Consider the following 144,179-nt stretch of genomic DNA (forward strand, 5'->3'; position numbering starts at 1 on the left):
TACTTTAAATACATAGTTAATTTGTCAAACTGCTGCATGTTTTTTTTTGCTATAATTTTTTTAATTAATGATTTCAATTTTACAAGCAGCAGTCTGTAGCAGGGTTGGCAAAGTGGACCCAGCCCAGAAAAACCCGCCCGGGTTTTTCTGGGCGGGTCCACCAACAAAAACCCACCCGGGTTTTTGTGAAAAGTGGGTTTTTGTTAAAGATAATTTCTGAGTTAGTAAAACATATACATTTCAAAAATTATATATTTTATCCAAATTATCTATAAATCACTAGTAAATGAAAATATGAAATCAGGTGTATTTGAAGTAATTTATCTCCTGAATATTTATTTATTTATTGAATCAGTTTCATTATTAAAAATTTCTTGTCAATATAATAACCAATGCTTTTTGTCAAATGCAGAGTCTTGACCCTTCTCAATAACCATTTTTTTCCACTTTGAAGGAATCACAAATGTTATTAACTAATTTTAATTACTTGTATTACTTAATAATTCTTTGAATGTAGAATTGTATAATTACATACAATTAGTACTTTCACATTTAAAAATTCAGGAGGAAAAAAATCTTAAATTTTCAATTTTGAAATCATTATTCAGAAAAATTTTCTATTTATGCTACTACTTATTGTTACTAATACTTAATTATTTATTTTTTGATAGCAAATTTCAAATTGTAAAACAAATTTTAAAAATGAACCATTGATTAACTTCTTGTTAATGAAAAAAAATGCTAAATTAATGCTTGGTGATAGTTTTGATTAAACTCAGAAGTCAAATGATGACAAAATAAAAATATTGAATGCAAAATATATTTCAAATAATTTACAGAGTAATACATTTAAAATAATTGTAACTAATTGTTACAGTTTACCAATCAAAATCAATTTCACTTTTATTTTTGTGATAATATTTGTAAATATTAACTAATTTTTCACATTGTTCTGAGCTTAGTCTGTTCCGCAACTTAGACCATACAAATCCAAATGTAGAGAAGATCCTTTCAATGGAAGCAGAGCTAGATGGAACAGAGTGGAGGGATTGGAAAAAATGTAAAAAATCAGAATCTACCTTGTTGTTCTTTTGTACTTTATGTTTCAGAATTTCCCACCATTTTGCAGCTGAAAACTGTGACACAATATTTTCTGAGAAAAGTGATTTAGGAAAATAGTCTGTGTCTTTAATTATTGCAGGTAACCACTCTGCATGGTACTGCATTACCCATGCTTCAGCTTCTTCCTCTTCCTCTGAATCAAGTCTTTCCCCTCTATACTTTGCATCCATTATATTGGCCAAAAAGTGCTCAGGGCCAATTATCTGTGTGTACCGTTTTTTTATAACTTCTTTGTGCGGTTTTAAATCATCCGACTCCATCAAATTTTTCCAAATTTCCACAGAACGTGACAGTGTAGTCGAGTCTTTTTGGAGTTCATCAAGAGCTGAGGATATGGCCGTGAGCTTCTTGTCTAAATTTAAGCACTCCTTGTAAATTGCAACATTATCCAATATTTTTGAAATTCGTTTCTCAAAGTCATTTTGGTGCTCAGATGCAATTGTCACATATTTATGATAGTTTTTCAAAAAGCTTGAAATGCACTCTTTGTGTGAATTCCAGCGAGTAGTATTAGGTATTTGAGGCATCAAACAATCATAATCTTTGAGCCATCCATGCGGTTGATGATGATTACGGAAATATTTTTGTACCTCAATGACTTGGTTCAAAATGATTGTAGGTGAAATTTCTTTCGCCACTAAGTTTAAAAAATGTGAAGAGCAACCAAATGTGAGTACATTAGGATGGTGTTCCTTAACAATATCTCTCATTTTTTCCATTTTTGATTCATTGTCTGTGCACACAGCAAAAACATCTTTTCCAAATTTTGACTTGCATTCTTCGATGGACTTCAAAGCAATTTCTGCACAACATTCAGCAGTTTTTTTTTTTAGATCCCGCGTCTACAATATTTAAAAGATAGGTATTCTTACCTGTATGTAAGCTCGAACCGATGATAGGATCATTTTTTATGCTTGACCATCCATCTTGTATAACAGTGATAGAAGCTCCAGCCATTTCTTCCTTCATCTTTTGTTCGATTTTTTCTGATGCTTCATTAAGCAAAGTCCCTCCTAACTGTTTATGGTTAGGCAAAGAGTACCCTGGTCTTAATGCAGCTACCATGTCAATGAATTCGGGACTTTCAACCACACTAAAGGAAACATTGGCAGAGTAGAAAAATGCAGCTATCTATCTTTCTATCAATAATGCATTGTTCTTCTTTTTAAGTTTTCAGTACGAAGTTGGTCATTGAACCTTGAATACGTGGTTTTTTCTGAATGGGATTCAAAAATTCAGCAGAAACAATACAATCAGCATCAGAAGAATCAGGAGCAGATCCATTTTGATCATCAATAGAGCTAATATCTGCATTATGTGCTCCATGTTGCTGCCTTTCTCTGGCCATGCACTTTTTCAAGTGATTTCTCACCCTTTCAACTTTCCTGGATATCTTTTCTTTGCAATATTTGCACATTACTCTTGTGTCATTCTCTAAATTTAAAACTTCAGACCATTCAGTAGCTACTTTCCTACCTCCACCATTATTTGACATTTTGAATAACTTAACTCAAAGCATGAAATTTAAGACAAGAGGAAAAAAGGGAATACTAACCTAACTTTTGATTTAAAACCATGTGCTACTGCTACTGTGTACATTCAACCAAGAAATGGCTAAAGATTATTTTCATTGGTCAGCCTCAGCAATAATCTCTGATTGGATGACCAGTGTCTTGTTCTTGACCTTTCCACTAGAAACAGTCATGCCATCTAGTGCTTTGATCAAGAACTAAACATTTTTTTAATTAGGCAAGTTCTGGTTCTGGATCTAATTTATTTTGCATTACTGCTTTAAAAATGGTTTTAATTATTATTGTAACTACAAAAACTATTTATTATGGCTACTAAAACATATTCTAAAATGTTTGCAGTAATAAAAAATTAGTTTAACTTTAGAATTAATTTTAATAATTGAAATCATTAATATTATTGTTAATGTATGTAATAATTAAAATTATTGATAATATTAATAAGTAATACATTGATACTAATCAAATGTGATTCAGAAATTTAACTAGATGAATATATTTTTTCAGTAATGAATACAAATACCATATAACAGTACCTATATAGAGAAATAAAACTTAAAACCACAAAAACCCAGAAAAGCCTAGAAAAACCCACAAAAACCCGGGTGGGTTGGGTTTTTGTAGAAAAACCCGGGTTTTTGCCAACCCTGGTCTGTAGTAAATGTGTTAGAATGGAATGTGCCAGCCAATAACTCAAAAACAATTTTCAATCTCTTCTGATTCGCCAAGTAGGTAGCTATAATTTCTGTAAGTTACCGCCCATTGGCCAGGGCTAAGGCAGAAATACATGAAATACACCGCCAGCTCCGTCATTCCAGCCGAGGACTGCAGTTTTGTGCTTATTAGCACTCAATTTGTTTGGCACTCTTGGCTTCCTTAAGAGGTTTTCCACCTCCAGCTCAGTCACTTCCTATGCCGGGCTGTTAAGTGCTAATAAGCACGAAACTGCAGTCCTCGGCTGGAATGACTGAGCTGGCGGTGTATTTCAGGTAGCTATAGTTCGACCAAACCTAACCTGGCAACGATGCAATACTGAGATAGGATCTGTCTAGCCTTCACAATACTGCCAAGTTAGGTTTGCCCCAACTGTAGTAAGTATAACATTTTATCTGCTAACTCGATTTTTCTACCGAACCTCATTACTTGACTCTGAAGAAAGAAAACAAACTTATCCGTGAAAAATATATATTTCAGAAAGTTATATGAATTAGTTTGAATATATTAATAATTTCAAAAATAGTGTCGTAAAATGAATCATAATAGATATAATCGAGCTGTATCTCGATATAAGGTCACCCTTCCGGACTGTTTGAAACTGATCTTAGAAGTGGGTGACCTTATAAACAATTCATATTCATTTGTCTACAGTTTCTTTTAAGCTTAATATATTCGTATACCTAGTACCCAGTATTCAGTATATTGTTGCTCAGAGCAACAGTGAGCTATCTAATTCCAGAAATAACACTACTGTTGCTCTGAGGTGACGATATGCTCACTGGCCCCTAAAATTTAATGGCGCAGTCTGCGCTATGACACCCCTGTTTAAAGTATATGCTCAGTGCTGGCCTGATCAGAAAAACCTCGGACTTGTAACTGGAGGTTTCCGAGTTCGTTGATGGTGACTGGGGCATGTCAAATATGCTGTGGTCACAAAGTCCTCGAAGTGAAACGATACTTCTGATGGTGGTGGACCAGGGATTGCTCAATTTCTGGTACAACAAGGTTAATCAAAGAAAAGCCAAATAAAAAGCAGCTTTGAAATTGATCTCCTCAGCATTGGAAATCTCAAAGTAACAGGTCAAGCACCAGTTGTACAAATATACTTGTTCCAACATGTCACATAGGTGACTTAAGAAAAAAAAAGTCTAGGTGACAAGTTGTTTTAGAGCAAGACTCTTTCAGAAGATCTTTCAGATTTTTCCTATTAACTCGGATAAATAATTTGTTGGTAGTCTACAATTTTTTTCTGGTTACCAAGAGTTCACAATTTTTGTCGGACTCTGCACATGCACTGTACGTTATATATACTATATTAATTTTACATGCATATGTAACACATCATGTTTTGTACTCACAATTTGATATTCACAGCAAATTTACCTCTTCTGTTCAAGTAGGGAACCCAGTAGGTACTTGCACCTTTGTTTGATCAGTTGCATTCCGTCCGTCATATTCAAATTTCTTGGGAACTGAAACTTTTGGAAGAATTCCATTCTCCTGCCCCCCTTGGAAGATTCCAGCGTTGAGAAGGTGCAAGTGGACAGCATCTGGAATGTCAAAGAAATTGCTAAGAATAATATGATTCAAAGTTCTCAAAATAATGTATTTTTTAATGAAGAATAATAGTTTTTTATTCATTTTCTTAAAAAATATATATATTATACTCATTTATACAAATAACAAGCATTTAAACGCTTGGAAGAGGGGAGGGGGAGGGAGGAGCAATATACAAAACTGTTGTCTTGAAAACCCAAGTAGTTTAACTGAACCTAGATGCTTCAATTTGTTTATTGAAATCTAATCAGTTACAAGAAGCAAGTTTTTATACACATAGTTGTTTTTCATAGAATTTAAAATAAATTTAAAAAAAAACAGGTATTTTCAGTAATAAGCAATATCTTTTAATTAACCTTAGATGTAAGCAGTAAAAGAACTTTCGGAAGTAGATATATTCATTAAATAATTTCATAATTCATTAAATAATTTCATAAAATAATCAAGACTCAATGCTGTCATATGTTACAATTACTTCGTAATTAGAGGAACTTTTATAAAATAGCTTCTTGGCAAAAAAATTTTGATTTAATTTTGGAAGCTTGTCACGATGTTATCAAGTTTTAAAAAAAGATGAATGTTCGAACTAGATAAAAACTTAATTTTAAGCAGCAATCATCGTTACAGAAGTCATAAAAGTATTTATTTGTAATCAAAATGTAACACTCACCTGCAAATCAACTGCGGATGCGAATATAGCAAAGTATTTGTCATCGGCGATAGCGATTTCTGGCCGCTACACTTTGTACGCCATTGCTGGAAGATAAACAAAAATCAATCGAATCTTCCCAATCGTTCGAATCCAACCACTCGGATGGGTCACGTGGTACAAAACGTTCGAATCGTTTCAGTTGAAGCCGGAGTCGCTGCTTTTGATCGAAGCGTTCGATGGAAAAGGGGAAAACGTTCGAAAAATGTTTCAGTTGAATCTGCCCCTTAGAGCAGTTTTTACATGAAAATTTTTCGCTTTGTTGGCAATAAAAGTTGATCTGCGCTTTTTTTTTTGGAAAATTGTTTTAAATCCATTAATACATGTTAATTATCCTTGAGTTTTTGTGCAACTTAGCAAAAAAAGGAAAAATATTTTTTTTTTTGCTCTTTTGATAAAAATAATAAATTTGAAAATGGTGTTCATTTCATAAAATAAGTAAATTTTTGCATGTGAGAAAGGTCTTGTATAAATAGAAACGCTTCTGGTGATAAACTGAAAATGTATTTTTAAATTATCAATTTGTAATAGTTAAAATTTGAAGATAGTTTGAATGTTAAAAAGAAAGTATTAATAGTTTTTGCATTGTTATTAAAATGGTAATAGTAATGCATCTATTACTTTCTATTTAAGTTTATTGTGCAGGGTTTAAATTCCTTTGTTTATTTGCATTTTTTTAAAAATATCTCATATGCTTATTAAACATTTATTTATGAACAGTTGTGAACATATATTTCAAACTGTATTTCTCACTTGACATAGTTTTTAATTAAAATGCAGTGCAAATTTTCATTTTCAAATTTTAATTAATAAACACACTTAAAAACACTTCTTTCGAAGATCCTGCTGGGACGGAACAATAAGAAATCGCTTGTGAGGAGTTTTTTTAGATGTAGATACGTATCCAGGAACGAAGCAATACTTGTAATTGATTCTACTAGCCATGACAAAGAAAATCAAATTAAAAACAATCGCAGAATGCATTAAACCCTACAGACAGCAAAGGATTTTCACTAGCCTTTTATGCGCGCTGCTGTTAGAAGGCTCTTGTATTCCCGCGCCTTCCCCCAAAGATCGCCAAGCACTTCTTTGTTCTAGCCAACCCCGCCGCCTCGCAGCTTGGCAGTGACGTCAGTCAAAGGACTTACAAGCAAATGACGTCACTCGCGCGTGAACTTTAAAAAATTATTTAAAAAAAAAGTATTAGTCGTATCGTAAAAATTTTTTCGCAGATGATGTTCATGTATGTTACTCTATCATATAAAAATAAAATTAGAAAATCGAATACTTCCCTATTGTCGATTCCATGAGTTTCGAGCATTTTCCACTCAAAATTATGACTTTCCATTGCAAATCCTCTAAACGAACAATTTTTTCTCCTGGAAAAATCCAAACAAAGGCACCTGAAGCCTGGGGCCCTCTTAGACGTGGCTTTATTGGGAGCAATCCCATTAGGGGCCCTATTGGGAGCAATCAGCTCGCGCCAAAAATCCATCACTAACTGTCAATTTCCATTAGTTTTGAGTATTTTCCACTCAAAATGATTACTTTCCATGGCAAATCCTCAAAATAAACAATTTTTTCTCCTGGAAAAATCCAAACAAACGCACTCCAAGCCTTGGGCTCCTTTAGACGCTGGGGGCCCCATTGGGAGCAGCAAACCCGCGCCTAAAATCCATGACTAATTGTCGATTCCATGAGTTTCGAGCATTTTCCACTCAAAATTATGACTTTCCATTGCAAATCCTCTAAACGAACAATTTTTTCTCCTGGAAAAATCCAAACAAAGGCACCTGAAGCCTGGGGCCCTCTTAGATGTGGCTTTATTGGGAGCAATCCCATTAGGGGGCCCTCATTTTGAACTCAAAATTATGACTTTCCATGGCAAATCCTAAAGCAAAATATTTTGGTTTTGAGTATGTAACACTTCGCGGCCCGGAGGCCCCCTGCTTTGCTGGAGGCCCCAGCTATCGCCTCATGCGCCTATGCGGTGATCCGCCACTGGTCACAATAAAGCTTTTCCTTGCATGTTAAACATTACCAAAACATATTATCGAATTACATATCATGCCGTGGTGAGAATTCATTGTTGAAACACGCGGGTTACTCGATCATCGGCATTATTTATATGAGGATAAATAAATCTATATCTATGGAGTCGAATGTCTAACTATATGAATGTTACATAACGTAACCCTGTTCGATTTAAACAACATTTCAGGCAAAATCCCACAACTCTCTCAACGAAAATATTAACAAGGTTTCATTTAAAAAGCTTGAATTAGTTTTTATTTATTTACATTTATAATATTCTTTTGATAACACGAAATAGAATGATATTTCCAATCTTATCCGTTTTCTAATTATCATTCCTAATCGTTAATTAAAAGCTTGAACAAACTATTAACTCTTTGAGGGACGGAGACTTCCTTTGTTGCAACGATTTTTTATATATATATTTTTTCTTTCTTCAGCCTACTGACACAGTGATTTCAGTTAGCTGAAAAAAAAAGAGAAGCAAGAAATAAATGGTGTTCTCAAGTGAAGTCGCTATTCCTCAAAGGGTGAAAGCTGTTCGAAAAAATTTTGAATATCGTAAAAAGGCGTATTGCCGTTTTTATCATTATTTTTTTCTTTCTAACGGGGCTGTGTTAGAGGCTTTAGCCTTTTGCGGAACAAGTGCGAACCAACGATATGGCATCCAGTCATTCATATGCCACCATTAAGGCGCGGATGTGAATGCCCAGTTTCCACCAGATGGAGACACCTGAGCTCTCTTCGATGCGAAACTGCAAAAGGAATTTAATTTTGTCAAGAGTATTCACAGTCAAACGACCTAAGGGATCTTTTACATGCCGATTAATGGAATGTATACCTAATGAATTAAATTAAGCATCTGTGTAATTTTATTTTAACAACATGTTGTTAATTTTAACAACAATATATATCATATTTTACGACGCAGGTAATGATTTTTTTTCTTCAATACGATGTTAGCAAAACACTCTATTGCAAGAAATAGTAACTATCTTTAGCTTGAAGAAAATAAGTGTTTAAAAAAAAGGCAATATATAAAAGAAAAGCTCAAAAACATTTACCTCGTATTCACCTTTTTTGTTTCTTTGCATGTAACGCAGTAAATAGCGGTAATTTTCACCTAGTAATTTATAGTTTAATGCACATGCCTGTTTTTTGTTACGTTTAATACTACCTTCCCAATTTACTAAAGATGGATGCATAGATGCTAATTAAATAACTCCTTAGTACAAAGCCAGTGTATAACAATCAGAAAATGTATTCCAATGATGCAAATACAAATATGTTTTATGGAACAACATCGAATAAGATTTTTTTTCGTCAATTAAAAACTAACTGGTTTTCTTTTGGGATATAGAATCACAATTCAGTAAGATTTAAAAGTAATAATTTCTAATAAATTACTTATTACATGCGTTAATATGGCCGAACTTGTATTTTCATAAACTGATTACAGTAAAATAGTTAAAAAAGTTATTTTCAATTTAATTTTTCTATAAAATTTTGATACCGTAAAAAGTTTGTTACATCAACTTCAAGTTTTATTTATTCATTTATTTTATTTATTTTACCTTCAAACACGAATTTTTTTGGGGACATTTAATATGTTCCATGATCATGCTTAAATATTGGGGGGAAAACATGAGTAAAAAATCTACGTAATTTGTTACTCAGAAAGGAGAGAGATGTTAAAAGTAATCTAAAAGTTCAAATAAAATTTTTATCAAAATATAAAATGAATCTGAAATGAACCATGCCAAAAATATAGAGTTAAAATGAAAAAAAAAAAAAAAAAAAAAAAATCAATAATTATTTTTCTCATCCTCAAACACACGACATGTGTAGAATTTCTTTTTTCGCTGCTGGCTTAGAATCTAAAATTAGTTTTTAAATGGAAAAACACATTAAAATGGCGCGTATTATCAAAAAAACTTTAAAAGGGAGCACTACGACTTACCTAGTTTGGGTAAACTTAATTTTCTTTTGCTAAACTTAATTTTGTTCAAGATATGTTTCCTATAAGTATGACGTGGATAAAAACTGCGTGTTAAAACAGAAAAGAATCGGAATTCAATTACTGATTCACCAGGAACGCACCTCACTCTGGCTGTCTTTCGTACAACAGGTGTCTACGAAATCCACGAAAATCCAAAAAGAAAAGAGAAAGAAATAAAGAAAACCACGCCAATGAGACTGTGGGATACGGCGGAAGTGGCAATAAATGCTTGGTTTTATTTTGCCAATGGCAATTTGATGGACCAAGGAGAGGGGCTGAATTTCAAGGTCACAGGACCCAGCTGGTTTGAAAGTCGAAAGGGACATTTTCCCGTTTCGGACGGAGTAGGTGACACAGCAAAAAGCAGACGAAAATTGGGAACCTGCAGTTGTTGCACGAGGTTCTCGTGTTCTGAATTAACGCAACCGCTGAGAAAATTGCCGATTACTGGGAATATTTAAGGGGAGAGAATGCTGCGTTTTATAAAATCATTATCTTTCGGAAAAATTTTGTTGATGCGAGATGCAACAACTGAGAAAAAAGGAGAGGGGTCTTTCGGGAAGGGGGGGGGGGTCCGGACCCCTTGGACCCACCCCTTGGCTACGTCCTTGCACACCTACACACACACGCATAACGAAATGGGAAGATTTTGGGCGCCAAGCACTTTGGGCGTCGGGAACTTTGATGGGCGCCTAGCACTTTGGGCGCCAATCCCTTTGAGCGCCGAGAGCATTGGGCGCCGAGCAATTTAGGATTGGGAGCCGAGCGTTTTGGGCCCCGGGAACATTGGGCACAATGTGCTCGGCGCCGAAGTTCCCGGCGTGCCGAAAAACATAATTTGAATTATCCAGATGTCAAAATTTAAGTTAATTGTTTGCTCTTTTCGAACATACCCATATGGATGCTGGAAGAAAACTTTGTTTTTAGCATCATTTTTAAAGATTCAGATTTTCTCCTATCCGCTAGGGAGGTCCGGAGGTTACTCCCTGTAGAAATTTTTGAAATTGATCTCCTAAGAACGCAGTTCAGTCGGTTTAGACCATACGAAAAGGCTACCTGGCACATTAGTGGGTGGAGGGGGCTTGCGAAGTGTAACCTTTTGAAAACATTTTTATTTTTAGACCGACTAGAGGAAAAAAAATGGGGCGGAAGGGGTGAAAGAGATAGGAGATGTTGGACGTAATTACCTGATCAATAGCCAGTAACTTTTGAAATTTTTATTTTAAGGGACTTTCCAAGAGTAATTCAGCCTTTTCCCCGATATTATGTAATCTTTGAAAAGGAATAGTTTGAGAATCCTCCCCTGAAAGGTAAAACGCAATTTCAGGTTATCTTTGGTGACGTTTCGAGGTAAGAAACTGTTTTAGGGATCTTCTTCCAAAACTTTTCAAAACTGAAATCTTGAAGCACAATTTTAGACTATTTTTGGTAGTAACCTTAGTAAATAGGAGTCGGTTCGGGGATCCTCCTCCAGAAATGTCTGAAAAACGCCCAAAAAAATGCGTTTTTAGAGCATCAATTTCCTTTATTACTTCAACCGAACAACCATTTTGAAGACCCTTCTTTTTAAACTGACTAGGAAGGAAAAAATGGGGAGGGGGGAGAAAGAGAGGGGAATTTACTTTGCTAAGCAATAAACTGCATCTGTTAAAAACATTTTAACGTAAATATTTCTTTTTGAAAGAGTTGAGGGTTTTCCCCAACATTATTTGCTTTTCTTTTTGTTAAAATAACTTCGCTTTCCTAAGACACGTTCTTTTCTTGAGTACGGATCCCCTGACCCCTTCTGAACACCATTGCATGTTGCCATCCAATGTAGAGTTCCCAAACTTTAACGATTCGAGGAACTTTTGAAGAATTTGATTTTTCTCTCGGCATCCTAATCTAGTTTTATATAATACATATTATTGTTATCATGGACACTTCGCGGCACCCCTCTCACCCTCATCTCTTCCTGCGGCACCCAGTTCGGAAATCTCTGATCTAACCGTATTATAATTATCACTACCATATTTATTCATTCTTTTATTTATTTAATTTTTTGTAGCTAAAAGATTGGGAATTATTTGTCAGCAACTAAAACTAAAAAAAAAAACTACTTATTTAATTTTCTTTCCATATTTTGGAGTGGGCCCGGGCCCCCCCAGCCCCTCCCTTATATACGCCCTTGGTCAAGGGCGCTTATCCCAAGATCTTACTATCACATGGGCAATGCGGAAATTTACCTGAGACAATAAAATTTCAGGAATTTCCAGAGCTATATTTTTAATTTATTTCATTTAAATATTGACTTTTATTCTTTTTTTTCTTTCTTTCTTTACTTGTATAGTTAAAAAATCTTAAAACTTATCTCCATTACAATTCCAAAGAAAGCAAATTGCTTCATCTTCTAACTACGTTTATAAATGAATCTTGGAATTTGGTTTGTAAACCTCAAGGCCAAAACATTTCTTGAGGCAGCCACCAAACCCTGATCTCCTAACGTGACTGAAGATGCGTTTTTTAAGATTTCAATTTCAAAAAATTCAGGAGAAGGCAACTCAAACGCCCTTACCTCAACTTTATGACAAAAAAAAAAAAAAAAATCTCACTAAAGTTTAAATTTCTCAGTTTTCAATTTTAACGGATTTCCAAAGAGGGAATATTTATAAATTTCAATCCTCCTCCTCTTTTTCTCCTCTAACGTCTCCAAAGGTAGCCTTAAATAGTGTTTTTAAGATTTAAATTTCGAAATATTTCGTAGGGAATGTCTCTGAAACCCCGTTTTCCTAACTAATGATCGATTTCTTTAGCATCAGCACGATAGGTCAAAATTTCCCTTTTAGAAAATACTACAACGAGAAAACTCTCGTACCCTTCCTTCTTATTAAATTCCTTCCGCCTCTCCCCATTTCCCTTAATTTTACACAAAATTGTCCAAATTTGAGATTTTAGATGTCAGCTTTGAAGACTCTTCCGGGGATCGTGGGTGGTTTATCCAACCTTTAACGTCCACCCCCCCCCCCCCCCGCAAACCTCATCTCAGTACAAAAACTGCTGTTTTAAACTTCAATTTCGAAAACTTTCTAAAAGGAGCTCCTTCCTTTCCTGCAATTCCGTTCCACCTCTAACATGCCAAAGGCATCTGTTCTTTTGCATGTAGTCTAAAATTATATTTTTAGAACTGATAAATTTTGATGCATTTTCCTTTTCCATCTAAGCTATAAATTGCGCACATCGGCGGCTCGTACGGGCGGGGAGGAGGCTAATGCCCACTCACTTACACCGGTGAAGGGGCTTGCCCCCTCACTTCTCAAAGTTGCACAATAATGATCGATAGAAAAATTATTTTTTACTGGGTGGGTTGATTTGTTCTACGAAAATAAAAACTAAAAATTCCAACTAAATGGATTTTTCTCATGTTATTTCCATGGAGGTAGGAGTGCAGGAGAGAACATACCGTATCTACTCCCACTGTCGGGTTTGAAGTAACTGCGAGAAAGCCGCGGCCATGTTGGGTGGTCAGAAAGGGGGAGAAAAAACTTATTCGGGCGAAAATGTCGCGTGTTTTACTTTTCTCGCTCAAATTGATAATGAAAATACTTTTTGTCTACCTAAGAAATAAAAAAATAATGCACAACACAATTATATTTTAAGCTTTAAATTTCCAAAGAATGAACTAATTGCATAATTAATATCTTTAGTTAATTAAAATTAATTGACAAATGAATGATCAACTGTTTTTTAAAAAAATACTATTTTCTTTACTAATAATAAAACTAAAAGTCTCTCTCTGTCTGGATCTCTGCGACGCGCATAGCGCCTAGACCGTTCGGCCGATTTTCATGAAATTTGAGCACATAGTTTGTAGCATGGGGGTGTGCACCTCGAAGAGATTTTCCGAAAATTCGATTTTGTCCTTTTTCTATTCCAATTTTACGAACATTTTCCCCAAGCAAAATTATTATAAGATGGACGAGTAAATTACCAAGTTATCACAACGTGGAACGGTAACATGGGCAAGCCAACTCGCGAGAAATTCACCATACGTTATTTGTAAATATACAGGCGAACCAAAAGACCTTTAAATTTTCTACTACGAGCAAAGCCGTGCGGGTACCACTAGTTATTAATAAAACACAATGACTTTCCCTAAAGAATTATCAAGACTTTGTAGTCTATGTCCAAATTATAAAATTAGAATACGGCACAATGAAAAAAGCAGCGAGAAATCAACAAAGATAAATAAAGGAATAATATAAATGAAAAACTAATTTTGAATAAAGTTGCTAGAATGAGGATAAAACTTCAAAAAAAAAAAATTAATTTGAATTTTGACATCTTGAATTCAAATTATGTTTTTCGCAATCACGAGTGTGTGTGTGTAGGCATGTGTGTATGGGTAGTTGTGTGTATGTGTTTGTTTGTGTGGGGGGGATCTGTGGGTGTGTGCATGTGTGTGTATGTGTAGGTGTCTATGTATGCGTGTATGTGTTTGTGTAGGTGTGTGTATGCGTGTTTGTGTAGGATATGGACACAACCTCGAGACGGCTTTCGCTAGAGGAGCAGCATCGTGAGGAGCGGGTCGACGGTGATGCTGCAGAGGGTGCTGGCGGCAAAATAAAATCATAGGAACGCCAAAAACAGTCAAATGAAAGCAATAAGCAATCGTGATTGCTCAATAAAACTGTAACAAAATTTAAATAGTTTTTTAAAAAGGAATCCCCTGTAAATAAATGTTAAATAGCATAAAATTCTAAACAACTCCTTGAAAACCTACCCATCCAGTTCTCTGAATTTTCATGATTCATTCTTTTCTTCATATTTTTAGAGATGCACAGATTCCTTGGTTGATATTCGGTATAGTGCACATCGGCAGACAAACCGAATATTTGGTTTGGCAAAGCACTTCAATATTCGGCAAGCAAATAATAAGCAAATTTAAAACTTCGAAAATTCCCAAAGAAACATTTTCTAAACATTTAGCTCCATTGTGACATGATTGGTCACAATCATCATGTCACAATGGAGCTAAATGTTCAGAAATTGGTTTTTGGAAACAAATGCAAACTTTGCATTAACAAAATAAGCATCAAGTAATTGATTACAATTCTAATTTTGTAATTTTCTTTCCCTTCCCATGTTTTAAGCGATACTTACGAGATTTACAAGTATGAAATGCAAACTTTTCTATACCTATTAATTCGGAAGAAAGACAGAAAATACTTTAATCACAATATGCTCCACGACTAGTTATACATTTCTTCCATCTTTCGAGCAATTTGTGAATACCACGCCAAGGTGAAAATATTCCTCTTTTCCGGCAAACAGTTCACCGAGTCATTTTTTCACATCTTCGTGCGAACCGAAGCGCTTTTCAGCAGGTGCACGTGAGTTATAGATGCAAACAAGTGGAAATAGGAAAGAACGGAGTCTGGTGAGTAAGCCACAAAGGGTAGAACGCCCCAGCCGAATGCTTCCAATTTGCCGAGAACCCCTTTTGCAGTATGATGGAGCATTAAACATGAAGAAAAACAACTCTGGTTGTGCAGTCTCTTTCAGCATTCTGACCTTTTCTCAAACAGTCAATGGTTCAGATCAATCTATTGTTGTTGATAACGTCTAGTATTGTTTCTTCAGATTTTAACAGCTCATAACAGAACACGCCTTTATGATCCCACTAAACACAAATCGTACCGTCTTTATTACGACTTTGCCAAGTTTGGAGACGCCGGAAACGTCGTTCACACCCTTTTTGCAATGAAATATGTTCATCATAAACTTCTCGATGTAGTCCGTATGATTCGGCAGCTGTTTTATTTAAATGAATGCAAAATAATAATAATACTGTCTGCGAATGCTCTTTGTTCGGTATCAACTTTGACATATTGAACGCAACACCACACAAGCACTTTTTTTTCCAATTTATCTCCCGTGTACGTTGAACACTTGTTGAAGACAACCAAATGGAACAGGTGCAAATTTTTATAGCACAAACTACATTGATGCAGCACAGGGGTGATAATGGACTCAAGCAAAATTTTGCGAAGACTGAAATTTTCGGAAGCTAGGTACTGTTTTGAGTTAAAAAACATTTTCTGCTACTCAGGTAATTGTTATTGTCAGGTAATTCCAATCTCATTAGTATTTAGATGATTTTTTCTTCTAATTAATTCTCATATTTTAAGGCATTCAACTACGAAAAAAAAAAGAGAGAGAAGTGGATGATTGGTTCCATTTCAGTGGGAAAAAAATAAACAATTCAGTTAAGTACAGTGTTCTGACTTGGAGTGAAATTCAAAATCTTTCTTCTCTGGACTGTGAATATGAAAATAATAATATTTTTTAAAAAAAATGACATGTGTATATATATATATATATATATATTTTGTTGAAAGGTTAGATAAAAATGAATGACCCAAAACCTATTTTTAAGCTTTATAATTGAAAAAGTTTTTCAAAAAGACAAAAGATGAAATAAACTAATTTAGAATGCTAGAATCTACGACCAGACTTTTCGGTGATGTCATATTACACGCATTTTTAGAGGAAAAAAAAGTCAATTTCAACCAATTTAATATAAATATGTAAGCAAAAGTTCTAATTTACAGTCAGGCTCAGGTAAAAAGTTTTTTGGCCTTGGAAGAGCTTAATTGTTAGGGTTGAAAAAGGAAATTCTTAAATTGGTACAAAGTCATCTATCTTTATCACCAGCCACTTTTGTTGTTGTTGTTGCATGCCCCCATGGTCAGCAGAGCTAGACCAGGTCCATGAGTTTGTTCACCCTCAAAAAATCCAGCACCGTCAGTGGGTCTCCAGTCAGATCCCTCCTGGAGAGCCCCAGGCACGACAGTATATGGTCAGGCGAGGTTTGCTCAACGGAACACTTGGAACAAGTCTGAATGGTCTTCGACCCCTCCGAAAACGAGCAAGAGTTGTTTGTTCCTGTCTGTCAAACCCAGGAGTCAGGGAGCCACCAGGTTGTGAACATCTGTACCAATAGTGTTCTGGCTGGACAATCCAAGTGATATTATCCCTGTGTTTAATCTTTGAGTGGATCTCCTGAAAGGTGAGTGATGCCGTTGGCTCTGAGACCTCAGCAGCACCAGCTTTTGCCAAGGTATCCGCGATCTCATTACCCTCTATTTCCACATGGGAAGGGATCCACTGCATGTGAATTTGATGAGAGAAGAAAAGTTGTTTTAGTTTGTTGAGTATTGAAACTCCTACACTATCTCTCACACTTTGCCATCTGGTCAGGTGCTGTATTGCACTTCTGCTATCGGATAGAATCCAAATTTCGGTTCCGTGGTGGAAAAGCTCCAGAGAGTCTAGGGCTTCATCAATGGCTATTAGTTCACTATGGAACACAGAGCAGTAATCAGGGTTTCTCCTCTGAATCCTCAAGTCAAGGTTTTGCGATTTGATGTAAATTCCGCTACCAGAGTGTTTATTATCGTCTCTACTGCCATCCGTGTAGACTCGAATAGCGTTAATTGGAATCTCTGCAATTCTCTCTATAGCTACTTGTCTTAAATAGGTTGGAAGATCTGTTTGTTTATTCACTTGAACCGGTAAGTCAGGATGGAAAAAGACGCCGTCAAGATCATCCGCTGGGTCTAGACATTGTATCAGATGTGATTCCATGGTATTATCAATTATATTAAGAGAGGCTAATTGGCTGAAGGGACTGTTCCTTCTGAGCCTTTGGTTATTACGCCAATTTTCGAAATAGAGGTACGATTTTGTGTACCAAGAGCTCTGAGCTTTTTGTAATATTTTGTTAGGTATGCTCGTCTCCTAAGACTTAGCGGCTGAAGGTTTGCCTCGTAAAGCACAATATCACTAGGACAAGTGTTTCTTAGCCCGGTAATAATCCGGGCAGCGCTGAGCTCGACTTTTTCGAGTTTTTGCAGATTTGTAGCAGAGGCAGAGCAATAAATCGGGATGCCATACTTGCTCCCAAGCCACTTTTCTTTGTTATTTCAATAAATTGAATCACTTAAGCCTTAATTAATGGCAGGTCTTTTTATTACAGCCTGAACATACCAATAATTTCTCGGACTATATTTCACTTACTTTCTCAAAAGTAAAAGTGAGCAAAATCAATCTTTGGTTCAGCCAAGTAAAGTCTGTGAGGTTTTAAAATTGAAATTATGTGAAAAAGTTTCCTCTATTAGTGTAAGATGAGGTAATGGTACTTAAAGAGGTCACAATTTCTTCGAAAGAAAATACCACAAAGCAAAAAAAAAAAAAAAAAAAGAAAGCATGGCATTCATTTACTTAAAAAAGACACTTTTATTTTTGCAAAGCTGAAAATAAATATTAACGGAGTTAAAATGTACAATTCTCTATTAATACATACTATCAAAATACATTACATTTCTTTTAACAGATATGCAAATACCAAATAAGAGTGGATAAAAACCACTTATATAGTGAAGATTTGTACACATTTTAAATTAATTTTTAAACTGTACAGTAATTTCAGTATATCATTGCAATTACATTACTGGTTCTAATAATCTTCATTTTTCAAAGAGAAAGAAGTGCACGGTCTAACTTCCGGAGTCTTCAGAGAAAAATGCATCTTGTGAAACGAGGGACGTTACCTCAGTTTTAAATATCCATTGTGAGTATGAATGTTTTGGCACAGCATATCGAGTGCCCTCGTTCGTTCTGATACATAGGAGGATGAAATGGAAGAAATGTGATCTTCTAATGCAGACACAGTTTAAGAGATGGAGATAAAATATAATAGAACCATGCAGTTAAAGCTCTTTAATCTAAAAGTCAGAAAGTGCTTAGTATGTAAAGATGAATAAACTGAAATACAAAGAGTTACATAACAATAAAATGTGATTTTTCTTACATTTAATTTAAGTAGAAGGAAGATATTAAATAGTTCAAATAGAGAAACATACAAACATAAAACATTGCACAAAGATGAGAATGTTTCATTGCAAAATCTCAAGATAAATCACCACACACTGATTAGATCTTCTAACATAAATAAATTACATGAGTATTCAGCTAAAGGTTTTTGTGATGAACCTAGGCATGCTCTGCTATTTAAAGTTTGAAATATGTATGAGTTTAGAACATAATGGTGTGTTCTTAAAGCTAAGCAAAAATTATTAGACAAATATTTTGGAAACTAGAACAAATTATGCAAAATAGCATTAGGAGGAATCATGCTTTATGTAAAATACCAACTCATAGGCAATATTTGTGCAAAATTTTTAAATCCATTTTGAAAAATAAATAAAAAAAAGGGGGGGGGGGTGACCATATACTTAGCATGGAAAATAAACATGTCCCATGGAGTGGCTCAAAAAAACTTTTTTCAGCTAGAGCCCAGGACACTCCCTATTTTTTTTACAAAATGCCAAAAATTTAGAAAAATTTTAGTTCCAGCTTTTTTTTTTTTTGTAAATGATTATTTTATTGCAATGTATATGCATATTATTAGTATATATTATAATGTGTAGCAGTTTTTTCAGTTCAATGTATTTTTTTAACCTCCTTCCCCATACGTTGGAAGTTTGGGGGAGGAGGTTGAGCACCCTCTTTCAGTTGAATTAGGAAGCTAAAATTCTATCCACAAGTGTTAAAATATTGAGGGGTGTCCTGGTATCTAGGAGAAACTTTTACATGTATTTTTGAACCACCCTAGTGCCCAATAATATAAGAACGAAAACAATTCATCACATTACTGCAAGTTAAATCAATAAAGGTACAAATCTAGTTAAACAACTTTTTTAAACATGTTAACAAAATATTTTTAAATACTAATAATAGTAATATTAAATACTATTTGGAAAGAGGAATACATCAATTTAAATGAATTTTAGATAAATGTTGAATAATAAAATGGCTCTGACAAAACAATGATCAAGTCCATTTGTTTCTTAAACAAAGCTGAATTAAAGAGTTTCAAACACTATAGGGATATTTCAATAATTAAAAATGGATGCAATCATCAAATTTGAGCAATAATCAGTCATTTCTGGTTCTGCAATTTACTGTATTTCTAGTTTTAAGGCTTACAATTTTTTTTTTACAAATAAAACATTGCAAAAATGGGAAAGTAAAAAAAAAAAAAAAAGCCAATTATTTTGTTACCAATTTTTTTCCAACATCTAATGATACTAGTGAAGATCACTTGTATCATTCAACATATTTCAGTAATAGACATGCTTGTAGTAATGAACATATTGTTTATTATTAACACTGTGTATTATTCATTATTGGTAAACAATCCTACACAATTATTTTGAGAAGTAAATGTTTTGAACAACAACTATTTTCTCCAATCTAATTTCTCTTAAAGAGAGGGATTTTCATTAGTAGTCTTTATTTTATATAAACAAATGAAAACAGTGCAAAGACAAGGTCTTTTTCAATTGTATGATGATGATAGTTATTCAGACCTAAGATGTAAGAAAATAATGACTGAGATTTACTTAAGAGTCACACTAACAGAACACTTCTTACTTGCATATTGCGAAAACTTTCAATGGAATTGAGTACGAAACTGTCAATAACCAGTCTCTACAGCAGAAATTTCTGATGTCTCTTAAAAGAAAGTCATTATTGTTAAAACAATGTTCATAGAAACGTAGAAGATTGTACAATGGTTGACTATATCTCACAGAATTGTTTTTAATTTTTTTTTTCTGGATTTAGTGATATTAATGTACAAATAAGTTTAGAAAATAGAAATAATTAAAATTACATTGTCCAGAGATAAAGATACTCAATAGATACCACACAAGAAGAAAAAAGTCTCCATTCTGAACTTAGAAACTGAAATTTTTTTTCAATTTTTACCTTCAAGTTAATTTATTTTTCAATCTATCTGAGCTTGAAAGTACTTTTAAAATCAGTAGATTGAAACAAAAAACAAAACCTCACACAGTAGAATACCTTTATAACGCTGACCTATATAACGAAATTCTCTATAAACCGCACAACTTTTCAAAATTAAATAATAGGTTTTGAAGTTTAAAAAATCTCTCTGTTTTGCCTTGCCCTTTTGATTGTAAAACATATTTATATGTGATTGACTAATTGGGTATAATTAGTGCTTTAGTACCCATACTCATTGCAGATAGAACTCATTCTGAAGTGCTAATATATAGATATATTTTGAATATTAGTTTCAAAATTTGGAATGATCTATATAATGCCGAAACCAGTATAACGCAAAAGCTCTGGTCCAAAAGTGTGCGTTATAATGGTTTTCTACTGTATTGTTAAAGAGTGATAGAGAGGAGAAGAGAACGGTACAATAGATTACTTTTAAGAAGTAAATCATGTCCAGAGAAAAATTATCCGCAGATTTTTTTTTGGAAAAGTCATGACTTTTATAACAAAATTTATTATTTCTGAAAAACATTCAAATAGAAAAGGGAAAACGTGATTTCACTGGATAGTGACATAAAAATAAACGTTTTCAGTAGATGGGATCTCATGAAATTCTTGTACATGTCTGAACAATTATTTAGTGTACCATACTTACTTATTTTGTAAGAGATTACTACATCACAAGTTAAAAGTTGTAATTCATAATATATATTTTTTGAAAGAAATAAGAAACATAACACTTGAAATGTACTATGCTGTTTTGAAAGAATTAATACCTTTGGGGATAGTTAAGCAATTTCATCTCAAAAATGTCATTTTTTTTTTTTTTGCAGAAAAATTAAACTTTTAATTCACCAAAGTCATTGTTTTTTTTTAGTTTTACATAGATTAAAAGAACCTTTGATCAAGGTTATGTGATATGATGTTAAATTTCTATTTAAAGTTACAAATTGAATGATTACTTATTACTGAAAATAATATTATAATGATTATTTTAAAAATCTTCACACAGATTTTTAACTTATCTTAAATTTTATAGTACAAAATGCTTCTGTTAAATGATTTTGACCACAAATCTAAATTTTACCTTTCAGTGAAAATTATTTTGTAAAAAAATATTGAATATTCTAATATAATATTCAAATATTCAACTATCCAAATTTCAAACAATTAAGATAAATGCATTTAATCTTCTATAGACAGAAAAACTTTCACTAACTACATTACATTGTAAAAACAAAATTAAAAAAAAAAGCTTTCAAAAATGAACTTTTAGAGTTGATGTCAACATCAAATTTGAAGTAAAGTTTAAAGTAACCTTCACAAATGCTGTAAATGAAGCATTTATAATATCAACAAAGTTATTTTTTAGAAAGGTGAAGCTTAACTATTCTGTTCAAGCCACATTTTTTGAGAACTCAAGTACTTCTTGATTTTTTACATTAGATACCATAAATATGGATTTAACTCACATTAAATTTCTCATGTTTGCATTCTTTCACTTATATTAGTTGCATATTCACTGACATAAAATTTGACATGTAATTTGGCTGAAAGTGAACCAAGAAAAATCTGAATTTTGTACATGACTACATATTTTACTGATAAGCTCAGCTTCAATCCAAGCAAATATTTAATGCTCTTTGCATTCAGAAACTCAATAAAAATTTCAAAAAGGTTTTATAGTTGATAACCTTATCCTCTAATCCATGCAATAGTTTAAAAATTATTAATTTGCAAGCTACTGTATGATATATTACTAATTAAAAATAAATTGCAAACACACTTAAGTTCTTATGAGTAACCAAATAAAATTTGTTTCTTTTACATTTTGCTATAATAAATTAATTCATCAAAATGCTTCAAATACTCAATTAAAATGAAAACAAAATACTGGTATGTTATTGCAGAAGATTGCAATTCATTTTTGTTAGAAGAAAATTTCAAAATAGTTTAAGTAAATAAATAAACAGTTATTACTAACTGTTACATCTCTGATCAATATCACAAAAATTATATGCATTTTAAGACAACAAAGACAAAAGCATACACAATTGCAAAATAACTTCAATTCTAGAAATATATTTTTTTATGTACATTTTTTTTTCTTTTTTTGATTAATAACATAAAAAGCATTTCAACGTAATAAATAATATACACGCAACATTACCACAAACACAAGCATAGTATAAAACAAAACTTAAATTATAAAACTGTTTGTTTCTCTTTTAATGCTTATGAAAATAATTTCTTTACAATCTTGAATATTATAACATGAAAAGCAAGGGCAAAGGGGGGAAAAACGTGCAATAGTACACATATTCAAATTCAAAACACCTCAAATACTTTCAATTAAGATCAACTTTTATATTGTGCAATTTTAAAATACTTCTCTACAAAAACATCACAGATAACAAATTTTTAATCCTACTCATACAACTGAATCCACATTAATACAGGAGGTGTTAAAAATTTTAAATAAAAGAGGGTGAGCATAATTAGCATGAATTCTTAAAAATTCCATTAACACGCTGAAAAATAGGTAATGATTTGAGGTGGAAAACAGTGAATGGCATAAACTAACACTTTGAGTTCATTTCTGAACAGCAATCTAATTTCATTTTAAAAAGATTCAGCAAAAATAAAAAAATATTGTAGGTACAATGTGAACTGCCACCTAGAGGCACCAGTTTATCTCGATAGGACTCGATAAATTCATGAAAACATATCACTAGTTTCAAAATAAATGTGCTTCAAAAATGGCAAGGTTTTCTCAGTTGTTGGTTATGCTACATTGATTGAATAAAACCTTTTAATATATTTCTGAAGATGATACGTGCATATCATTTCAGATTGCTGTAATTGAGAAAGAACACCAGAGAGCACAACATATGGAGAAAACCGGCTCCACATGCTTCATACCACTTGTGGCATCAAATGACTCTGGTATGTTTCGGTTGCAATTGGCCAGCCAACTACATTTTCTGTTCAACTTGAGCGATGAGCAAAAAGAGCTATTTCATTTTAGTTTTAAATGAAATGCCTTAATGTTCAGTACTTTCAAAGTAATGAGTGGGAGACTTGTTTTGCATTTTGGTTTATAATTGCATAGACAGAAGTTGATCTCTTATTTTTGAGCAAGATCTGTTAATAAATAATCTTTTGACTTCCACAACTAAGCTTCACTCACTGTGCTCTCAATGGTATGTTTGACTTGGAAAATTGACTAGTTTTAAAAAAGCCCTTGAAAAGCTTTGACATTTCATTTCCGCTTAGTTACAAACTCATGTAATATATCCCTTGCCATCTGAAGGTCATTTCTAGCTATACCTAATGCTCGGATAACTTCATTTTGTGCATATCCTTCACCTATTAGTGCTGCTATATGGTCCATGTGCAAATTTTCGTAACTAACTCTATTGTTCTCTTTGTTTTCAAGAGCATCTAGAGGTTTTCCAAACCGAAACCTGTAAAGTTAAATAAAAATTAATAAAAATGCAAGCATTTCTGAAGCTATCCAAACAAAAGAAATTTAACTGTTCATTTGTTTTGATCACTATATTGATAGAAAAAACATACAGAATAACTTCAATTTAACGATTTCCTCAATTTAATGATACATTTTACTGGTGCGGAACTAACTGTATTAAATGTCTATGCTCCTCGACTTAACGATATTCTTGACTTAATCATAACTTTTTCCAGTCCTTGACAATCGTTAAATCAAGGTTACACTGTAACTTGATTTACATAGCAAAATATGGTGAGAAAAATTTGCTTTCTTTGAATAAATATTTAAAATATTGCATTAAACTTAAAGGTAAAATAAGCAGAAACAGAAATATTTGATACTTTTCATACATACCAGGTATATATATACAGTCGGACCTTGATATAAGGTCACTTCTTGGGACTTCACCAAAATGACCTTATAAGCGGAGTAACCTTATAACAGATTCATATGTATTTGTCAATGAATAAGCATGCATATAAATAATATAATTCTTAGTAAAATGAAATAATAAAATAAGCATAAAAAATATTAACAACAGTTCTCTGTTTAAAAATTTAGTTCCTTCTCAATGTTTTTCTATTTTATTTAGAAAATTCTAATATCTCAAAATTATTTATGTTTTATCTCTGCAAGAATAATATTAATAGAATATGCTGCCTTCAAATAAAAAAAGCACTGATTCAAAGCGTCCGAAAACAGTAACCTTATAAGTGATTAGTTTTTGAGATGACCATCCGATAATCCATAACACAGAATTTTTATTCAATGAGGAGAGACTTTAGAAAGTGACCTTATATTGAAGATTGACTGTAATATATATAGACATGAATTTATAATAGGTATATGCGCATACATACACACAAAAATACAAAACAGAATTAGTGCATAAAAATATTCAGTTTCTTGGAAATTGGATTATTTATTACAAAATAAAAGGTAATAAGATTCCTATTTTTTAAATTTTTTTAAGAAGACTACTGGCAACATGCAAAGTCACACACATTTCAGGTTCACTGATTCGATATATCAAAAACCATTACGGGTTACTTACAATTTTTTGTAGTTCACAGGACCAATGGTTAATTACTATGAATCGAGAGTGAAAGAGTTGTTTCACGAACAACATTTTAAAAAGCCTTCTTAAAGCTAGATGCAAACAAATTTTGAAAATCTACATTATTTTTTATTCATATACTTACTTTTAGTCCTGAGTAAGATTTATAGACTTCCACGACATTTTTCTATACTTGAACTAATGAGCAGTTTTTTATGTGTTGTTCTATCACATAAAGTTTTTAGTTTAATTTTGAAACTATAAACAGTTAGTAAGTAACAATATTTTCTTCCACCGTCTTGAAATTTGGCTTTTGTTATTGCAACGCTAAATAGTAATAAATTATTTTCCACTTCAAATTCAAACAGCTTCCATTGACTGCTTTTGCATTGCTAAATTCTCGATTTTGCTCATAAAAAAACAGTGAAACACATTGAGAGTCTACAAAGATATACAACTCATACCTATAAACTGAACATAATTTAACATTTTGTTTAAGCGTTTTTTTTTATTGCAGTTTTTTCATTAACATTTTTCATTTAATATGTTTAATTTTCATTGAAAATGTAAACATTGCTTTATACATTATGCTAAAAAAAAAAAAAATTAATTTGAATTTTGGCATCTTGAATTCAAATTATGTTTTTCGCAATCACGAGTATGTGTATGTAGGCGTGTGTGTTTGTGCGTGGGGGGTATGTGTGTTTGTGTGTAGGAGGTATGTGTATGTAGGCATGTGTGTTCCTGTCTGTGTGCTGGCATAAGTGTGTGGGTAGTTGTCTTTATGAATGTGTGTGCGTGGGGGCGGGGTATGTGTATGTGTGTGTGTGTAGGCATATGTGTTTGTGTTTAGGAATGAATGTGTGGGTAATTGTGTGTATGTGTGTGTATGTTTTTGTGTGTGTGTATCTGTAGGTGTATGTGTTTGTGTGTGTGTAGTTGTGTATGTATGCGCGTGTGTGTAGGACATGGATGCAACCTGGAGACGGCTTTCGCTATAGGAGCAGCATCGTGAGGAGTCGGTTGACGATGATGATCCGGAGGGAAAATAAAATGATAGGACGCCAAAAACAGTCAAATGAAAGCATTAAACAATCGTGATTGCTCAAAAAAAAAAAAAAACTCAAAGCTCTAAAAGGTAATGACAAAGTACAGTGATCTCCTGCTTATATGCAACTTCTGTTATACGTGTTTTTCTTACGGGCCCGGCCAGTGATATAGGAAAACAATGTTAACTCTTGTTCATTTATATGCGAAACCTAAAACGCACCATAAGTTTTAGTTAAATTGCATATTTACGCTTTTCTTATTGAAGATTTGTACCCTTCTTGTTCTATCTCTGGGACTGCATTCACACGCTTTTATTCCATTGCTTGGATTCCTCCAAGAACGAGTTCTTTTTTGCACAAGTGTGCAATTGGGGGAGGAATTAGTCTTGTAATTGACATTGAGAAGGGAGAACGGGTTACATTTGAAACGGTTAAAGTCGCTAAAAGTCGTAGTCATGCAGTAAGCATTGACGTAGCCTATCGAGGATCTTTTGCATCCTAGTAGACTATAGCTCTGATCAGGTGACATTTTTTAGGTTTTGGGAAATTCACTTACATTCTGAACAGAGTATAAAAAATGACAAAATGCTCTACTTCAAATTTTACATTTTTATTAAATTACAAGGCATAAACGGAAATGATGAGTGTATTGTATTTATTCTTAAGTATTAGTAGTGTACTATTAGTATCACTATAACTGATGTTAAATTATTGCATTTAAGCTTATTTTTAGGTTTTTCACTCATGCCCAAAACTCACTTGTGCGCGAAAATTTCGTTGTCTCCTTTGGTCGCGTATAAGTGAGAGGTCACTGTACTTCTTTCTCTCATGTTTTTGCTGCTGATGCACAGCGGAAAGATATCACAGTTCAAAATTTAATTTAAAATATTTTTTTAACCAAAGAAAGTAAAAGATGCAGTTTCATAACTAAAAAAGAAAACCACTATTTCATTAAAGCTCATAAATAAACTTATCAAAACTGGAATTATCTTTTCATCATACATCAAAGTTCATGAAAGTAGCATAGGAACCGTGAAACATTGTAAGCTAATGTAAAATAAATAACTGAACAAAAAGGCTCTAAATACTAACAAGTTCTCCAAAACTATTTTAGTATACGGGAAGCTTTGTACCTCTTTTCTAGTTTTGAAATATGGGCAAGAGCTTGTTGGGGTGAAGATGAAGATGGTAAACCAACTTCGATGGAGGTTCGATTAACTTGAGACCCGGCTGAAAGAAAATGTTTTTAATTTATTCCTTTAATCCTTAGTTTAAAGAAAGCAGTAAAAGAAATGATCTTGGATTTCAAAAGTTAGTTAAAATCTTGTTGTAAAAAACTGCAAAATTTTAAGAAAAAAAAAATGACAACATTAAATTGTCAAAAACTCATAATTTTCAAATTTCACCATGCTGCCATGCTTAGCACAAAAGTCGTATGTGCACTTTTCATCAAAACTGAATTATGGTCACTAGGTGGGTTTTTGTCACATATCTTACCTAAACATTATGCTTTATGATCATTTGTGAGTGGGAAATAATTCTGCAAAAAAATCTGAAAAAATTGCATTTGAATCAAATACAAGACGCAAAACTTAAAACTACAATTTCTCATTTTTAACATGGTTGTAGATACCACTTTTGTGCTTAGCATGGCAACATACTTTTTCATCTTAATATTATAATTAATCTACACTAGACCTAGGCATTGCTGCCAACAGTCTTTGACGGGCAGCCCAATGCAGTTCAGGAAAGCGTTTTAACCTATTAAAATCATTAGCAGTATGTTAAACTGCTACATCATGTAGTACAGGACAGGAGCATTAGTTGTCATCACTGATGTTGAAATTAGTTGAGCACAGTAGGCAAGTTGGAGAGTCTGCAGCCCAACTCTATGTAGATGTTTTCTTATATAGACATGTCCTGTTTTGAATGTAAAAAATTGACAACACCAACGAATCAATCCCAGCAATTTACACTTGGAATTGAATTATTCAACAAGCAACTTCAGCTTGTTTCTTCACTAGGTTAGAAATGATTTCATGCTGATGTGTGTCTTAAATTTGATCGTGATGATTCTTTTGATGGCATACTAGCAAACAGGAGGAACTGATTACGAAAAGTTAAATCCAGCTTTATAGTAGGAGTATAAGCAAACTCATTACCTGCAACATCACAGTAACTAGGGATCCACTGCAGGGTAACTTTGCATACTCCCTCTATCAATGAATCAATAATTAGCTGGCCAACTCGATTTGTAGTAAAGCCAAAGAAATAGAGCTACAGCGTAACTTTGGATTAACGATTTCCTCAATTTAATGATGCATTTCTCTAATCCGGATTTGACTGCATTGAATGTATACGCTTCTCAATTTAACAAGATCCTTGATTAAACGACCATTTTTTGCCAGTCCCTTAGCAATCGTTAAATCAGGGTTATACTCTAATAATTAGCTGTGAGTCAATGAAAACCACAATGTTCTGCTTGTTGCTTTTAGCAACTTCTACCAGACCCATGTGCACAGCTGCAACTTCTCCATCAAAATTTGTACAACTTGCATCAACAGCTTTATTAAGGATAAAATGTTTTGAGTGGACCCCAGCACCAGTATTTGTGTCAGCCCCAGAAGCAGAGCCATCAGTATACACATGCAATCAATGTTGTTCAGGAAACATTTCGACATGTAATGACATATATCATTAACCCTTTAATTTCTCTATTGACTATCGTCACAGTAAAGTGAATTAAAATGTTTACCATAAAAAAAAATATATACACACACAATAACAATATTTTGGAAAAAAAACCTCGATTTGAATTGAAAATTAAACAATTGAAACAACCTTTTCTATTTCTGAATAGTTTTTACTCTTTAATTTCCTGTATCTATTAATACTTAACTTGCCTCAATAATAGTCATGCATTTACATTTAAATCCTAATTTCAATTTTATCTATCATGGCCCAAAATCTATTATTATTATTAAACAGCTGGATTAGATTTGGGTTTGTTCTTCATTTTTTCATTTCTTCTAAATTTTCTTTTTGTTCTCCAGATGAAGCTGCTTTGTAACAATGAACTATTTCTTGATTCACACATATATTTTCTGCTAAGTCCTTCACCTAGTCTCTTTTTACTTCAGCAACAATAGCTAAAAAACTCTTGTATGGTTCCCCCCCTCCCCTGTTTATGGAAATGACGGTATTGAATTGTTGTAGTATTGTGAAATTTGGGATGTAGTTCCTGGTGTACGAAAAATATAGGACTCATAAAAAATATAGGTTGGTTTTTCCACCTTTTTATCAAAATATAGGATTTACAAGAAATACAGGAAAGTTTTGATCCCTGCTTAATGGAAACACATTATTTGAGCAAAATCAGATACAAAGCCAATAACTCACCATGATTGGATGTGATTTCTGTGTTGGCGTAACTTGGTTCTGAAAGTTCTTCACGAATCTGGGCTAAGTCTGCATACAGCACAGATGGAGTGACTGGAGTAGTGGAGGGTGAAGGTTCTACGGAAGAGGACGGGGGAGAAAGAGTAGTAGGAGCTCCACCTCCAGGAGAAGGCCTTGGCCACGTGCCACATCCACTGTTTGTTGTCTTCCCATGAGCTATTTCTGAATATGAGACACTAACTCCTAGAAAAATATTTTTATAATAAAATTTGGATACACGAAAAAAGAATTGAAAACATTCTACATTTTTCTCAAGAATTCTGAATTTCATGCAATAAATCAAAATGCGCTTCCTTGTATAAAAAGCCATATGAATCTCCATGCGCAATTGATGTGCTATGCATTGGTTGTTATATGCAGCACCCATTTTAATGAAAATCATTTTACATTACTTGCTTATGTAATTTAAATTTCATATTTTGATCATAAAAATTCAGCATTGGTGTTTAAAAAAATTAAAACAAAAGAAATCAAGTTACAAATAAAAAGCTGAAGTGCAATGTCAGGTAAACAAAATAGCTTGAATATTAAAATTATTGCAAGAACAGTTTGCACATTCAGTTTGATAAATCTGGTGGCTTTCGCACAATATTCTATAATGCATGCAAAAATTTAGATTTTTAATGCACACTGAATTAAAATCATATTTGAGCTGTATAGTACAGTAAAATTAGGCCAAAAAATGGCCAAACCCAAACATCCAAAAAAAAAAGGTGAAACCTGTTGCAAATTACTTCTTACCCTTCCAGCAAGAAGGGGTAAAAAGTCCCAGCACTTTGCGCGTCGGGTTTTGGGGAGAAGGGGGGGGGGACGAAATAATCCTCTATTTAAATAAAAATAATTTCTATTACTTAAAAAAAATTCTCAAACCTCGCAGAAACCACTCTATAATAGTAAAATAATAAACTCTCACAGAAAAAAATTCTAATTAACAGAGGTGCACAGGCGGGGGGGGGGGATGGGGGGAGGAGGTTCATGGAGCAGCTTTGCGTCATTGGAATTTTTAAGGCAGTTTTTTCAAGGGTTTTTCTTTCTTTTTTGAGGGCTTTTATTCTGGATGGATACTCCGTCACACTTAAGGGGTGCGCCATTGCTTTTTGGGGGGGGGGGGGGGACCGTGAATTTACATTCTAAAATCAACTATTGCAGTGAAGTTCACGAAAAATTTCCCCTGATTTAAACTTTTCCGAAGTACAAAATGCTACACAATGATATGGTAATGTCAGAATAATAATTCTAAAAGATCTAAGCGAGCTCAGTAACCAAATTATTTGTGACTGGAGTTATTAAACTGTTTAGAGAGCTATAAAACAAAAATCCTGTGCAGCATAAAAAAAGTCGAAATTGACCGAAGTTTCCCTACTTCTTCTTGATTAACAAACTTCAACTATTCTACAATCTTTTGCCATCACCGTAAGGGAGGACAAACCGAAATTGCCAATAGTGAGACGGGCAATGCTGCAATTCTGCACCCTTTAAGTCGGTGGGGGTTCTCATTTGCAAACACCGAGCTACCTCTCTTTTACGCAGCTGGTTATGCGCATTATGCTAAATATGCGAACATATACTTGCAACACTATCTCAAACTTTTGAGTACATTATGCGATAAAAAAAATTTGATCACATCAAACATCAGCTAAAACATCAGCTATCCAACGATTTAACGCAGTGACAAATTCAGGTGGTCTAGAACCTGTAGTGATTCAACGATAGAACAAGTCTTAATGAGAGCAATGAGCAATACAACAATAGAATGCTAAATATTTATACCTTTTTTTCTCCCAGTTTGAAAATCACAATCCGTTTCTAAAGCCCCCAGATGCTCGCTGATGATACGGTGAGTTGGATGAGACCTTTAACGTTCAGGTAGTAACATCAAAGGATATTGGAGGCAAACAATTTTGTGGCATTTCTTTGTAAAGGAGGTAAACAGTTATGTTTTTAGCTTCTGTTACGAGAGTAGTTACTATCTGTAAAGATGTGTAAGCCCAGAACATCTTTTACACCGAATGGTATGAACAGTAAAGATGGAATAACAAATTGTTAAAAACTTCTGGTACCAGTTATGCGCTGATCCTCCATCAGTATTCGATGAATCTGGTTTCAGAAGGAAATAAATCTTGTATTGTTAAAGTGCTATTATCTGAAGCAAAAGGTTCATCCACCATCACAGAACGAACAGTTGGTGTCATATATGAGGCAGTGAGAAGCAAAGGGATGTAAGTGGACATTTTCAGGTTTTGAATAAAACGCGTTTAAAGGTAAGATCCTAGATAGGCTTTCATTGATTTTCTTTTCTAAATCATGCTGTATAGAAGAAACTACCAGATCTACTAGTGCCATCTCTTGCCTCAAGATAGAGGAGAGGTTCACCAACCATTTGTACTGGTTATCTCCAAATTTTTAATTTTGCCACTTGCATTCCTTTGCTTCTAACTGCCTCGTATGTAATAGATGGAAGATACCTGCTTGATCATATTTTTGGTAATGATCTGTAAGCTTCAAGGAAATATGCCAGCAATGCAGTGTACAGGTAATTTGTAAGCATGGGAAAGCTAGTGTCATTTTTGATGGGTGTAAAGAAAGCACCACAGAAATATAATCTGCGTCCTATTACAACAGCCAAGCCTTCTGCTCTAGAAGACTTTCTGTGTCTCAAATCTTGTGCTTGCTCTGAGGAGTTCATTGGATATAGTGAATGTTTGAAAAGTCTGAAAATGGACTGAAGTGCTCAATTATATGCACAAACTGTGTTAGACATAGCTGCAGCAATAACGATTTTGCTAAGGATCTAGATTCCAAAAAACATCTTGATAACAAATACTTTTTGTTACATAGGAGAAATCATTTGAAAGCAAAAAACAGTTCAGCGTAATTTTTCTGGCCATTTAATCAAATGTGCACCATTAGAGGGGGGGAAGGATAATATTTTAGTATGTAATTTCGTTTTGGGAGTTGAGCTACTGTTCTTATGGGGTGGACAGTCCTGATTTAATGCATTTTTGATTTGCATGAAATAATACTTCTACTTGAAATAAAAGAGGGGGGGGGTGAGGATTTATTTTATTTGGCGGAGGGGGGGTGCTGTATCTTTGAGAAGAGGTGCACCATCGATCTTGGAAGATGGACACACTCGATTTCTAACTTTAACTTAGAATAATGTTTCCATATGAAATGAATGGAGGGGGGTTCGGGGGTACTGCTTCGTTTTACGGGGATGGGGGGCTCTGTAGCATTGGTGGGTTATGTCATCCCTCTTGGGGGTCAAACACCTTTAATTTCATGCTTTTAAATTTAGTGTGACATAATATTCTCACTTTAAATTTACTCTAAAAATTCTGGAAAAATACCCAAAACAGCAATTTTTAGATGCCCCCTATTCCAAAACCCGACGCACAATGGGGTGGGACTTTTTACCTGTTCTTATTGGGAGGGTAATAAACAATTTGCACCAGGTTTAGCTTTTTTTTTTGGATGTTTGGGTCCGACCCCTATTTTTACTGTACTAGTATTGAAAGAGGTAAATCACCACCACTTTCCGAAAACTCAATAAAATTACTCTTAACTGTCAGATAAGGAGAGTTACTGTGTACCTATGTAAACAGAAAGAATGTTAGAATAACAAAATGCTTTTTTGTCCCTTCTCCAAGATCATTCAATTAAATCGTGGTCCATCCATTCTTGCATACAAAAGCAAACATAAGTAGATAAAAATATTTTCTTTGTTTCTCCAACAATTATCTTCAATAGAATACAAATGTAACCAACAAATGTCTTATTGTTTCATTTGCTTTAATTCAGAGCTAAGTAATTTTAATCATTTTAACTACAGTAATTTTCAGTAGCAGCAGCATTGACATGTGAGTCATTCCATGTCAACTGACCTAATTTTTCAAACAGTCTCCGCTTGACCATCCCCTAATTGGATGAAATTTTAGAGAGATGTAGAGATTCTTTGAAACACTAACCCATGCAAATTTTCAGCTTCCGAGATCCAAATCCTGAGGATCTAAAATCTCCTAAAAAAGTGATCCAAAATGGTGGATTAGATTTTTGTGACAAATTGCCATCTAAGATTGCAGAAACTTTTATCACACCGGAAGCCTAAAATTTTGGGAACTTATAGTATGTTTGGATGTTAATAGATTTAACTATTTTTGTGAGTTAGAGCTTGTTGAGATTTTGTGTAGCATGCATGTAAAGTCGTGAAAAAGCGTGGTGGGGAAATTTTTTCCTGGATTTTAGATTGTTATAAAATCTGAACAAACATAATTCAAAGACGCATTTGCAAAAACGAACACTTGACAAAAACTAACTTTTTCCTACACAAATGTGAACATTATTCATTTTGAGTCGTAAGCATGTTTATGAAATTTCATTTTCTTTCTTTGCAAAGAGTTGGTTTGCAAAAAAAAAAAAAAAAGAATCCTGATTTTTTTTCTAAAAATTGGGGATTAATTTAAATGCAGATGTCTGTATTTCCCCCTATTCTTTTGCTTTTCAAAAATGAGGGATCTACCCATACATGAATATAAACACAAGTTCCTTCTAATCTTACCTTTCAATATGCTTTTAAATGTGTATTTGCTACACTAATATACCATGGTAGAGCTAATCATAGTTTTTAACCATCGCATTTATAGCATTTTTTTTTTTTTTTTTGACTTTTTTGAGGCTGCAGAGATTATGTCATTGAGGCATTTCTACCCGAAATTACTGTAGCCAAATAAAAAGTCTGGATTATTCTTGAAAATGTAGCATTAAGTTCTTAACTAGTTCCATTGAATATGTCATTATTGAAAGGCAAATGTAGTAGGATTTTGTGATTGAATTTAATAAAATTAGCCCTACATTTACCAGTTATCAAAAGAGATTTTTCATATTAAATTTTAGATTACATATATTTCTAGCCTTTTCTAAACTATTTCAGCATCGGCTCTGAAACTGAAAAACATTTAAATAAATCCAAATAGCATGTGTGTATAAAATTGTGCACAACAAAAGGTGAGCTTCAGGAAGTTCCAAAAAATATTGACTCCGCTTTGAAGGACCATTTAAAGCATTTATCAATGTGTCAGAGTTATTAAACAAAGAAAAATACACTTTTGAGTGATGTTTGATTGCTTAATTTATAATGTACTTTCTATAATTCACACACACATTGATCTTTCTCATGACATACAGCAAATATACATGAGGCAGTGAGAAGCAAAGGGATGTAAGTGATAAAAGTAAAAATTTGGAGATAACCAATGCAAATAGTAGAAAAACCTCTCCTCTGTCTTGGGGCAAGACATACTACTAATACCCCTGGTAGGTGCTGCTATAAAGCATGATTTAGAAAAAAAATTTAATGATAGCTTATCTATGACATTACTTTTAAGCGTGTTTTACTCGAAACTTGAAAATGTCCACTTACATCCCTTTGCTTTTCACTGCCTCATATGTACTCGATTCTTTCACAGTATCTGCCTTCATTATAAAAAAATTTAAAAGAAAATATCAGATAATTTCCTTACATTTCAAAAGGTTCTCCAGTTTACAGTTTTACAATATAAGGCAATGAGAAGCAAAGGCATATAAGTGACAAAATTAAAAATTTGCATATAACCAGTACAAATTGTAGGTGGACCTCTCCTCTGTCTTGTGGCAAGATAGTACTAGTAGCCCTAGTAGGTACTGCTGTATAGCATGCTTTAGAAAGAAAATTTCAATGAAAGCCTGCCTAGTATCTAAACATTAAATGTGATTTAATTGAAAATAAATAGTCCACTTACATCCCTTTGCTTCTCACTGCCTCATATGACTGAACTTATGAAACAATATAAAATTCAGAAAATGTTAGGAATACAAACAATGAAAGATAATTGAAATAAGCAATTTTATTAATTAGTATTACCTGATCCATCAGGAGATCCTGAAGGCGATACAGTTACAGTAATAGATGAACCACTACCAGAATCTTCCTTGATTCCACTAGAATGCCTTACAATAAATAAATGATAACTCAAACAAAAATGCATATTTACAGTATTTTATGTATAAAAAGGATTACTTAAAATATTCACGATCCAAAAAAGAAAATTTCAGATACAAACTTTTAGGTTAGTTTTAGAGTTTTTGAAAATTAATAAAATTTCAAGGCAGGGTTCACATGGCTCAAAGCACAATATATTTTTTTTAATGAATACTTTAATTACTGATTACTGCAAACATAAAAGTCTAAGCAAGAGAACATGCTAACATGAAGATAAAAAGAAAAATTAGCAAATACAACATAAAAATAGAGCTTTATTCATATTTTATGGATGAAATTTTTATATGCATAGCTTCTTTCAATGAATTTATTCATCTTTGTATGCATATAAATTGGATATGTTGTGAAACTTACATCATACAATCTTGTATTAATGCAAGAGTTTCTAACATCTAAAAAATTGTACCACAAGGAAATTAACAGTTACTAAGAAAAAAAATTCTGTTGTGGAAAAAGTGATTTGTGGAAAATATATTAGTTTACTTCAGTTAAATAGTAAAAAATTCATAAGTAAATGAAAATCTCACTGCTATCATTTCCATGAAGCATTTAAAACTTTCTAAGAAATGATCAAATGGTTCTTATATTTTTAGAAAGTTTTTTCTTTTTTTTTATTGAATTACACTACGTAATTTGACTTTAGTCACAAAAATCAACCTCATTTAAACTGATTTTGATTTTATCATAAATACTGCAGACACTCCGATGTGATTAGTCACAGAATAAATGATTACCTAGGAGATGAACCAGGGGATTGTCCTGGTGTATCTGTTGGTGATGTATGTCTTGGTGGAACTGGTGGAGGTGCTGCATTAGGTGGCCTTCTTGAGGACTGAGGTGATGCTTTGGGGGACACCATAGGAGAACGACTGTTAGACTACAAAACAAATGCTAATTCAGAGGCTTCATTTTCACATGTATTTCATAATTACAATACTTACACATTTCTCTTTTTAATTATTATATTACAATACTTATTGCACTCTGAACTTAACCCCTTAACTACAATGAGCAACATTTTTATGCCCTGCTCAGCCAATGCATTTTAACTGCCTTGGGCAATTTTTTTTATGTCTAAAACATGTGTACTGCTACAAGTAAAATTATTCCCAAAGCTTTGGAATGACCTTGACAGAGTATGCAGAGGAAGGAACTATTTTAGAAATGAGGGATGGGAGAAATTGGAGGGGGATGTTTCTGTAATGGTGAAAGGAATAACTGCCTAGTTATTGCTTGTGTTTCTGTTTGAGTAAAATGTATTTTTAAATTCTTCTGAGTCTTTCGTTTTCGCTAACTGTTAGTAGTAGGCTGTTTTTTTTTAAAATACAAATCTATTCGTGCACTGTACCTAATGTGAGTTTATGAGTACAACCATGTTTTCAGATTCATCAAATGGCAGATAAGTTTTAATATCTTGATTTTATCCCAATTTTATTCCAAACTTAAAATTTTGTGTTTCTATTTTTTATCTTACTCTTTATTTTGTAAAAGAAATGGTTTTTAGCCAACAAAACTTGCACTTTTTTTCTTCTTTATACATAGCATAACTACATGTAACTGTGTAAAAATCTGTGGCATTGACTGAGGAGTGAATCTTTTACATTTTTGGCGGCAGAGAAGGGGTTAATTTACTGGTGAGCAAAAAAGAAAAAAAAAACCTTCAGGATAGAATAGAAAGCAGCTTATATATATATAAAAAAATCTCTGATTTAAGTTTGATAAATTTGCAAGCTGACTTTCTTTCCATTGTTCATTTTTATGTGTTGCTAAATATCAAATATGATTACTAGAAAAAGGAAAACTGACAAATTCTAAACAGTGCAAATCCTCTTGTTTCGAGTCCTTAGACATCGTTGATTAAATCTAAGACAGATGTAGCTTTGGATTTTATAGAGGGTTATTATGGAAAGTTCAGCAAACAATTTAAAATGCAGGGGGGAGGGATCACAAATATATTATTCGAGTATAAATAGTTAGTCTGGAGCTCTCCTGCATAAATTTCTTGACATTGAAGTCTGAAAAATGCAGTTTTAGGCAATGTTTGATCAGATTAAGATGGGTCATGATCAATATGAACCATTCCTGGGCCAGTGCCTGCTTTGTAATACTATTGGATCACATTCTTGTAAAAACAATAAAATTAAATCTATCTGCCTTTTATGTAAGTGGAAAGTTCAAGTAACCAGATTTTTTTTTTTTAATAGTGTTTTTTTTTTTTGGGGGGGGGGGGACTTTCCAAAAAAAAAAAGGCTGTAATTTTTCCTATTTTGTTAAGTACACAACTTGAGTTCCCTGTCCTTACATAGTCTTTTCAAAAATGAAAGTAGTGGGGCTTCAACAGAAAAAAGCAAAGAGACCAGAGGTCTAGAATGCTAATCCTTAAACAAATGTCTTTAAAAGAGACTAGTAGCTGAAGCAAAATTCAGCAAACATCAAATAAGAATGTCCTGAATCTCCTAAGGTTGGATTACATGTTGAACAATGAGTTCAAACCTAGACAAAAAAACTCTTCACAATCAAATAAGATGTTTTCTCATGATATAAGCAATTTCAACAATTTAAGTAAGTTACCGCCCTATAGCTAAGGCCTAAGGCAGAAATACATGAAATACACCGCCGGCTCAGTCATTCCAGCCAAGCATTGGAGTTTCGTGCTTATTAGGCCTCATCAGTCCGGCATAGGAAGTGGAGGTGGAAAACCTCTTAAGGAAGCAATGAGTGCCAAACAAACTGGGAGCTAATATCAAATTAGCTCTGACCAGACGAGTGACTGAAGCAATGGTTCGGTTCAACTCGAAGATTGAAGGCAAGGCATGGTAATTTCATTAAGTTACCGCCCTATAGCCAGGGCCTAAGGCAGAAATACATGAAATACACCACCAGCTCAGATGGTTAAGAAGACCAAGTTTTTTCAAAATAAACAAATCGGAAATTTGTTTTGAAAATTACAGTACATAAAGGAAGAACATTGCATTTTATAATACAACCTGGGTTGAAATTTTTTTTTTTTTGGCAGTAAATTTGAGTCTTCAAAAAAAAAAAAAAAAAAAAAAAGAAAAAAGGTGGAAAATTCATTTTTTTTTATGGGGCAAAGTGAAAAATAAAATATTTTTCTATTGAAATATTTTCTATTTGATTATAAAACATATTTTTGATCAAAAGAATGAGTAAACAAAATGGTAAATGAATAAATGAAAAGATAAAACAATGAACAAATAATTATATGAATAAATCAATATATAAGAGAAAATAAATGAGCAAGTAAAAGAATGAATGGATAAGAAAATAAGTGAATAAATGAATAAACAAGTGAATTGATAAATGAATGAATGTAAATGAATTAATTAAAACATTAGTAATTTGTATTAAATATTTGAATGAGTAAATTAAACTATTTCACTTGCCCCATCCACTTTGCTCCGCATGTACTGGAGTAATTGTACAATTTGTTTAACATAGATATAAGCTTAATATTAACTAAATTAATACTTCATTGAATATTAGGAGACCTAAATTTATACTTAAAATGTTAATAACAAGAATGTTATCATTTTATAGTAACAAAAATAATTTTTGACTTAAGTCAAAATATTACAATATAAGTATCAATTTTTGAAAATTGCCTGTAGTATCAAATGCTTTAATCTTCGGCGGTATTTTTTTCCTGAATGGAATAGACTACATATGGTACTACATACTTAAAATAATAACAGATATGTGGAGCTAAAAGCAGAGTAAATATTTCACCATTTCACCTTGCTCTATGTTTCCCTTCTTATATTTTATTTTTGAACCACTGGGGAAGAAAAGGGAATATGATGCACCCTCACCAACATTTTTTGAACAAGAAAGTTTTTTTTTTTCAATGTGAGAGAGGGGGAAAGGGGGGGGGGGGCGGAGAGGCGATCAGACAGACCTTTAGACACACATTTCCCCATCTCAATACCCTACTTTCAAAATTTTATTTGCAGTATTCATCAACTTATCTTAGTTATTTGACAATTATTTCTTTTTTAAGATTTTTTTTTACAACAGACTAAGTACATAATTGTTCTTTCTTTAAAGTATTCATGGAAAGTAGACTAAAAAGAAGCTAACAGCAAATTATTCTCATAAAATAATGCAAACTTTACCCGGTTGGCAAAATTAGGTTGCAGTATTGGCAATATCTCACTTCTTTGGCATTTTAAAAGAAAAACAGGAAAAATACCACTGTCAATATTTTTCTTACAATGAATTCTTAGGCACATTTGCAAAAAATACTGACTTTACTGACTAAATTTCAAAAAAACTAACAAATACTGACCAAGATGAAGAATACCGACTTGTTACGATTATCAGTCCAATTACCTTCCTAATGCAAGTTCTACAAAGATTTAAGAGCTCCTTTCCCAAATGCCAGGGCAACCCTGAATAAGCTTGTAGCCTGATCTGTTCATACCAGTCCCCCTCCCCGTTACAAAACTATTTTCTTTTAAAATATCAACAGTAGTCCTAACAATTCTTTGAATTTTCGGGGGCAGAAAAGTCTAATGTTTCATATCACGACAATGCACTTTCGAAAAATACCATATTATTACACTTCTTTTGAAAAATAACTTAAAAAAGAAAATTTGAATCATAAAATCAAGATTCAACCCAATACAATTTTTTTTCTACTTTTAGGATTATATTTTAAAAGAGCATTTTGATAGTTTGAGCACTAACACATGAAGGAAAAATTTACTGAAGTTGTTTTGCGAAAATGACAATATGGCTGTTTAGATACAGTGATCTCTCACTTATACGCGACCAAATGGGACAGTGAAATTTTCGCGCACAAGTGAAATTTGCGTATAAGTGAAAAACCCAAAAATTAGCTTAAATGCAATAAGTTAACATCAGTTATAGTAATACTAATAGTATACTACTAATACTAATGAATAAATTCGCACATAACTTCCATTTATACATTGTGATTTAATAAAAAAGCCAAATTTGAAGTTGTACGTTTTGTCATATTTTATGCACTGTGCAGTACGTAAGCGAATTCCCCAAAACCTAAAAAAATGTCGCGTGATCAGTGCTATAGTCTACGAGGATGCAAAAGATTTTCAATAGGCTATGTCAACGCGTACCGCTTGAGCACGATTTTTAGTGACGTCAACCTTTTTGTATGTAACCTGTTCTCCCCTCTCGAAGTCAATCACCATGGGTGCAAGTTTGGTGATGTGTTCAAGACGGAAAATATTTCTAGCCCCCCCCCCCCCATCATATGAGCTTAAGGAAAAATTTATGTGTATAAATGTTGGACATTTTGACTATGCCAGCTTTGGAATTTGTTTGATTTTAAAAATTAAGCTTTTGACTTTTGTAACAACATGAACTTAGTTTAAATTGTAATATTTAAACTTTCTGATATCCTAACTCCAAAAACGTAAAAACCACCAATAACGGGGTGTCTAGGGGCTCTCCCCCCAATTTTTTTTTTAAATTGAAATCCAAAAAACGCAATGATAGGGCATTTTGGTAAAGTTTAGGGTAAAGAGGGGTTCAAGGACTCTCTTAGATCAATTTTTTCAAACTGATAGTCCCAAAATCACAATATTGGGCGACCTTCAAAAGTATTAGAAAAAGAGGTGGGGGGAGGCGCTCTGAACTCCCCCCGAAATTGAACCTTTAATAACGACATTGTACTCCATCTTCCATATAACGTTTATACGCTTTTTGACTGCATTATCGAAGGGATGAAGTTCAGGAACTCTCCTTCGGCAATATTTCGAAACTGAAGTTCCAAAAACGCAATTTTAGACGATAATGGATAATTTTAGTTGTAAAAGCGTTCGGGGCTCCTCGCCATTAGTTTATTGCCGATCGTGAACATATTTATTGCAGCAATAAAATCGCTTGGGACATAAGATTTCACTTTTGCAGCATAAACTGAATGCTCACCCCCAGGGAGGGCCCCGAATTACATCCCTCTTAAGGCACTCAAATATAGCCTAAAGTGGCCTTTTAAATATTTCAGCTTCGAAAATTTATCGGAAGAGAACTCCCGAATCCTTCTTCTGAATTCACCACAAATATTCTAAATTTGAGTTTTAATACTTCAGTTTCTAAATTTCTTTCTAGGAACAATAACCCCTTTACCTACATACATGACTTAGACCGCCTAAAAGTTTTAATATTTTAATTTCGGAAACTTTTGAAAGAAGCTTCCTACTTCCTTCCCCCTTAAGTCATCCAAAGATAGCCCAAAACAGAGCTCTTAAAATTTCAGAAACGGAAATAATTCGGGCTGGGCGACGGAATACCCCCCCCCCTCTTTGTGTTTATTAAAGGCAATAAGTTTGTTTCAGATTAATTTTTCTAAATAAATCTTAATAGAAAACTATTGAAAGACTTCAATTTCGAAAATGTTCCGAGAAAGACCCCCGAATTCCCTAACTCTTAACTCACGCAACAACGTGAAAAACGCGTATACAGACCCCGAAGTGGTTTTTGGGGGGAAAAAAGTAGGAAATAAGGAATTAAAAATTAAAAAAAGTAGGAAAATTAGGAAAAAAATCACTTAAAAAAGTAGGAAAAAATAGGAAGAGATAAGAATAAACAGATTTTGTGTAAACTTTATTTCTAATGTAAAATAAACTAACAGTATTTTTGATTTAAAACTGTCCCAAAAATAAACTAACAGTACTTTTGAATTATTAAAGGGATTTAATGAAAGACCGAGTCAAATAGCAAAACGAAAGAAACAAACTGACAATTTTCAATATGAAAAATAAACTAGTGGAAACAAAGGTATTAAATACAAAAATATGAAAATAAAATCCAAACAAAGAAACACCTTTCAACAATACAGTAATAAAAATTTCAAGAAGAAAAGAATAAAATGCAATATAGCGATCGCAATAATAATAATAATAATGATAAATAAAAATAATAATAATAATAATAAAACTCATATTTTGGTGCAATAAAACCATTTTTGTTAAAGATTTGTTTTGTCAAAAACGAAAACATTCCTTTGAGAGCATCCATTTATCATTTGAAAATACTAACACTTTCATTTCCTGTTGTCATAAACTAGGATACAAAAAGCAAAGCAAATATTAAATTAGTTTTAGTTGAAAATAATCAGCAACTGACATGCGGTTTTGCATAAGCAGGGGCAGATGTTTGAGTTTGAAAAAAAAGGAAATAGACTATAAGTGCAGAACTAAAATAAATTTGTTCTTAAATATGGGACATAAATTTCATAATAAAATAATTAAACTAAATAAATAACGAAATAAGTAAACTAAAGGGTTTATATTATGTTATATATTTTTAGCATACAAGAAAATTTTTCTTTCAGGAACGTCATTTAGGGGGGTCAGTGAGAAAAAATTCTCCCTTCCCTGACTTTAGAAAATTAATGCTTAACTATAAGTTTGTGTGGTTTTCATTGTTTTCAGACAAAATTTGCATTCAGAACACATACTTCGCTAGCCATCCCCGGTGGAAAAATCAAAATGACGGGCCAGTTTTAATTTTAATCAAGCAATAAAAACGAATATTGTTTTATTGGTTTGATGATTTTTTACCTCCTTCTTCCAAAATTTTTGTCACGGAAAAAAAAGGGATAATCATGCATGGTAAACAATTCATTCCTCACCATACAACAAAAACATTCATCCGGAAATTGTTCAAGAAATTGAGAGTGATGGGGGGAGGGGGGAGCAACTCTTCGATATTGATGATATATCAGATTAAAAAATATCTATTAAAAATAAAAAGAAACTTGTCGACCCGTGCGGAACTCCGCACTGTGCTTCGAATCGTTTCATAAGGCATTTCGCTCTTTAAAAATTTCAAAGAAGGAACATTATGAAGAAGAACCGAAAAAAAGTAAGCGCAGAAGAGAAGAAATGTAATTTAAAGACATCAGTAACAAAACCTCGTTAAATACAACGTTGTGTTGTGATAATTTGATCATCGCTCACCTTTTGGTCGTACATATTTTCAATGCAAACATAAATATCATTAAAAGTGGCCGAGTGAAAAAGTGATAATTGTGCATGTGAAAAAAACAGGTTGTGGCAAATACACTGCTGCCCATGTGATCATCTGACAGGAAAAAAAGAAACATTAAAGAGATATTTATTGGCACGGATTCAAATTGGAGTCAATCTGATTAACAGCCCGACACCCCAACAAACCTAGCAATTGCGCCTTCCTTTTCGAAAGCTATTCATTGAAGGAATGCGTAGTAAAAAACAGCAAAAAAGCTTTTTGCCAGAAAAAATAATAATACTAAGATCATGCTTCTATATTTTGTCATTAACCAGCATGATACGATTTAAAATTATTCGTAATGCATGGAATTTGATTAAAGAATGACGAATATCTCACGTATCGATTGAAATAAAAATTCTAGAGAAGTAATAAATTAGATTGAAAATAAGTGTTTTTATCTTTGAATGTTGAACTATTTCACATAGAAGGTTGCTTTAACCGTTACGGCTTAAATGCCCGCACATGTTTCTTTTTTAATCGAACACTTAAAATTCAAAACCGAAACCAGTTGAATTGAGTCCGTTTTTTTAAGTGTAATTTTTCGAACGTAGACAAAATGTTTCTTTTTTTTCAGCAGAAAGCAGAGGAGTAGAAAATGATTTCTTGCTAATGAAGTTGATAATAATTTTAATGTTTTATATCGTATTTGCGCGAATAAAAAATTAAAGGTTTACTGGGTGAAACTCGTAGTTTTAATTTGGCGTAGTATTTTTTCATTTGTACAAAAGGTAGAACACTGCTATTAGAAACATCTACATTTCAGCATACAATGAAAATGTTTTTCGGCAGAAAAAGGATTTCCTTGAGGTAAATCTAATATTTTTTTTATGCTTACATTATGCTGAGTGGTCGGGATGTAGTTAAAACTTTTTAAAAAAAAAGGAAGATCACCCTTCGATTAACATTCAACTCCGAATGATAACTGTAGCCTGCATAAAGGAGTCGAAACACCAAGTAGTATTCTCACTGCATTTATTTTATTACGTGTGTACGTTATGAGTGCATATAATGCGTAATATTAATGTAAATTTGATATTTACATTAATATTACGGATTTTGTCTGATAACCCAAGCTTGCTCGAAGTTCAGATAGTTTATAGCCGAACGCTCTACTGAAAAAAACTTATCAATATAACCGAACAACAAAGTTCAGTGCTTTTAAGCTTTATTAAAATACAAACACACACACACACACACACACACAAGCGCGCGCGCGCACAGGCTATTATTATTATTATTATTTTTTGCCAAAAACGACGTTAAAAATTGGAAAATTGAATTAGAACTTTGCTTTTAAAAAAATATGCATAAGAACTTCAAGCTGCATAAAGGTTTTGAAACAGCAAGACGCGTTTCCGAAAACTTAATTTTTCGACCGTAAGTCTATTTTTCGTCATTAGTCAGCCTGACAAGTTTTAAGAGGGGAATAATATATGAGAGGGGAATAATATATAAGATTAGATATTAAAGAGAAATGTTTTAATTTTTGCAAAATTTTTACAATTTGATTCTGCAGGCTTCTTGAAGAATTATAACATAGATGACTGCACGTGTTCATTTAACAGCACGGTTAAAATACAAAATAATTTGAAATAAGCTCTTTTTTAAGCGTAGCTTTTCGAATGCAGTAGAAATGTGATAGGCTATTTGTTTTTTACAAAAAGAAGAAAAAAATAGTTTACCCTTCAAATTGAGGTTTTTTTTTTTTTTAATCTGTATAAAGAGTCCAAAACTCATTAGACGAATCTTTACTTCAATATACGATTTATTATTTTTTTATGAACAAAAAACAATTCTATTGTTGTCTGAAATCTTAAACTTGTTACTTATATTTTCGCTTACATTATGCTTTAATTTTCTTACCAGAGCCAAAGCTTAAAACGAAAAAAAAAAAAAAAAAAAACGTACAATTCCAGAAGTAATTTAGCACAAAGTCACTTCAAGTTTTCATATCAGCAAGGAGCGTTTCCTTCTCATTTATTCTATTTCTTCATAGTTGTTATTCATTTAAGTAAGTGTTCATGTAATGCGCGATATTTCTCTAACTTTTTGTTGCAGATTGTCCGGACGTGGGTCCGAACACGCATTCTCCTGGTTATGAAGAGAACGCTCTGCCGATCAAGCTATTCAGCTCTGTCAGTCATAGCGCAAATTAAAGTTATAAGTTTAACCAAAAACCTCATTCTGGTTCTTTAAAACAGGTTTTTCGGCTGAAAAAAAAATTTTTAGACCGTGGGTCTATTTTTCGTCAGTAGCCAGCACCATAAGCTTTAAAATAAGGCGTAAATCAAAGAAATCGATCAAGAATTGAGGAAAATCTGGTGTAGAAACCAAAAACAGGCTACAGAAATAATATATAAGGATACAGTACATATTTGCTTGTGGCTCTATCCTCCCCCCCCCCCCAACTTTTAAAAATGTGAAGAAATAAAAACGGTATCTTGCATTTAAATTGATTTCCGATTTTTCTCCAAAAATCGGGAACGTTTTGCCCATCTAGGTTTTGCCGAGTTTTTTTTTTTTTTCCGCAAATACTCTTTCCAAAGAAAGAAACTGAAATTTTATAAATTTTATAATCATGTTTCCTATTTAAAATGAACAATAATCATATTTATGTATGAAAAAAGTTAGTTTCTGCGATTATTTTTGAAGTGTTCCGTTTTTGCGAATTTCTGTTATATGTCGCTTTTATTCTGTACTAATATCAAAAAAATATGTACTGTGTACAGGTTTTTCAATTTTTGCTTCCTTACGTTCCTTTTAAGGTTTTACATTGCCTTTCTGTTTAAATAGAGCTCCATTTCTCTTGTAATCATCTATACGAAAAATTGGTGAATAGGAAATTCGGCTTTTCCCGCACTTCTTTTACACTCGGCCGTTTACTTTAATTAAAGCTTCTAATTAACGGGTAAGTAATATATAATTGCATTAGAATGTGTCGGTATCCACTTCTTTATTGTTTCGTTAAAACAGTAGAACTGAAGTAGGAGCGATAAAAAGAAAAGTCGATCATAAACGGAGCAATGGTAAAAAAGTCACTTTCGAACATTTAACTTTTAAACACGCAGACGCCGCGCCGCGGCAATCCTTAAAGAAATTACTGTAGTCAGTCAATGTCAGTTTAGGAATGTCAATGTAGTCAGTTCAGGAACCGTTTGTTTCTTTTGTTTTTCAAATTTGAAACATGCAGAAAATTATGGGGGCGGCATGGTAAAAATAATAATCAATGCACAATTAGAAGTGCTATACGAAAGAAAGAAAAAGTAGGAAAAAAAAGGAAAAAGTAGGAAAATAAGGACAGTGTTCTAAAAAATAGGAAAAAGTAGGAAAAATAGGAACTCTTCGGGGTCTGCGTATAACAGAGGTCGCGTATAAACGAGAGATCACTGTATTTGCCAATTTATTGAAGCAATTCCTCAACTTTTTCATCACAAATCAAGACTTGAATTAGGTTAAAAGTGAAAATCATGCATAGCACACATTTTTAGAATTTGTTGATCAATAAAAATTTAAAACATACTAAGAAAATGAAAACGGTAAGAACAAAAAAGGAAATACGTACACGACTACCATCAGAAACATCAGCTCTTGGAGACAGAGCCAGGGCTTGAAGACAAGATGTCCACGTATTAGGATCCTGAAAATTGAAAGCCTACCTTAAAATTTTTAAAAAACAACATTGAATAACTTCATTTTCACAAAACATTTTCTAGTACGTAAACTAAATTTTTGTAACGTTCACCCACATTTCTTGCTTGCTTGATAAAAAATTTCATACATTGAGGATTTTTTTTCTGAACCTAAAAATATATCCATTCAAATGCTGATTCCAACACTTCAAAGAAAAATTGCTGCTTATTAATCCTTTTTCCATTTAATAACCACTTTTTAACAACTTCAATGCTAAAAAATAATGCTCATTTGGCTGTTACAGGTTGAATACTTGAAAAACAATCGCTGCAATTTTTTTTGGGAAATAGACCATAGTGCTGCCATCAAAGTATATGTTTGTTATAGTTTTCAGTTGGAAAATTGAGCTGTCTATATGTGTCATGGTCCAAACCCCCCCCCCCCCCTAAAATGTGCTAATTACCCAGACTAGTTTTTGCTTTGCGTTTGATTTTCCCATGTGATTTTTTTTTTAATGCTGATTATTGAACGCATCAGTAGTCTAAAAATATACCACAAAACAGAACCTGAATCGGCCAAAACAGTCTAGAATGTATTTAGACCACTTTTTCATCAAATATATAGTTTATAAAATACATTTCTAAGCACCTTTTTCTATTCCTCAAGAAAGAAGTTTTTGGTAGTGGCAAGTTTAACTTTCAGAGAAAATGACAAAATAAAACTATAAATTTCCAAGGTCATGTTTTATTACAGACACAGCCTACTGAAACAAATATACTGCCTAGAAAAAAATAGCATGGATTAAGACTAATAAAAAAAAAAAGGCATACTTAAGTCTACACAAAAGGTAACTAAAAACCAGCCTTATGGTTCTGAACTATACCTTATAGAATACTGGTCTGACAATAGTACTAATCCTAATACAACACAATAAGAGTGCTCTAATGACTGAGACAAATTATAACTCTTTAAATGGATCCCCCCCCCCTTTACAGATATAAAAAGACAAATGCAGGTTGGATGTAATGCTCATGTTTGCACAGTCTGCCTGAGCAAAAAATAAAATAAAAAATCTGCAAATTAAATAATGACCATTTTGCCGATCTGATATCAAAACAAAAAATGCCTTCAGCCTTCTTTTCTTCTGCAAACTGTTGCGAAGTAAGCGGGGCAACTCTACATGCACATGAAAATCAGTAATTCTGTTCATTCAATTACTGCTCTGAAAATTTGCATCCAGTGAGAAAAATAATTTATGTAGCAAATTTAATGCATAAATGTTGCAATTTTATACCAAACTTATATTGTTTTGATACTTTGCAACGAGGTTGAAAGTTTTACTATACATATCATTCTTGTATTTATTTCAGGCCTATTCTAGAAGGTTAATAATTTAATTACAGTTTTTTTTTTTTCTTAGAAGTAACAAAGTAATTTTTAAAGCTTTTATGTTGTTCCTGAAAGACTCCAGTAACTAATTGTGTTTTAAGACACTTTTCAGAAGGAAATTATTGAAAAAAAGTCTTGCACATGCACAAGAAAGTAAAAATTTAATTGGATACTTTATAGTAAAAAATTAAAGAGCTTTATGTTTAAAACTCTAAATACTTCTTATTTGGGAGGAGGAGGGGAAAGGGTGAAGTTTTTACCTCAAAATTTTCATCCTCATCGTAATCAGCTAAGTTTCCTAGATGTGAAGGATGCCCATCACTACGTTTAAATGTCCTTCCAGTAGGATCAAAAGGATCTACTACAACTTGCTCTGTTCCTTTGATTTCTGCCCTACAGAACGGACATCCTTGACCCTCGGAATCCTGTAAGTAAAATTGAGATGTTTCTTTTATAATTTACTGTGAAAATTAATGAGCAGTTTTAAAATCCAGTTAAAAGATAACTAAGTACCTGCCAAGACGTCAAACAAGGTGTGCATAACAAATGACCACAAGGCTCAATACGGATGTCTTTATCATTTTCAGCACAAATTTTGCACAGCTGAAACGTGGACCCCATTTCACAATATAGCTCATATTGCTCTTGTGTGACTTTAATATGATCCTCAGGTGTTGCTTGAACCGCCCAACTTAAATCAGGATTCATATTTCTGCCATCAGGATATAGGTAGCTAAAATATAAACATATCAAGTAAATACATAGATCATATTTCTACATGAGTTTCTCTATGAATAAACAAAAAAGCACTTACAAGCCTTCCCGATACCCATCTAACAGTGCCTGACATAGTGACTTATTTTGAGGAATGGTCTGTAAAATATTGCCTTCACCTGTGACATAACCAATTGCCCATTGGCCAAGTCTAGTGCAGCTCAAGCGAAAAACATAGCTAAAATAAAAATCAATAAATGCATTTTAAAATTATACTTGCAATATTGCAACTGTGATTGTTTAAAACATTTACCTTTTTTAATAAAAAATATATAACACGAATCTTTTAAATATGATTACATACAAAATATTTTGCACACTAATACAGAGAAGTATGTATAAAACATAGCATGGGTTCACTTTTCACAGAAATTATTAATCATTATTATTCACAAATCAAACTCATAGACAGACTAAATATAGCTTTTTTGCCCTTTTCTGATTTTCATTTAAGACATACCAAACTGTTACTGCAACGGAATTTTGAGGATAAGAAACAGTATATTATAAAAACCTTTATTTACGTTCATAACAAAAACTTTTGAGAAAAATACTGATGTGAATGTGAAAGTTACACATTGAGAGAAGTAGCATAATGAGAATCGTGCATGTTTAGTAAGTTTGAAGCTTGGAATGTGAATTGGAAAAAATGAATAAAGTCAAACCTCATTAAACCCCCAACCTCAGTGATGGGGCGAAAGTCGAGGGTGGTGGTTTAACAAATTTTCTCCAAACCTGCATAATTGCATGTTTTCATGAAAATATGTTTGAAGGCATGTATTTTCCTTTCCAAATGAACTTTGAAATATTACAGAAATTGGATTTCCTGCAGTGTATCACTGACGGTTCTTTAGTTACTTGTTTTTTTATGTCCAGAATTTAAAAAATGTTCGACAGATTGATGGCTTGTGAATCTGTTTTTATTATTAAACTCAAAGCAAACTAGAATTTTTTTGTCCATGATTGATATTGTTATTGTCCTTAGCAGAACAAAGCAAAAGAACATGATGTTATAGAGTGTTGTTACGAACTCGTTTGCTGAAATCTGCACACTGTGTCGATTACAGGTTGAGCATCAGCACCCACCCCTAGCCGACCAGGACAGAAAAGTGGGTAAAGAATGAATGCTTTTATAGCTGACTAGTGAAATGTCAAAGTGAAAATGTTGACAAAGAAGGGGAACAGATAAGATTGGAAAAAATGCTCCTTGGCAAATGAATGCGGCAGAGGGCTGATTCAACAGAAAAAGAGATAAAACAGCTGGACACTTTTACGGGGTGGCTAATGTAGGAGCATTTGTGTGGGGCATTAGTGATATTCATGATTGTTTTCTGTGGCTCGTCATGGTCATTCACTCTCAAACTCTTCTAAACAGCTTAATTCCTAATTTGAATTACTTAACATAGTCTTTCAAAATGGCGGTTTAAACAGCAACATTTTCGTACCGAACATGCAGTTTTTGTTGAAAATCAGAAGTGGTTGGCGGTTTAAGGACGAAATTTGTGTTGCATTCCTATACTGAACGTTTTTTTTCACCACCTTTATTGGCTAAGTAAGAGGGTGGCGATTTGTTGGGGAGGGGGGTAACGCGGTTTGACTGTAAATAAATAAAACTAAAATTGCAAAAGCATTAACTCTAGATACATAATTAGAGCATTGCCTACTTGCAATATATTGCCAGGAGGTAATTCATACACATGCATTACAACAAAAATTATAACTTAATGTTTAAAAAGTAATTTTTTTTAAAAAACTGAATTGCTTTGTGCTTGAAAAGTAAAAATAGTAAATAACAACATATAATTGCACAAAAATTGCAAATTACTGCAGACACATGTTTTGGAGTTACAAGGAATCCCGTTTTCAATGCAAAATAAGTGAGTTTATGGATGAAGAGACAACTGACAAAAGCTGCTTTTGTAGAAAAAAAAAAAAACATTTAAACTTAAAACATGAAAAAAAAAAAAATCATTTTATGAAAAATGTAATATATATTTTAAAAGAATAGCATTAACTTTAAAAAAGTACATTGAAAAAATTTTACAATGATTGAATGGTGAAAATAAAACTGAAAAATACATCAATTTTTTACAGTTCAAAACATTTAGAAAACCTTTTTTGAAAATTATACGCATTTACAGTGAAAGCTTGGAATAAACTGCATTTTCTTCTGAGTGATTTAGATATCTCTTGAAGTCATTCTTTTAATAGTCAATGTTTTAAACTAACCTCCCAGGTTTACTAATGTAGTTTTGAAGTCGAGCTTTAACTTCATCGTATGTCAAAAAAGCAACATAACCAGGATGTGTAACAGCAAGTATTTGCCAATTGCGTAAAAGTGTAGACCATGGTTGGAAAAGTCTGCAAACGTAAAAAATATTATTGTGAAATATTAGAAACAAAATATTAACAAAAGACAGATAATGAAAGACATACTTTACATACTACATAAATATGTATTGTTTCTAAGTTCTCATAATAAATGTTTTTGAGAGAAGTAAATTAGCACAGGGACAAATAGTAAGTGTTAAGAATGGAAGAGGATGAATATCAGGAAGTACCAGATATTCTTCCAATCTCAGTTTCTTGATAACAAGATGTAGTAAGCACAAGTACTTGTTTCTGGGAGGACCGCGTCAACAGATTGAGAGCATAGATTTAAACTTCTTTTTGGCTGCTTTATGTTGCAATTACAGATTATTAAAACACACATACAGACACACCCTGTGGTTGGGTTACATGACACAATATCTCACAATATCTCAATAGACACAATATCTGACTATGAACTGCAAGGTGGTTTAAGCAAAAACGGATCAGACACTTTATTAGCATTTGTCACTTTTAAAAACAATTTAAAATTCCTCCAGTGTTTATTGGGTCAATTTTAATTGTATTTGGATTTCAAAAATGTAGGCTATTTGTATGAAAACTTAAGAATTTGGAAAGTTTAAATTTCGTAGGAAGGCTGACAGCTACACTACATTTAAAGACCAATAGTTATCCATAATTTTGAATGCAACCTTGTTCATTATGACTAGAAGGTCATCTTTAAATTTTTCTATTTCTCTCTATGGTCTAGGTTTTTCCATAAAAATTGCTCAACATTCGCGGATTTTCACTTTTATTACCAGGCCGCAGAAGAAATTGGACAAAATGAAAATCCAGGCTTTTCATGTTGATGATACATATCAATTTTACGATGATGTAATAAAATTATCATACAATTAGATTACAAACATTACTTATTATAAAAAGAAATTCTTTTAAACTAATCATTTTGTAGAAACATAATGATTTTAATTTACAGTCGAGTCCCGACTTACGTGAGGGATGCGTTCCAAGACTCCTCGTGTAAGTTGAAATTTCGCGTTGTGGAAAAATACATGTATAGAATTTTTTTAGAAGCATACTAAATTCTTTCAGACACTTATAGACACTCCTTAAACTGCCTTAAAGCATTCTTCAAATATACATTACACTTTCTTACATAAAGAACTAAACTTTTACTGTATGTAAAAAATTGTTTTATTCAACATGAAATACATGCACAAAATGAAAGATCAATGGGAGGGAAAGACACAAAGTAAAACAGCACGGTACGCACAGTATGTAGTAATAATAAAATGTTGCACAATAATAGTACTATACAGTAGATACGGTAACATATTTATGAATTAAAAAATGAAGATGAGATGATGATTTATGCTCTATGATCAGTCGTTATTCTTATCTAAAACATTTTTAAATACGGTTGCTTCGCCTTTTCTTTCATAACGTTTAAACTTGTGGCAACAGGCCCTCTTTCCGATTTCTTTGATCCACAATAAAAGAGCAGCTTCCATTTTCATATTTACTTTGCTAGACTGCTCTGTAAGCTTAAATATTGAAACTAAGTTGTGAACTTTTACGGATATTTTTTTGTTTTGACTTTTAATTGTACGCATGGAAGATTCACTCATATTTATTGTCGCGTTACTGTCGACATTTTGTAGTTGTTCAAGCATCTCGAGAATCTTAGCCTTTTTTTTATTTTTTTTTTTTATCAGAAACTTTTTTTCTTCTTATCTTCACAAAGCTTATATGAAGGTGCCAATAAGGTACTATTATATTTCATCATTTTTAATCTTGAGAAAGCAAAAAAAAATGAAGGATGCTGAGTGGTTATTTGATGCAATAACAATTCGATGCGTAGGCTAGTTTGATTTGGGAACTTTTTCTGTCAGTGATGCCTTAAGGGATGTAATAACATTCACGAAACCAATATTTAGTAGCCAATAACGAAGCCGATACTTCCTTCCAAAAAACTCGGGTTGCGGACGAAAAATTCGCGTTATAGCCATTTCGCGTAAGTCGAATCGCGTTGTAGTGGGAGTCGACTAATCATAATATAATAAATCTGCAAAACAATGTTATTCACACCATAGCTAGATAATATAGACGCACACGTACAAGCTGTGAGCAATATTTGATGCTGTGCAGACACATTTGCTGTAGATATGTGCATTGGCTGAAAATTGTTAATAATATCCATATTAAACACTGATTATCTTCAAAATTTGAAGATAAATTAACGAAAAATGTTCATTATTGCTTTCAGGAATACATGATAGAAAGCAATAGCATTTTCTTGCTAAAAATTTCACCTACCCACTGCATGTTGATTTTCCTTCCAGCAAATAGTTTTGAGCTAGGTGCGCAGATACTTTATATTTCTATTTTATTATGATTAACACGTTTGTGCAACTATTTCTACAGTAAAAGTAATCGAATTTAACTTAATGAAGTAGCTATTGAACATAAATTACATTATTTATAATGACAACCAGGTAGCAGAAACAGTGCATCACAAATTTTCAGGGTTGGCCGGATTGGACCCAATTGGGTTGGACCCAATGGGTTTTTTTGAAAAAACCCATTTAAAAAAACCCATTATTTAGCCCACTTTTGGGTTTTTTTGAATTTTCTGAGAAGTTTTTAGAAAAAATTGATTAATTTAAATACTTTCACAATTTAAACTTATTTTTTATTTGTTCTTTACGACAGACAATGGATATAAAAAATGAATTTTGAACTTAAATAGTATTTCTTAACTATTGACGGCATTAAAAAAATACTTCAAAGATTTTAAATAAATATATTTAACTTCTTTCTTTAACTGGTCAATAAATAACTCAAACTATCTTGACTAAGTCCTGTCACGTCTGATTTTCTCAATATTTGTTGATTGTACAGAGGAAACTACTCTAGCTAAAAGGCTTTCATGTGAATTATTTTCTGCAAACCAACACGTCACAAATCTCAAATAAACAAGGTATATTTTTTTAGAAATTAACAGGTTTCTCAAACGGTCAGACAGAAAACAGAATAGGATGTACAGTATTTTCATTATCTTACGAAAAAGATTAATATTTCTTACTCTGTACACAGAAATAGAAAAACAGGCAACATAAAGTTCAAAGAAATGTCTTGATTAAGCTGGAATTCAGTAAAAAGAGATTTTTTAACTACCTGAGGTTCTACAGTAGTTTTGCATAACCAAATGAAATACAATAATGTAACATGCAAAAAAAAATGTAGTAATAAAAGACGAACAATAGATTTTCATCACTCGAGAAGTAACTTTGCCTTAACTGTTGGTAATCATGGAAACTAAAAAATCTGAAACTTCACCATTCTTGGGTTTTGTCGTCTTTTATACTTTTCTTCAGAAAACGCTGAATTTTAACTAGTTTTCCAGCTTTCTTTACCCCAAGACAATTTTTGGGCTTTGTCCATATACTTACGCTACAATATGTTACAAGTACCCCACATTTTCTCTAAAAAAAACAAAAAAACCCACATTTCTTTTAAAAAACCCAGCTTTAGTTGGGTTTTTTGGGTTTTATTTAAAAAACCCAAAAAACCCTGGGTCCATGGGCTTTTTTAAAAAAACCCGGGTTTTTGCCAACCCTGCAAATTTTTGAGGAAGATGGTAAACTATTTCTTGGTTGAAGAAGAAAAATTCAGAAAATTAAAAAAAAAAAAAGAAAAAAAGAAAACAAGCTAAATTTCAGCCAATAGATAATTTGTAACACATTTACTAGGATATAATACATTTTTAGTTAGCATATATTTGTATTAATATTTTATTTTTAAGCCATTTCATGGGTGCCAATTAAGACTTTATGAAAAATCTAACATTGGTTTATTTTGCAGACTTTTTTTTTTTAAAATCTGCATTGCTGACTGCTGAAAAAAGTTCTGCTAATGGGAATGATAGTAATTAAAAAAAAGGGTTATTTTTATAAAAATATTTAAAATTAAATAGTTAAAAACAAATACTGTGTCATTAATTAGTAGCAAGAGAGCAAACAGCATCTTGCAATTAAAAAAAATTATGTATATATATATACAACATGAGATACATATTTTAAATATAAATTCAAAGACATTGAAAAAATGAAAGAATAAATACTAAAGTGTACTGTAATGCCGGCGCAAAGCTGCTAGAAACAAAAACAGTACAAACATATTCATGAATAAACAATCTAAATAAAATTGAAAATACAAAACACATGAACATAAAAATGAAAAAAGGTGAACCAGGGGCCGACACTTTCTCAAGGGGAGGATCGATCCCTAAGTTCACAAGGCCCTTTCTGTTTAGAAAAAGAGGAAAGGTCCGAATAACTTGCTATCCTCCCCGAGAGCCTTGGAGGAAAATTGAACAAGAAAACATACCTGGAAAATAATTATCGAAAGCGAATTCAGGTGAACCATCAAAAGGAAGAAACAATCGGAAAGTAGACCTTGAAAAAGAAATGATCTGCACGTGCAAGGCATACATGCAGTTAACACACGGCAGCAGCAGAACCTGGATTTGTAAAACATGGAGTTGAAAAAAAAAACGGATTTGAAAAAAAAATAATAATAAAACCTGGATCGGAAATTACATCAGAAATCTATTGATTTGACGTTGATGACCTCATCATTTTCAATTATCACAATTTTTTAAATGATTTCAAAAGTATCTATCCTCCTGAATTAGAACTTATTCAAACCAATGATAATATAAAACAACCTGATTTCCTAGATCTTAATATTTCTCTTACAGACAATTCCGTTAATATTGATCTTTTTGACAAAAAACTTTCCATTCAATTCCATGTTAATCGTTTGATTTCATGGAATTCAAATATTTCTATCAAAGTTTTTCGTAACACCTTGATTAATGAAATCAATAGAATTAAAAACTATCTGCAACAAAAATGATTTTGTCTCCAAAAATATTAATTTATTGAAAAGTACTTTCGATTATAATAAAATTTCTCAATCTTTTCATTTAAGTTACATTAGAAAAGTAAAGAATTGCCAGCAGAGTGAAGTATAGTGCAATTGTATTATTGCAGTGAGGGCACCTAAGCTATGAAGGTTTGTTGGGATCTATCCTGAAAATTTCTGATGTAATTTCTGATCCAGGTTTTATTTTTATTATTATTATTATTTTCAACTCCGGTTTTTTTCAACTTCAGGTTTTTTCAACTCCATGTTTTACAAATCCAGGTTCTGCTGCTGCCGTGTGTTAACTGCATGTATGCCTAGCACGTGCAGATCATTTCTTTTTCAAGGTCTACTTTCCGATTGTTTCTTCCTTATGATGGCTCACCTGAATTCGCTTTCGATAATTATTTTCCAGGTATGTTTTCTTGTTCAATTTTCCTCCAAGGCTCTCGGGGAGGATAGCAAGTTATTGGGACCTTCTCTCTTGCTAAACAGAAAGGGCCTTGTGAACTTAGGGACCGGTCCTCCCCTTGAGAAAGTGTCGGTCCCTGGTTCACCTTTTTTTCATTTTTATGTTCATATGCTTTGCATCTTCAATTTTATTTAGATTGTTTATTCATGAATATATTATATATATATATATATATATATATATATATATATATATATATATATATATATATATATATATATATATATATATATACTAGAGGACCCGACAGACGTTGTTCTGTTCAAACATTGTATATTGAAAAGTTAAACTTCAATAAACTACCAAGTGTTTGAACCGTTCTGTTAAAAAAAAATAAGTAAAAAGAAAATGTTTTAAGCTGCTTGGTGTCAGAATGCGTATATTTATTACAACTTGATTTACCTAATGCCCACTGAGCAGTTGTTATATTAGCTATTTTTTCTCCCTTACTTGATGGTTTGTTCTTTCAGCCATACTCAAAGGATAAAAAGCGTCCTCAGATATTAAGTGTAAAAAAACTAACTACCCATCTAGAACAAACGGGAAATCTCGCTGCAACACCCCCCATATGAAAAAGTAGAGACGTACCGAGTACTCGGTAATTACTCGGTACTCGGCATACTCGGCCAATTTGCCGAGTACTCGGTACTCGGCCAAATTCTGATCAGATACTCGGCCAATACCGAGTAGTATTTTCGGGATTAAGCGCCGCGGCGCATACAAGAAAAAAAGTTTCAAAAATGTGGATGCGGCGCATATAATGGGAGCGGCGGGTATAGTGTTTTTTTTTTTTTTCCCCCGATCAAGTTTTAAAAAAAATCCGAGTTTGCAAAAAAGTTGAACATTTTACCAATAGATGGCGCCACACTTTTCCCTTTCGTTTTGCGAAATGAGCGACAAGCAAAGCAAAGAGGGGTAGCCATGAGGGGAGGTGAGTCAGCGATTGCTGGTGTTGCACCATAGAGAGAAACGCTAAACCACGTGAGCGCTGAATGACGTGAGCGGCGAGGAAGCCTCATCGAAGCGAAGGGGGACGGAGGGTCAAGGAAAGGAGCTTGTTAGCAAGACTAGCAGGGGAGGGGGGTGGAACTTCCAGTTTTCTAAAGGGGAATCACCCCTTTCAACAAAGTGGGTTGCTCGGGGTGGTCAAGTGACCTACTAATTGAAAACTTGTTTCTCCGTCTCCCATCCCCAATTTTATTCACTCACATCGTCGCTTTTGCTGTCGTTCGTGCGTTCTTTTCTTTCTTAAAGTTTTTACATCGAGTTTCATCTGAAATGGCTCCTACTAAACGACTTAAGAGTTACACTGCAGCTTTCAAGTTGGAAGTTATCGCTAAGGCTGAAGCGATCGGAAATCGTCCTGCTGCCCGGGAATTCGGAATTGATGAAAGATGTGTTCGGCGTTGGAGGTCCGAAAAATCAACGATCGAAGCGATGCCGAAGACAAAACGTGCCCGACGAGGAAGATCAGCTCACTGGCCGGATTTAGAACGGGACCTGAAGAAGTGGGTAGTGGAGCAGAGAGCTAAAGGAATTTCCGTTTCGACTGTCCGGATTCGAATAGAAGCCAGGTGCATCGCTGCTAATTTGAATATTTCCAACTTCAAAGGCAACGCGAATTGGTGCTTCAGATTCATGAAGCGGAATCATTTGTCCGTCAGGCAGCGAACAACTGTGGGGCAGAGTCTTCCAGCTGATTGGATGGAGCAGAAAAAAAAGTTTTTAGACTACGTCGAGAAGCTGAAGAAAGAAAACAACTTTCAGCCTCATCAGCTTATCAACATGGACGAAGTCCCTTTGACTTTCGACTGCCCTCCCAACAGGACTGTCACATCTACCGGTGAGAAGAGCGTCGCCATTACAACCACGGGGCATGAAAAAACATCATTCACGTGTGTTTTGGCTTGCACGGCTAGCGGAGAGAAGCTGAAGCCTATGCTGATTTTTAAGCGGAAAACGGTCCCGAAGGAGTCTTTCCCGTCCACCGTTGTCATCCGCTGCAACGAGAAGGGGTGGATGAATGAGGCCCTGATGTCAGACTGGTTTAACGAAGTTTGGAGAAAAAGGAAAGGCGCTTTTTTCCAACCAAGTGGAATGTTGATTATGGACTCCATGGCGGCGCACAAGACCGACCCTGTGAAGGAAGCGGCGCGGCAATGTTTGGCGTCCCTGGCCATCATACCAGGTGGGCTTACAAAAAAGTTGCAGCCCTTGGATTTGGCCCCCAATCACAGTTTTAAGAGCCACATGCGTCAACAATGGGAGTCCTGGATGGTGAACGGACTGCACGAATACACGAAAGGCGGCAACCTGAAGAAAGCGTCGTTCGCGGAAGTGGCGAAGTGGGTAGCTGCAGCTTGGAATGCGGTAAAGCCGAGCACCATAATTTCCGGCTTCACCGAGGCGGAGATCATTCCCCGAGTCCCGGATGTTGCTGCGGAGGACGATGGCTCCGATGACGAGGAAAACAGCCCGGAGCTCGATGCAGACTTTCTAGGACTATTTGCGTCCGACAGCGAGGACAGCGATTTCGAAGGATTTTGAATCGCCGATCCATAGTGGATGCGACCCACTGAAAAAAGCGTGCTTATAGTGGCGCCGACCACTTAAAAAAACGTGGAGCGCCATGAGGAGAAGGGTCCGCGTCCCGCGCTCTGGATAACCAACCAATGTCTCCTCCCAAAGTACGAAAATTTTAATTATAGTAATAATAATATAGTTATGTTAATTATATTCTTTTAAATTTTATTTTCATTTTATTGCAAGTTTCTGAACGTCTAAATTGCGCTTTTAAGTTGCGTTAAGTTGGATGCGGCGCTTATAGCGGGCGCGGCGCTTATAATGGGTGCGGCGCGTACATTAATTTTTTTTTCCGGCGACGATAATTTTCGATGCGGCGCTTATACTGGGTGCGGCGCTTAATCCCGAAAATACGGTAGTTGCAAAAAATTGAATATTGTCCAAGACAGATACCAAAATTTATATTTAAAAAAAAAGCAAACATTATATTCTGCAATAATTTACAATAAAAATTTATAAGTCAAATTTAAATTTTGAGAATAATGAGGTTTGTAATGCTTCAATGGTATAAATCTTTCTTTTAATGTCCCCAAAGTTTATTAAACTTGTTTATTAAAAATTATGCAAAAAAAGGCAAGTATAGAAAATATGGAATTTTTATATTAAAAATGGATATTTGATACAAACAAAAATTAGTTGTAAAAAACATAAAAATACCTTTGCTAAAAAATTAAAGGAAATAAAACAATGTTAAAAGCACAGTGTAGGAACACTGCAGATACGTGTTTTGGAAGTTACAAGGAATTCCTTTTTCTATGCACAAAATGGGAGCTTGTGGATTTAAAGGCATCCGACTAAAGTTGGATTTTTTTGTTGAATGTCTTTACCTTCTCTAGCTCACATGTTATGCACTGAAAAAGACATTCCTTGTAAGGGGGGGGGGGGGCGGAAACATGTGTCTGCAGTGTTCTTGCACATTTGTTTTATCTGCTTAAAAAAATATTTATGTTTGGTGGACTAGAACTATAATTGATTGGTATACAGTGAAACCCCTCCTAATGGACACCCCTCTTATGCGGACAATTTTTAATTCCCCAGTTCCAATGCAAATAACATTATTAAACCCCTGTCCTGCGGACACCTCTCTATTGCAGACAAAAAAAATTGTCCTGTTAGTGTCCGCATTAGAGGGATTTTACTGTAATTTGTTTTAATTCCAACTTGATTAATCATACCTTTTATTTATTTTTAATTTTAAAAATCATTTTTTGGTAAAATTTTTGACACAAACAAAATTGTTTATGTAATGCGTAATTAAATTTCAGCTGGAATTTAGTTTTAAAAACTATTATATGGACAAGGAGGCCTATACTACTATTCCAATAAGTTCAAAATTCATGACATGTGTGTCGGTGGTTCTTGTTAAAACATAATTGGTACTTGGTAACTCGGCCGAGTCGTGAAAGGCCGAGTACTCGGTAACTCGGTACTCGGCCGAGTAGTGAAAGGCCGAGTACTCGGTACTCGGCTACTCGGCCAAAGTGCTACTCGGTACGTCTCTATGAAAAAGTATAAAACAATCGAAAGGATATCTTTAAAAAAATGATAAAGGTAAAAACAGTTCTCTGAATAAGTAAAAATCACTCACCCCCCTCCCCTCCCGATGTAAAATAAACACATTCTTCAACTAAAATGACTAAACACTCTTTAAAAACGAAAAAAAAAAATGCAATTTGAAATATTTCGCCAAATAAACAAAAAATACAATAAATTACATTAACAGTAGCTTTAAAATGTAAACAAATTAACATGCAACTCCATTGTTTATACACAAAGTCGCCAAGCCACCATGTTACTGTAATCCAGCCGATCAGTGAGCGAAGCTAGCTCCGACCGATTAGCGGTTCGATCTTTTGAACGAAAACTTTTATAACTTCATATGTTGTCTAATATATTCTTTCCACCAAAGATAAAGATCTTCAACTGCACTGATGATTTGTGTACAGAACCAAATACCAGACAGAATGTAATGTACAGAACCAGTACTACCTTGTTGTAATTTATCTGGACGAAAATAAAATTTGTTTCATCTTTTAATTCCATCATCTGTTAAGTTAATAATGTACTGATTAGCTTGATAATCCTTAAAGTATTCTTGACATTGGTGCCAAAACTCAGATGGATTTGAGCCGAGAAACAAATGTTGCTATTTGATCATTTGGTTGGGAAGACCTAAAGCACCAATCCGGTCACATGGTTCAACTACGATGACAGAACACACGTTTTGCCTGAACCTTCCAGTACTTTACTTTTAAATATACCTCGGGACCTAAAATCGTTGCTATCAAGAAATGTGAAGGCTTCTCTCTCTCTCCATCTAAGTTTTATCTATTCTCAATTGACATATCACAGTGTAGGAAATTTCATTACAAATAGCAGAGCTGGCTTTCTTATTGTCCTTTGGCAACGGGTTAAATATTTATTTCAGTTCTCGCTCAACAATAGGTTAAAATAAATATTAATCATTTGGGAGCTATAACCATCCAATGTTTAAATTAATTAATTAAAAAAAACTTTTCCGATTCGATCCATCGCGCTTCGAAATCATGCTTGCCACAACTTAATTACACAAAAAATTTTTGATCAAAATCGGTCCAGCCGTTTAAAAGACTTATGGTGACAAACGTCCGCACAGAAGATTTTTATATATTAAGATATATATATATACACACATACACACAAAATAAGCTAGACTAGGCCTGCTCCTTCTATGAATCCCAAATTTGCAATTCACAGTCAACAAAATTTTTACTCTTTGTCTTTAACAGATGTTAGAAAATCACTTGATATCACAAGATGCAGCTTAGAGTAAAGAGGAGGTAATGTTGAAAGTTACAAAAACTTAAACTTTCAAAAGATATTGAATCACTACATCAAATCCCATTAATCTAACAAAAATATCATAATAGTTTAAGTAAGACCCTTGCATAAATAAAAAAATGTACCACATGCTTAAAAGGTCACCTGCATTTTAAAAATCCTTAAAAACATTTTGGGAGTAAACTCTTAATGTAAGTAGCTGGCCCAGTAGCAGAAACTTTCTATTCTGTATGCGACACTATTTTGGGCAGTTGAAAATAATCTGCAGCATTTTTATTAGTTTTATTTTAAGTTTTCATAAAATACACAAGTCCCTTGTGAAGGTCAAGACTCAGAAATTTTCCAACTGGCCAGTGGCCACTAGACCCGAAAAACTTAGTGGTTACCACTGTCGCCGAGTTTTAAAGTATAAAAGGGGGGGGGGGGGACAATTTTCACTACTTTCATAAAAATAAATAGAACTCTGCACACTAAGAAAAACAATTATCCAATACATATTCATTTAAAAATGGAAAATTTAAGTTAAAATAGGTTTTTGAATATTTTTTTTTCAAAAAATGAATAAATAAATAAATTAGTAAATTTGCTAATTTATTTAGTCATTGATTTTGACTCTTTTATGAGAAGTTGGCAGGAAACTGCATTTTAGATGAATGTTTTAGTTTATGGCAAAGCTTCCAAAGCAATGAGGATCAAATACAATTGTGCAGATAATAATTCACATTTTTCATGAAAATAATTTTTCAAAAACATGATTTATTGTACATTTTATGTTATCTTTAACAGTTGGTATTGAGGTTCATATCCAATTCTGTTTTTGGAAACTTAGGCAAGTAATACTCTCGTCCATTTCCATCTTACGAATGACCAAACATGGCGTCTACGCAAAAAATTCATGATTATAAATAGATTTTTTAACTTGTTACATAAAAGTAGCAATAGATTCACAATCCTTAAAAAACTACAATTAATATGAAATAGTCAGTTTTTAGCACATGAGCCTCAAAAGCAATGAAGATAAGATAATATTCTAAAGATAAAAATTTTGCATTTCTCAAGACAATAATTAAAAATTATCCGAAAAAACGGCACATTTTGCATAATTTTCAATTGTTTTCATTGCGATAATATCCAATTCCGTATATGAAAACGTAGGCACTTAAAGAGTCTTGTGTACGAACATCTTTGGAATGACCAAACATGGCGACAACGCCAAAAATTAAAGTATAAATTTTTGAAATTGTAGCAAAAAATAATTTAAAAATAAAAATCCTCATGAGACTACACTTTAGTTGAAAAGTTTTTAGCGCTTTTGCGTCCAAAGCAATGGGGATAACGTGAAATTTTAAATATAAAACTTTTCATTTCTCCAAAAAATTATTTTAAAAAATCAGGAAAAAAACCCGATTTGCTGCACATTTTAAGTTATTTTCATTAGTTTTCAGTTAAAAAAACATATAATTCTGCTTTGTTTTTGAATACTTTGGAACTTATAAGCATCTTATCTATATTCGATCTTGTGAATGACCAAATACGGCGATTATGTTTCTAGCTGAAATGCTGAAGCATCCATCGCATTTCCGGTCAAAAACCGATCTTTGCAAAAAAGTTGTAGTTCTTTTCTTTCTTTCATTTATTTATTTTTTCTTTCTTTCCTTTCGTTTTTTGGTAAAATTACCTTTAAAAATCTGAAAAATCTGCGACGCACGTCTCGCATCTCTCAGTTTCTGCTACCGGGGTAGCTGGTTTATAAAATCAGTCGCTTTATAAAATCAAATTTTCTCTGAACGAATGTGACTTTAATAAGAGGTGGGCACTGTATTTAGATTTCAAAACAAATGTGTACATTTTTAATGATTGCTTCTAAATGCATTAAAAATTAAATACAATATATAAATTTACTGTAGTTAAAAGAAACTTTTAAATAAACTAATTAATATTTCATTGTATAGATATTTGCATGTGTCATAATTTGATATAAAAATGTTTCTTCAATGAGAAGAATATATCATTTATTTGTTATTGCTGAGTCATTCGTTTTTAATATAAAAATTTTTATTTAGCAAGAAAAGTGGACAAAATGATATTTTGTCCGGGCGAACAAACCGGACAATCCTGTTTATGACTACCCTCCTCAATGTAGTAAAAAGTGGTAATCTTCAGCTTAATTTTTGAAAGCCTAATTAAAATGATATCTTGACACAGCTAGATAAAAAGTTGACTGTTTTAAATAACAGATAAAAATTATGAGTTCTTACCTGGTGAAAACATCAAATTCAAAATTGGATATGTAATCGTTACAAGTAAGGTCTATTGTAGACTTCAATGCCATTGCCTCTAAACCAGAACTAATTGGATGAACCTGATGAAGAGTCTGTCTAAACAACCGCCATGGAACTATTGTGCTAAAATATGAAAAAAATAACATAGCTTTAACTGAAGAAACATTTGAATTTACACAGAAAGTTTTGATCTCTTAAAATAAGAACGAATAAGCACAATGAGGTTGTAATACTTCGTTTAACTACTCTAATAAGCTCTTTTTTTTCTGTATAAAATATTTAAAAATTGGAAGAATATATCATTAAGGAAAAATATAAAACATTATAAATAATAGTAATAAATAGGCTTGCAAAAAATTAAACATTTGAAGGAGTCACTGCTCGATGTAGTAAAAGTGAGTTTCAGACCACGTGCCTTGATTTTGGGTGCACTTAAAGCATGAATGACACTATGATCGGTCAGACTTTCATGATTTTTGGGTAGTTTCTTAAATGACTTGTTTTCCATGCAGAAAAAAAAAAAAAATAAGAAAAGGTGCAACACAAATGTTAGTAGTTCTGTTTGATCCAGGAAAAATTAACTTACAATTTGTCTCTTTTCATACAACTTCAGGGTTGGCTTTCTGCCAGCAGAAACTAGTTTTTGCCGTGTCGGTGGCAGAAACTGGTTATAACCGGCAAAAACCGGCAGAAACTGGCAAAAACTTAAAAATGTCTTTAATAACTCAAGTAATTAGTAAATGATATTTCTTTAAGTAAACTAAAAAATTAAAAATCATTTCATCATTTAAAAAAATAAAATCCCATGCAAGTGCCCTTGATTTAGTTCAGAAAGGGAACTTTCCAATTGCAGAGGCTCCTAGTATTTGTATTAATTTAACAAAGGATAAAAAATCATACAGGGATTCTTAGGAAAGAGGAGACATACAGAATTAAACAGGCATTACTGATTTGCTCACTTATATGCTTCCTCTAAATTTTTTGTGATTGAAATTATCATGTCATGTGCTTCAAGAAGAAAGTGCCAGAATTTTACTTGCCTAAATTTTGTCCCTAATGTCAAAGCTTTGCAAAACAAATTGGCCCCATTTCTCAAAACTTATTTTTCCAGTCAAATTTTTACCACAACCCCAGTTACTACATGGTGGACCAGCTATGCAATAGATGAAAGTTTCACAAACATTGCTTGCTCCTTGATGCATTGTCTGCTAGCTCTTCTGTTTTAAGAATATTCTAAAATTTCTCATTTGTGCGTAGTAAATTGAGAACCTGTTTAGATTTTTGAAACCACCTTTTCTAAGAGGCAATTGCAGGGTCCAAACAATGTAACATTTGATTTTGAATCCTGATAATTTTGTAATAAAATTACAGTACTTTGGTTAATAATTATTTTTTCCATGCATTTTCTGTTGTATATCAAGAATTGATTTTTCATTTTGAGAGTTTTTGCCAGTTTCTGCCACAAAGTGGCAGAAAGTGGTTTTTGCCATGCAGGTTTTAACCGGTTTCTACCAGTGGTTTTAACCGCCTCGGCAGAAACTTGTACCTGTACAACTTACATTACTGAAACCTGTACAACTTACATTACTGAATTGTTTTTTCTCAATATTTCTCCAAATAATTCATATCAAATATTGTAAATTTTTCAATTTTAAAATTATGCAGTGTGCATAGCTTTTTTTGTTGCCAAGAACATGAAAGAAGGTCCCTTATAAAATAGTCAAAGAATAAAATTAATTAGCTCAACATAATAGTAGGGGAGGGTGGCACCTTGGGACACCATAAATTTCAGCTTTATATATAATTTTGTTAACAGAAATTAGTTTTCTTAGGCAGCAGGATCTACTCGTCCGTGTACTTTGAATTTCTGACATTAACAAATAAGCACTAACCTAATTTTCTTTGTTTACAGAGGTTCAGAGTTACATTAATGGATGGTTTCACTGTTGAAAATTTCAAGTATGAAATGAAATAATTTAAATAAGAGCACATGTGGGAATTAAAACATGTCCTTTCATAATAATTCAAAAGTTAAAAAATATAGTGTACTGTTAAGGGCCTAACTTTTAAAAAGTTGGTTGAAATAACTACCTAAGCGGGGCAGGTTGGGACACAACTCCACCACTGTAGTACATAAAAAGCCAATTTTATTGTGCTTTATAAAATTAATGAAGGTTTTAGATGAACTAAAATTGAGAAAAGGGCTTCTGCTCTTGAAATAGCAGCAGAAAATGTTCTTAATAATAAGTTTTCAATTAGAGAGGCTGCTAAAACAGATGAATCGAGTAAAAGAACTCAAAACAGTATATAAGTGCTAAATTTAAAATGAATATATAACATAATGAAATTTGTTAGGCTGTAAGTTTATAAACAAATGGTTTTTTCGCTTAATTAGGATCAATATTTTTTTATTCATGTAAATTTTTTTGCCAAGGTACTTCACCTAATGGAGCAGGTTGGGACGTTGTAATGACTTTTTAACTTTTATTATGAAAATTTAACTGAAGCAAAAGGGTGTTTAAATTAACATGTTCAGTTAAGTTTGTTGAAAATTTATTTGAAAATTTCTAAAAATCATTACCTAAAATGTATCCCACCTTCCCCTATATAATAACAAAATTTTGAAAGTGCATTTGAAAAAGTCGGAAAGATTTGTATATGTGCTACTACCCCTTAGTGAGTTTAGGAAAAATAGTCCTATTTTTTCCACATCTTTTACTAACTCCAGTTTAAGGACTTCTTTGATTTTTTTTTTTTTGGGGGGGGGGGGAGATTTTTTTAAAAAGGTTTTGGACAGTTTGTAGAAAGTACGAATGAGAGTGGATTAGCTTTATCGGAAAGAACTTCAAATGAAAAACTTTTTGTTGAATTTTATAAGGTTATTTTTCAACAGATAGAAAGTGTTTAATATTATCACCTGAGAATTTGAAATAAGTCAAACTGAGAGTTTTGAATTTTCAGTTCCAACTTTTTTTAATTGACAATTTGATCATCATCTTTGATCTGCTTTAGTATTTACTAGATCAACTGTATATATATTTATAACAAATTAAACAAGCTCTCATTTCTTAAAATTTACTAACCGAGTACTACATAAATCCGTAGTGCATTTGTTTCAGAAAAAGACCTAAATTGGAAAATCAACGCTCGCCGGTAATTAATAAAAAAGTTTCAGCCTTTCACCGATGTCTTTACTATGTGAATGTTCATACTCACCAGAGAATATCCACATTTACCAGGTTTTGGTCTTCACAAAGTAACATAATACAAGAAGGGGGCTACAGAAGACGATTTTGGTGCTCATAAGGAGGCCAAATGTCATGAAAAGTTGAGGAACCGTGTTCTAGAGCGATATTGTTACAGCATCAACTAACAAAATTTTTATTCACAAATTATGAACTGATTTCTGCAGAAGTTATGGACTTCTATCACCTTCCCTATTGAGAGTTCAAGATAAATAAAGGGAGAAATTAATAAACAATATTCAATAATTTATCATTTAGGGGAACGGTGTATAATCCAGGGCTGCTGAGTCAGAGGGAATATATGGCAGATTCCTAGATTTTGAAACGTCAACTCTGACACCAGCTTTTTCTTTTTTCAATTTTTTCTCCTCATAGGAAGGAGGAAAGAATACTAAACACAGATTGAAATATTTGATACGAAATTTTCAAGTTGGGTTTTATTGTAAACTTAAGATGCATACAACGTTGGGAAATTCAATTTGAGAATCAAATTTTCCAATATTTGCAAATTTTAAAGTAAGATTTCTCAAAAACCCCATTAAAAAAATAAAATAAAAAAAAAAAGAAGGATTTAATTTGCTTTTCTTTTAATGTTAAAAAAAATGATATTGATTAAATCATGTGAATCCAATTTTTGAAAGCTGTTACTTTAGAGAAAGAAGCTTTTTTGCAAAGCCCCCCTGGTGACACCGATCTGAGGGTGGGAGGTAATACCCCAAGTTAATTTAAAAGATTACAAAAGGAAATATTTTCCCAATAAATCTTAAATTATATTTCCTCCATAAAATTTTAATGAAAATAGGGGGCTATGTTGCTGGAGGAGGATAGGTTACATATGCATCTTGAGTAAATTTTACACAAAATGCGGTGGTATACAGCTTTGAAACTATACCTAGCTATTTCATCTTCTCTCAATTTTGAACTTTAATTTCACTGGCTGCTTTAGAATTAACCTTAGTATTAAGATTTTAACATTAACTTCTACAGGGGTCATAGCGCATTTTGACGGTCAAAAAGTAGGAAAAGTAGGATATTTTTGCAAAAAAGTAGGAAAAGTAGGACACTTTTACCAAAAAGTAGGAAAATGTAAGACCAGTATTTTAATGCAAAAATAGGAAATTTTCGAAACAATTAAAAAGTAACTGAACAATATTTTTCATGAAGAACTTCCTTTCATATTTTTAACTTGCCAGTAGATATCTTACATGCAAAATATATAAATAAATGAACAAACAAACAAAATACAAACATAATTATACTTAACTGGAGTACGATATACACTTCTTTTAGGTCAATTCAACTTCTTATTCGAGTTATTAAAAATTACGTTTCTTTGAAGTTTTTTTTTTTTTTTTCAAAATATCATTTGTAAGCATGAAATCAAAAAATGTGTACAATAATGATGTAGAAGCAATATTAGATTGTTGACTGCAAAAACTTCAAATTATAAGTAAAACTTACAACTTTTTAGAGCTGTTGGGCATAAAGCTTTGTTATTTTAATTTCACCATTTTTTAAAATTTTAATAAAACATCATTCATAAGCATGGAATCAAAAGACATGTACAATACATATGTCGAAGCAATGTTAGATTGTTGACACCGGAAACTTGTAACGTTTTAAAACTGTTAGTACATAAGGCTTTGCTATTTTAATTTAATAATTTTTAAAGGCTACATCCTTAGTTAAATGCCTTATCCCAGAGTTCAGTTACATTTCATCTAAAATTATTCTTTTAAATGAAAATTTTATTAATTTTAAATTGTAAATTTCTTTTTTTAAACACTAATATGTAAATTTAACTAAATACTTCTAAAATGCTAGCTAAAAGCATGCAAGTAATTAAAAAAAAAAGAAAAAAGAAGAAAAAATATAATGTTTGTCCACTGTAATAGGAAATTTGAGTTTATTGCTTCAAAGCAGTTTACGTATTACCGGTAGAATTTGATATGAAAAACATTATTATCCAATATCAAAAATTAAGAGCGCACCACCCTAAACATCACAAAAAAACCCTCTATAGGAAGCCCTCCCAAAAACAAATACCCCTTAAAACACCCCTCCTCCCCCCCCCCCCCCCCAAAAAAAATCAACGACACAATCTGCACCATGACCCCTCTAGGTGGACACCCCTGATTAAGAATAAATACTTGAACCAAATGCTATTCTATTTCTCAGAACCTACTCCCTCCCATTTTTCTTTTCTTTTTTTTGAGACTTAGTTCAATACACTAGTCGCAACATTTAATCAAATATACAATTTTTGCTGCACCATTTCGAGAAAAGTCTTAAGTCAACAAGAATTTTTTCACTCAACAACTTGTGAGTCATTCAATGTAAAATGAATACAATTTTCTACTAAAATTTATGTTACCATTTAGGGTTTCAATGAAATTGGTGCAGGGGTGACACATTCAAAGAAAGCTTTTCTTTTTTTTTTACATTTAAATATAAACCCCATTATGATTCACACCATTTCAATACATACATTTAAAAAAAAAATTCTGAAGAGTTACATTTTGGAAAAAAAAAAGACTTTATTTTAAATTTTAATTTCAAGTTTGTATATTAAGCCTTCAAAGTTTATTGAATCTTTTGGATTTTTACAATGCTGTACATTCAAAATGGATAAATACTTTGAGATGTTTTTAAAGACTCTTTTTATGTATTATCGATATCATCCTCTATAATTAATTTAATCAAAAATGCTATTGTGCAGCTAAGCCAAGAATGCCCCAGTGGGAGGTCACTGTGGTTTTCCAAAAATTTCTTTATCCCGCAAATTTGGGATATAACTGCAATTTTTTGATACCCAAATGTCTCTTTTTTATTAACACACTTTTATTAACTTTACGTGTATGTATGTATGTATCTTGTAACGGAATCTTGCAACTCAAATTTCGCCCACTTCCTGCGATCAGATTCTTTTGAAATTTGACATGCGACCTCAGACCCGATTACAATGCAATATTCTATAATCAAATTAATTAACTATTAATTGTTAGTTTATTCCAATTTTAATCAATATTTCGGCATAAATCCAACAATGTGAAGAAGAAAAATTAAAAAAATATAGATTTGAAAATATCTATAAAAACCTTAGATTTTTCTGCATCAGACAATGTTTGTTCCAATGTTCTAAGGTAATTACAACATGAGTTATAATTGTTTTTAAGTAATTTCATGGCAAAATTTAGATGAGTCTTCAATTAGCATTTCATTTTTGATCAAGCCATTGTTGAACAATACTTTTATTAAAATATATCTCAAACTTTCAAAGTAATATAAATATGATTTCCGCACACATACATTGATGACTGAGATGGATTAGCTGGATTGGACAATTACTCCACAGGCAATTTATCAGCACAGTTGAATGTTTTCAGAGCTCGGCTATTACGCTTTAAGGAGTATAATTATTATTTTTGGAGTTCAAAAGACTGCGTTTTGAATGCTGCCCGAGACCTATAGGGACTTTTTTTGGGCAAATTTTATGAATATAAAAGGTTTTGAAAAATGTTGAAATGAATATTTTTTTTGTTAAACAAGTTGAACTAAAAAAAAGAAACAGAAAGAAAAAGAAAATAATAGTTTAAAAAACTAAAAAAACACACTAACACGCTTTTGTAGCAAAATAAACTGAAAAGTAAAAAATAAACTTTACATGATAAGGTTCATTTTGCTACAAAAGAGTGTTTTTTGAAGTTTTTTAAACTACTATTTTACTATAAGTTATATTTATATGTTGATACCTGTAATTTATCATTCGCCAAATTCAAAATTTCTGCCATTCAAAAATTAAAACTCAAGGCACCCCTGAGCTAAGCTATTGTCAGTAGCAAGAATGTTTAAAGAAATTATGATACAATTTAGATAAAATTTCAGAACATTTTTAGGACAATCATAATAAAGTTCAAACAATATTGAATAATAAACATTGCAGAATTATTATCTTATTGCAAAGCGCCAGCTTCAAAATCAATATTGATTGAGGAAAGAGGAATTTTTTTGGTTTCTGGCAAGAGAGGTACTGGGTACATGATAACCATTTAGCAGCATTTTATTGTGCTTTAAATGTTACTATATCTAAAGAACTATCTATTTAAAGAAAGCAAAACGTTTGAGCTAATTGCACTTAGTTACTTTGTATGCAACAAAATATTTTAGGTCAGAAATAACATGAAATTTATAATTTAAAACTTTTTTAACATAAAAAGAAATTTTTATTTTTCTGATTTAACTTAACTTCATTCTTCCATACTGAAAATTATATCTATTTCACAAAACTCTTGAATTTTACGAAAATGTGACAGAAAAAAAAAAGATGGAGGAGGATTCCGTTTTTTTGACTATAGTTCAAACTGAAATTCAAATATAATAACTAACATTACATGCCAGCAAAAAAAAAAAAAAAAAAAAAAGAAAGAAAAAAGAATAACATACATAATTAAGTATAATTATCAAAAGTTTGTACTTATATAGATGGAATTTTTTTACTATATACTTTCTAAAAACCAAAGTTTTTTCTTAACAGAAGCAGTAGAATTCAGAAGAAATTGCAAGCATGTATAACTTTGTGAAAAAAATTCAATATTATATATAAACAATTTACAATTAACAAATTTTCATTTTCTGAATGCAAATTTTTTGAAATCACATCAATTTCAAAGTCTTTTGAAGGAATTTCAAGTTAAATTCTAAAGGAAAATCATGCTAAAAAATAGGAGAAGTAAGAATTTTTTGCTGAAAAGTAGGAATTTTTGCTGGAAAGTAGAACAATTTCTACTTAAGTAGGAAAAAGTAGGAATAGTAGGAAAAGTAGGAGGAAAATGAGCCCTGCTTCTATTAAGCATTGTAATCAGGTAACCATATACAACTGATTTTATTTCATAACTTCAAATAAGAACCAAGTTTATAGAAGAGTCTTCGGATTAAAAAAAAACATGTGCTGTATTTCATTAAATCTTTTGGGTTAGCTCTTTCACACCAAAACTTATTTGAATTTGCTGCTCCCTCAAAAGTTTCCAACCACGCTAAGGAACTTGACTTGCCTCAGGGATACATTTCTATTATTACTATTTTATAATTGAGATCAAAGTGAAAAATATATTATTATTATTTGAAGGTGATTACTTCCGATTCAAAAAGTTTCTACTTACAAAACATTACGGAACAAAATCTTTGCTGAATAATTAAAGAAAGCTATAAAAAACAAGCAAACTAGCTGGTCGACAAAGATACCTAGTTATTACAGAAAATTAAAGTTTGATAAATAAAAAAGTCAGTTGTTAATGGTAGTTATTTTTTTTTATTAGTATAGGTCTTTATACATAAATCAAACCAATTTGTAGTCAGTTTTTTTTTCAATATAAGAATAGTCAAAGAAAAAAAGAAGCCCAGAGTGAGAGTTGGCATATTTTCCAACGACTCCGATTCCTTTACCCCAAAATCAGTCTGGTATACCTAATCACTGGCAATTATATAAAATCACTTTATTAATCACATGCATACTGTATATTACTTTTTCAGAAGTTGTTCTTCATTGCGTTGCTAAAATATATTTACTCTAGATATAACTTAAATTTTTTTAAAAAGCCCAAGATTTAAACAATCGACTTACTTTTCTGAAAAGCATGAGTCCTGTGAACCCCCTCCCCTCTGAGTTTTAGAAAATGAACAATTTAATAGTTGGTAAGGATTTTTTCTGACAGAAATGAACACACTTAGTTTGGTTGTTGAACGGTACAATATAAAACATGTTTTATTTGGATAAACCTGAATAGCAAAAGCTGAAAAAACGAAAATTAAGGTTTTATACCATGAGGTGTTTAGTATCAAAACCAGTTCCCACTATGAATTTTCAACCCCCTTTTTTCTGTAATTTGATACTTCTTACTTTCTACTATCATGTTATAAAGTGATTTAGAATGTATACAGCTCTAGTCAAAAAGTAAGGCTGTCAAAACAAGTTTTGCTTCAAAAAGCAGCACAACCAATGAACATATTTTGACCTTGCTGGATTTTTTTTTTTTAATTGATGGAGCTGGTAAGTGTTAAGTATCAAAACCAGCTCAAATCATGAATTTAAAGTTTTTTTTTTTTAAATTTGATATTGCTTGGTGATATTCTATCATGGTACAGAACGATTTGGAATGCATCCAGCTCAATCAAATTACTAAATGTAAGGCAGTCAAAAACTGATTTTGCTTCAAAAGACACAGGAAGCTTTTTTGACTCTGCTGTAAAATTTTTAAAAATGGATGGAGCTGGTTTTTATACTATATGAAGGGGTGCCCACAAGGGGGGGGGGGGTCTATGGCGCAGACTGAGCCATCAAAAGTTTTAGGGGGTGCATTTGAGTGAGTTTTAATATCTTTGGGAAGGGGCATACTTGGTAGTATTTGAGGCGGGTTAACTTTTGCCCCCCCCCTCCCGGGAGGGGGTATCCCTGCTTAATGATTAGCGCAATATGGTTGAGTAATTCAGGAAACTAAACTGCTTAGTGTTGATACTTTTACTTCAAACATGACAAGAACAATCAAGAATAATTCTTCACCAGAATTATAATACAGGTGAAATAGGTGAATCCTTAAATACTACAATGTTTGATAGAAAGCTTCCTCTGCTTTTCATTTTTGGAATTTCAAGAATTGGTTAGCCACCACCCTTATATTATAAAACACTCAAAAGCTGGCTAGGAATTATTATCTATTTTTAATTAGTATTTTACTCAGCATCCAGTGGGAATACAAAGTTTTGTTAGGTTTTTCCCTTGCAATGGAGGGAATTAAATAATTTACACTAAAAGACCAAATTGAGAACAATGCATAGATGAAAAGATGCTTGTTAGAACTTCAAAACATACGTAGCCCTACATCCTTTAGTGGTGTGAGGTACTATCGTTTCACTTCCGCAAGGGAGGAATTGTACGTAAAATTAAAATATACGAGTATATACTCATATTTTTTTGCTGTAACACAATTTCAAAACAAATTATACGCTGTAGTTTTCAGTAAAGCTTGACCAAAGTTGAACCGATCCAATAAATCTTTAGTATTTGTAGACTAGCGTTCAAATGTATTATGTTAACTAGAGCAATTATTATACATTTTAAATAAATACAATGGATGGACAAGGCCCGCAATAGTAAAATTACACAGTTATTTAAAGATTTATAAATGAATGAACTCGCCAAGGAACAAATCATGAGTTGTAAACAAAACAGAAAATTGTAAACACTGTATACCTATCTTGAAAGGCAGTCCTCCAGAATTCAGCGGCATCACTTTTAGTAATTCTAAAACCATCCCCGGAAAAACTACCATTAGGATATATTGCTTTTAGTTCAGATAACATGTGACTAAACACCAAACTAAGTTTTATTAAGTTTCGTCGATAGTGCGAAGATTCGTCGAACATTTTTTCTTTTCCTTCTTTAAAAAGTTTTATGGCTTGCTTACACTTCCGGTTTAAATTGTCTATAAAAATTCGAAAATATTCATTTTCATTGAGTACGGACATTTTATCTTCATGCTTATGGTAAATCGTGCGGAGGTGTTGATACGTGTCAGGAAGGATGTCTAAAATAAACGGAGGGCTATTTTTCAAGTTCATTTTCGGATGTTGGCACAATTTCACCACTTTATCCATTAATTTCCAAGTCTTTTCAATAGTTCTACGATCTATCACAAACTTTGGAGTGGCCATAGCTTCAGAAAAAGCACCATGAATACGACTAAATAACGATGTTATATTCATTGCCTGTATGTTCCTACCACGATTGCTTACCGCCATTTTGATTATCCCCTATTTGCTCTGCTTCCTCAGTTGCGCCGCCTTTCATTCACATTTTACGGAGAGTCCATATCAATGAACTGCATATATAGTAGTACTTTTATTTTTGACACATTGTTCAACAGTTAAACATGCATTCTATTAAAAACGCTTAAGCAGGTTACAAAATCACAACAAACAAGTATAAAATTCCATCTTTCTCTTTTTTTAAATTGTACAGTGGAAACAATTACATCCTTGGTAAAATAAAAAGTTCGTAGAATCAAAAAGTACTAAATTGACATAAGAAAGGAGTAATGGAAAGAAAATTTTTAAACTTAATCGTTTAAACACACAAATTACTGTTTGTAAGAGATAAAAACAGTTATATGCAGAATTTTAACGCTACAATACATAAGCGCAATATAAAATGACAAGTTTCGCAAGTTATTAATTGCTGTTTGCTGTTATTTAACAAAAGTAAAAACTGCGTCTGCAGAGCTTCTCAAATGAATCATTTAAAGCTCTAAAAAAGTTTAAGTTTTTACTACTCAAAAAAGAGTTTGCTTTGAACGCTCGTTTTTCGACTTTGAAGAATAATAACTATTCGTCAGAAAGAATTGACAGAAGAAAACTTGAACATTCGTTTAGAGAAAGGAGTATATGTTTGCAGTATCAAAATCAAAACATAAGTGAAAGTAAAAGAAAGAGCAAGATTTTCCTAAACAGCACTTAATAATGGTAAGAAGTTTGTGTCGATATAAGCGATAATCATCTAGACCAACCTACAATGCATATGCATCGTTGAATATGGAATGGGGGACTATCGTTTTTGGAACTTCTAAATTGTTTCCCTTTTGCATGTCATTTTACCTAAAATTCTAAACAGTGCCGAAGAGCGCATAATGTTTTCTAAAGCAAAATTTTGCCGAAAGGTTATGGAACTGGAACTATATTTCAGTTGGATGTTGATCCGTCGAAAATAAGCTTTTGGAAAAATCTCTTCAATATCGGTTTACAATGTAAAACAACATACGTCGATATTTATAAACGGAAACTTTATCAATTTCATTTTTATTGACTGCGTGTTATAATATTGTAACTATTCGGGTCGCTGAGGCGCCAAGATGGGCCCCTCTGCCAGTTAGAATACCGGCCCCCTATCTTACAAGAAAAGCTATAAAATTCAAACAACTTCGATTCTGAGCCGGGCCCCTAGTTTTCGACTAATATGCTGACATGACACATCTCGTCGACCCTATTTGACCTCTACCTGTGTTTGCCATTAACCTGAATCGATTGACAAAATCTCGAGGACGGATACAAGGGAAGGGTGATGTAGGCGATCGCCCATCCCTGGAGGGACCCTGCGTACCGGTAATTTTCCGAATTGAAGTCCTAAAATGCTGACGATAATTTTTAAATCGGGCGCACTGGGAAATCAGCAATATTGATTGCTCATTAGAATTAGTGGAAATCCCGCTTCCCAAAGAATACAGAATTTGATTAATTAGAACAAAATATGAATCCGCGCATCCTCTGAAAAAAGAGGATTTGATTGTAGTTTTAACAAAGAAAAATAACTCCCCCACCCCTACCCGAATGAAAAATAGTTTCATGAAAATGTACACCCAAATGAAAGGTGCGTATTTTAATATTCTTTGGTTAGTTGAAAACCGTGCATATGTTCCTACCAAAAGGAACCAACCAAATTTTTTTTTTAATTGTAAGCGTGTTTTCACTGAGCTTCCAATTTCAGTGAAAGGCACACACGAAAAATGACAATTTTTACGAATATATATACCTTTTTTCCGCTAAGTTTTTGGAATCTTTACTAATAATAAAGCTCAAAGTTTGAATGGATACGTGGATCTCTGTGACGCGCATAGCGCCTAAACCGTCCGGCCGATTTTCATAAAATTTGGCACAAAATTAGTTCGTAGCATGGGGGTGTGCACCTCGAAGCGATTTTACAAAAATTCGATTTTGTTCTTTTTCTATTCCAATTTTAAGAACATTTTACCGAGCAAATTATCATAACACTAGAAAGTGGACCGTCAAGGTACGACGGGTGAAAATTGATTCTCTTACTTCTACATTTTATCGAAGTCATTGCCTGTTTGGTGATATTTTGATGGTTGAAATTGAAACCATAACTCCAGTGGATTAAGCCTAAACTCCAGTAAAAGTAGCGTTCATTGTTGACCATTTTTTTGTTTCTTCATTCCTCTGAAATGACACAGTCTTACCAGTAAAACAATTTAGTTACCGGCAGTGGTGTTCCCATTGGGTATACTTCATATCCAGCGTATACTCTCAAACATTTTTTAGACTTATAGCGTATACCCTCCAGCTTCATAAATTTTCATATTGTGACATACTATGTATATGACACATATTGTGCGTATTAGATTACTGGGAGTATACCCTCAGAAAAATTGATGGGACCATCACTGGTTATCGGATCGAGTTCAGCCTTGTCACAATAAAGCCTTTCCCTGCATGTTAAACATTACCAAAACATGTTATAAAATTATCATGCCGTGGCGCGAGTTTCATTGTTGAAACTCGCGCGTTACTCGATCATCGGCTATTATATGTATGAGGATTGACGAGTAAATTACCAAATTATCATAACGTGGAAACGTAACATGAGCGAGCAAATTGGCGAGAAATTTATCATCTATTATTTGTAAATATACAGGCGAACCAAATGACCGTTTAATTTTCTACAACGGGCAAAGCCGGGCGGGTACCGCTAGTGATTTTATAAACTATTTCACTCACTACGCTTTTTCAATTACGTTATTTGAGTCAAGTGCAAAATGTTTTTTTATTTGATCAAAAATTTGGTCACTTTTTTGTTGGAAATTAAAAGTTCTTTTCATTCCATCTCAGTCATTCCGTCACATCACATAAACTTTATCTTGATCCAATCTATGATTTTTTTTAATTAATAGTTTCTTATTATAACTTCCATAATATATTAAATGCGTTAACCGGTTATGAGATTCAATTAATACGTAATTTACGTAATTCGTTTCGTTTCGAATATAAAGGATTCAAAACTTGGCTTACAAAAACGTCATTTGTTAGCGAACTGAAAAACAGCAATAACACTGAAAGGAAAGACAAAAAAAAAAGGATTTTGCTTTTCATATTTAAATTGTTAGCAGTGAAATGCAGAGAAGAAATGCAATTTTCAATGAAAATGCTTACACTGTAATCTTTACTATTATCTAATAAAAAAAACTGAAAGTCTGTGTCTCTGGATGTCTGCCAAGCACCTAGACCGTTTGAACACACACGCTGTGTTGTTCGCACAGGTTTGCAGGAGTTAAAAAAAAAAAAAAGGAAAAAAAAGGCGCACAGGTTTGAAGGCGCAAAAAGAAACAAAGGAAACAAAGGTGCATATGTTCAAGGGCGCAAATTGGGGGGGGGGGGGGAAACGAAGGCGCACACGTTCAATGGCACAAATAAACCCGATGTTAAGGTTTGAGAGCGCAAGAAAAAAAAAACGTAGTCGCACAGGCTAAACGGAGTAAAATATATAAATAAGTAAATATAAATAAAAACACAGGCGCTCAGTATCAGGAGCGCAAAAAAACAAACAAACAAAAAATAATAATAAAATTAAAAAAAAAAAAAAGGGCGCTTAGGATTAAGAGCGTACAAGAAAAACCGAAAGATCTCAGGTTTAAAGGTGCAAAAGCAAAGTGTGCAGAGTGCAAAAAAAAAAAAAAAAAAAAAAAAAAAAAAGACGCTCAGGTTCAAGGGCACATAAAAAAAAAACGAAGGCGCACAGGTTTGAGGGCACAAAGAAAAAAGGTGCACAGGGTTGGGGGCACAAAAAAACCGAAAGCGAGGTTTGAGAGCGCACTAAAAAAAACGAAGTCGCACGGACTTTAGGACGCAATAAATAAATAAATAAATAAACAAAGGCGCTGAGGATGAGAAAAAAAACACAAGGGAGCATTGGTTTGAGGGCGAAAAAAAAACGATGGCGCACAGGTTCGAGGGCTAGAAAAAAAAGGCGCTCAAGTTCAAGGACGCAAAAAAAAAAAAAAAAAAAAAAAAAAAAAATATATATATATATATATATATATATATATATATATATATATATATATATATATATATATATATAAATAATGGGCCAGCGAACCAGTCCGCTCTAGTTTGAGGCTTTTCCTGCAATCGGGAGATTTATTAAAAATTTTCCTCTTTGGTTATTTTTCCGCGATTTACTGTTATTTTTGTTCTCATTCGAATGGGAATTTTTAGGGACTTAGGTTCAAACTTTAACAGAATTTTAAGAAACTATCGCTATTATTCCAACGGGAAATTGTACAGTGTGTTTTTCTTTTTTTTTCTTTTTTAATACTGATTGTTGAACACGCGTCATTTGACGCAACTTTTATTTTCAAAAAGGTTGTGCAACGCCGTGTGAAGCAGCTAAGTTACTAATAAAACCAAGTGATTCACTTAAACAAAGGTGTAATGACTTTTTTGATGGTTGTATTTCTTGATGATTTCATTGCATTGAGCGAAACAACTAATTTTTGAAATAAATTTGTATCATATTTGTCACACTTTTGTAGCTACACTTTCCTCTTCTAGCAAGGGCGGATCCAGCTTCGAATTTTGGAGGGGGCATCGTCAGAAAAGGGGGGGGGGGTCAAAGCGTAGTTTTGGGGCAAAAATAGCGGATCTGGGGCAACGTTTTCGAAATAAAAGCTTTCAACACGCTGATTTAGCCTATATTTGGTCGCTTAATAGGGGGTGGAGGGGGTCCCCCATGACACCCCTTCTGGATCAGCGCCTGCCCTCTTGTCACTACTGTCACAATGTGTCATTTACTACATTTTTCCACAAAATAAGCTTTTTAATTACAAATGAATTCTCAAAAACTAATTTGAAAAACAAAACGATCGACTTATAAGAAGGAAACTTTCAGAACACATGTGATTAAATTCTGTTGGAATTTCTTTGAGAATTTTCTGAATCCCAGAAAGCTCTATATGCAAGACAGAACGTGATCTGTTTCGAACCTGTTTATTTCACGGCCAAAGAGATATTCCACTGCACCCTACGTATGGAGTACAGTGCGATAGTATACAAGGCACAGAAAGGGTTGAGTGAAACATAATATGTTCAACATTTGAAACCAAAATTAAACCATAATGAAAATAATTCAAGTTTCATCGTACATCGTAGTAAAAAATTAATTTTCAAACCACAAAAAAGATTGATTTCGTTTTGTATCATTTCTTTTCGTAGGAGCTGTTATCAACCTTTCAATATTTTTATTCAGAGCAGATGCTACATCTGGAACAGATAGTCTAATAAAAACAGTTAAAATGGTTTTACTTTTGTGCAAAAAACTAATGTGTACAAGTCTCCGTCGTTATCAGCTATCATTAGAACATTTCCAACAAAAAAGTATTTCTGTTTGATGGCAAATTATATCATAACAAAGTTTGCTGGTCAAACCCAGACGGTAGATTTTCGCACATGTCAATATGGTCTGGTCAAGTCTCCCATTTAATTTTTTCTACCTCATCAGATGTATGAAATAAGCCTACACATTTCTTTTTTCATTTCTCTAGTTTTTGTGTTTCCTTCTTCTAAAATTAACTTTTCAGGAGTATCACTTACAATGATACTTTTACTCCTTTTGTGCTCTTTCTTCATTACTCAACCTTTTTCCCCTTCGGGTTTTGGATATCCTCTGAAACTCTAAGAACCTAAGGAAACACTCACTGCTAAACTACAGCTAGAGGACTCTTTTGTGTCTGTTTCAGCTATAATTTAGATTATAATGATTTACTTGATCTGAAATGCCATTTGGAACCAAAAGTTTAGTTACAAATGGAAATCTCATGTAATCGTCAGAAAATGTCCCTATTTTTGCCTTACGTGATTTACTTTGCATTTTTGATGAGATAAAAATACCTGTAAAATAAATAAACAACAAGTTGAAAACCTTTAAATCATACAATAAATTAAAGAAAAAAAAAACATATCTTTCGAATCAGAATTCAGGATGAGGCACTGTGAGACAGTTACACCCTGCTCCAACTATGGCTGTCTCCCTGTACCTCACTTCGCCTTTTTCTTCTAATTCAACATTTTAAGGAGTTCGTTTAAAGCCAATCCTAAATGTTTTGAATGATAATTAGCTACATAGGTAGAACATTAAAAGTGATCAAATGGCTAATTTTTATTCAAAAAATAAAATTTAATAAATCGATGCATGCAAGAGTCAAATAAAAAACATTGCTTGTCTGAAATCCAGGGCTGCGGAGTCGGAAGAAAAATAGCCGATTCCAACCCCAGGATTTTGAAATGTCCGACTCCGGCTTTTTTATTTATTTTTTCAAATCCCCCCCTCATAGGAAGGGGAAAAACCCCAAACAGATATTGAAACATTAATTCCTTTTAATGAAATTTTCGCGTTGTATTTTATTGTAAACCTAAGATGCGTGCAACGTTAGAAATTCAATTTGAAAATAAAATTATCCAGTAGTTGCGATTTCTAAAATAAAATTACTTAAAAAATCCCATTTAAAAAAAAATTCAAAAGGAATAATTTTCTCTCCCCCCCCCCCTTTAATTTAGCAATTAGATATTGATCAAATCCTGTGCTTTCAATTCTCGAAAGCACAGCACAGAGAAGAGTGAGAGAAAAAGTTCTCGTCATTATAAAATCTGAGAAGAAAACATCATGCTGAAAACTTTATGACGTTTAATTGTAGAAAAAGGACATTTGAGCATTTCCGCTGTTTTGCATTGGTGTATACTTCCCTCAGCTTTGCTCCTATATTTCTCTTCCGAGAGGGAAATTCTTAGATAAGATATAAGAAGTACTGGTCACTCTAGGAAAACACATTCCTGCTATTTACTGCGCCCTTCTACTCTCCCTCTGTCTATCTTTCCCACTCTTTATCCACATTAAACGATGCAAACTTTCTGCCAGCGCCTGCTCAACGTGTTTTTTTTTTTTTTTTTTTTTTTTTTTGGGGGGGGGGGGCTTCTGATAACTTGTCCTTTTTTACAAAATTACATTTAAGCATTTATTTAGTCAGTTTAGCGCCCCCAAAATCTGTCCCCCTCTAGTTACGTCCCTGCATCCAATTATGAACGGGCATCCACCAGCAGCTTGGGAGCGTCATCCAGTCAGAAACTGGCACCCACCAACGGTTTACTTAAATATCAGAGCAACTCTAGGGCTGCCCATCAGTATCAGTCATATCGATCTCATCCACTGATGATATCAGCTGCAGAGCTTGATGAAACTTCTGGTTTTTCTCTTTCCTTTAGACCATGGCCAATAAGCCAGATAACGTTATCGCTTCATCATTTCTCTCAATTTCCCTGTATCTCAATTTCTCTCAAAGTAGCTTAAATCGACATTAGTTCGAAAACTTTAAGTTGTTAAAAAATAAGGTAAAAAATGAAGTACAGTCGACTCCCGCTACAAAGCGATTCGACTTACGCGAAATGTCTAGAACGTGAGTTTTTCACGAGTAACAGATTTTAGAGCCAAAGCGAATTCCTCGCTCACAACACGAAAATATTTGGAAACCAATCGTGGTGATTAGTGTCGGCTTCGTTATAATAAATATCGTTATAATAAATATTCGTTGACTAATAAATATTGGTTTCGTGAACTTTAAGTTCCTACACCACACTAGTCTAAACATTGCTTTGTTAGTGTGCATAAATAACAATTCCACAATTTTCATTTATTTTTTAAAAGCTAAATATGAAAATGATGAAATCTTGTGCCACCTAAGCACACTGTTTCATTCAAAGATTGTGAACATGGAAAGAAAAAGAGAAAGCTTATGACAATTTAAGAAAAGGCAAAGATTCTTGATACGCTTGAACAACTAAACAGTGGATCGAAGGTAGCACGAGAATTAGGTATGAGTGAATCTTCCATACGTACAATTAAAAGTTAAGAAAAAGGCAATCCGTAAAAGTCTAGAACTCATTTTTAATATAAAACTCGCAGAGTAGTGTCTAAGCAAACAGTATGAATTTGGAAGCTATCTTGTTTTGTGGATTAAAGGGGTGATACCGCAGAATGAAATGTTATAAAAGTAAAGGCGAAGCAACTATGCTATTCAGAAATATATTAGAATGACGATCTGACTGCGCAGCATACATCATCTTCAATTTCTTAACTTATAAATATAAGTATTGTATCTTCTGTACAATACTATTATAATGCAGCGATTCATTATTACTACATACTGTACGTACCGTACTGTTTTATTTTATGCCTTCCTCTCCCATTTATCATTGATTTTGTGCATCATAATAGTATTTTAGGTTGAATAACACAGCTTTTTAAAACATACAGTAAAGATTCTGCTCTTTATGTAAAAACTGTAATATATAGTTTAGAAATGGTCTAAAATTCTTTGAGACGCAAGTTTAAAAATGTCTAAAAACATTCGAAAACATACCCTTTTCCACAACGCGAAAATTCGACTTATGCTAGGGTTCTAGGAATTCATTCCTCGCGTAAGTCGGGACTCGACTGTAATATTCTAGCCGCACATTTGTTTTCCTCGTACTTACCAAGCCATTAAGGAAAAAACATTTGTACAGAAAAAAATTCATTTCAATGATTATAAAGTAAATAAAACACACCACTTCTCTCTATTACAATCTTTGTGCTTAACCAAAATTTATAAACTCACGTAAACAGCTCCCTATATTTTTAGTTGGTACTTTAATGGAATATATCATGCGATTTCTATATAGAGGTGTGTATGTTTTCGTATAGTTACAAAAATGAGCTGAAATCAATATTCGTTCAAAAAGTTCGAACCGCTTAAAAGTTACGTTAATAATACAATAAACTCGCTTCGCATTGGTTTCCCTCGCACTTCCGAAATCCCTAAAAAAAAACATATGTACAGATAAGTTAATTTTTATTATTTAAAGGGCTAAGTACAATTAATTCCAGAAGTTGGCTAAATTGCTCCAACTGTGTATATGATTGCAATTTACGCATCACATAAACAATTATCTGTATTATATTTGGGCACTTTAACTGAAACTATAATTTTTAGTAACAATTAGAGGAGTATATTACTTTCTTTTACAAACTAAAGGAAATATTCCATCAACGAAAAAATTTTCCTCAAATTTTGGCCTACTTTTAAATTTTACTCATCCCCGAATGAATGTGGAGTGATTTTTTCGACTTTACTGCAAGTGCATATATGCCTAAGAACGTATAGAAGTCCGAAATATATTTGATTTGACCATCCCCGAGTGAACTACCACGAGTTTTCTCGTGACGTCTGTATGTGCGTATGCGTGTACATATGTATGTATGCACGTAAATGTATGTACGTTGTACGTGCATACGTATATCGCATAACGTATGTACGTATCTCTCATAACTCAAAAACGGTATGTTGTAGAAAGTTGAAAATTTGTATGTAGACTCCTAAGGGGGTGTAGTTGTGCACCTCCCCCTTCTGGTTAGATTCGAATGTTCTAAAATGGGTCTTTTACACATTTTTGGGAGAAAATCAGCGCTAATACCAATGCAAACTTAAGATGATGTTGTATTTTGGCAAACACTTAGCTTATATCGCTAAGTTTTTGGTCGCCAACTTTTCGATACATCGCCATGATGGCGACAAACGATATTTAGAAAGTTTTCCTTTGAATCACGTTAAAAGTGACAATATTGGAAAAATTAATCTGTGTAAAATGCTTTTTTTTTTTTGCATCGGTTCGTGACGAATTAAGGATGAAAATATTTCAAGTCTTTCCTTGCTTACGTCAAGGCACTATTATCATTAAATTGGTATGAAAGAAAGTCATGTGATGGACACATCAGCTTGTTTTTTCGTGTAGTTACGAGAATGAGCTTAAATCAACATTCATTCAAAGAGAGTTCAAATTCCTGAAAAGTTACGCGTATGATGCAACAAACTAGCCTCACATTGGTTTTCCGCGCACTACCACAATCGCCAAGGAAAAAACACATGTACAGAGAAATGTTCGAAAGGCTAAGTAAATTAATTCTAAAAGTTCCCCGAATAAGCCTAATTTGTGCTTGGTTATATTTTAAGCATCGCATAAACAATTATGTATATTATTTCTCAAAGCACGACACCATAGGACCCAACTAACCCATCAAAAAATACATACAAAGTATAATTTTTTTGTGACGACACCATAGCTCTCCCAGTACTTGATCAAACTTCGTTCGTAACGTCATAACTGTTTTTATCGCTTTCGGCGAAAAATAGACTGTTCATATTTTTGTTATTTTGTCAAAAAATTGATTTATTCTGTTTTTAATTACGCATGGCTTCAATGAATAGCATCCTAAACTAGAGGCACATTGACTTAGTTGGTTAAAAGGTCATTCCACATAAAATCAACAAATTTCAGAAATTTTCGTGCCGCACTATTTTTGATTTTGATGAAATTTGGCTGGTAATATGTACCAATATTCTGTATACCTAAACTGTTTTTTTTTCTTTGGAAGAATTTTACTCCTGAGACATAGCTTTTTTTTTTTTTTTTTGCTCCGCGGATGAGAGAAATTCGGCATTTTTGATCCATTTTCTAAAAGCTCTAGTAAATTTATTTATTAGTAGGAAGATCAAATATGGCTTATTGTAAAGGTGAAAGAAAACTTTTATTTGTGCATAAAAAGAAATGATTTAAGTTAAACCTAATTAGAAATTTTCCTTTGTCAAATCATAGTTGAAAAATTGCCGTTTTCGTCATTACGAGCCTAAAAAAGCCGATGAGGGACTAAAGTAGGAACCTATTTTTTTTCGTTAGTTATTAACTATATTTACGAAACATAATTTTTCACCAAAAAACAAGATTTTTATTAAAAGGACTATATCTCTTCCATGCCTTAAAAAAACTAGTATGTTGTGGCCATCACGAAACTTTCTTCTATATTTTTTTTTTTTTTCTGATCCCTCCCCATGCTTGACGAGGAAGCAATATTCCCAACAAAAACAAAATGACACATGCAAAAACTTGACGACCATCCCAATGTCTGAATTATTGCAAAAGCAAAACAAAGAGCGAAAATTGAAAGTTATTTTAAAAGCCTTGCTTGAATGAATTACAAATATTTTATTTGTTAACAAACATAAGATGGCAACAGTTAAAAATTTTAAATCATTGAGATAATATTTCCTATCATTTCCATACAATTAAAATCACGAGAAATACGCAGACGACAATCTATTACGATTTATCTTTCTTATTGTTGCATTAATAAAAATATTTTTATTCGCAAAAAAAAAAAAAAAAAAAATCAACACCTCTTGGAGCGATCGGCGTCAAAATAGAACCAAAGCCTGTTTACATATGGATTCACATATATTCCAAATTTCAACCAGAACGTAGCATTACTTCTTGAGATAGGGCACTCAAAATGGAAAAAAAGAACGGGTGATTGCGCTACCCCCTTTTTAGCTGTTGACACAAAAATAAAATCAGTTCTTATACCCACTAAGGGCTACTTGCCGATAAATTTTTCTTTCATTCCGTTCATTATTTCTTGAGATACAGCAGTCACAATTGACGACAAAAAACGTTCTATAGCTCAACCCCCGTTTGAGTTATTGACACCAAAATTGAATCAGCACCTGTTCCTGTTAATACCAACATATGGACCAAATTTTGTTTGATTCCGCCAGTTACTTCCTGAGGAATAGCAAGCACGCGTAACTCGAAAAACGTCCCATTGCTCCACCCCCCTTGGAGGAATTCGCGCCAAAAACTAATGGGCACAAGTTCACATAGGGGCACATACGTGTACTAAATTTCGTTCGATTTCATGCGGTAGTTTTTGTTGTAGAGCGGCCACAAAAAACTGGTCACACACAGACGTGACACACATACATACACACACACACACACATACATACATACACACACACACACACAGACAGACAGACATTTTCCAAAAATGGTCGAAATGGACTCAGCACACCTCAAAACGTTCGAATCCGTCAAAATTCGAAATTCGAAAATTTGCACGAATCCAATACTTTCTTCTATATATTAGATATAGAAGAAAGTAAAAAAGACAGTTTTTTTTTTCGTTGTAAAGGGTGTATAACAATGTAATAGCTTCATACCCTAGAATTTTCAAATTTTTATCACCTAACAAACATCCCGTTTTTGGGGAGTGAAAAAGCCCATTTTTACTTTCTTCTATATCTAATATATAGAAGAAAGTATTGGATTCGTGCAAATTTTCGAATTTCGAATTTTGACGGATTCGGACGTTTTGAGGTGTGCTGAGTCCATTTCGACCATTTTTGGAAAATGTCTGTCTGTCTCTGTGTGTGTGTATGTGTGTGTGTATGTATGTGTGTCACGTCTGTGTGTGACCAGTTTTTTGTGGCCGCTCTACAACAAAAACTACCGCATGAAATCGAACGAAATTTAGTACACATATGTGCCCCTATGTGAACTTGTGCCCATTAGTTTTCGGCGCGAATTCCTCCAAGGGGGGTGGAGCAATGGGACGTTATTCGAGTTGCACGTGCTTGCTATTCCTCAGGAAGTAACTGGCGGAATCAAACAAAATTTGGTCCATATGTTGGTATTAACAGGAACAGGGGCTGATTCAATTTTGGTGTCAATAACTCAAACGGGGGTTGAGCTATAGAACGTTTTTTGTCGTCAATTGTGACTGCTGTATCTCAAGAAATAATGAACGGAATGAAAGAAAAATTTATCGGCAAGTAGCCCTTAGTGGGTATAAGAACTGATTTTATTTTTGTGTCAACAGCTAAAAAGGGGGTAGCGCAATCACCCGTTCTTTTTTTCCATTTTGAGTGCCCTATCTCAAGAAGTAATGCTACGTTCTGGTTGAAATTTGGAAGATATGTGAATCCATTTGTAAACAGGCTTTGGTTCAATTTTGACGCCGATCGCTCCAAGAGGTGTTGATTTTTTTTTTTTTTTTTTTTTTTTTTTTTGCGAATAAAAATATTTTTATTAATGCAACAATAAGAAAGATAAATCGTAATAGATTGTCGTCTGCGTATTTCTCGTGATTTTAATTGTATGGAAATGATAGGAAATATTATCTCAATGATTTAAAATTTTTAACTGTTGCCATCTTATGTTTGTTAACAAATAAAATATTTGTAATTAATTCAAGCAAGGCTTTTAAAATAACTTTCAATTTTCGCTCTTTGCTTTGCTTTTGCAATAATTCAGACATTGGGATGGTCGTCAAGTTTTTGCATGTGTAATTTTGTTTTTGTTGGGAATATTGCTTCCTCGTCAAGCATGGGGAGGGATCAGAAAAAAAAAGAAAAATATAGAAGAAAGTTTCGTGATGGCCACAACATACTAGTTCATTTTCCCTTAAGTCTAAGCAATTTTTTCATCAGGAAGAACTATTAGGTAGAATCCATGTCAATTCAACAAGGACTGTAACATGATGGTCTCGGATTTTTTTTTTTTTTTTTTTTACCCCAAAAAAATTCTGGGCCTAGATACAGGTCGTCAAAGATGGCGGTCCTGTCATGATTTCTCACTTCGGATTTTCGTCAAAATCTTTAAAGTACATTATCTCAGGGATGGTAGAAAATATTTTGTTGTGGTTTGTTTTATTTAAAAGAATATTTTTTCTTGTTTAAAAACATATGCTACATTTTGAAATATATGCTTTAGTTTCTTTTCCAGTCTTTTGAAAAAAAAAAGTTTAAAATAATGTTTTCAATTTTTCTCAAATATGTCAATTTCAAAATTTTTAATTTTTTTACAGTTTATTAGTACCATTGAACACTACGTTCCTTGAAAAGGAGAGCTTTCACTTTTTCGTTTAACAGATTTTAGAGCCATTTGGTAAAATGAGGGTTTTTAAGGAACTCTTTACATAATTGCAAACCTGAAAATTCAAAAAAAAAAAAAAAATCCGCAACAAGTGGCCAGAAAACACTTTTAATTAGTTTGTATAGCGAAATTTTCATTTTGAGTCTCTACTTTCTCCAGGATTTTTCTTTTTTATGAAAACTAGAACGCGGTCTCCAGTCGATTCGCTGTACTTCCCCACTCAACCTTTCAGCGTAGCGCCGAAAGAATCGTTAAGCTAAATGTTCTCACTAAATTTCATATCTTGAATAAAATGGCGACTCAAAATGAAAATTTCGCTATATAGCTTAATTAAAAGTGTTTTCTGGCCACTTGTTGCGGATTTTTTTTTTTTTTTTAATTTACAGGTCTGCAATACGTAAAGAGTTCCTTAAAAACTTTCATTTTTTTTCCAAATGCCTCTAAAATATGTTAAACGAAAAAGCGGAAGCTCTCTTTTTCAGGGAACGTAGTGCTCAGTGGTACTAATAAAATGAAAAAAAAATTAAAATTTTAGAAATTGACATATTTGAGAAAAATCAAAAACATTATTTTAAACTTTTTTTTCAAAAGACTGTGCAAAAAAAAAAAAAAAAAAAAAAAAAACCCTAAAGCACATATTTCAAAATATTGCATATTTTTTTAAACAAGAAAAAATATCCTTTTAAATAAAACAAACCGCAACAACATATGTTCTACCATTCCTGAGAGAATTTACTTTAAAGATTTTAACGAAAATGCCAAGTGAGAAATCATGACAGGACTGCCATCTTTGGCGGCCTGTATCTCGGCCTAGGAATTTTTTTGAGGAAAACAAAACAGCATTTCTTCGATTTTATGCATTTTAACAGATGTTAAATTCAAAAAAAAAAAAAAAAAAAAAAAAAATCCGAGACCATCGTGTTACAGCCCTTGTTGAATTGACATGGATTCTACCACTAGTATCAACCTATTTTTTTCGGTGGTTCTAGTATGCATAACTACAATAGAAAAAAAAACATTCCTACTGTAAGTCCCTCATCGGCTTTTTTAGGCTCGAAATGGCAAAAACGGCACTTTTCCAACCATGATTTGACAAGGACAAAATTCTAATTAGGCTTAACTTAAATCGTTTCTTTTTACATCTTTACTAATAATAAAGCTGAAAGTCTCTCTGTTCGGAGGATGTCTGTAGGATGTCTGTGACGCGCATAGCGCCTAGACCGTTCGGCCGTTTTTTCATGAAATTTGGCACAAAGTTAGTTTGTAGCATGGGAGTGTGCACCCCGAAGCGATTTTTTGGAAATTCGATGTGGTTCTTTTTCTATTACAATTTTAAGAACAAAAATATTATAAGATGGACGAGTAATTTACGAAATTATCATAACGTGGAACCCGTAACATGGGCACAAGCCTATTGGCGAGATACGAAATTATCATAACGTGGAACCGTAACATGGGTACAAGACAATTGGCGAGAAAATTCACCATACATTTGTAACTATACATGCGAACCAAAAGACCTTTTAATTTTTCTATTACGGGCAAAGCCGTGCGGGTAAAACTAGTTTCAAATAAAAGTTCATTCTTTCACCATTAAAATAAGCCGTGTTTGATCTTCCTACTAATTTAAATAAATTTACTAGAGCTTTTAGAAAAAGGATCAAAAATGAAGAATTTCACTCATCCGCAGAGCAAAAAAATAGCTATTTCTCAGGAACAAAATTATTTCAAGAAAAAAAAAAAAACAGTTTGGGGATACAGAAGATTGGTACATATTACCAACTAAATTTCATCAAAATCAAAAATGGTGAGGTATGGCCCATTTGTGGATTTAATTGGAATGACCCTAGCACGACATGCTAATAACGCAAAAATCATAAGTTCGAATACCCATGTGCAGAAAAATATCTTTTAATGGCTAATTTTCTTCAGCAGAATTACAATCAAAAATGCAACAACAAAGTAGCCGAACATTGATTCTTCTCGCCCTTCACAAATTGATAACGAAGAAACACATATACAGAGAAATGGTTATTTTAAGGGCAAAGTGAATTAAAAGTTCTCTCAAGTACACTTATTTGTTATTTATTTCTATTTATGCAGCACGTAAAAAATTCTCTATGTTAACTTTTCGTACTTTAACTGAATTTGTCACATGACTTTCAATCATATTAGTACCTTTTCCCCTCGAGTTAAAAAAAAAGGAGCTTAAATCAACATTAGTTCAAAGAGTTTAAATTGCTAAAAAATAAGGAAGAATAAAAAGTCCGCACATTTGTTTTCCTCGCACTTAAGGCGGCGTTAAGGAAAAAACATATGTACAGAAAAAATAATTTTAAACGGTTCAGTAAAATAATGAAAGTCCTCTCAATTACCTTCATTTTTGCTTTATTAAATTTCATGCATCACATAAACAAATCTTTATAATACTATTTGGTACTTTAACTGAACATATCATGCGACCTACAATTTGAGGAGTATATTTTTTCTTGTTACAAAAATGAGTTTAATTACCAGTTGCTTAAAAAGTTCGAATTGCTAAAAGTTACGTTAATAGTGCAACTAACTAGCCTTACATCGGTTTTCTTTGCACTTCTGAAATCACTAAGGAAAAAACCTTTGTACAGAGAAATAATTACTATTTAATGGGCTAAGTAAATTCATTCCAAAACTTATCTCAATTACTCTGAATTGTGCTCGATTACATTTTATGCATCGCATAAAAAGAATTTTTAATTTGTTACTTCAATTAAATTTCTTTTAGTATATTATCTAAACTTTTTACAGGATTCAGGGCTATAATTCTGTTTTTATTAAAATCAGTAAACAAGACACTGATTTTAACACGGTAAATTGCAGTTTAACTTATTAAAAATATTGCAACAAAGTAGATGCGTCAATTTCAATTTATTTTCTAGATTTTTTACGCATTGCTTTAGCGTACAATATCCACAGATGGAGAACCAGTAGCTCAGTTGGCTAAAGCGTCCAGCTAATAACGCTAGTATCATTGGATTAATCCTCCTACGGTTCAGAAGATATAGTTTCTGTGTGACTAATTTACCTGGACCCTGAATCCTGATCTAAATCCCCCGCCCATTATATTTTTTAATCGAAGGCAAATAAATGGACTTTCTCACTTAGACTATGATTCCAGGCTTAGAAGGCTAAAAATGTTCAGTCTTGAGCAAAGAAGAGACCGAGGGGACATGATTCAGTTGTTTAAATTTATTAAAATGAAAGATGTTACGGGGCTGAAGTTTAGCACTGAAAACAGGACAAGGGGTCATTGTTTTAAGCTATTTAAATCTCAGGCTAACATGGATGTTAGGAAAAATTATTATTTTAGCAGGGTAGTGGAACCTTGGAATAGTTTACCGGAAGAGGTGGTAATGAGCAAGGGAGTAGATAGTTTTAAGAAGGCCATTGATCTTCACTGGGGATTGTAAATTGACTAGGACCAGTCTAGCTGGGCCCAGAGCCTGTTGCTGGTCGTCACTTTTGTATTTGTATAATGGACAGGATTTTAAAACACAGTTGGGATGTTGCTTTTAAATCAAAAAAAAAAAAAAAAAAGACCGATATTTTATCACGGTATACCGCAGTATCTCGAAGGTGTTTTTGTGGGTATGCCAAAACTTCCTTAATACTTCCATCAAACTTCAAAAGTAAGGCATCATTTTTAAAGAGCTTTTCCCCGCTATCAACGAAAAATGAACAAACAAATCATATTTAATTTGCTGTTATTCATAAAAGTACGTAAAAAATTGGTTTCTGAATTACTTCCATGGAGCACGAATGCTTTGCATAGGTCAGCTAGTTTTCTAAAAAAAAAAACATTTTTTATAACCTGAGTGATGTTTCATTGGTCTTATTTTTTTTTTATAGGCAGCCCTCTTCAAACACAGCTTTCTAAAGAAGCACATTTTTGGTCTAACACGAAGGGCCAAATTGCAGGTGCTCTCACCCTAACGCCAGAAAATTCCCAAACTTCCCGTACATAACACTACTTCCAGAGCACGAGATAACATTGATTTTTTCCCTCACATTAAGGAACTAAATTACGGTAAAATATTGAGGAAAAAGAAGTGAACTACAGAATGACTGTACATCAAACACTTACACATACATACAATTGTTTGAGTAATTTACGCAATATCTGTGGCTCAGGGATTTGTATCACAGTAAATCTTTCAGAACGAACTAGTTGCATAAAACGTGATCGGGTAAAACTGATTTCTAGGACAAAAAAATTCTCCCATTCAAAATAAATAAATATAAATAATAATCTGATGAAATTGATTCGAAAATAAAATTAATAAAAAGAAAAATAAAGTAGCAGCATCTTTAAACAATGGAAAAGCAGCTAATATATTAATTCTTTCACCATTTTTAAAAATAAAAGGCAGATTACAATTAATACATTTCACAATATATATATATATATATATATATATATATATATATATATATATATATATAAAGTTTGCAGCGCTTTCTTTTGGAGTAAAAGTAAAGCACCTCGGATTGTATTATCCCCCCTCCTTGCCAAAAACTTGAAAAGTAAATAAATAAACAAATATAAATAAAATGAATAACTGTCATCTCAAAAGTCTGTTTGTGGGAACGCACAAATCTTGAGAACTACCCGGCCGATTTCGCTGAAATTTTCGCAGTATCTTTCTTTTAGTCCCGGAAAGGTTTGCAGAGCAATCCGGGGAAAAAAAAATCGACTAGTAGTTTTTTTTTCATTTCAATTTAGGCCCAATTCTCCTATAAATTTCCGAATATGAGGGTGAAAAATTACTTGCACATATTAATATTACATATCGTTGGAAAGGACAGAATTTTCCGCATTCTGCGTAATTTGTTTCAATGCTCTAACTTAATTGTGGCGGGAGTTATTTGCGTTTTTATCTTTATTTTTTTTAGGCTTAACTGAAATTTAGGTACAACTTCCTTCTTTAAGTATATCAATAGAAAGTGAAGGAACAATCCCACAGTTTTCTTTTTAACCCCATTGGAAAAAGCGACATTTTTTTCTCCAGATCTATCTCGATCTATGGTCGAAAAACTAAGCTTCTATTTCCAAAGGAAAAAAAGTTATAAGACTTTTTAAATCAATTTAAAAAAATCTCATCTCTATTCAAGTTGTTAACCATTTTATTTTGTGTTCCCATGGTTACGTTACCCATCTTTCTCATTTTCATTTCTTAAAAGTATTTTATATCTCGACATTGTTTGGGAGGGAAATTTTGCATTATATAATTTTTCTTCTCTTATTTAAAGCTGGGAAATGCAGCTGGGTAAAACTAAAATCGTTTGCAACTCTCTCTTTCTATTAAAAAACGCATTATTATTTTCAAATTTCGCATTATTATTATCATCATTTTTATTATTTGCAATTTCGCATTTCCATTGCGAAAAAATAACATAAAACAATAATATAAATAATTAAAATTTTAGAATGAAAATAAAAACAAATCGTCCCAAAAATAATGGTTTCACAGTAAAAACATTTGCACTTTGAATTATAATCTCATTTTAATTTGGTCATATTTATCTATGACTTGTGTCAATGTTAAGTCTAGGAGAGATTTTCTAATTGATATTTACTAACAACTTTTTTCCTATTTGTTGAAGCCAAAAATTAAGAATATATTCAAAATCTACACAATTTTTTCAATTGTTTGGTATAAAAAAAAAATAGTTTAATGTTTAGGGTTATTGGTTTCTTATATTAAAAAGTTTGAAATTCCCCCATTGTCTGTTCAAATTTTTTGAATTGTTCAAACAATTGCCTTAAAATTGCTACTTAAAAAAAATCAAGCAATAAAAACGAATATTGTTTTATTGATTTGATGATTTCTACACCCTTCTTGTTCCAACATTTTTATCATGGAAAAAAAAAACATGATGGTAAACATAACATTTTTGTCAAAGACAAAGATCAGTTTCAAATGTTTCTCTGTGCATAAAAGGGAAGGCATGAAGTTTCTCTCAATCCTCACCATACAAGAAAAATATTCAATCGGAAATTGTTTACGAAATTGTGAGTGAGGGGGGAGCACCTGGCATCAAATGCCTGCATATATCATTCTCCCCCCTCCTTTTGTTAAGAGTCCTGACTAAATTAACTGACAGTAGATACGCCGCATCGGTATAATTGCCGCACCCAGAAAAGAGTAAGAGTCTGTTAAAATTTTTTTAAAGAAAATGTGCAGAATGCCGCATTGCCATAAACGCATCATTCTTTTGCTTTTCAAAATTGAAACATGCAGAAAATTATAGATGCGGCATTGTAAAAATAAGAATCAATGCACAATTAGAAGTGCTATACTAAAGAAAGAAAAAGTAGGGAAAAAAAGGAAAAAGTAGGAAAATAAGGAGAGAGCTCTAAAAAGTAGGAAAAATAGGAACTCTTCGGGGTCTGTGATTATTAAGACACGTTATCTAGGACAAAATAAAGAATATGTACCAGGTCATTATAAATGTAATTAATTGTACTGCAAAAAATAACGAAAATTTTCAAAAGCAAACTGGTGGATCCTGGATTGTCTATTCACTGAACTGAAATAAATGAATTGTGACATTAGGAAGCAACCTCAAAAACATATTAAAACAATTTTATTGCATAAAAATACAAAAGTATAAAAATGAAGCTTAATTCACAATTTCTTCATCGTTTCAAAAATTAAGTTCTTAATGTCCGTAAAAGCAGACATTGTATAATCTTTTAAAGAAAACCCAAATACAACTGGCTTGGTGAAATTCAAGTTTTCAACAAGACTTCGAGCAAATGCATGGATTTCTGGCTGCAGAAAAAAGACATTTTCAAACTATAAAGGGGAAAAAATACAAACATATGCACAAAGAAATTTGTAGACACTAGTGTCATTTCATGTAAAATGAGAAAAAAAAGTGGTGGCCAGTAATAGATTTTTATGAAATTTGGTAAGGAAAATAGATTTCTGAACGTTTATACAAGAAAGATACAATATATAAAGAGCTAATAAAACTACCGACTTAGAAAGGGGTTGGGGTCAAAATTTGAATATGAGCATGTAGAAATCAGGGAGTCTAGTGAGTTCTCCTCTGAAAAATTTTCAGAGTTGCAGTTGTAAAAATGCTGTTTTGTAAGATCTTTGGTGATCTTGGGTGGAAAGTTCGAGGGTCCCTTTTAAGGAAAATTTTTGATATTGAAAAACATGATTACAGACCATATCTGTGGACGTTAAGGGAGGGGAATGTGTTTCACGGACTGTCCTCGATCGATTTTTTGAATTGGGTACCTCTTTCTTCTAAAGTTTCGAAAATGAAGATTAAGAAAAAACACTTGCAGACAATCTTCAATGAAGTTAGGAGTCCTGCAACTGACCTCTGGAAATATTTTGTTGAATTGAAATCCTAAGAATTACATTTTTAGCTATCTTCAATGATGTTCGAGCAAAAGATTCAGAGGTTCTCACCCTTAAATTTTACGAATTTGTAGTGTTAAAATGCAATTTTTGTCATTTTTTTAGAAACCCCGACACTTTTCGAAATTGAAGTTCCAAAAACACAATTTTAGGCTATCTTCGATGCCGTTAGAAGGTGAGTGTTTGGGACTTTCCTCCAGAAATTTTTACAAAATTGAAGCCCTGAAAACGAAACTCGGGAAGTTCTGTAATGATTGCGAGTGGGGTGGGGGATCTGGGGGAAATTTTGAAGATTTTATGTGGCTGGTATCCTTGCACGTAACTGCACCAGGTATTGGGGTTTAGACTGGTAAAATGCTTGATCACAGGATGCCCCAGGTACAAATTAACAGTAGCTTGATAGTGGAACCCTACATCACATAAGTTGCAGAACCTGTTTTTTTTCTCTTGTTACAGGCAGTCCCAACACAGTATTACAGTAAAACAATGCCAGATCGCATGTTACACAGCAAAGTGTAGCAGCCTAATTAGATTTACTATCTTTCAATCGCCCACAGCCTATCCAAAGCCAAATCGCATCAAACACCTGTGGAATCTCTTTGGATGTGACATGAACCGAAGACCAGTGGCACAAAACATTGCAATGATCTACACACAGCAGTGAATGTGGCTTGGCTAATGTTACCTCAAGAACCATCAATGAACTCATTGATAGCCTACCTCACCTGATATATAACTATGTGTGGTGGGCACATTATATACTGAATAAAGAGGTTAATTTTTAATCATTTCTGTCTCTTTTTTAATCATTTGCATATCCTTCTCACCACTACCGCTCCTGCAATTTTCATGGCACTGTGCTTATTCTTTCTTGATGTTGCAATTCACTTTTTAGGAGTGTATTAAGTACCATTGCAAAATTTCACATGAACTCTAGAAAACTAATTTGTGCCCGAAGTAGTAAATTCTTGTGCTTCAAACGGAGAAGAAATCAAAGAATAAATTTTAAATAAACTGATGATCTCAATATATGCAACAATCAAAACCTACTACATACCTCATCTTTTCCAAACAATGCTTTAGAATTTATAATGCTAGTTGATTCTTCAGAAATAGTTGTTTCAGAAAACACCTGAATCTATTTAAAAAATAACCAAAATTGCACTTAAATATATTTTAATTACAATGAAATAAAATAACAATAATAAATAAAAATTTTGGAAAATATTTTACTGTAAAGTTTAAGGATAGGCTAACTACAATAGAACTTTTGCATGAAAGTTTTTCAGATGCATTGTTACTGCATCATTACACCAGGAAAGTGGGAACCAATTGATAGGTAACATGTACCATTCTTAGTTTATTCAGAGAAAGATTATTTTATCTTCCTAAGAAAATTTCTTTTCCAAAAATTTTTACATGTCGGAGAGGGAAAAAATTAAAATTAGATAAAACAGCTTAAATTTTTTAATCTTACCCACATTTTTGTGCACAACGAAATACTTGAACAATGGTATGTTCAACAGTCCCTAACTGTTAATCAAAAAAGGCTTTTATCTACATACACAGAATTTTTTTAAAGAATGAACTGTATTTAAAATCAATATGCACAACAAAAAGTTTTTAAAAAATGAAAAAGTGGCTTCTTCAACACTTATCAATAAAATTTAAGCCAACCTCTATCTAGAAGATATCTACGGACATAACATTATGGTATATGAACAAATAAATGTTATTTGGCACAAATAACATAAAATACATGTACAAGTATTTTGTGGCTACAAATCAATATATTTTCATACTTGGCTCTGAGGAGGTAGCACATGATTTGAAAAATACCTTGGTTTTAAAACCTAGGGCAGTTTTAAATTTCAAATTTCCATCATCTAAAATTATGAATGTGTGCTGCTACATCTCTGCCATGAGCAAGTAAAGGGCAGTAACGGCAAATTTTTCATTTTTTTGCATCTTTGTCATTGATTGTACTTTATCTTTAGCGTACAAGTTTGTTTATTTAGTTTCCACTGAAAAAAAGGCGAGAAAAAAAAAAAGTCTGATTCCCAAACTTTCCTATTGTTAGTATTGCATCCAACACATTTCATCAAATATCTTGAAAATTAATTTTTGCAGATACTGCTGTTTACCTGCCCATGTCAGATCTTATCTGGAGAGAAAGTAAGTAACTCAAACTTTAAAAAAAAATTTTGCTTTTATGGGCCTGACTAATGACTAGAACCAGGGCCTGATTACTGAGTAGACCAACCAGGTCATGGCCTAGGGCCTACAATACTCAGGGGCCCCCAAATGGCTGAAACTACTTTAGTCTACATTGATTTAGCCAATGGTTAAAGTTATGAAGTTTGAATACAGGGGGCCCCAAAAAAAGTATTTGGCCTAGGGCCCCTCGATATCTTAACCCCTAACTAGAACCTGCACCTTGACTAGAACCATTGATACATCAAGTGATTTAAAAATAATAATAATTATTATTGATTTAAATCAATTGAGATTTGAATCAATTTTTAAAAAATCATTCGTTAAAATCAGTTGATTTTATTTTTATAAAAACAATTTTGCATTTTTACAATGTATTGCTCTAAATTTAACTACACTGCATTATACTGTCTTAACTTCAACAGGCAAAACTACATAAATCCTTTTTTGCGTGAGTAACAGATTTTTTACATTTTGCAATGTTACTTTTACTCCAAAATTACAGTTTAGTACAAAATAAAAATTTGCAGTTTTTCATATACACCGTGACTAATGTAGTTAAGAAAAGTAATTGTTCAATAAATTACTTTACACTAAAAACGAATGTGATGATGGAAACCTCATCTTTAAGCAAAGCATGAAACAAAATCACATCTTATTTGAGCATTATAACATATTTGCAAATCTTTATAAAATTTATTGAATGTTACAGAAGTTACCTTAATTTAAAAAGCAAGCTGAATTGATTCATCTACTGTATGAAATATATTATGTTAATAAATGTAAAGTAATTAATGTCTACAAATCTTTGAAGATTAAAAAAAAAAAATGTTAATCTGATTTAAATCAAAAACATCTGATTGAAATAAAAAAATCACGAACCCTGCAATACAGGCACTTAAACAAGCCACCTATTTTAATACAGGGGTGCCTGCGAGGGGGGTTCATGGCATAGACCAGGGGTCTCCAACCTTTTTCACTCGTGGACCACATTGAAAATGACCCCGATGGACACGAATTTTACTTTTACACCCGGACACATAGGTAAGACTTTTGATTTTTGCTGGCGGTACGTTGGAGGGACATTATTGATAGTCTTGGTTTCTAATGTCTGAGACGAAACCCCAGTGCTTAGTTTTAGGTCCTAATTCCAAAAATCTGCATTCATTTTTCACATGTGGAGCTTTTGCCCAATGTATTCATGAATGTTGACTTTTTCGGAATTCGACATCCTATTATTAGTTTTAGTATTAAAATTTTTGGTCTTTCGACCATAGGATGAAGTTTCCACTGCTGAAGAGTACTGGCTTCATCTCTGCCATTTATCTGTGTTGTAACCTTGCCTGTTCTATTGACGTTTATGTATATATATATATATATATATATATATATATATATATATATATATAGGTATATATATCTTAATATATAAAAATCTTCTGTGCTGATGTTTGTCACAATAAGGCTTTTAAACGGCTGGACCGATTTTGATCAAATTTTTTGTGTGTAATTAAGTTGTGGCAAGCATGGTTTCGAAGCGCGATGGATCGAATCGGAAACTTTTTTGTTAATTAATTAATTAATTTAAACACTGGATTGTTATAGCTCCCAAATGATTAATATTTATTTTAACCTATTGTTGAGCGAGAACTGAAATAAATATTTAACCCATTGCCAAAGGACAATAAGAAAGCCAGCTCTGCTTTTTGTAATGAAATTTCCTACTGTGACTTGTCAATTGAGAATAGATACGTAGAGAGAGAGAGAGAGTGAAGCCTTCATTTCTTGAAAGCGACGATTTTATGTCCAGTGATATAATATTTTAAAGTTCAGTACTGGAAGAATTTGGGTTTCTTTCACTAACCAAATGATCAGAAAGTACCGAACCTAGCAACATTTGTTTCTCAGCTCAAATCCATCTGAGTTTTGGCACCAATGTCAAGAATACTTTAAGGATTATAAAACTAATTAGTACCAGGGACGTAGCCAAGGGGGGGGGGTCCAGGGGGTCCGGACCCCCCCCTTCCTGATAGGTCACTGTCCCCCTGCACTAACATGAACAGAATTTTCAAAAAAAAAAAGAAAATAAATAAATAAAAAAAATTCTTTTGTCCTAAATATTTTCATTAAGCGACAACTTTCTCACCTTCAGTTTAGTTCAGAACAACAGAACCTCTGGGAGTGGGGGGGGAGGGGAGGAGCGACAGAAGTCTTCAACCCGTGGTACGCGTCGCAGATCTGTCCAATGGAGACATTTTATCTTAGTCCCCTGCGTCCCCTGTCTCGCAAGAAAATCGCCAGCAGCTATCCGAAAAAGGAGACATTATCGTAGTGCCCCTCCTCGCAAGGAAATCGCCGGCAGCTCGTAAGCAAACATTTATTGTTAACGAAAGCTTGATGAGAGTCATCAATGATGAAAATGTCGGAGACAGGAAATTTGTAGGAATGTTTCTGCGGGAAGGTCATACAAAGAGGAAAGCGACAGTGGGGTCAGACGCCCTTGTAATATAGCACTGTCTTTTTAGAAGGTGCCTAAGGCTCCTAGAGCCGTGGATAGTGCAGAACTCGGTTAGGTCGCACATTCACTTTCTCTATCGCTGCCATTGGTATGGGTCGGTTGCACGAATGTTTTCCTCCGAAGTTAAAAAGAAAAATCAGGAGCAAAATCATAAACACATAAGAAAAAATTAGCCAACCCCCACTGGGTAAGTTGTATTGCATTTTTTTTTAATGTGTTTTTTCTTTTTTTTAACAATAGGAGCAATTTTATGCATTCTCATTTATGCGTTTCTCAATTATTTAAAAATTTATTCAGACAAAAATAGCATCGAATATCATTTCATTTTTTAACCAATCAATTCAATTTATTTCATTTATAATTTTCATTCGTAACAATGATGAATTACTTATATCATTGTGTCCCGGAAGCTTGCAACTTTTAGCATTCATCTAATACTCTAAACCTAGTTATTTTACTAACAATACGGAAATATAAAAATTTTAAATTTCTACCTTTTTTCTTTGGAGGTAATATTTGCCCTATTTGTGATAATACGGCAGCACTAAAATTAGATCCCAAATTAGATATACTGTAAAAAGCTAATCATCTTTCGGTGACAAATATAAAAGGTTTAGAGGTAGTTTGAAGTCTCAATTAGCAAACATTTTGCTCTAAGTCATCAGATGTTATAATCTAAAGGTTTAAAAGAAGACAAATCTCTTGTAAAAACTCTAAGAAAAGTTGTAAATGCCTTTCTACAACCATGAAACTAATGTCAGGAAATTCGTTCTGAATATTAGTTCATTTTCATCACAAGGTAACAGATTTTTTTTTCTTTCACTCTTTCTGAGCAAAAATGTATCGAAAAGAACTAGAATTTTTGCGAATGTTTTATCTCTTGCGTTTTTATATATGATTTATAAAAAAGGAAAAAAAAATTATGTATTTGGAGGTAGTAAAAAAAAGATGAATAAATAAAGGTTAATACTAATATAACAAATTGATTTCAGTGATATCTAAGTTTAAAAAAACAAAGAAATTGAATTAAAAAAAAAAGTTTGGATGCGTTTGATTTTTTTAGTTTTAAGTTTTGAATGATTAACACATGTGTAAAGATGTATAATTTTAAAGATACATATATATTTCACAATGAAATAATTTTAAATCATTATTTTAAAATACTAACTGAATTGTGTTCACGAGGTCAAAAGGAAAAGTTATTAATTAGTTTAACTGAAAATATATATTTTCTTCTATGTTCTAGTTCCATTTTTCGAATAAAATACTATATAATATTCGTGCATATGCTTCATTTAGCAAATTTTTTGATAGTTATTTACTGACTTCTTTGTATTTAAGAATTATTTAATAAGTATCTCTACATTCATGGTTAAAAAGCACAGTAGACTCCGAATGCAAGAATAAAAGTTGTTGTTCTTATCCTCATATATATAACAGCCAATGATCGAGTAACGCTCTTGACCTCATCGACAATGAAACTCGCTCCACGCCATGATAATTTGATAACATGTTTTGGTAATGTCTAAAATGCAGGGAAAGGCTTTATTGTAACAAGGCTGAACTGGATCCAGTAACTTAGCTGTTTTACTGGTGAGACTGTCATTTCAGGGCACTAAAGAAACGAAAAAGTGGTCAACAATGAACGTTATCTACTGAAGCTTAGGGTTAATCCACTGGAGTTAGGGTTTAAAATATCAACTACCAAAATGTCACGAAACAGGCAATTTCTTCGTTCAAATGTGGAATCAATTTTATTCATCATATCTTGACGGGCGATTTTCTAGTTGTTATATAATTTCAAAATATCAATTTAAATCATATCTAGATTTTTAATTTACAACTTTTCATAGAGTTTTTACAAGAGATTTGTCTTCTTTTAAACATTTAGACTATAACATTTGAAAACTTAGAGCAAAATGTTTGCTAATTGAGTCTTCAAACTACCTATAAACCTTTTATATTTGTCACCGAAATATGATTAGCTTTTTACAGTATATCTAATTTTGGTGCTGCCGTATTATCACAAATAGGGCAAAGATTACCTCCTAAAGGTTCGAAATCGGAGGACTACCGCCAAATGTAGAAATTTAAAATTTTTATATTTCCATATTGTTAGTAAAATAACTAGGTTGAGAGTGTCAAATTTTGTTGTGATGATTCATTACTGTTACTATCGGTCATTTCCATACAGTTGTTGTTTAAATTGAAATTTTAAATTTAGAATGGAACATTTTGCACAGAAGTTGTTTTGAATCAGCTTAATAAACTAAATCAAATCCATAGTTCTGTTCATTTGTTTTCCTGAAGAGGGGTAAAGACGATACATAAAAATACTATGTATATACAATGTGTTCGTAAGTGTATTTATTCATTTTCCTAAGTTCTAAAAGTAATACTTCCTCTTATCACGCTTAAATGACTCTGCATGCGAAACTCCTAAAATAGAAAATGTCCAAGAAAAATGTTATATATGTTTGATGGCCTAAAAAATAGTATTTATAAACAAATTATCATTCAAATTTTCTTCAAAATTTTGACAAAGAAATTTTATTGTTTAACTTAATTCATCGTAAATACCATAACTGATCCTTAGATATCTATTTTAGCAATACATCACAAGAAAATACTTATTAACGAGCAACGACACTTTCTATGTGTTTTAGTTGTTTGAACAGCTTTAATAATGTTTTCCTAAGCTTTTATATGAAAATATTATTAAAAAAAAGATGAAGATTAGAAGTATCATTCCATTTCTTATCGTTGAATGAATTCTAAAAATTTAAATGAATTAAGAAATATTTCGAGCTTTTCTTAAATGAGCCTTGGCGATATTTTCATCCATAGAACCATTAAATGCAGTCCAAAATCCAATTCGAAACAGTCAGGAGTGGAGAATTATGGAGCATTTATTGAGTTAGACAGTTGATAATGTAGTTAAAATAAATATGAGCGTTTTTTTTTTTTTTTTGAAAGCAAATATATTGCAAAGCTTTAATTATCATATTTATATTACATCATTACTTAATTAATCTAATTATCATACTTATTAATTGTAGTTTTGATTGGAATAGTATCAATTTATACAATTAACAGTTAATGCTTCTGATTTAGCATGCTTCCATTTTTAAAGTTCGTACAACCTTGGACCCCCCCCCTTAACAAAATCCTAGCTACGTGCCTCTCAGTACATTATTAAAGGAAAAGACGGTGGAATTTAAAGACGAAGCAAACTTTATTTTCCTCCAGATAAATTACTACAGGGTAGTTCTGTATCCAAAAGATCAGTGCAGTGGAAGATTTTTATCTTTGGCAGAAAGAACAAATTAGGCAATATATGAGGATATTTCGATAATTGGGAATTTGGCGCTCCTTCTTCATTCGCATCAATTTTTGGCTCCAACGTCTGCGCGAGAGATATGTTTCTTTGCAAATCAAATCAAAGAGATCGGAAACATCTATTCACATAGGGTTACTATAAATCAGCAGGGTTACCAAAATTAAATTATTTATGCCAAAAATGGGACGACCGTGCCAGATTCCGAATTATCGAGATATCCCCCAATATATGAAGATTACTTAAGTACACAAGAAAATATTGTGAGACAAATGCTCAGCGAGAGAGCAAGATTCGTTCAAAAGATCGGACCGCTCATCGGTCGGAGTGTGCTTCGCTCACTGATCGGCTGGATTACAGTAACGTGGTAGCTTGGCGAATTAGGCCATAAAAAATAGATTTGGGAGATTATTTGTTTGCATTTTAAAGCCACTGTTAATGTAATTTATTGTATTTTTTGTTTATTTGGCGAAATATTTTAAATTGCGAAGAATTGTTGTTGGTTTTGAAAGAGTGTTAGTCATTTTAGCTGAAGAATGTGTTTATTTTACATCCGGGTGGGGGGGGGGGGGGGTTTAGGGAGAATGAGTGATTTTCGCTTATTCAGATAACTGTTTTACCTTTACCATTTTTTAAAAATAATATCCTTTCGATTGTTTTATTCTTTTTTACATGGGGGATGTTGCAGCGGGATTTGCCGTTTGTTTTAGATGGGAAGTTAGTTTTTTACACTTAATATCTGAGGACGATTTTCATTCTTTGAGTATGGCAGAAGGAACAAATCATACAATCTATGAAGATCTTTCAAGTACGCGAGAAAAAATTGTTAATAAAACAATTGCTCAGTGGGCATTAGACAAATCAAGTTGTAATAAATACACACATTCAGACACCCAACAGCTTAAAACATTTTCTTTTTACTAATTTTTTTCAACAAAAAGGTTCAGACACTTGATAGTGTATTGAAATTTTTCAATTTTTCAATTTACAAAATTTAAACAGAACAACGTCTGTTGGGTCTTCTAGTATATACAGTGGAGCATCAAAAATCCACCAACATCCAAAATCAGCTTTGATTTTCCCCAAAACTTAATTTTTTAAATGATGATGAAGGAGAGGCAGAATCTAAAAAAATTCTAATCTCAGAGGGTGTGCAGGTAGGAGAACACTACCTGGAATTTTTAAAACAACAAGATATTGTGTCGGAGCAAAACTCCTAATGCTGTACAGCATACAAAAAAAACTTAAGCTTAAACTATCAAAAAATATGAAACAAGCTACAATTTCTGAAATGTTTTCAAAATGTAAATAGCTAATGATTTGTAAACTTGTATATATTAAATAATGTAAATAACTGTAACTATTATATTTTTATTCCTTGTTGATTTTATTTTTTCAATTTAAAGGTACAACTCCCACCTATTTCTTTAGTGACCTGAAATCTGCAAAATCAAAAATTCGCACAACCACTTCTCCCAATTTGTGCGGATTTTTGATGCTCCACTGTATATATATTTCTTTTTTTAACTAAGCGCTCAGTGGTAGCTTTTGAAAATTTATGGGCTTACTTCTATGTTGCTATGTTTCCTTACGCATATTTGCTGTAAGCTAAATTAAATTTTTAAGTGCCTGTAAATCTCTAATAATATAACAATAGGGAGTATTGTACAATTTAGAATAGTTCAGGACACTGAAATAAAAAGTATTGTTGGTCGCAAAATAAAGTGGAGTTTTTTTTAAAAAGTCTGATGAGGGAGTGATACAAGACAAAATTATTGCAATGTACTACAAATTTATTTTACTGAATTAATGACAATTAAAGACTTGGAAATAAATGAGAACACAACATGTGTAAAGCTTTAAAATTTTTTTTTAAAGCTTTACACATGTTGGTTAAGTTGAAAAATTAATGGGAAGATTGCATTTGTTTACCGGTTTAAATTACATTCCATTCAGGGGCAAAATTTGTAGTTTCGATCATTAAGAGTGATTTTCTGATCAAGAAGATCTATACTTAGATTCAATATATTTCAATTTTGAAAACACCACACTAGTAAGTGGGTGCAAAAAGAGAAAACATAGCTATAGCATCAATTTTCAAGTTCTTAAAGTCTTTTTCTGGTAGAGAACTGTAAAATGGAGCACATGCTTTCATTGTAGCCAAGAAATGGCCCATGCCAGGGGACTAACGGGAGAATGTGGCGCGGAGAAAAGGGATTTGTTCTCGGAAAGAGCAAAAAGAGAGATGGGCGCTGCACCCGCAGTTAACAGTAAAAAATGATTAAAAAAAGGTTTAAATTAATGGTAAAAAGATTTTATAGTTATTTGTAATTAAAAATAATATCTTAATTATGTTTCCAACGAGACGTGGGTCGGACAAAATCTGTTCGCCGGCCATAGGTTGGAGAGCCCTGGCATAGACTAATGTGTTAAAAATCTGTCTGTGGAAGGGGGGGGGGGGGTACTCCTACTAAATAAGTGTAGCCAAAATATTGCTCCTGTGTTAGATAATAAAATAGTACTACAGTGAAACCTGCGTAAGTTGACCACTTGTGATGTTGTACTTTAGTGGTCAACTTATGGAGAGTGACAACAAAAATATGTGCTGTTTCTTACCTGACAAGAGCAACTTAGTAAGAGTTAACTTTCAAAGGTGGTCAACTTTACAGAGTTTACTGTACTTTCTGTACAAAAAAATTAAGCACATTTGATTTTTTTTTGAGCGAAGACTTTTTTCAGCGAACTATGATTTTGTATGCATTTACATCTTCATTTACTTTTATTAAGTCGAAAAATACTTACTAAGCTACCAATTTTTCCACAGCTTGTCAGAATGATGAAGAACTTGTCACTAAACTCAGTTATAACAATATTCAAAACTTGACCATTGCCATCACCTTTAGCCTTAAAAATAAAACTTGTGTCAGCAGAGGTTTAAACATAACTATACAACATAACATGCTTGAAAAATAAAATAAGTTAAAATATTTTCCTTCCATGACTGTAACGAAAGTGTGTTGTTAACAAGGGACACCAGAGATTGTTATTTGTTGACTCGTTTGCATTGGTGTTTGCCATGTTTTCCAAGCAAATTATGTTTATTTGTATTAAAATGCATGTAATAGGGCTGGGTGATGTAGAAATTTCTGCATCCTGATCAGTGGCGGCTCGTGCCTTAATTTAGTGGGTGGGCCCGCTCATTCTTCAAAAAGTGTAACTTTTCTGTCACATGGCTTTTACAGTAAAAACTTTAGGGAACAATTCACTTAACAATGATTTTTAATTTCATCAAAAATATATCTATTTAAATCTGCCAAAATTTTTTTAATAATATTTTTTATTTTAGAAAATGTTTGGTTCACAACATGTGAATTCTCACCTCCATGGCATGCCACACACCTTATGTGACTGTTTTTGTTGCTTAATAACTTGTTTAATTAAAAGTATATACTTTTTATTTATTGTTCCTTTCACAAGTGTCTCAAATACTAATTGTTTAAGTATATTTAATTTTTTAATATTGTTTTTTAGTTCGTTTTAGTAGGACAAGGGGTCATGTCACACAATAAATTCTCACATCTGTTACTTAAACACAAAATGCCATTCCTCATTAACAAGTGGCAGTAATGACATTAAATTTTATTTTCCATACAAGGGAGTCCCCTTGTTTATTTTCAGCCATAGTTGAAGTTGTGAGATTTTTGTCGGAAAACAAAAAGATAGATTTTGCTTCAAAAAATTGGTATGGTTATTCTGACTTCTCACTTCCGTGAACTTGAATTTTAGGGATGTAAATTAATGTAAAAAAAGAATTGAACTTGTTTTCATATGCTTAACATGTGCAGATTGTAGCAACGAAGAAAAAATAATTTCCCATGAAAAATGTATCAATTCGGCCTATATTAATGGAAAGATCCCCACCTCCGTGACAGACCTTATCAATGTCATTATTTCTGAGGTGAAAATAACTGATGGGGGGGGGGGGGGGGCAAGAAATACATCAATAATAGGCATTGTACCAAAATTATAAATTGTCAGTATATCCTCAAATCTACTAAATACTATTTTTTTAACATGCATTTGAAACTACTAATTAAGCCGTACTTTAATTAAGAGAGCTTAATATTATATTCCCACTAATCATTAAAATAGCTGATTATTTGCACAACTAACAAAATTACTACTTTGATATTAAAATGACCTCATGTTTTAAATATTAAAAGTTTTTCTTTCTTTTTTTGTTATTTCCTTGAACAAGGCTTTTTTTTTCATTTATGAGTAAAATAATTGAATTTTAGATCGGCCATTGTTTATGGTTACTTCTAGAAGGTAACCGTTCACGCAAGAATAAAAAAAAAAGAAAAGAAAAGTTTTCGAAATTGAAAAATATTTGCGTTCCTTACCACTAAAAACACCTCCCGCAAAGAAGGTCTTGTAGGTGAATTAAATTATTTTCAGGACAGGCATAAAAAGGTATTCAACAATAGTTAAAAAAATACTTTAATTACAGTATAAGAATCTTGACTTAACAATTCAAAGCAACCTTAAAACTAGAACATGGATAACTGACAAATCGCGTCTAAAAGGTCCCTCTGAACAACAACAAAAATAAATAAATAACATAAAAGAAATAAACAGAATCTTTCTATTGCTGCATTTTTTACTTATCGACTTTCAAATTTAACTTTTGTTTTATCATCATTATTAAAAAAATAGTTTTGAGTAAGAGTGGCTGAAAAATTAATCACGGTCACACATGTACCCTTAACAAAATACTTAATCGACTAGTTATGGGCACAATAGCTTGAAAGGATATTTTAATTAATGGCAAAATTATACCTATATGATAAAAAAAAGCTAAGGTACGTACCAATATAACTGCGATCTGATCAAAAATAGCAATGTAATTTCTACTATGTATCTCGACTTTTTTTGACATGCGGGCCAGCAAAAGCTTTTCAAAAAAATTCACGCGGACCTGTTCTGTTTTTTTTTTCCCCTTTTAACTTGTAAAAAAAAAATGTTCGCAAACCGTTAAAAACTAGTGAAAAAAAAAACGAGCAGCTGAAGTTTTTCCCCTTTTCCTTTTTCACTAAGTAATAATAATAATAAATGAATAAGTAAATATATAAATAAAACTCTATTAAATAACTGTTACACAAATATTTAAATGCTAAGACAAGAAGTAACTATGGTAAAAAAAATGGACATAAGTAAAAAAAAAAAGCTGCTGAGAAATAATAGAAAATTATGAAAATTAATCTCAAAACTGACGTAAAAGATTAAATGTTGGATAATATTATCATTAGGTATTATGGAGTTTTCTTTCTTTTTTTTTATTTTTTGCGCGGACGACCAAAAAATCTGAGAACCAGCCAATTTTTTTTTTTTTTTTTTTTTTTTGCCGGTGCGTCAGACCAACTGGGCTGCTCTACTATTCGAAAAGAAAGTCCTTACACAGAAATTTTGAGAATAACCACCTCTAACCTCAAAAACAAACAAATAACCAAAAAAATTGTGTATGAATTGTAAAACAAATGCACGGAATCTCATGAAATGGGCAGTCTCCATGCCTTATAAATATATAGTAATAGCTGTTGAAGAGGAAGAAAAAACAGAAGCGGAACCAGAACGGTATGATAAAAGGTTTTCCCTGACACATGGGCAGGGGGCAGCCGATTCTCTGCCCTTTTACATGTTATTCTATTGAGCAACGTTGCTAGACTCTTCCCCGCTGACCTCTACTCTTCCCTCCAAACGGCTACTGCTCGTTCGGGCTAGGCGAAATTTGCCCACCCTAGAGTTGCAATGAATTCCTTCTGGTGTTATCACCCGCCGTTTTTCGCTTTCCGATTCAGTCATTGCGATTGGCTAAGGGCAGAGGCGTGGCTCTTAGTTTCGGGGGCAGCTTCGAGCGAGCCCGCAGTTCTCAAAGCTGTGCACAGCGCTAAAATTAATGGGATTTAAAAACTTTCTGGTTATATTTAGAAATATTGGGAGGGGGGGCTAAATGTTTGAAATCTGTTGTTCGCCTTACTTTTTGCTTTTTTAAACTGAAACACAAAACGATATTTTTGTTAATAATGTATTTTATTAATTACAATTTTTTGGGGTGGGCCAGGCCCACCCTGCCCATAGCGACGAGCCACCCCTGATCCTGATGCATCGCCAATGTTACATTGCGATGGTAGGATGCATCATGATGTGGTTTTTTTTATTACTTAGAATTTTTATCAGTTCCTTGTTCAGGTTTTACAAAATATAATACAAGGTATAAGATGCCTTGGTAAGCCTTGGAGAGGTAATAAGATGCTTGGGTTTATCAATAGATCTATTTCAAACAAATCTAAAGAAATTCTTCTGCCCTTATATAGAAGTTTGGTAAGACCTCATTTGGAGTATGCTGTTCAGTTTTGGTCTCCTTATCTTAAGAAAGATATTAATGTATTGGAAAGGCTTCAAAGGCGGGCAACAAGGCTAACAAATGAACTTTCTCATTTAGACTACGATTCCAGGCTTAGAAGGTTAAAAATGTACAGTCTCGAGCAAAGAAGAGATCGAGGGGACATTATTCAGTTGTTTAAATTTATTAAAATGAAAGATGTTACGGGCTAAAGTTTAGCACTGAAAACAGGACAAGGGGTCATTGTTTTAAGTTATTTAAGTCTCAGGCTAACATGGATATTAGGAAAAATTATTATTTTAGTAGGGTAATGGAACCTTGGAACAGCTTACCGGAAGAGGTGGTAATGAGCAAGGAAGTAGATAGTTTTAAGAGGGCCATTGATCTTCACTGGGGATTGTAAATTGACTAGGACCAGCCTAGCTGAGCCCAGAGCCTGTTGCTGGTCGTCACTTTTGTATTTGTATTTGTATAAAAATTGAATATCATGCCAAGTTCTTATTAACAGACTTCAGCACTAGAAAGAAATATATATATATATAAAAGCAGTGTTCACAGTGCATAAAATAATGTAGGCATGTTTTGAGACTACAATGAGCCTATTTTTCAATGAAAAACATGTGAAAAGCGTTCGGTAGATTAAGGTTTAAGGAATTTGAAAATTCAAATTACATTAAAGGTTAAGCTGATTAACGTCATTAGAAAAAAAAATCACACAACTTTAGAAAATATTTCGGGCTTATTCAAAGAAATGTATGAACAAACATATCGGATTTCTAAAACAGTACACAGTCAATGCGATTATTTACTTACAAAATAGTATTAGCTTACGCTGCTTATTATACAAAAAAACAAAACAAAACATAAAACAATGGCATGACAAAAAAATATTTTTTGTAAATGAACACATACCGATTTGAACTTTATATTCACGTTCTTTTTCTCGTCCATAATTCAAAATTGAATTCCTTTATGAATAGAATTTGCAAAATTCGGCCAATTTCAAAGGTTCAAAAAGCGTCTGCTATAACGACTGCAGTTAAAGTGCAAGTGTATTTTTCTGATGTTGATCCGAAATAACAAATAAACCAATAAATCTAAGCAAAAGTAATAATTTTTCTCTGAATCATAACTGCGTTTCAAAAATGCAGTAAGTAAACTTAAAGATATGTTCGAAAAAAAAAAATCGTGCTGTTTTTAGTAAATATTTTATATTTCGTTCCGCGGCATTTTCGTCTGCTAAAAGTTGAGATCCCAAAAATTGTTTTGCTGTAAATGTAAAGAATTATGGTTTCTGTATGCAAGAAAATGTAAATAAAAGACTTCATTGTCGTGATAAAATATTTGTGTCGATAATAGTGGAGGTTTTGTCGTGTTATCTCACCCGTGAAACGAAGAACGAGTTACAAATTGTGTAAAATGTGTCAACAGTTCAAACGGAACAGAAATTCTACCAGGAAAATGTTCCATTAAAATGTTGACGTCAGATATAATTTTTAAGGTATAAGTAATTCAATCGCCCATTGGAAAATATTTAAATGAAATCTTTGAAACTGTGAAAGGTAAGACGAAGATGTGTCACTTTCCTATTTTTTCTTTAAAATTTAGAGTTAAAAAAAGTTAAAAAAAAAAAAAAACTCCTTCTGAGTTGTAAACATAAAGCAACGTATTTTTAAATTTCGACGTTTATCCAAGTCGTCTACAAAACACATTTATACTAATGATGTGTAAATAAGTAAATTAAAATACCTGTTTATGATTTCCACGTTTGTTTTTCGCTTCTGTGTTTGTATCACAAAAAGATCTTGTATTTCATGTCCTATCGCCTGAATTATATTTATGCATCATGTATTTTGTTTACTTTGGACCTATTTTATTTTCTGTACTTTATTTTCAGATGCTCAGTTTTCTGCAATGTACAAACTTCTGTCCCCATTTATGATTTTAACTGATGCATGAAACATGTCACAGGATCAAAAACCTTATGAGGATAACAAGTATCCTATTCAAGGAAACTGCAATAATTGTTTTGAAGGAAAACAGTGTCTTTTACACAGTAGTTTAAATAATGTGAAGCTTGAATCTACTGATTCAGATGAAGAGTTTTCTCAATCAAGTAATATAGATGAATCTGAGAAAAGCATTTCCACAGATGTTTCGAAATTAAATATAGAAAATGTATCTCAAAAGGAAGATTTACATACTATAAAAAGTTCTGCGAGTAAGGACATCAGTGAAGTTTCCCCTTTCAAACAAGCTGTAAAAGGTTTTGTTTTAAAACAATTAAGTAGTAAAAAAGTAAGTTCTTCACCTATATTATCTGGCATTACTGGTAAGATAGTTAAAAAATTAGAAGATGGAAAAGAAAATGCAACTGCTCTAACACATCCTAAAAGTGAACGGATTGTATCGTTTGATAATAAAGAACAGTTACAAACATGTGAGTTAAAATCAGTTGTAGCAAATGATTTAGTTGATGCCGTGGAAGAAGCATCAGAATGTTTTGAAGAAAAAGAGAAAGACGCATCAAATATAAGTTTTCAAAGCGATTCTCAACTAAGTATGAGTTTACCAACTAGTCCAGCACATAAAATAGAAGAAAAATCAAGAAGTTGTTCATTTGAAGACCTCAAAAAAGCTCAGTTTGACATTCCACTTTTATCAGTTTCAGAAGATTGCAGGCAAAATTCTTCTGATGACATAGAACTTCAGGACTTCACTGAAACAAATTATGAGTTGATTGATCCTATATATTCTAAAAAGTTTGAATCAAATCATTATCCTAGTAATATTTACCTTAGAAAGGAAGAAGAAAAGATTTCATTAAAAGAAACTGTATGGAAATACTTAGATATGTTTTGTAGCTTGAAACATATATTTTCTTTGCCTTTATCTCAATTACTTTTGCTCCTTTCCATAGCTGTACATAATTCAGAACTTTTATCTAAATATTTTGGGCTTGTGTTTGATTCTGTCGTTATCGGTTACATCATGTATAGCTATGTTTGTATTTTGTTACAAGTATCACTTGAAAAAACTGTTGCATCCTCTGCATCATCTAGTTCCCATGCTTCTTATTCAGAACATGCTTCAATTGCTGTTAAAACAAAAAAGGATGGAGACACAACATTAAAAGTAAGTTTCTTAAACATTTTTGCATGTTAGTTAACTCTTATCAAATTGCACCGGGGGAAAATTTTTAATGGATATCTGTTGAGTCTGATTTTTGAGCTGTTCATAAATAAAATAGGCATGCTGATTTCAAAACTGTATACTTAGTTTTCTTCTACCACGTCTAGGGGAGCCAAGGCCTTTGTCACTCTAGTTGCCGAGCCCCCTCCCCCGGAAAACTTATAAAATTAATACTACTCGTATGTCAAGCTGGGCCCCTTCAAGGATTTCCCTAGTTTCCGACTAGGCAGACATGTCCTCTCGTCGACCATGACCACGACTGTTTTTTTTCTCTGCAGCTTATGTTAACGTGACCAGTTTCTGTGGAAGAACAATATCAAAGCTAATCACATATAAGTATTTTATTTGGCTTTAAATATCAATATTGCTTTTGTGTTACATTACCAACATTGTATGAGTCATATGGACATCCAAAGACATCCATCAGTCTCTGGATGTCGGGGGCAGTGGTGGCCTCATCGGTAAGGCATTGGACTTGTGTCCAGAAGGTCTTGGGTTCGAGAGATCCTAGCCGGTCGAAGATCCATTGTCTTCATTAATGGGAACTGGGGGACATTAAATATGCTTTTAATCATATAGTCCTCCAAGTGAAACAACCTCTGGGCAGGGCCGGACTAACTAAAAGTGAGGCCCTTTGCCCACAATGATTTGGGGGCCCCCTGAAGGCTCTATAGTGGAATGCAGTGGTTGATTTACAGGTTTGGGGGCCAGTTGGAATGCTTTTTTGGGGGCTCTTTGTCTATCACAGAACTCTATGTAAATCATTTATCATGTGCATCTATGAATCTCCTTTTTAACCTCTTTCAATTGTGACATATACTAAATTCCCTACTGGCAGATGTTTTTAAAAATTCTCCTTTAAGAATGTTTTTTAATTAACAGGTCATTGTTTTTTAACTATTACTTTAATTAAACACATTAAAGAAAAAACGCCACAGTTATATTGTAAAAACAAGACTTATTAGACAAAACTAAATTAGATCATGAAAATATTGAACCAAAATATTTGTTTCCTTGTCTTATTATTTAGGAGATCTGCATTCTAATTTAGAAGAAAATCTAAACATCCTTATGCTTTCAAATAGGCTTAGTATTTCCCTTTTTTTGAAATCTAGTTGAAATAGCAGGTGGTAAATTGCAACTAGGCTGGAAACTGCATTCCAAAGATATCTTTTTGTACTAGCGTTGATGCCCAGATGCACTGTCGTTCAATGCAGGCATTACTAATGAAGCCAAAGGAACTCTACACCCTCTGCGGATTAGCAAGGGGGGTAAAATCCCTTTGAGAAAAGACTGATTCTTTATGGGTCCACGTGGTATTTCGGTGATGACACCTATCAGAAATTCTAGAAAAACATGGCTGCCGTCTAGGAGGTTAACCATTTGTATTCCTACTTTGGATTCAGTTGGACAGTAAAAATTTGCTATTGGGATCCTATGTCGGGCCATATCTGACATGCATTTACACTGCTATATAATTTTTGCAGATTTAAAGTGGTATCTCTAAACATGAGTCTAGGATTATTCTTTGATTTATAACACACTCCAGTTACAAATACAAATACAAAAGTGACGACCAGCAACAGGCTCTGGGCTCAGCTAGACTGGTCCTAGTTAATTTACAATCCCTAGTGAAGATCAATGGCCCTCTTAAAACTATCTACTCCCTTGCTCATTACCACCTCTTCCGGTAAACTGTTCCAAGGTTCCACTACCCTGCTGAAATAATAATTTTTCCTAACATCCATGTTAGCCTGAGATTTAAATAGCTTAAAACAATGACCCCTTGTCCTGTTTTCAGTGCTAAACTTCAGCCCCGTAACATCTTTCATTTCAATAAATTTAAACAACTGAATCATGCCCCCTCGGTCTCTTCTTTGCTCAAGACTGTACATTTTTAGCCTTCTAAGCCTGGAATCATAGTCTAAGTGAGAAAGTCCATTTATTAGCCTTGTAGCTCGCCTTTGAACCCTTTCCAATACATTAATGTCTTTCTTAAGATAAGGAGACCAAAACTGAACAGCATACTCCAAATGAGGTCTTACCAAACTTCTGATATAAGGGCAGAAGAACTTCTTTAGATTTGTTTGAAATAGATCTATTGATAACCCAAGCATCTTATTGGCCTTGTTACTAGCAATGCTGCACTGTTGGCTAAACTTTAAATCCTGACTTATTAAGACCCCCAGATCAGTAACTTTGTCTGCCTGACTAATGATTGAACCTTGCAAATAATAACTTGTACACTTATTTCCATGCCCTAAATGTAGCACTTGACATTTCCCAACATTAACAGCCATACCCCATTTATCAGCCCACTCCGTAATATGATCTAGATCCTCTTGCAGCTGTTTTGCTTGTTCTTCATTTTCTACAGTCCCCATAACTTTGACATCATCAGCAAAACAATTCATGTTCCCAGAAATATTTTTGTGAATATCGTTCATAAAAACAATGAACAAAACAGGCCCTAACACTGATCCTTGAGGAACCCCGCTTAAAACCTCACTCCAATTAGAATAATTTCCCCTTACAACTACCCTTTGTTTCCTTCCGGTCAGCCAGTTTTTTACCCAAATGAAAGTTTTCCCTCCTATTCCTATATCAGCTAATTTGCTAAGTAGAGCTACATGCGGTACCTTATCGAAAGCTTTTTGAAAATCAATGTAAACAGCATCTACAGGCTTCTTATTGTCCAAAGCCATGGTAACTTTGTCATAGAAATGTAATAAATTAGTTGCACAAGAGTTACCTTTCCTGAAACCGTACTGAAAACCAGTCAATAGATTATTAGTCTCTAGAAAATTTACTATCTTAATTTTTATCAATGTTTCAAAAATTTTGCAAACCACTGAAGTTAGACTCACAGGTCTATAATTTCCCGCACTCCCTTTAGACCCTTTCTTGAAGAGCGGTGTAATGTTAGCCAGCTTCCAGTCCTCTGGCACTGTCCCCGAATTATAAGAAGCATTGAAAATGTTTGCGATTACATCTGCTAATTCCTCTGCACATTCAACTAAAATTTTCGGATAAATATTATCTGGCCCCGAAGCCTTAGTCTCTTTAATTTTTTTCAAATGAAGTAAAACGTCATCCCTGGAAAATACAAAGTCCTCAAGCTGTACTATAGCTTCTGTCTTGTTGATGTCAACTGTTGAGATGCAGTTATTGTTAAAAACACTCAAAAAAAAGTTATTAAGAACATTAGCAATATCACTATCGTCCTGAATTAAAATTCCTTGCTCATCAACCAGTGGCCCAATATGACTATTTCGAACTTTCCCCGAATTAGCGTATGTAAAAAACCTCTTAGGATTCCTGTTTATGTTATCTGCCAGTCTTTGCTCCAACTCTCTTTTCTGAATCCGTACCAAATACTTAAATTTATGCCTTGCCTTATAATATTGGAACCTATCTGCAATGTGACCAGTTTCTCTAAACCTATAAAAAGCAGCTTGCTTGTAATTTAGAGCGTCTTTAGTTTCCCTGGAGAACCACATTGGCCAAATTTTAGTGTTGACACCCTTTCTCCTAAAAGAAACATGATCCCCAACCGTTTTTGCTAGCTTTTCCTTAAACTCTGCCCACTGAAGATTCACATCGCTATTGTCCAATCCAGAAGAAAAAACTGCTTTCAAACTCTGCCTAAGTGCTACAAAATCAGTATTTCTGAAATTGGGCACAAAACTAAAATTCTCTACTTTGTGCGTATCAAATTTAATCCCAAACCTAATACTGTTGTGGCCATTGTCTCCAATGTGTTCCATTTTATAATCTCTTTGTGTTTACCAGAAGGGTAAAAATTGTTCAAAAAATAAACGGCAAAGGGTTAAGACCATGAAGCATGAACTATTTAAATACTTTTAAAATATTAGGGACAAAACTTACAAATGCATATTCAAATTTTGGAACAAATGCCTCCAAGCTGTATATTGTAGATACTATATATGAAATACATTTTTGCTTTTGATATGCATTTTATATAAAAGCGTAAATTGTATAAATATTTTGCTGGTTGTGATATATTTTACTATTCATTTAAATAATAAATTGATAAAATAATTTTGACCTTTTACAGGGACGTGTGAAAGTATTAAAGGGTGAATATGATCCTGATATGGTAAAACGACCCCAAACTGACACCGTTGAGATATGTATTGAGAATTGCTGTCTGAAGCTGTCATACAAAAAGAAAAACATGGATGAACCTCAGTTTTGTTTTGTTTATGATATTAGTGATGCTAAAATTTCTATAGTTCCTAAAACTTTAAGAAAAAAAAAGTGAGCATTTTTTCATATTTATAAATTTTGAGTCATTATATGAATGTAGCTTATTTGTTATTTTTCATTTCAGAATTTGGAAGAAAAAATATCCAATTTGTATTTTGTTGTCTCCTGTTGCAAAAAGTTATGAAGATATTAATGATTCAGAGGAATTGAGAGCAACAGATTATTTGTCTTTAGTTACCTATGAAGATGCACTGGTGGAAACATCAAAACAACGAGCCTTATATATTTTTGCTTTAACTGATCGTGAGAAGCAATCCCTGTTTTGGACTTTGTATCATAACTTGAAAGCTTGTGATTTATCCTCTGTAGGTCATAGTGCTTGCGAAACATATCAAAAAACAAGCCTCACAAATTATAGTTATATTGCTTTGGTAATTAATCTCACTTTCTAATAATTTGATATTTTGATATAATTGATTTTTTTTTTTTGTATGGTTGGTTCTAGGGAAGGTAAAAAATCGTTCAAGAATAGAAGATTTTTAAAAATTCATTTCCCTTCACAATTTTATGCTATGGACTGTCAATATTAATTTTAATATATTAGCGTGCTTCGAGTTTATTTATATTTAGATATAAATCCTTTTGTCAATATATGTTCATCACAAGTATGCAATATCCGCATTATCAGCATAACATTTTCCTGTTTTTGAGTTCTTTGGGTGCTCACAGATGGGTGTTTTTCTATTTAATTAACTATCCTTTGCAAAAGTTGATAAAAATTAAAACTTCTTATTTCCTTATGCATTTTTAAATAGAAATTACTAACCTAGTCAATAAAATTATGACTGCCATCTTATAGTTTACCGTTGTTCTGTTATTCAAACAGACTCCTGGTGATATTCTTAAAACAACTTGTTTTTTTTCTGATTTCCTAAGAACATTTTAAAATTTTATCTGATTTATGTGAAATGCTAAACAGTCAATTGTGTATTACTATCATGGTGTTAAACAGAGAACCAACTGCATTCATAAAAATAAGATTGAATTAGATAATCTTTATGAAAAATGACACTTTGATGTTTTTATCACTAAAATACAACTTAATTTAGAAAGTAATTTTAAGATGTTTTGAAGTGCAAACATAATTTCAGTTCCATGTTGAAATGACTTTGTCATCTTAACTAAAATATTCATAAAAATATTAGATAAATTTGTGAAAGTATAACTTCTACTGTGCTGTGTAGCAAATATGCACACATATTTTTTCTTTGAATGTAAGTACTAATACATTTTTAAAATTTTGTTTTTGAAACAATAAATAATGTCAACAGTATTTCATGTAATATTCTCCAGAAATTGTTCATTAAAAGATTCTTTTAATTTGAAGTTTCTTCATCTTGCTTATAAAATTTATACCTCAGAGCCATAATGATAATTTTAAGTCACATAATGATAATTTTATAGAAGAGAGGAAAACCTTTTGCTGGCCCATTCAAAGGATGGGACGCATGCTATTTAAACCCTGGTAAAAAAAATTTGCAAATGATTTTTTAAAAAAAGAATGACGTTTACATGGTTCAATGCGGAATAGGCTTCTACATACAATGCACTAATAAACAAAATCCCAATTTTTTGGACTTATGTCCTTCTTGCTCTGAGATGCAGAAATGAAGATTCTCTTCTTAATTACTTATGAATTTCCACTTTTCGTTTGTACTTCATTTACTTATTGTTTGACAACAGGTTTTTTTTTAGCTAGTAAAGTTTTTTTATAGATTCAATTTGATTTCTATTTGCCACAAATGTTATTCTTTTTACTGAATCAATTGTTCAAATATACAGTGAAGCACCGTTTATACGTTTCTTTTTTATAGGTTTTTTAACAATTATACGTTTTTTAAATTGGTCCCTGGAGAGTCTAATATGCATTAACCTATACCAATTATACGTTTTTTTCATTTGTACGTGTTTTTCATACAGTCCTTCAAAAATGTATAAACGGTGCTTCACTGTATCAATGAGTCACTTTGCAGCATAGCATCAAAACTTAGTTTTGTACTGTAGTTAATATCAATATCTATATTTGTTATTGTAATTTGAAGTTTCCTGATGAAAAGGTAGCAAGCAATAATATTTATGAATTTCTCCCTTTCTTATGCATTTTCATCTGTGTTTCAGGTTGAGAATATTGAGGAAAAAAACGCATCATTCCTAGAGGATTCTCAAGAAGAAGAACAAAACGAATTGTTTAGACCAGAGCATCCTTTAAGCTTTTCTAATTACATGGAGATGCTATTTGAGAACTGTAGAAAAAAATCTAAACTTATTCGTTCGAGAAGTGTTGAGGATATTTTGATTTCTAAAGAGGATTTTACCAAAGCATCAGAAACAACTTTACCTAAAGAATTTATGTACTGTGATTATTATCCTGTAGATTGGTTGAATGTAGTGCTTGGACGCTTATTTTTTGATTTTTTAACTAAGAAGCGTTGGTCTGATGAAGTGAAATCGAAAATTCAAAGGAAGCTGGATAAAATTGAAGTAAGATTTTCAGTTTTTTTCACAAAAATATGACATTTCAGTTCTGAAGTACATATGTTTTTATTTTATTTTATTTTATTTTATTTATTTTTTGCTAACTAGCACAGCTTTAATGGTTCAAAAATGGCTGAAATTATATTGTCATTGCTTTAATTTTATTAAATATGTGAAGTTAATGGCGAAATTTCTTTTTCTTGCTGCAGTGCGTTTTTCCAGTAGAAATTAATCTGTTAGTGGTGCTGAAACGATAAATTTTAAGAACAAAGACAAAATGATGCTAAATTTACGATTTGATTTCTGAGCTTTTTTTTTTCTTTGTGACTGTTTGTGTGTGTGTGTATACAAATCTTGTTTTTTCCAAAAATGGATCATTGACTAAGACATAAAACTATCAACCTCTCCATTTTTCTTCCCCCCCCCTTCCAAAAAAAGCAATACTAAGAATTATTATTGAAATTTCAATTTCACGAATTGTTGTTTATTATGGGGTTAATACTAAAATTTCAATCTATAGCCATCCATGTTCTCATAAATATATCAGCTTAATTGAGTGTGTATTTGCTAGAAATAAGTGACTAAAGCTGTCTTAATAATATTATTTCCAGAAGTAATCAGTATATTTCACAACTTATTGCTACTTTAAAAAGATCGAATTCCCAATATTTGCTGCTTCTAACAAGGAAAATGTTGAATCCTTTTCTCGCATAGAGAAATATATGACTGCGGTGTTTTGTAAATAATATGACTGTTACCCTTTTAAATCAAAATTAAAGTAATAATTTAATTTTTTTTAAAAGTTAATTTTTGCTTCCTCTCCTTAATGAGTTAATGTATTTTTTCAAATCAAAACTGCTGGTTTTGTTTTATTTTGTTTAGTATTTTTTATCTAAATATTTATTTTTTTGCTTTCCTTATTCTTTTTTAATATTCCTGATGCATAAGATTCATTTTGTATCATATATTTCATACTTAACTATTTATTTGATCAAAAATTTAATCATTTACAAGGGGCTGATTTTTTCTTACATATAATATGTTGTCAATTGGATTTGCATGTAGGGAAAAACACCACCTTCATTGACATTGCTTGCGTTTGCCGAGCTCAACCAGTAGCTACCGGTTGAGCTCGGCAAACGCAAGCAATACCGGTTAACCGATCACGTGACAGCTAATGATCACATGCTTCAATCAACCAATCAACAGTTTAAAATGGTAACCCGTGCAGTAACGATATATGATAGAACGCTGCAGTTAGTAACCGGTTACTCACTGGTCGACCGGTTTTGTTCGTCGAACGTAACCATTATATTGTTATTTTTTGGTTTATGCAGTACTTGTAGGTGCAGAATAAGTTTAAATACTTCTATCTTTAAATTTGTGTAATTTAATTTTAAAATATCAATGACTAAAAAATGTGACATGCTTCAACAAATCAAACAAGCTCTTGAAAATCTGTGTCAGTGCTTGAAGATTTTACAAACATTCAAATATATGAAACATGAAATGAATTCGCCAACGTATATTCCCCCCTATCCCAAAGCCCATTTTTTTAATTTTGTTTTTGATCCTTTTTTCTCTTCCCCCCCCCCTCACATATTTATTTTGTTTTAATTATTTGGTTCTACTTAATTCTTAAATTTCATGGAGAAGTAGACTTGAAAGAATGTTGTATGTACTCTCTAAGAATGATACTTATAAACTATTCATGCATTTTTGAAAACAATTTTTTCTAATGTTTTCTTTCATATTTCAATTTACTAAAACATAATGAGTGTATCAATATTTTACTGTAAAACTAATTAATGGCATGATTTATGTATTTGAATTTTTCAGATGCCAAATTTTATCGAGTCGCTCAGAGTCAATGAAGTTATTCTGGGTGAATGTCTTCCAGTTGTCCACTCTGTTACACAACCGATAGAAGATTCCTATGGCGTTTGGTTGAATTTTGATTTTGAATACAATGGAACATTTCAAATGACCCTTGAGACCAAGTTAAAGATAACTTCAAATTATGTAGCTACCGCTGAACAGTTTGAAAGCCCAAATGGGAAGCAAAGGTGAAGATTTAAATTTAAATGATTTTCTTCTTCTTTAAATTATGGCATTTAAAAGCTTTTCATAATCACTGAATGTTATGACACTTTTGTTTCAAAAATTGTTTCCAATTATATGGGGGGAAAATCACAATTGTTAAAATAGACTCTTAAAAATAATTTAAACTTTTTAGTATAAAAACCACTGTGCATAATCTAATATATAAAAACATCCTGTCACAGTGTTAGTGTTTGAACTCCTCCGAAACCACTGGACTGATTTTCATGAAATTTTTATATATATTTGGTAGCTGTAAGAATAGGACATACACAGTATATTTCATATCGCTAGATAATCAGCGTGTCCCTATCCATATTTTTTTTTTGGAAATGCATTGAAAACAACCATTGTTGAAAATCATTGTAAAAAGCAGTGTTGAAAATCATTGTAAAAGCCTTGCTTGAAATAATTACAAATACCACTCAACTTAGGAATTGTTATCGCCCGGTGAAGGACCCCCGCGACCCTTTCTCCACATCTGGAGTTTACTAAATTCCGTGCTCCTGTGGATCAGTTTATGTCGGAACTACGAAGCGCAGCATCAAGACACGCCTTTCTGAGCATGTTTGTCATTGCCGTTTAGGAAACTATGATAAGTCAGCCGTAGCCGAACGCAGCCAACAAGAAGGAGTCCACAACATCAAATTTAAAGACACAGAAATCTTGGCTACAACATCTCATTACTTTGCCCGTCTTCATCCCGAAGCTATAGAAATTTTCAAACACCCCTTTAATTTCAACAGAAAAGAGGAGAATTTCAATTTACCAAAAACATGGCACCCTGCCCTTAGATCCGCTCGCCACAACAGTCTAAAACATACTGTGGTCCCATCCAATCAGAAACCGGTAGCCAGCACGTCTTGTGAATCCCATCCAATCAGGTACCAGGATCACCCAGCAGCTTGAATCTCATCCAATCAGGAACCTTATTCCACCAGCGGCTTGAGAACGCCTCCCAATCAGGACCAGCAGCCCAGCAGCAGTTTGCTTAAATACCGGAGCCACTGAAGTAAGGAATCAGTCTCACCAAACTCAAACCACTGATGATGGCTGCAGCAAAGCAAGCCGAAATTTCTGGAATTTCTACTCCAATTAGACCACGGCCAATAAGCCCGGAAATGTTATCTCCCCATAATTACAAACATTTCATTTGTAGACTAACCAAAGATGGCAGCAAAAAATTTATTTAAATTTTTTTTTTTTTAATCTCTTATTAGGTGTTTGTGTCTGAACTCCTCTCAAACGACTCGGCCGATTTTTAAGAAATTTTTGGTAGGTATGAGAATAGGTCATAAAAAATATTTCATACCGCTAGGTAGTTAAGGGTATCCGAAATTGTTTTGGCTACCAAATGTCAAAATGACCTCTGGTAAAACAATGAAAACCTTCTGTGATTTAAAATTTTTATTTGTTGTCATCTTCTGTTTGTTAACAAAACAAATGTTTGTAATTAATTTAAGTAAGGCTTTTACAATGATGCTCTCATTGACCACATATTTCCCAATGTACGCACACAATACATAAATTATGTGTGACTGGCAGTAGAGCCATTTTTGCAGCAAAAAAATGTGGACGTCAAAGTTTTAAACTTCAAGATGCAGAAGCCATTTCCTGTCGACTTGGTACCATACAAATTGATCGATATAATTTGTGATGCTAACGAAGCTGTAAATTATACAACAGAGTTTTTGTCCTCACTGTATTTGTCAAGCATGTTCCATCACCTTCTACGACTATAAGTTGGATCTCCGGTTTTTTTACCTCGAAATTTGAGCCTACCACAGCTGTGCAATGGAACGCGGTTGGTAACCTAAAAAATGATGGAAAAATGTTATCGAAGCTGATCATCATCATCTGCAGCGCTTCCATTACTCTTTCCGTAATAGATTCCATCCCTACTCACTTGCAATACATTCGTTATTTTTTAATTCTCAACCGAAATATTCACTAGAAATAATTTATGTAGCAGAACAAGGTTTGCTGGGTCAGCTAGTAGCTTAGATTCTTTTGGCATATTATTTTCATTCAATGAGTTTCATGTTTAAGTATTTTTTCCTTGATACTGCAGTTCATATTTTCTAGGAAAAAATTTAAATTTCACAAGAACTATATCCTTGATAAAAGTTCTTAAAAGTTTCTAGTCAAATAAACCAATAGGTTTAAAAAAAGGCTAATACTAAAGTGTAGGGGAGTACTTGGAGGAATGGGATAACTGCATTTATTTAGAAATAAAATGTGAAAGAGTTAGAAATAATTTTTGATTCTATTTCGGCCTACCATAAAATACGGAAAGTTTTCCCTCCATTGGTTGTAACCCCCCCCCCCCCCCCCCCCCCCCTGTTTTGGAAAGCAAAATTATGTTATGATTCACAATAGCCCAAAACTGGAAATTTTTCTGATTCATTTGATTTGCCACTGAAGAACATTTTATGCTCTGCTGGGCAAGCATTTTTAGAGTATCAGTTTTCACCTTCATGTGCATTTTCTTTTCTAAGGAAAAGAAAAGAAATACAAACAATGTAGTTACTAAAAAAAAAAAAGAAATCTTGCAAAAAAATTGTGCAAAAAAAAAAAAAAAAAAATGGTTTCAGTGGTTTATTTTTTCTAAATTGTCTGGATGCCTTTTGATACAAGGGTGTCGTTTCTTTTTTTTTCATATGTGTTACAAAAAATTTTTATATGATCATACTGCTTTTTAATTATTTTAAAGCGAACATTTTTGTTCTAACTTATGAAAATATCTTCTGAAATCTATCTTTATCTATCTATATGAAAGTATCTTCAATGTGATGCCATTTTGAAAACACCTTGTTTAAAAAGTAGTGCCAAACTCAGAAATAACTATTTTTAAAGGAGAAATGAAGTAATTGAACAAGTTTCAAGTTCGAAATATATAGTTTACTAAACCGTATATGAGATTTGTCTGTTTCTTTTCAGATTGCAAGTTTTGTAAAGCAGAGTTTTAACATTATGATTTTCTCAATGAACTTGTTGTTGTGATCGTGATTTTTGCTTCTATACCGGGACAAGAAGCTAAGATTTTACTTGTGTTACTGTAACCTCATTACATTCAGTAGTTTGACTACGGATTGTATGTAATTTGGCAATCAGCCAAGCTAAGACAGTTCCATCTAAATTAATCTAGCAGGGGAGAAGGGGAAAATAACGATGGAATTTTGATGCACACGTTTTATAATGTCACTAGTGCCTTATTCATTTATTGCATTCTCAAAAGTAAAATAAGGGGAAACAAAAATAGTTACCATTGAAGCAACAAAAAGAAAATAAAATATTTTCATTTCGTTAAGGAACGTAAAAGCAAAATGGTAAGCTCTCTAGTTTTATAATGTCACTAGTGCCTAAGTAATTTATTGCATTTTCCAAGTTGAAAAAGAGTGGAATCAGAGTTTCTATGGAAATAACAAAAGAAAAGAAAATGTTTTTATTTCGTCAGGAAATGTAAAATCAAAATGGTAAGCTCAAAATTATGTAATAATTTTAGTAGTAAGAATCTAGATCGAATATAGTTTGGATTTAAAAGAATGCTTGCCGTGAACGAACTGTCATTTTTACAAAAGTGCGTCTAAATAATTAAGAGACAAAAGGGCTCATCTGTAAAAAACAACTACCACCCCTGTAAACTAATAGATACGTCCATTTCCGCCTATAAACCGGATATTAGCCTTTCCATATAATCGATGGTTAGACAGTAGGATGAATTTTCAAGCATATTTCAACCAACTTAAAGTGGAAAATCCTTTCTTAGCTGAAAAATGTTTCCCCCGAGGCAATTTATTTTGACTGGAAAATTATGACAGGTTTCATTAATTCATTTGTAGCTCTTGTTTAATATATTTATATTAACTATTATTTACTTATTTCTTTCCGAACTCCTGAATTAATACCACTACAAAAAACAATTATTTTGGCTAATTTTTCCAAAAAATCTTGATTTTAACCCCCCTCCCCCATCTGAAATTGATCAATTTTGTTTTGAAAATAGGATGCTAACTTTCAGGGTTTTATGTAAAATAGTTATCTCATTCATCTTAGTACTCCCTTACTGCTAAAGAGTCCAGTGCTGAATCATTTTATTTTAAATACCATCTTGTATTTTTATTGAAAATAGGACAACTTTCCTTGATGAAACTGTTGAACGATTAAAAGCTCTAATAAAAAAAATGACCAAATGAATTTTAAATTCATGCATTTCATATATATTTGATGTTGTCATTTTCAATAAATCTCTTGTCTGTTCAAAAAAATTGGAATTTGTTCAGCTTAGAAATTGTTTGCAAACGCTCACATTTCATTGCGTCAAATTGGGGATTTAATTTGTTTAAATTTTTTATTAATATTGTTTAATTGAAAATGTACCATAATCTGGTGGTTTTATTAGAAATGTGTTTACATTTTAAAAAATATATGTATACATTTATCTCCTTTAATACTGTATTAGTATTTTATAAAGCTGTTATATTTTTTTCTAGTTTAACCTTGAGTGATTCATCTGATGAAGATGGCAATGAAAAAGGGCAAGGGTGAGTGTATTTAATTCTGCTTTCAGTTTCAACGTGTTTTTTCAAGGATATTATAACTTCTTTACATTTATCTAATTGAGAAATAAACTGCAAATGATAGCAATAACTATGTGGGAAATAATTTTTAAATTTGAAGAAATAAAACATGATTACAGCAGTAAATAATTACTCAATCAATACAGTTTTCCCAAACTTCTTTACAAGTAACAGACAAGTATTTTTCTGAAGTTTGCCGCAACTCTCTAGTGTATTTCTTTAGTTCTTTTCATTGAAGAGCTGTGTGATATTCAATTTATTAAAAAGGTAATATTCTATCTTTATTTGTTTCAAAAAGTGATTTTAGGTGTAACAAGTTTGTAGTTATATTTTATATTAATTTTAATAATAATGCAAGGCTCCCAACTGGTCTCTTCTTTCTCTTTTTTTTTTAATCAGATTAAAGTCCCTAAAGTTTATTTTTTCAATGTTAGTCCCAGTTTCTTTCAAAATTTCAGTTAGTTTGAATTTTACCTGTAACCTCTTTTATCTATTTGTATTTTGTTCTATTGCTGGGAGCTCCACACCTGTTGCTCTAGCTCACCATCCCGTAAAGATTGCATCGCAATCTTATCTGCTTTTTGAAGACTAAAATTTTCAGTTAGGTAGAATGAGATTAAATACATGTTACAATTCGAACAAATCCCGTTCTCCCTCTCACAGAAAATAAATTATAAGTAAAGAGCTCAATTTGATTAGAACAATATTAATATCCCACTCCCACCAAAGAAAGAAAAAACTTGATGAAAATATATTCAATAACATTACTTTTAAAAAGAGAAAAAAAAAGTTTCAAAGAGCACTCTTCCCCACCAGGATCCAAACTAACTTCTGTCAAATTTAAGCTCAGCCAGGGGCTGCTGAGCGTAACAGCCCTTAGCTGAACTGAAATTGTTGTAAGTTTGAAAACTCATTTTGTAAATTCGTGGTCCCCGGTAACATTTCGCTCTTTAGCTTCAGGCTTGAATTGAGTTTTAGGACTTTTGCTAAAATAGGAACCTTATACATCCTGTTCTAATTAATTGAAGAAATTAGAATGCACTTCATCTTGTGCAGAAAAAAATCTTTTGAATGATATAGAATGTTAAGGTGTGCTGAAAATCTTTCATCCCCTTAAAAGGCAATTTGTGTGAAATTTTAGCCTTAAGAAACAATTACAAGAAGTTTAATTCAGAATTTTAAAACATGCTCCCAGGGGCAAACCCCTGATATCTGAAGTAATTTTATATTAAATTTGAAGGCTGTAAATACTATGGGGTCTCCTGGGCATGGGACAGCCACAGACACAGTTTCAATTTTTGTAGCAGTATTGTTTTTTAATGCATAGAGAAAAATATGAATATATTGTTCACACCCTTACCAAGGAAATTTGTAAATTTTAAATCAAATAAAGACACAACAGCTAGAGTTCAAAACTATTAGTTAGATAATAAATTCAATCTAGTTTTTTAGCCTACTTTCCCAGTAAAAGTCAGAAAAAGAAGAAAAAAGCATAAAAGAAGGCTTAATGCATCTTAAAAATATCGTGAAAAAACAAAAAAAAGTCAAAAATAAATAAAATAATTAAATAAATATTGAAAAATTAAAAATTGGAAAGTAGGGTATTGAGATGGGGAAAAATGTCTGTCGGTCTGTCTGTCTGTCTGTCGGTCTGTCTGTCTGTCGGTCTGTCTGTCTGTCGGTCTGTCTGTCGGTCTGTCTGTCTGTCCCCCCCTAATAACTTTTGAATGAATAGTCCGATTCGAACAAACTTTTTTTTGTTCGAAAGATCTCGGCGAGGACACCTCATTCCCATATTTCACTTTTTGATTTGAACTATTTTTTGTTCAATTTTGAACAGTTCAAAAAAACTTAACATTAGCGCCTACGGGGAAATTCAAAGCAATTCCGAACTGTGAGGCGAATTTGCTTCAAACAAGCTTTTTAGGAAAAAGCTTTTGGTAAAAAAACTTGTATATAAGATATCTTTTTGATTTGAACAATTTTCCGTTCAATTTTGAACAGTTCAAATCCCTTAACATTAGCGCCTACGGGGAAACTGAAAGTCAATGTAGATTCCGTACTTGAAGGCGGATTTACTTCAAACAAACTTTGTTGGAAATAGCTCTTGACGACCTACTCCCGACTCCGACTCCGAGAATTTAGGGGGACCTGACACCGACTCTGACTCCTGTTCCCGACAATTAATCGGACTCCGACTCCCCGACTTCGACTCTGACTTCGTAGCTTTGGCAAACATTTATACACGGAGGACAAATGACTGACTCCGATTCTTGGATATTCGACTCCGACTCTTTTATCCCAAAATGAGATTGACTCCGACTCCGACTCCGCTGCTGTGGTTTTAACTGTGAAATAATTATTGTTGATATGATTTGTTTTTATTTTCACGCTAAAGTTTTAATTTAGGTATTTGGTTTTCGGTGAATAAACTCGAAAAATATGCGCAGACGATTTTTCTTTTTCTTTTTTTTTTTTTTTTTGACAATGAAAATTATTTCTTTAAGTTGACATTTTATTGTTTTTTTTTTTATTTTGGTAAGTGCATTAATTCGTTTAAAAAATTATTTTCGGCAACAGGGGAAAAAGAAACGATTTTTTTTTATATGATGTATTTATTTTAATGAACTTATTATTATTTTTTCGTTTTAAAAGCTGTTAAAAAATTTTTTTAATGGAAAGAAGTGTATTAGCTGCTTTGTTTAAAAGCTGCTGCTATTTTATTTGTTCGTTTTTTTGAAGAAAAGTAAGGAATATTTTATTCCTAGAAATCAGCTTAAAATATTAAAAAAAATATGTTTGAAAAAATTTGCGATTTTAGCTATTTTTGAGAATATTGATCAGGTACTAGAAAGTAGTATGGGTATACGGGAAAGTAGGCTCGTCTAGTTCTAGACGGAACTTCTTGTTATTCTAAGCGAAGGAAATTTTATAAGAAATAAACTCATTCTTTCGATTAATTAGCTAAAATCTATTCAGTATAAATACTGGTTTCTAAGCAAAATGTTATTTTAACAAAAAAAAAAAAAAAAAATCAGCCAATTAATCAGCCAAAATTGGCTGATTATTTTGATAATCAGCAAAGTGGTCGATTACCGATTACTGCCGATTAATCAGTGTATCCCTAATTTGGCTCTTTAAAAGTTAGGATTGAGGTCCCTTTTCAGTTTTTTTTTTTTTTTAGAATTGAAGTTATTTTTCTCAGAGGGATAATCTAAAAATCTGTTGGAACCCTGTATAAAACAATGGGATGCATTTTTGTTTTTAGAGAATAATGTTTCCCCTAGATTTAAAACAGGGCACGGCATTTTTCATAATAAAAGATCATATTTCAACTAGCACTTTCTAAAAAGAATTTTGTAGGAAAAAAGTATGAAGTTTTTTTAGTTTAAATCATAGTATAATCATAAGGTAATGAGAGAATTGCATTTCAAAGCTATGCTGGAGTGAATTTTTACGTCTTGAGCAAGAAATTTTACTTTTGTAATAAAATGTTGAAAAATCTTGAAAAGTCAAGGAGGGCATATTCAGAAATGCAAAGAAGGCATTGTGCATCAAACATTGCCTTAAAGGGGCCAGGGGCAGCAACACTAAAGAACTGGAGGGAAACACTAAAGAATTAATTACTTTCTTTCTCAAATAATTTTTAGTCTGAATTTTAGTTAACAACCACTCTTTTTTCCTCACACAGTTCTCCGAGAAAGCGCAGGATACTGAATAAAATAGAAAAGTGGATCTCTCATCGGCATTTTGCCACTGTTGCTCAAAGTAAACTTGTAAAGCGATATGTTGGAGACTTAACAAATATGCCTTTAACACTCACAGTTGAAGTTAGTTCATTGAATGGCATATTGATTGTCAATTTGCCTCCTGAGCCAAGCGATCGTATCTGGTAATGTATATTTGCATAAAATTAAGATGTGAACTTTTGTTGCACATTTAATATTTTGTTGAAGATTGATGTTTTAACACAGATAGTTTTTATTCTGCAAATGTGTTTCTCTGTTGGCTACTCATTTTTGTAAATTGTGTGCGTCAAAAAAGGAAAAAGCCCCCTATCTATGGTTTTTGCTTTCCAAAAATATGCCAGTAATAAAGAATACTTCTTTTTTTTCTTCATATTTTGCTTTTTTAATCATGGCTTTTAAAAAACGTATCTTACTCTTCACTTCCATTCTTATAAATAAAATTACTTTTGTTTTAAAAAGATGATATTCAATTAAAATTTTAGGATAAAGATTCATCATTAACTCTCCAGAAAAGCACTACAGTCAATGAAAACAGAATAATATAATGCATCTGAAATTCAAAATTCTGCTGCAAGATAATTAGCTGACAGAATTAATGATACAATATTTAATATTGTTACAAATCCTGTAAATAGTAATTATTGTAGTAACGTAACCTGTAAATAGTTTCCCGTAATGAATATACAACCCCTTTTCATATGGCTAAAGTATACGATCCCCCTATTTCCTTTTTGTTCATTGATAAAATTTGATAACGGTCTACTATTTTCCAGAAGCGTGTGGAATATTTGAGAAATTTCTTTTCGGTGTGTATATAAGCCGTTAGCGATAGATAAAAAGTTGAGTTTCGATTGAGATTTCGAACGGAGAGCGTATTTGCTCTGTTTATAGCGAGGCATTTCGCTGTGTTGTTTTCGTATTTGGAAGTAAATACGTGTGTAACCGTTAAGTTTACGGTGTTGAGTGATATTTGCTTAATTGCTGATGATTAATTTAGCAGTTGTTAACGATTTCTCCTGTACATAGTGTAAATAAAGCTCCTGTGTTTTTATCAAGAACTGTGTCTTCATTTCAAGAAAGTGGAAGTCGCGCCGGAATCCGTTACAATTTGGCGCCCAACGTGGGGCTACTTCAGGACTTTCTTGCAGTAAGTGTGACTTTGGACATTTTTTCATAAAGACTTTTTAAATTTGGACTTTATTTTTATGGTGATTACTCGCGCAATGGATGAACAATTAAAAAAACTTCTTGACGCAATCAACTCTGTAAAAAATGATATGGCGGCTAATCAAGAACAATTAAAAAGTGATTTGACTGCAAGTTTTACTGCAAATCAAGAACAATTAAAAAATGACATTGCGGCTAATCAAGAACAATTGAAAAGTGATTTAATGGTGCTGAAAAATGATTTAGCTTCTAACCAAGAGGAAATTAAAAACGACCTTACTTCGGTAAAGACTGTGATGGAAAATAAATTTAAGGAGATAGAACATCGAGTTGATGCTATGGAAGGAAAGTTTGAGGCAGTTGAAGGCCGATTTATCGCAGTGGAACATAAAATCGAAGAGAAATTTGAAGAAAAATTGAGTACCGTTGAAGGCCGATGCAATGCTGTAGAAAATAAATTGGAAGAAGAAGATAGAAAATTTCATCAACTTAAAGAAGACATCTTTAAAGACCTGGAAAGGAGATTGGCGACCGCGGAAAGCAGCTCTGTACAGTTTGGCGCTCCCGCATCGGTTGCTCGACCGTCCATTAAACTTGCCACATATGATGGGAAAACTTCGTGGCAGGTTTACAAAACTCAATTCATGATAGTGGCGGAAGCGAACAGATGGGACTCTGCTACCAAGGCCTGCCATCTTGCAGCATCCCTGAGAGGTGACGCAGCGGACATTCTTCAGACTCTTCCGGACAGCCAGCGCCTGGATTTCGCCGCCCTCACATCTGCGTTGGAGCTTCACTTGGGTGAGAAGTGCCAGAAAGATTTCAGCCGACTCCAGTTGAAGTCCTGTTTCCAGAAAACCAGGGAAACCCTGCAAGAGCTTGCGGCGGACATCGAGAGACTGTCTCATCTTGCTTTTTGCGACTGCCCTGCGGATGTTCGAGACAACCTGGCACTCAACCACTACATCGACGGGGTTCGAGATCCGGAAATCCAGAAAGCTCTACGGATGGCGGATGTCAAAGACCTGAATTCTGCTGTTGTGTATGCGATGAAGTTAGAGGCCGCCCAGCAAGCCATCCCATCCGAACTCTGGAAGCTGATGAGTCTGATTCCAGGTCGTCCCATGTCGCTGAACTTGAGAGACAACTCGATGACTTGGCAAGACATCTGAGCAGCATAACAGCCCAAAAGAAACAAGAGCAGAAGTGCTGGAAATGCGGTAGTGAAGGGCACCTGCGAAGGAGTTGTCCTGCTCGCCAAGCTACGCGAGGGGAAGAAATCACCTCCACCAGAGCTATGCAGATTTCCTCTACTAGTAGTGGCAGTGATGGACTTTTCATTTACGCCCATGTAAATGGGAATCCTTGCAAACTGATTGTCGACACTGGAGCCAATGTGACAATCGTTAGGACAGACGTGGCTTGTGAATTTGGATTGAAACTGTTGTGGACATCGCCACGCGTAAGTCTCCAGACTGTGACAGGCGACAAAATTGAGATTGAGGGTAAAGTGGACTTGGAAATAGTGTTTGGGAATGCCACCTACCATCATACGGCATTCGTTGCGGATATCACGGACCCCTTCATTCTCGGATTGGACTTTTTAAAGAAATACGACTTCACCCTTGACTTCAAGACTAATGAACTGCACTCGATGAGAGAAGACATAGCCATCTTCAACGTTGAAAATGATGTAAAATCCGCTCATCAAATAATAGCCCAAACAGATTTATGGATTCCCTCAAGGTCAGAATCATTAATACCTGGCTCCATTGAAGAAAGCAATAGTTTTCGATTTGGACTCATTGAATACCCTAACCTAAGCAATAGCCTTAAGGGAGTGCTGGTGGCATCTACGCTTGTGGACCTTTCTAAGGATGTAATTCCTCTGAGAGTCGCCAACGTGAGTGAAAGGACAAGGAATATCTGAAAAGGTGAAGTGTTGGCGACTTGTACTCCAGTAAACTGCATCATTAGAAGAATCAATTCCCCCGAGACTGTGTCTTCCGAGTCCTTGACATCGAACTTAACTGGGAGTGCGTCATTATCGAAAGATCAAAGAACTGCTGCGGAACAATTGGTGGACGACTTCAAGCATCTGTTTTCATCTACATCGGAGGATGTTGGCAGTACGAATTTAATGCAGCATAGGATTTACACTGGAGAACACTCCCCTATTAAACAGCATCCAAGACGACTACCGTTCGCCAAGAAGGAAGAGGTTGAGACCCTCCTGAAAGAGATGCAGGAGAATGATGTCATCGAACCCTCGTCCAGTCCTTGGGCCTCTGCCATCGTCTTGGTTCGAAAGAAAGATGGCTCCACCAGATTTTGTGTCGATTACCGACGGCTGAATGAAATCACCAAGAAAGACAGTTACCCTCTTCCGCGGATAGACGACACCTTGGACACTCTTTCTGGACACAAGTGGTTTTCGACCCTGAACTTGAAGAGCGGCTACTGGCAGGTTGAGATACACCCTGATGACCGAGAAAAGACAGCGTTTACAACTGGACAAGGCTTATGGCAGTTTAAAGTGATGCCCTTCGGCCTCTGCAATGCACCAGCTACGTTCGAGCGTCTTATGGAGACAGTGTTAAGAGGACTTTCCTACGAATCCTGTCTGGTCTACTTAGAAGATATCATCATCGTGGGACGCAGTTTCGAGGAACATCTGGCAAATCTTAGGAAGGTGCTGCAAAAGCTTAAGGAAGCCAGTCTGAAGTTAAGCCCGTCCAAATGTAATTTGTTCCGCTTGGAAGTGAACTACCTTGGTCACATCATCTCTTCTGAAGGTGTACAAACCGATCCAGAAAAGGTATCTGCGGTCAAGAGTTGGAGTCGTCCCGAAAACATCCATCAGCTGCGAAGTTTCCTGGGGCTCTGCACGTACTACAGGAAGTTTGTAAAGGGTTTTTCCAACATTGCACGACCTTTGCATAAGCTGACGGAGAGCAAGCAAAAGTTTGAATGGTCCAAAGAATGCGAAGATGCATTTCTACGACTGAAGGAGGCTTTAACATCAACGCCTATCCTCAGCCTGAAAAATCCTTCATCCTGGACACTGATGCGAGCAACGAGGGCATCGGAGCTGTTTTATCCCAAGAAATTGACGGAAATGAACATGTCATCGCTTACTGGAGCAAATGCTTATCAAAGTCAGAGCGAAATTACTGCGTCACCAGAAAGGAGTTACTGGCCATAGTGAAAGCTGTAGAACACTTCCATCATTACCTCTACGGCCGAAAATTTCTGCTTCGGACAGATCATGCCTCGTTAACTTGGCTTTTGAACTTCAAGAATCCAGAAGGCCAGATAGCCAGGTGGATACAGCGGCTCCAGGAATATGACATGGAGATCAAGCATTGAAAAGTGTTATCTCACGGTAATGCTGACGCTTTATCAAGGAGACCCTGTCCTGAGAACTGCCACTATTGTTCCCGAATCGAGAAACAGTATGGAACGACTAGCCCTACCGCCTATCAGGTGACAGTGAATCCAATATCATCAGAACCTGATCCATGGAGTGACGACCAAGTTCGAAAAGATCAACTTGAAGACCCCGACATAAAACCAATTTTGGAGTTCATGGAAAGTGACAGTCGGCGACCTAGCTGGCAGGACGTTTCCATCTTCAGTCCTGGAACAAAAAGATACTGGGCTTTATGAAACTCGCTCCATTTTCGGAATGGCGTGCTACACCGAAAATGGGAATCTGACGACGGCAAAACATCTAGGTGGCAGTTACTACTTCCCCGATCAAGGATTTCAGATGTTCTGAAAGAAATACATAGTAGTGCGACTGGAGGACATTTTGGTGTCTTGAAAATCCTCAATAAAGTTTGGGAGCGCTTCTTCTGGAGCAAGGAGAAGGATGACGTGGAGAAGTGGTGCCATTCTTGTGACGCCTGTGCTGCTCGTAAAGGACCGAAGAAGAGAAGCAGAGGGAAGCTACATCTGTACAACGTTGGAGCTCCTTTCGAACGAATTGGGATCGACATCCTGGGTCCTCTACCAAGAACTGCTGATGGGAACAAATACATTCTTGTTTCCATCGACTACTTCACCAAATGGCCGGAAGCATATCCCATTCCAGATCAAGAGGCTACCACCGTAGCAAAGACTCTAGTCCAACATTGGATCTCGAGATACGGAACACCTTTGCAGATTCATTCCGATCAAGGGAGGAATTTCATCTCTGCTGTGTTTAAGGGCCTATGTCAAATTCTCGGAATTGAGAAAACTAGGACAACACTACTACACCCACAATCGGACGGCATGGTGGAGAGATTTAATCGCTTAATCCTGAATAATCTCTCACTTCTGATCTCCAGAAATCAACAGGATTGGGACAAGAAGCTACCTTTGTTCCTGCTGGCCTACTGCAGTGCTGTCCACGAGAATACCAGATATGCCCCATCTCAGATGCTCTTCGGACGAGAGCTTCGGCTACCTTGTGATCTCGTCTTCGGTCGTCCTCCGGATGCGCCTGCATCACCTGAGGAGTACATCCAGGATCTCCAGACCCGGTTGGAAGACGTTCATAACTTCGCACGAGAGCGAATCAACATCGCGGCGGAGAAGATGAAGACCCGATACGACACAAGGTCTACTGGACATGAATTCAACGAAGGCGACAAGGTTTGGTTATGGAATCCCATCCGACGGAAAGGTCTGTCACCCAAATTGCAGTCGCATTGGGATGGACCCTACAAAGCCCTTAACCGACTAAATGACGTCGTAGTGAGGATCCAAAAATCACCCAATGCAAAACCTAGGGTTGTACATTATGATCGGTTAGCCCCATACTATGGCCATAGTTCATGAGTATTACGTAAACAACCATGGTTGATAACATAAAAGTTGTAGATAATTTTTGCTTTTAATGTTTAGTAATATTTCTTGTTATTATTGTGTTTCCTTTGCACTATTGGTTATTATTTAATGTGTGTAATTGTGAACTTGTGATAGAAGTTTGGCACCCTTTCTGGGGATTGTACTGCCCGGGACGTGCAGTCCTTAGGAATGTTACAAATCCTGTAAAAAGTAATTATTGTAGTAATGTAACCTGTAAATAGTTTCCCGTAATGAATATACAACCCCTTTTCATATGGCTAAAGTATACAATCCCCTATTCTTTTTTTTCTTATTTCATTCACTGATTTTATCAATGAAAGTGTAGTTGTAGAACGTTGTAGCTTTTTCTGGAATCTTTGAGAGATTTCTTTTCGGTGTGTATATAAACCGTTATGATGGATAAAGAGGCAGTTTCGTTTGAGATTTTGAACTGAGAGCGTATTTGCTCTGTTTATAGCGAGGCATTTCGCTGTGTTGATTTCATATTTGGAAGTAAATACGTGTGTAACCGTTAAGTTTACGGTGTTGAGTGATATTTGCTTAATTGCTGATGATTAATTTAGCAGTTGTTAACAATTTCTCCTGTACATAGTGTAAATAAAGCTCCTGTGTTTTTATCAAGAAGTGTGTCTTCATTTCAAGAAAGTGGAAGTCGCGCCGGAATCCGTTACAATATATATGTTAATGCAAGTAACTACAAGCCTGGTAGCAGAAATAGCGCAACTCTGTGACGCTCATTGCAGATTGTTCAAGAGGTCTGCAGACTATTTCTGAATTAGAAACATTTTTTTTTTTCAATTTTACGTACAGATTGGTTGAATTAATAGTAAAAAAATAGTCCAGAATAAAACACAAAGAAAAATTCAAAACAAAAAAGGAGTTTAAGTTTATACAGAAGTTTGCAGTTGCTGAGAGCTTAAAAGCACTTGCTTTGGCAGCAATGTTTTCCATTTTATTTTAAAGATTTTTAGCTGATGTAAATTTTAAATTTAGCATTTTATCATCATGCATTTTTTGGTGATAATTTATAATAAGTGTTACGCCTAACCTCATGCTGGTTTATTTTGTAGCCCCCCCCCCTTTTTTAGGCTTTTAAAACTATGTCACAGATAAAAAAAAAATTCTTCCACTGCATGGTTCCTACGCTTTTTAAAAACTTTGAAAACTACTTGAAATAAATAGTTTCATTTTCAAGTGCTTGAAAACTTTCAAAAGTTTTAAGATGTACCTTCAGTCCTTGAATTTTTTAAAAAGGTGCATTAAAGATACAGTATAACTTTGTTGAAACAAATCAAATTTGTGGAGTTAAAAAAAATTACACTCACTTAAATATTTATTTTTAATTGTGCTAACAAGAACTTAACTAGAAATATGCCAAAATTATTTATTTTGATTAAATGTACAACTCCTGCATAGGTCGTTAAAAAAAATTATTGCAATCTGACAAACAACATGCGGCTTACTTGTAACGTCAGTCCAATACCACTACAGCTGAGCCATTAATGATGTGAGAAATAATCCTATATTTTTGTTATAAACCATTGTTTTTTGCTTCAATAAAATATAAGTCTGCTGATTTGAGAATGTGTTTTGCTTATTTACTTGCAGATCTGGATCTGCATACCTGCAGACCCTGCAGTGGGGGGGGGGGGGCAGGGGGGACACGTTCTTAAGGGCCTAACAGCCTAAGAAATTGAAAAAAACTACCACTAAGACTTATTAAGGTTGCTAATATGCATTACTGGCCTCTGGGGAGGGACCCCAGTGGTGCCCACCTAGGGGTGGGGGATGTTCATGGAGCCGTTGAAATTTTTAGAGAAGTGTTTTAAGGCATATTTTTCTCTTTTTTTTTGGGGGGGGAGGGGGGGGGGGTTGCGCCCTTGCTTTTAGAGGGGCACCTTTTAGAGGCCCTACAGATTTTATTGCATTGGGCTCAAAATTTATAGATTGGGGTCTTTTTACCCAGATTATCATTGATCCAGATTGCCTTTGTTCCCAGTTAGTCTGGATAAACAAGTTTATACTGTACTCATGAAAAAAAAACTTGACCTCAATTTTTCATGGATTTTAATTAATTTTAATTGTATCCTTCAAAAATTTGATTCAAAAAAAAAAAAATCCAATTAGTTTGGGAAACTTTTTGCTTTTGGAAAATCAACATCAAATTTAGTGCATGGGAGGAATGGATTAATTTAAGACTTCCATTTAACTTAATTTTCACAATTGATAACTCATTTAATAAAAATCTTATTTTTTGGAATGTAACCAATATCAAACTCATTTTTCACCGAAAATTGTGTGCAGTGTTTGAGGTTCCGATCCTTTTGCCTCTTGTAAAATTTTTAATTAATTTAGAATTTAAGCTATTTTAATATTTGCTGCCTTTAATCTGCTTATTTTATTTTTCATTTTAATTGTATATTTATTTTACTATTATTATTGAGCAATCACAAATTGCTTATTGTTTTCATTTGACTGTTAAATGATGTCTTTTGATTCCCCCCCCCCCCCCCGTCTTCCTTTGCAGTACCACCGTTGACCAGCCCTTCCCAATGCTTCTCCTCTATCGAGCAAAGTCTTCAGGTTGTGTCCATATCCTACACACACGCACACAAACGCCTACATACTCACACTCCTGCAAACAGGTGCCTACATACACACACACACCTACAAACACGCGCGTACATACACACACGCAGGAACGCTTACAGACACACGCGTAAATGCACACACACACACACTCCTCATATGCTTGTGATTGCGAAAAACCTAATTTGAATTCAAGATGCAAAAAATCAAATTTCTTTTTCTTTTTTTTTTAAATAATTATTTTTGAATTTGATATAAGTTATTAAAAATTGACAACAGCAATCAGCAGCATTATTTGCCAAGTATACAGCTTCAAATAGTGGTACTGTTGAATCGCATGTGATTAAAAACGATGTACTATTAGCTATACCAAACTTTTGTGGGCTTAAAAGACTCAAAAATCATGGATTGTTAAAGCCAATAAGCATGGGGAAAATATTTTTTCAAATGTTTTCTAATAGTGCCATCAGAGCAAAATTTTAAATGAATTTTGAATTTTTTCAATTACTACATTAGACTTTATTTTTTAAATATATTACAACTTTATTGTTATTTTAGGTCAGTGGTGGTCAATCTGATTCTTACAGCTCACTATTGAAGATTGATTTGGAAGTTTTTGTTGTGTGTTGTATAAGGTTTTGTCTAATACTGAAACTCTTATGTAAACTGGAAGAGAATCAGCAATTTTTATCATGTTACTGTTAAAAAGATCACTCTTCTGAATAGTCCTAACTAGCCCTTGAAAACTCTTATTTCATCCTTTAAAAAAATGTCCAATTTTATGTACCGGGACTACAAGCAAAGGTTAAAGTAAACAAAGATGTACTGTATAACGTCGATTTTACGATTGCCAAGGAACTGGAAAAAGTTATCATAAAATTAAGGATATTGTTAAACCAAGGAACATAAGACATTTACTACAGTCGAATCTGGACCAGTGAAATGTATCATTAAATTGGAAAATAGGGTATCAATAAATCGAAGTTACACTATATTGGTGATCTTACAAGTGTATTTTAATTAGTGTTTATTGTTGAATTGATATTGTGCATTTGTTTAATTGAATCAGACTGCGAGAGAAACTTGTTACAAATTTAAATTCATTGAGTTTCTGTGTATTTCCTAATCATTCTTGTTCTTTATGTTATTTAACATGGAACTAATTCTTTTCTTTCTTGACTAAACCTAGGTATGGATTTCAAAAAGATCCGGATTTATCACTCAATGTCTTCCCAAAGGTTGGAAAACTTGAAATCAATTTATCAGCAGTTGTTCTAACGATACAAAAGAAATTAATTCAAGAGTTTAAGGCAAGTGTAAAATGAATGATTTTGTGTTCAATTTTATAAAAGTAAATTTCACATGAGCATTTTAAAACCAGTGTTTTTAAATTGAAAATGCATTTTCAGAAAACTTCCTATTATCTACAGAATAGGGTACTGTAGATAAGTGAATGATTTCATAATTACACTGATAATATTTTGGGTACTTATTTTTATTTGTGGAAAGGAAGCTTGCAATATTATGCGTATGTACTGTTAGCATCAACTTTGTATGATATGACTCTCATTACCAGTTTTAGATGCAATATTACTGTTTTTATCATAACATTACATTCAGGTTCAGTCCTTCCAGATTCCCACTTTTGATGCAATAAAGTACGTACAAGCAAATGAATCTAACCACTTCTCATAAAACTCGATCCACCTTTTAAATACCCCTAATATTAAAACAGGAGGAAATAGAAAAGCTAATAGTATTAAAAAGAGGTTGACAGAGGAGGTTGGGAGGAGAATTTCACCTTTTTCCTTTCTTAGTTTCGTTGGAAAGTTTCTTGCATTTCTTTGCTCTGTCTATAGTTTCAATAATATTTTTAATGTGCTAAATCAATAAGCACTTAAAATAATTCTAACTTTTTTCTCTTCTAGAAAGCATTGGTGATGCCAAATATGGATGATTTAATAATACCGATTATGTATGCCCCTACACTTGTGCAATAGATGTTTCTTTGCTTCTTGTTGATGTTTAAACTATTATAGTGAAACGTGCCTTTTTGTGCTGAGATGCAATGTATTTTATGAGCTTTCCTGCAATTAGATGATGTATATACTGTTTTGCATTTAATATTTATTTAGTTATAACTACGTGATACATAAAAATATTTTACCATAAATGCTGTGATAAAATACTAAGTAACTTACTACAAGTTCCTTTTAGTATGGTTGTATTATTTTAATTATTTTTAAAAATATACAAACTGCATTTGCCTTTACTTAAGGAGTTTTAGGTGAATGTATCTTTGTATTTGTATATCGCGCTTGAACATCGAATTTTTTTTTCTATCTGTGACTTGATCACAAAAAATAACTCATTCCACTACATGTTACATAAATACATTGCTCTAATAGTGTGCATTACAATCTTATATTACTTAATATTGCGATATTTTCGATAAAAACTCAAAAAATTGTTTAAAATGCTTTATATATGAGGCAGTGAGAAGCAAAAGGGATGCAAGTGGCAAAATTAAAAATTTGGAGATAACTAGTACAAATGGTAGGTGGACCTCTTCTCTGTCTTGGGGTAAGAGATAATACTGGTAGCTCTGGTAGGTGCTGCTGTACAGCATGATTTTAAAAAATTCAATAAAAGCCTACTTAGGACGTTATCTTTAAATGCGTTTTACTCAAAACTAGAAAATGTCCACACATCCCTTTGCTTCTCACTGCCTCATATTGAAAAGTTTACTGCAGCTGTTTTTAAAGAACGATCCTTTAATACTTGTTTGTTTTATGAAATACAGTTGTTCGTTCGATTTTTGAACATCTAATTTAACAGCATTCCGAATTATGTAAACTGTTCACCTGTTCCACAAAACTTCCATTATAAAAATTTTTCGTCTATTTTGCAATAAATCTTTTTTTTATATATAACCTTGACTTAAAGGTTGAAGTAGATTATTCCCAAGATTTTTGACAGCATAAACTAGCAAGTAGTGGTGCAACATCAATGTTGATTCAAACCAAGGGAAACACCAAGGCAATGAAGAAAATATATATGTATATTTCATTTCCTTTCTTTCATTCAGTTTCTTCTATTCCTGTGGTTCATGGTTTTTGAAATTGCCTTTTTTGCTTTAGCTTTATGGCTTAATCTTCCTCCTATCAAATTCTTTATTTCTTGTTGCATACCTGTAAGAAAGCTCTTGCTCATTGTTTTCTTTTTCTTATTGGTTTATGATTTTCTCATTGGTATTTGGTTAATAAACACTTTTTACTATTTAAGCTGCGTGCTTTTGTCTATTCATCCATAAGTTCACTTATTTTGCATAGGTAAAGGGGTTCCGTGTGACTTCAAAACATGTATCTGCAATTTGTGCAATTAATTATACATTGTTATTCCTTATTTTCCTTTTTAATCACAAAGTATTTCTGGAACTTTAAACTGGTTAAAAAAGTTCTTTAAACATATGAAATGTAATTTTTTCTTGTACTGAAATTTTTACTTAAATGTCATTATTAGAGCCTGGAT

The 144,179-nt window shown here is 33.2% G+C and overlaps 3 protein-coding genes and 1 long non-coding RNA gene across 4 annotated transcripts in view; 1 reads left to right on the forward strand and 3 right to left on the reverse strand.

Moving 5' to 3' along the window:
* LOC129226544 (uncharacterized) overlaps positions 1-5,840 on the reverse strand; it is a 6,428-nt gene extending 588 nt beyond the window's left edge. The window contains exons 1-2 of the long non-coding RNA XR_008580795.1: positions 5,596-5,840; positions 4,752-4,918 (exon numbers count right to left, since the gene is read on the reverse strand). This is a non-coding gene — a long non-coding RNA (uncharacterized LOC129226544). The remainder of the gene's footprint in view (positions 1-4,751; positions 4,919-5,595) is intronic.
* A 15,490-nt stretch (positions 5,841-21,330) lies between these two features.
* LOC129227057 (E3 ubiquitin-protein ligase CBL-B-like) lies at positions 21,331-75,956 on the reverse strand. The gene is made up of 12 exons (XM_054861700.1): positions 75,370-75,956; positions 64,855-65,001; positions 51,688-51,819; positions 49,499-49,636; positions 49,198-49,417; positions 48,945-49,109; positions 47,228-47,302; positions 36,363-36,505; positions 35,491-35,567; positions 29,532-29,774; positions 27,266-27,362; positions 21,331-23,982 (listed from the first exon to the last, which is right to left on the reverse strand). Exons 1-12 carry the CDS (start codon positions 75,915-75,917, stop codon positions 23,778-23,780), a joined length of 2,190 nt encoding a protein of 729 aa, XP_054717675.1. The 5' UTR covers positions 75,918-75,956; the 3' UTR covers positions 21,331-23,777.
* Positions 75,957-96,371: 20,415 nt separating this feature from the next.
* Positions 96,372-112,679, reverse strand: LOC129226594 (proteasome assembly chaperone 3-like). The gene is made up of 4 exons (XM_054861218.1): positions 112,562-112,679; positions 108,049-108,150; positions 98,235-98,315; positions 96,372-96,574 (listed from the first exon to the last, which is right to left on the reverse strand). The coding sequence occupies exons 1-4, from the start codon at positions 112,598-112,600 to the stop codon at positions 96,428-96,430; spliced, it is 369 nt and encodes a 122-aa protein (XP_054717193.1). The 5' UTR covers positions 112,601-112,679; the 3' UTR covers positions 96,372-96,427.
* A 10,885-nt stretch (positions 112,680-123,564) lies between these two features.
* Positions 123,565-144,179, forward strand: part of LOC129226742 (testis-expressed protein 2-like) — a 21,698-nt gene continuing 1,083 nt past the window's right edge. The window contains exons 1-4 of the mRNA XM_054861372.1: positions 123,565-123,672; positions 128,200-128,250; positions 131,978-132,178; positions 141,838-141,958. Of these exons, the coding sequence (XP_054717347.1) occupies positions 123,590-123,672; positions 128,200-128,250; positions 131,978-132,178; positions 141,838-141,958 (456 nt within the window). The 5' untranslated portion in view covers positions 123,565-123,589. The remainder of the gene's footprint in view (positions 123,673-128,199; positions 128,251-131,977; positions 132,179-141,837; positions 141,959-144,179) is intronic.

This window comes from Uloborus diversus, chromosome 7 (genome assembly GCF_026930045.1).
Source record: "Uloborus diversus isolate 005 chromosome 7, Udiv.v.3.1, whole genome shotgun sequence".
Taxonomy (NCBI): Eukaryota; Metazoa; Arthropoda; class Arachnida; order Araneae; family Uloboridae; genus Uloborus; species Uloborus diversus.

Coding starts and splice junctions, on each gene's coding strand:
- LOC129227057 (XM_054861700.1), bottom strand. CDS start 75,917: ATGGCGGTAAGCAATCGTGGTAGGAACATACAGGCAATGAATATAACA. Junction 49,637..51,687: donor TACATTAGTAAACCTGGGAG/GTTAGTTTAAAA, acceptor TTTTTATTTTAG/CTATGTTTTTCGCTTGAGCT. Junction 23,983..27,265: donor ATTTCAAAACTAGAAAAGAG/GTACAAAGCTTC, acceptor TTAACTTTACAG/GTTTCGGTTTGGAAAACCTC.
- LOC129226594 (XM_054861218.1), bottom strand. CDS start 112,600: ATGGACGAGAAAAAGAACGTGAATATAAAGTTCAAATCG. Junction 108,151..112,561: donor TGAATATAAAGTTCAAATCG/GTATGTGTTCAT, acceptor TTTATTTTTAAG/GCTAAAGGTGATGGCAATGG. Junction 98,316..108,048: donor GTGGAAAAATTGGTAGCTTA/GTAAGTATTTTT, acceptor TTTTTTAAATAG/ATTCAGGTGTTTTCTGAAAC.